Source organism: Sminthopsis crassicaudata, chromosome 3, assembly GCF_048593235.1.
Source record: "Sminthopsis crassicaudata isolate SCR6 chromosome 3, ASM4859323v1, whole genome shotgun sequence".
Taxonomy (NCBI): domain Eukaryota; kingdom Metazoa; phylum Chordata; class Mammalia; order Dasyuromorphia; family Dasyuridae; genus Sminthopsis; species Sminthopsis crassicaudata.
The window spans coordinates 524,422,549-524,566,727 of record NC_133619.1 but is presented as its reverse complement, the minus strand read 5'-3'; the positions used below and the strand labels follow the sequence as shown (position 1 = coordinate 524,566,727).

Below are 144,179 nucleotides of genomic sequence, written 5' to 3'. Positions count from 1 at the left end.
TCTAGGAATGGGTACCTCCTCGTCACAGTTTTTTTTTTTTTTTGTCTTTCAGCATAGCCAGCAGTGTGCTTTGAAAAGCACCCAAATCATTTGAACTGAAAATAAAACATGAAATGATCAGGCTTTCCAGCACTCTAAGCCAGGACAGTGCCTGAGTGACAATAAGAGAACCGTGGGAGGTTCAGAAAGATGGAACCTTTGGGCAGGGTTGCCAGGGAGGATGCTGACAGGATTCTCTGTTTTGCCATGCAGCAGACACAGCATGGTGCATTCCTATATTCATCCATGACTCTGATTGTGTAATTTTTACCTGGCATATTTCTGACATACATGATCATAGGTGTCTCATAATCTCTTCTCCATTTCCTCTTACATGGATTGTAATCAGCATAAAGTCCTGTTTGTCACACACTGCACAGCCTATGTAGCTCAGCAAGAAATATCCTTCAAAAAGGACTCAACATGTGTAAAAATATTTGGGCAGCCCTTTTTGCAATGGCAAAGAACTGGAAACTGAGTGGATGCCCTTCAGGTGGAGAATGGCTGAATAAGTTATATGAATGTAATGGAATATTATTGTTTTATAAAAAAAATTAGCAGGATGATTTCAAACAAGATTATGTGATGGACGTGGCTCTTTTCAGTAATGAGGTGATTAAGGCCAGCTCCAATAGACTCGTAATGGAGAGAGCCTTTTACATTCAGAGAGAGGAGCATGGGGACTGAATGTGAATTACAATATAGTATTTTCATTTTTTTCTTGTTGTTTGCATTTTGTTTTCTTTCTCATTTTTTTCCTTTTTGATCTTATTTTTTCTTGTGCAGCATGATAATTTTGGATATGTGTATAGAAGAATTGCACATGTTTAATCTATATTGGATTACTTGCAGTCTAGGTAGGGGGGAGATTGGAAAAGAGGGAGAAAAATTTGGAACACAATGTTTTGCAAGGATGAGTGTTGAAAACTATCTTTGCATGTATTTTGAAAAATGAAAAGCTATTACTAAAAAAAAGAAAGATCCCTTCTTCATGTAGGTGTTACCCCAATTTGGTTATAGCTTCTTCACACAGTCATCACATCATGGGACTAGCCATGATCCCAGATGCGGTGGGCAGTGACTTCTGCAATGACATGACCTTGTGAGAATTGGGCGAGGGCCACCCTTCTAAGGTATTCCAACACGCCAACACTTGCTCAGGTGATGTATGAGCATTTCAGGCATGCATGGCAGCCCGTGATTTTTGTTCACCCATTTCAGTCCTGTTGACTCTTTGTGACCCTATTTGGGGTTTTCTTGGCAAAGATACTTGAGAAGTTTGCCATTTCCTTCTCCAGCTCATTTTACAGATGGAGAAACTGAGGCAGACAGGGGTAAGTGACTTTACCAGGGTCACACAGCTAGGAAGTGTCTGAGGCTGGATTTGAATTCAAGAATATGAGTCTCCCTGACTCTAGGCTGGCACTCTGTGCACCATGGTGCCACCTAGTGGCTCGAGACAGCCTGTCCAAAGACAGAAGGGCTGGCCATTGGTTGCCACATCCAGGGATCCATAAACAGGTGAATTTGGCTAGCATAGAGCACAGTGTCCTGCTGGGATGGAAATAAATGGCCACTGAACTGCACCTAAGGCCCTTGTGTTGACTTAGGAAACCACATATTCACTTCTATGTTCTGTTACTTTTAAAATTTATTTTGTCGAACATTTCCCAATACATCTTATTCTGGTTTGGAAAGCCCAGTGAAGAGTTCCAATGAGAGTATATAAGGGGAGTTTTGGGAAATAAATCTGGAAAAGAAGGGTCAAGGTGAGTGATATATTTCTAGGACTATCTTGTTAACATAACTAAAGGAGAATTCAGCTTACCTCATCAGGTAAGGGACCCATCCCTCTTCCCTGCACAGGAGCACTAAGCATATTTCCCACCTACAAATCACCTTTGTGACAAAAACAATCTCATTATCCTCTATTTCCATACCCTTCTCTTCAGGCAATTGCTGATGTAGACAGAATGAGCATTGTTCTTGACTAGGACTCTCCCTAACTTCTCCCTAATGCTCTAGATCCAATCTTTATTTCTCCTCCCCTCTTCCCTCTAAAATCTGAGTATCCACACCACTCACCTCCCCCTGCTTCATCATTGATTTACCCCATGAGCCTTTTGATGGTGATAAAAGATCATTATGACTCTGATACACTCCTGATGTGAATTCTTTTTTTTTAATTTAGAATTTTTTTTCACAGTATATATACATGAGTAATTTTTTAAATAATATTATCCCTTGTATTCATTTTTCCAAATTATCCCCCCCTCCCTCTACTCCCTCCCCCCGATGACAGGCAATCCCATACATTTTACATGTGTTACAATATAACCTAGATACAATATATGTGTGTAAATACCTTTTTCTTGTTGCACAATAAGTATTAGATTCCGGAGGTATAAGTAACCTGGGTAGATAGACAGTAGTGCTAACAATTTACATTCACTTCCCAGTGTTCCTTCTCTGGGTGTAGTTGTTTCTGTCCATCATTGATCAACTGGAAGTGAGTTGGATCTTCTTTATGTTGAAGATTTCCACTTCCATCAGAATACATCTTCATACAGTATTGTTGTTGAAGTGTATAGTGATCTTCTGGTTCTGCTCATTTCACTCAGCATCAGTTGATGCAAGTCTCTCCAGGCCTCTCTGTATTCCTCCTGCTGGTCATTTCTTACAGAACAATAATATTCCATAACCTTCATATACCATAATTTACCCAACCATTCTCCAATTGATGGACATCCATTCAACTTCCAGTTTCTAGCTACAACAAAAAGAGCTGCCACAAACATTTTGGCACATACAGGTCCCTTTCCCTTCTTTAGTATTTCTTTGGGATATAAGCCCAGTAGTAGTACGACTGGGTCAAAGGGTATGCACAGTTTGATAACTTTTTGGGCATAGTTCCAAATTGCTCTCCAGAATGGCTGGATTCTTTCACAGCTCCACCAACAATGCATCAATGTCCCAGTTTTCCCACATCCCCTCCAACATTCATCATTATTTGTTCCTGTCATCTTAGCCAATCTGACAGGTGTGTAGTGGTATCTCAGAGTTGTCTTAATTTGCATTTCTCTGATCAGTAGTGATTTGGAACACTCTTTCATATGAGTGGATATAGTTTCAATTTCCTGATGTGAATTCTTAACATTCTTAACCGCTCTCCCACAACCTGGTATTTTATCATATGTACCTGCTACTTCTTCACTTAAGACAGTAGCTGACACATAGTAGGCACTGTGTGAATGCTTATTCCTCCTTTCCTTTCTTTTTATTGGGGGAAATAAAATAATTAGATCAGATCTTTAATAAAGGAAGAATATTTTGGTAGCATGGATTAGAGAGAAGAGAGACTAGTAGTCCAGTAAGGAAACTATCATCTTAGGCCACTCACAGTGATGAATCTGTAAATTAGGGTAATAGGCAAGGGAGTATGAAGGAAGTGATGAATATAAGAGATCCTGAGAAGGATCTAGAAACTGACTGGATATGGGGGATGAAGGAAGATGAACAGTGAAGGATGATTTCTGGGATTTTTCCTGAGAAGATGGCAGTGTTTTCAAGAGAAACAGAGACTTTGGAAGAGGGCTGGGAGTCTATGGGATTCTTGTGTTAGACACATTCAGTATGAGATGCTATGGGAAGGCTATCCAGTGGGCTGGATCCACCTGCCTTTGGTAATCTGTCAGAGATAGAGTGTAGGGATTCTGAAGTCATCTGCATGGAGATCATCCACAGAAATGGTCACTGTAACAGGTAGAAGATAATCTCGCAACCTTGTCTAGAAAGGAAATGAAGCTCTAGCTAGTTCTTGGTCATCTCATACTATCTCATGGAGATCTGTACTTTTCTTTTTAGATTGTGGTTGAACTTGTGTGTCTGATTCTTTGTGACTCCCACTTTTGGGCAAAGATACTAGAGTGCTTTGCCATTCCCTTCCCTGGCTCATTTGATACTTGGGGAAACTGAGGCAAACAAGGTTCAGTGACTTGCCCAGGGTCACATAGCTGGTAAGTTTTCCAGGACAGTTTTGAGCCCCACTGCAGACCTGTTGCTCTCCCCACTACGCCACCTAGTGGCCCCTTTAAGTGCACCTTCACAATTTGAAGCCAATTTCATTTAACCTTTAGTTTAGTCCTGAAACCCCTCTCCAGCTCATTGTGATTCCCCACTCAGAAACCAAACCTAGAGTGCCTTTCAAGGCTTTGGGATAGATTCTTTCTGAGTCTGTTGACCTGAACTTCCTGAATCCTCTTGTTATTCTTTTCCCATCTTCTCATTTACTTTGGGTTTTTAATTTCCTGTTATGCATTTTTCTCTGTATTTTTCTGTCTGAAGTTTCAGTCAGAAGGAAAATGAATTTGTTATCTATTCTTGCTTTCTCTTGATCACTTATTATTATTGATTCTTCATCCTGTTCAGATGTTCTGTTTTTTTCATCCTTCCTCTTGTCACTAAGAAAATTCCTCATTATTTACTTTTTTTTTTTTAAAACACTTATCATTACAAATATGAGATTATTTTGGGTTTAGAGATTGAACAGCAACTTACTAGACTTTTTATGATTCCATTTAAGAGATGCGTTGTTATTTATATGTATGTTTTTAAACAAATATAAGTTAATTAACATTGAATCAGAGATGGTCCTGTCTATATCAATCACTTTTCTTCCTCGGGATAATAATTTGTATTTGTGAAATCAGAACTGAATCCTTGAGAACTCTCTATTCTTTTTGGATCTCAGCCACCATTTTTCTGAAATCTTTGTAATCTGCTTTCCCAAAATTTAGAGTATGTCAGATTATTGCCTGGCTTTCCCCTCCTCATCTGTTATGAATTCCATTTTCCTTTTTACCAGATGTTCATTTTCTAACATCTATCTATCTATCTATCTATCTATATATCTATCTATCTATCTATCTATCTATTGTCTATCATCTATCTATCTATGTTCATAGATTCCAGGTTAAAAGCTTTTACTCTATTCTATGTTTCTAGGCAGATTACAAATGAATTCCCCTCAGAAACACTATATTCCAGATATATGCTTAGTAACAAATGCTGATTGATCGATTTATTGTCTTCAAGCCATTAAAAAAGATAGGGTGGAAGACTATAGACTATTTTGTACACTTTGAAGCTCCCTACAAAGGTTCTAAGTTGGGGCATCTTTTGCATCCTATAATCATTAATGGGTCAGCTAGGTGGCAGTGTAAAGAATGCCAGGAAGTCAGGAAAATCCATCTTCCTGAGTTCAAATCTGACTTCAGACTGCTTGTGTGAACCTGAGCAAGTCACTTTACCTTGTTTGCCTCAGTTTCCTCCTCTGTAAAATGAACTACCACTCCGAGTATCTCTGCCAAGAAAACCCCAAATGGGAATGGACCTTAGACAACTAAACAACAATTTTCTTCATGTAGCATATGTGTTTGCTTCAGTCTTTGTAGTCAGATATAGTATGGTCTCTGTCTAGTTCCTAGCTTATTTGGTATTTTCTACTTGTCTATAACTTTTCATTTGTTCTATGATAATTTTAAAAGACCATAGACTTTTATGGAATGAGTGTTAAACCAACTTTACAATGAAAATTAAACATCAACATTAGAATAGGCATAACAAATAACATCACTTTATATGTTGTTCTGAGCCTCAAAAATCCAAGCAAGCAACCTACTTCATGATGTAACTTCAAATAGAAATTTACAAATTTCTGCATAGAGTTCATTGTTGTCCCTCAGTTCTGTTAATGTAACTAAAGCTATTTTGCCATTTCTTACACTTTAGACTTTTGGGGTATTTCTAGTTTTTTCCCCTTGTTAGCTATGTCTTAAATGAAAAAATCTCTGTGAAATTAGACTGTATGTTCTTTTAAGTCATTTTCTTGCAGTTTAATTTCATAATAAATAATTAATTGAATTTAATAGAGAACCAGCTTGGCAGAGTAGATAGAAGATCATAGAGCATTATCTTTTGATGTCAGGTTCAAATCTTGCTATTGATGTTTGCTAGCTGAGAATGCTATTGATCCGTTCTTATGTTACCTTACCCAGAAGACATGGTTTATATATTCATGGAAAGACAAGAATATAGCTGGGACAGAGATAGACACTTACACTGTCCTCTGATCTAAGTTTTTAGGCTTCTTCAGATTCATTTGCATGATAGAATGGAAACATATTCCAAACACAAGAAGGTATCTGACCCCAAAAGCTCTTTGGGATTGGTTTCTGTGATTAAGTTCTACAGAGATGAATATGGAAATCTAGGAGCTTCAATTGGAAATTAGGAAAGTGAGTTACTTTGTTCTCTCTAATTTAGACTGAAGAACCTCTGCTTGAGATTCCATTTTTAGTATTCAGTGTGAAGAGTAGACACATTATTCATTATGGGAAAAAATCTGGAGGAGTTCCCTCCTTTCACCCCCTTAAACTAGGTGTTTTTCCTCCCATGTCTGATATCTTGATATCTTAGGTCTTCTGATTTCTGAGACAGCTATGATTAAATAGTTTTAAAACTGTATTGATGGAACAATGAAAAAAAAAACCCTTTTCCTTTGGGGAAGGGATAGAAAACCAAAGAAGGCCTCTATCTGGAACTCATACTGGAATTTGAAAGGAACTCCACAACCATACTTGCAGTGCTTCTACTGGCAGAAAACTACAGGCAACCTCACAACCAGGGGAGCAAAATTAGCAGCACCCACACAATACCAGAAGGGGTGAAATGCCTGGAAGAGACTGTGTATTCCAGAGTGTGTGCACTGGGAAGGGAAGATATATTTATTTTTATTTATTTTTTGCTGAGGCAATTGGGGTTAAGTGACTTGCCCAGGGTCACACAGCTAGGAAGTGTTAAGTGTGTGAGACTAGATTTGAACTCAGGTCCTCCTGACTTCAGGGCTGGTGCTCTATCCACTGTGCCATCTAGCTACCCCCAGGAAGGCATATTTCTTAAATGTCTACTATATGCCAGGCACTGTCCTAAATACTTTATTAATATTATCTCATTTGAGGACCCACATGTGTAAAAATGTTTGTAGCAGCCCTATTGTATGGCAAGAAACTGGAAATTGAGTGGATGATCATACTTGGGGAATGGCTGAATACGTTATAGTATATTACTTTTGTATAAGAAATGATGAGCAGATTAATTTCAGAAAAGCCTGGAAAGACTTAACATGAACTGATGCTAAGTGAAATGAATAGAACCAAGAGAACATTGTACATAGTAACAGTAAGATCATGTGATGATCAATTGAAATGGACTTGGTTATTTTCAACAATGAGGTGATTCAAAGCAATTTCAGTGTACTTGTGATAGAGCAAGCCATATGCATCCTGAAAGAGAACTATGGATACTGAATATGGATCAAAACATAGGATTTTTTTTTTTTGTTGTTTGTTTACTTATATTTTTTCTCTTTTGATCTGATTTTTCTTGTGTAGTATGACTAATATGGAAATAGTTTTAGAAGAATTGTATATATGTATGGAAGAATTGCACATGTTTTTAAATATATTAGATTACTTGCTGTATAGGGGAAAGGGTAAAGGGGAGGGAAAGAGAAAAATTTGGAACACAAGGTTTTGCAAGGGTGAATGTTGAAAACTATCTTTGCATGTATTTGGAAAAATAAAAAGCTAAAAAATATTATCTCCTTTGATCCTTACAAGAATCATGCAAGGTAGAATGCTATTGTTATCCTAATTTTACATTTGAAGAAACTTACCCAGTCATATCTCTAGGAAATACCTGAGGTTGGATTTGAACTCAGATCTTCCTCCAAGCCCAGTACTCTATTCACTCAACACCTATTGCCTCTGTATGAGACCGTGGGGAGCAAGCCTGGGAGTAACGCTCTGAGGAAATCATGAGCAGACCTTGGTGGCTTTGAATAATTGATGAAAGATGCTGCCTTCATGTTCCCTCTGTGTTTCCCTCTGCAAATGAGCCCCAGTCATATGTATTCTCTGCATTTACACCATTCTCCATGTGTTCCCTCTCCAAACATAAGTCCTTTCACGCATGCTTTGCTATACATGTTTCTTTCATGAGTATATCTATGCAGTTATGGTCATTAAATTAATTAATAATTATTACATTATTAATTAATTAATAATGTATGTACTTGTGGAAGAGAGTATTCCAAGAGAACTGCTTGATTACAACTTCTTTGAACTAATGACATCTTCTAGTTGACTAGTAAAGGGAAATACATTGGTGGGGCTCACCCACTATGGTTTTGAAGGGTTGTAGACTCAGAATATTTCTGTCCTGTTTTGGGGATTTACATGTAAGTTAGGAAGTACTTCATGGTGCTACATTTCTAATTTCATAAAATCAAGCTCTCATCTTCATTATTTTCTAACATTTCTTTTTTTAGGCAACTAGGTAGTACATTGGATTGCTGCTCAGTCATTTGAGTTCTGTCTGACTCTTTGTGATCCCTTTGGTGCTTTCTTGGCAAAAATACTGGAGTGGTTTGCTATTTCTTTCTCCAGTTCATTTTATAGATGTGGAAACTGAGGCAAACAGGGTGAAATGACTTGCCCAGGGTCACAGAGCTGGTAAAAGCCTGAGGCCAGATTTGAATTCAGGAAGATGAGTCTTCCTCATTCCATGCCTAATTCCATGCCTGATACTCTGTCTGTTGTGTCACCTGGCTTTCCTTGTTAGCTATATAGAGGGTAATCAATAAATACTTATTGCTTCATTTATTGTTTATGATATAGAAAGGTCATATTCAAAGACTATGTCCATACAATATAAGCTTTGATAAATTCTACAAAGCTATAAAGGCTTTGGGTGTAATCCTAGATATAGACTTTCTAATATCTGCAACTATCCTTGCCAAGTATGGAACCACTCATCATGAACAAATTCATCAGAAGGTGACAAATACTTTGGCCATAAAAATCATGGAATGGGTAAAATGTTTCTGGAGATAATAAAGAAGCTTGATATTGAATAACATCTTTTTTTTTTTTTTTTTTTTTAAAGCCAATTTGTAGGTATTGCACATTGCTAAAGAATGAAAACTGTGAGGACAGGGACTATTTTTATTTTTTGTTTGTTTCTTTTGTTTTGTTTTTTTATATCACCTGTATTTAGCACACTATGCAAAGTGGGCATTTAATAAATATTCATTGAATTTAACTGAATACTTAATAAGCCATAATTTCCCCAGGCAATGTATTCAATCTGGTTTTCATACCCCTTTGGAATTCAACTATTACTGTATATATATATATAGTATATAGTATATATTTTAAAATTCTCTCATTAGATTTTGTTTCCTAGTGTCACCATATATGAAATAAATACAATGCTTGTCATAGTGCAATTTTAATTATAATTTAATACAACTTAGTTTTTTTTTAACATATAGAGCTTAACAAACTTTCTCTATATTGTTACCCACTTCCCTGAAGTTTTGATTGAATAATGTTTTAATTCTACAAAGAAACAGAAACATTGTATATGATCAAATTTGATAGACTTAGTTTTTCTTCCCAATACGATGATCTAAGATAATTCCAAAAGACTCATGCTGGAAAAAAAAAACAAAAAAAAACTATCCACCTCCAGAGAAAGAAATATTGAGTATGGATGCAGATTAAAGCACATTGTTTTCACTTTTGTTGTTGCTGTTTTTTTTTCTCATGGTTTCCCTCTTTTGTTCTGATACTTCTTTCACAATGTTACTAATGTGGGAAAAAATAATGTAGTTTTGACTAGTTGCAATTTAAGTAAGCATTTAGTTGTTATAAACTATAATGAGATGCTATTGTTTTTAAAGTCCCACCTAGGGATCTGATTAGATCTTGACCTAAGTAAATCTTTAAGAGATATTTCCCATACTGGATGTGGGAAAAACCTTGTTTCTGATTCATTAATTAGTAATACAAGAAAAAATACTTATTTCTCACAGTTCTCATAGTTTTCGTTTTTTTCACAAGTGAACATTGTAGACATTTCCACACTGTCAAGCTTTTCCTTTAAAACTAGCATCTCAAATTTGTCCTGAATATTCTCCCATGCCAGATAGTGTTCTGGGTATAAGAATGACTCAAATTCTACCTTTTCATAACCTATAACTTTACTTTGCCAGAACAAGATATCTTGGTCTTTGTTTTCAATCTCGTATGGAAAATCACCATGCTATAGGAAAGAAGAAAGGAAAATATCTCAGATGTTATAATGTTGAATCACAGTCTAAATGGGAAGAAGTACATGTATATATGCATACATATATATGTAGGTTACTAATAGCACACACATGCACATATATGCAAACATTTGTATGTGTACATACACATTTTATTTATTCATATATATATTCATGTGTGTGTGCTGTTACTTCTGTGATGCTGTGCAACTCCATCTTCTTAAAGTGTATCTATCTGCACATTCTAAACCCTGATTATAAATCCCCTGACCCCCTGCAGTCTCTCCTCTTCTGCCTAGTGGGCACCTCATCTGTTCCCAAACAGACAGCATTCTGGTGGGCAATGATCACACTACTGAGAGTATTCCTCCCTGTCCTTGCCACAAGGCCAGATACAAAAGTTCACTGCTACTATCACTTTCCAGTCTCCTAAGAACATCCACTGCCCTAGGGGTTAATTTAACCAGTGCATCAATAATTCATCTCACTGATAAACCCTATAGAATATTCCATAAACTCTCTCAGCTTTTAACTATCCTTCCATTGTCCAAATGTCTAGAGATAGCCATCTGACTGTAGTGAACTAAGGGCCCTATCCCATAAGATATGGAAAATGCTATGGAGTAATAGAGAAAGCATTGCATCAGAATTCCAAGGATGTGGCCTCTAATCCTTTGCCACTGACTTTTGGTGTAAATTTGGCAAAATTCTTTCCCCTTGCTGGACTTTAGTTTCCTATTTACCTAATGAGGAGTTTGGACTGAGATATTTTTAAAGATTTCTTTTCATTCTAACATTCTAACTCTGTATAGAATATAGACATTTTATCTAGCTATTTATCCATGTATTCATTCATCTATTAATTAATGAATCAAAATATCTAGCTATCTATTAATCAATTTTATCAAGGAGGACACTATGATTCATTCACCCATCTAGTGACTTATCATTTTTTTATACTTCAATATATAATCACTTGCTAAATCTTGTTTCTACTGTACAACTTCTCATGTCTTTTGTTTACTCATAGAGCTACCCCTTTTGTCAAGCTCAAGTTACCTCTTTCCTAGATTATTACAATGGCCTCCTAATTGGTCTCCCTGCCTCCAATCTTTCTCCATTCTAATCCATCCTCCATACAAATGCCAAAAATTTTTCCAGAAGCATGGAACTGATCATGTCACCCCTCACTCAATGACTTCCAGTTGTTTCCTATATTATGTAGGATTAAATGCAAAAATCTTCTGGCTTTTAAAGTCTTTTAAAATCTGATTCTAGTCTACTTTTCCAAGCTCATTCTACATTATTATGTTTCATGGAATTTCTGGTACCATAATCATCTGGTGCCGTTTCTCCTCACACACAACATAACATTTCCTGTCTGACACAACATAACATTTCCTGTCTGCAAGACTTTGCACAGATTATCCGCCATTGTATGGATTGCATTATCCCCAATTCCACCTTCTGATATTGTTTGTTGTTTTTCAGTCATTCACTTGTGTCCAATTCTTTATGATCCCATGAATTTGTCCATGGAACTATTTTTGGCAAAGATATTGAATAGTTTGCTATTTCCTTTTCCAATGTGTCTCCTTTTTACAGTTAAAGAATTGAGGCAAATAAGAGTTAAGTGATTTGTCCAGGATCACACAGCTAATAAGTATCTGAGACTGAATTTGAATTTAGATCTTCCTAATTCCAAGCCTTGCATTCTACTTATTCTAGCAAAGACTCTTTAGCTTCCTTCAAAATTCTTTGGATGTGGTGCTTTTTTTTGATTGTCAAGACTGCTAATGCTCCTGTATTTGTATATAAACTTCACATGCACTTACATGATTACACGTTCCCTGAGAGTAGGTACTTTTTTGTGGATACAAATACAGAAACTTTGTATTTATATTCCTGTTACTTAGCACAGTTCCTGGCACAAAGAAGGTGCTTAATAAATATTTGTTGATTGATTGGTTATTATTTCCTCATCTGTAGAATGGAGAGATGGACAAGATCCAAGTTGCGTTCTAGACATAAAGTTTGTGTGTTTTCTGTCTGTGTGATCTTACATTGTCTTTTCCACAGGGTTTTAAAAATCTAATGGCTAACATAAATGTCAGCTAATGTTATTCTTTCCTGCTTTTAAGCTTGATCCTGATGTTTACTTCACTGGATTTCCCTCTTGTTAAATAGAAAGAAAATCATATAGCAGGATTTGCCTAGCACTGATGATGCTAATAATCTAAAAGAGGGTTTTTAAACAACAACTTCAACAATAACTACTTACAACTAGCTTTGAGATACTTTGGGGTATCTTTGTAGCACCACAGTGCACAGAGCACTGAGTCTTGAGTCAGGAAGACTCATTTTCCTGAGTTCAAATCTGGTTTCAAGAACTTATTAGCTGTGTGACACTGGGTAACTCACTTAACTCTGTCTCTCTGTTTCCTTATCATCAGTAAAATGAGCTGGAGGAGGAAATGGAAAACTACTACAATATCTTTACCAAGAAAAACCCTGAATATCATCACAAAGTCATACATGACTGAAAAATGATTGGTACTTGAGACATTATGTCATTTTTTTCTTTTGGCATTTTAACCTAGCTAATTATTATTATTTTTTATTTAGGATGTTATTTAAATGAGTTAGTTGAGAATTAACTTAAAAGCAAGATTCATTCCTGAAAAAAAAAAACAAAAAAAACTATGCTTTTATTCTTTCTTCAGACTAATATGACAACTCACTAATTCATGAAGGATGTGTCAACTAATTGTCATGATGACCTGGGCTTTGACATTAGTACTGAACCTATCCTGTGAGCAAAAAAACAAATGTTATTTCCTGACTTTTACATATGTGGGTAGTTTTCTATATCAAAATTCTTTGTCTCTTATTTTTTATTCCTTGGACATTGGTTTTGAACTCAGGAACTGGGAGTAATTTTTAATTTTTTCCTAGTAACTAAGAACTTAAGAGGCTTAATCTTACCTTAAAATGAAGTTCTTCATGATTTTTACAAGAGAGAATATAATTCTCATTTTCAGTCTTCACAGAGAAGGCTACCAAGAATCTTGGGCCACTGCAACAATATATCTGCAGCATAAATTGAGTCCAGGGTGCATTTCCTGAGATTAAATATTTATGAATTAGAATTATTTTTGAGTAAAAAGATTATTTCTCTCTTCAAATTTGAACTTTTAAAGATAGTAAGTCTTTCTAATAGACTTGATCTTACTTGATCTACTTGATCTTACATTGTGTTTATAGCTGAGATGGACTTGAACAAAGTATGACCCCCAAGGAGCCTATAGTCTAATAAAGATAGTACATATGAGGGTGGTAACATCTGCATGAAAGTGTTTTGACTTGGGAAATTACAGGAGTGGCAAGTTGATTGACATACCATTACCAGAATAAAATATATTGCTGATTTATTATTCTTTCCAGGGCAAAAGGGGTGTATATATATATATATATATATATATATATATATATATATATATATATATATATATATATATATATATATATATATATATATATATATATGTGTGTGTGTGTGTGTGTGTGTGTGTCTTTAATGTCATGTCCCCATAACTGGTAGATGTCAGGATCCTTTGACTATTGAAGCAGCAATGGGAATGGTATTTTGATAACTTTGACAATTAAGGATTCATCTAGAGGATTGATGACTGGCATAGAAAGAGGTATGGAGACCAGGTCATTTGAGGAATGATTGAAAGAACCTGTTTAACCTTAGAAAGAAGTGACTGGGAAGGGAAAGGGAAGTTAGTGGAAACAGGTGGACATGATAATGGTCTTTAAATATCTGAATGGCTGTGAGATATAGGAAACATTGATTTTATTCTGCTTGGAGAAAATGAGAAGGAATGGGTAGAAGGTACAGGGTGATCGATGTTAATTGAATATGAGGAAGATGAGCATGCTAGCTATAAAAATATCTTTCTAAGAAAAAAAAAGTGCTTCACAAGTACAAGAAAGGGAATGAATGGTAGAATAAAAGTTAGTAAAAAAAAAAGATCGGGTTTAGTAAATTTAAACCTCAATATGATTCATCAATATGATGTGGCAGCCAAAAACCCAAATGTAATCTTAGGTTGAATGAAAAGAAGCAAAATTTCTAGATTAAAAGAGTCAATATTTTCTCTGTACATTGATTGGACCACATTTGGAATATGGAATGTTGGTAAAACTAGCTGTGTGACCCTAGGAAAGTCACTTAATTCTGTTTGCTTAAAATAAAAAGGACACTGGTAAGATGGAGAGTACTCTGAGAAAAGCAAATAGGAGAGCTAAGTTTCTTGAGTCATATGAGGATTAAATAAATTGGAAATATTTGAATCAGAGAAGACTCAGGGAGGGCACTCTTGTTATATTCAAGATTTGAAGGGTTGTTACCTGGAAGAGTAATTGAACTTTCTGTGCTTGGTCCCAAAGAGTAGAACCTTTGGATTTTCAAAATTGCAAAAAGAGATAAAATTAGGCTTGATTTCAAGTATGACTCCTCCCAAGTAAAGCTGTTCCAAGTGGAATGGTCTGCCTTAGGAATGGCAGACTCCGGGGAGATTTTCAAGCAAAGAATGGATGTGATCAACTTTTGGATATCTGATAATGACTCTTTTTAGATATGGGTTGGACTATGTGCCTGCTGTGGTCTTTTCTGACTAAAATTTTGTAAGTCTCTAATAAGAGTTAATTTTGTGGGCTGCTTTATAAAGCAGTGAGTTCCTTGTCAGTGGATGTATGTAAGTACAGAAAGGAATGTTTATAGAAAGGCTTCCTGTAGACCCTGTAGGAGGGTGGTAGAGGAATTGAATTAAATAAACAGGTCTTTTCTATTTGAGGATTTTTTTGATTATGAGAATATAATTATTACAAATTTCTCTGTAAAACAAATTGAAGCCCATAGTGACAGTACTTAGTTAGTGGTGCACATACTTTACATAAGAAAGAAGAGATTTGGATTCTCTTTACATAAGAAATAAGAGCTTTGGATTCTCAAATAAAATCTCCAGCAGTATGCTCAAAATCAGCTCCTATCAGGAAAAGTAGATATCCAAATGGATCTTGATACAAATAGCATTAAATTGTTCTTACTCCTGTACCTTTCACTTAAAGTGTGGGTCTATGAGGGCTCAGGGATTTAGGTAACAAAATAGAGTTTTAAGAAAAGGCAAAGTGATGAAACATAAAGAAACTTCAGCTGGTAAGCAAGAAAACTGGGTTATTGATTCTGGTTTAACTAGACATTTGAGCATTGGTAAGTAACTTAACTTCTTTAAGAGTTATAACCTTATATTTCTTCTAAGAAAGTTATTTTTGCATTTTTAAAATGACAGTTTGGGTTAATTTTCTCTAAGATCCTTTCCAATGCTATGATTTTCTTGATTTTTTCAAAATGAAAAACATACTTCTCTTTTCACCATCCGTCATCTCTTCAAATATGATCACTTCTTCCTTTTCATTGAAGAAAGAAATCTTTTCATTTGAATTCTTTAAGTTGATACACATGGGAACAGAGTATTTGAGTATTGCTTCACCTATTTTAAACATAAGAATCATTCTCCAGTCGATAAATTGTTAACAGGATATGAGCAGACAATTTTCCGATGAAGAAATTCAAACTATAGGACAGCTAGGTGGCACAGTGAATAGAACACCAGCCCTGAAGTCAGGAGGTCCTGAATTCAAATCTGGTCTCAGACACTTAATACTTCTTAGCTGTGTGATCCTGGGTAAGTCACTTAACTCCAATTGTCTCAGGAAAAAAAAAATTCAAACCATTTCTAGTCATATGAAAAAAATGCTCTAAATCACTATGATTGGAGATATGCAAATTAAGATATTACATACATGTCAAATTGACTAAGATGACAGGAAAAGGGACAGGGAAAACTGGGACACTGATACATTGTTGGTGGAACTGTGAACAGATCCAACCAACAAGAAGATTATGTGATGATCAACTTTGACAGATGTGGCTCTTCTCAACAATGAAATGATTCAGGCTAATTCCAATAGACTTATGATGGAGAGAGAGAACTGTGGGTACTGAATGTGGACCACAACTTTATATTTTCACCTTTTTTGTTGTTGTTTGCTTGCTTTTTATTTTCTTTATCATTTTCCCCTTTTTGATCTTATTTTTCTTGTGCAGCATGATAATTGTGAAAATATGTATAGAAGAATTGTTCATGGTTAATATTTATTGAATTAATTGTCATCTAAGTGAGGGGGTGGGGGAAGAGGGAGAGAAAAATTTGGAACACGAGGTTTTGCAAGGGTCAAAGTTGAAAGCTATTTTTGCAAATATTTGAAAATATTTGCATTTATTTTGAAAATAAAAAGCTATTATTAAAAAATAAAAAGGGAAAAATTTAAAAATGACATTTCAGGTATAGAGAAAGGTGGGGAATGAAAAGCTTTTTTTTTCCTCTGAGGCAGTTGGGATAAAGTGACTTGCCCAAGGTCACATAGCTAGTCATTGTCTGAGGCCAGATTTGAAGTCAGATTTTCCTAACTTCAGGGCTGGTACCACTTAGCTGCCCCCATGAAAAGCTTTTTATATAATCTTTAATGGATTATAATGACAAAACTGTCTTTTTACTTGCTAACACTACTAAATAGAGGTTTCCTTCAATCTTATAGCAATTTATTTAAGAGAATTTTAAACCAAAGAACTCATGTTATGTCATCCATTTGCTAAGGAAGAGCACATCTGAAAATTTTTAGAATTGCATCATACCCATTAAGGATGCAGACCTCCTATGTAGCTAGATGGTGCTGTCACTGGAAATTCCTACATCCTCCTTTAGGGAAGAATTCAAGCCAATTGTCAATAATATTTTATTAGAAGCTTATAGGAGGAAAAATGAGATTCACTTAAGGGAATAATTACAATAGCTTACTTCATATTGCATAATTTACAATGCACTATCTTGTAATACAGTACAATATACTACCTTATGAAGAGCAGGGAATAAAATGCTTGGTATGAAGTCAGGAAGACTTATGTTAAAAAATAAACTCAGACATTTACTAGCTGTGTGACCCCGGGAAAGTCAATTAACTTCTGTTGATCTCAGCTTCCTCAAAAAGGGATAATAATAGCTCCAACCTCTCAGGGTTATTGTGAAAATCAAATGAGATAATATTTGTAAAGCATTTAGTATTTAGCAACAGGTGTTTAATAAATGCTTATTGCTGAAAACAATCACATCCATTAGATATCATCACATAATCTTGTTGCTGTGTACAATGTTCTCTTGGTTCTACTCATTTCACTGAGCATCAGTTCACGTAAGTCTCTCCAGGCCTTTCTGAAATCATCCTGCTGATTGTTCCTCTCCTTCCTTTATATTTTATATCATGGTACAGTTTACAAAACATTTTTCTGATGATGATCCTGTGAGATGGGTACTACAATTACAAAGAATACCTACCATAATCCTTTAAAAAGAAGAGCTGTGGGTAGATTTCAAAAAATTTATTTGTTCATATTTTTAAAAATGTAAAGGATTACTTAACATAAAATTTTTTGGTGGTTATTCGGAACTTAAAAAATATCAACAGGATCATTTTCATATGAGAAAAAAGATTTTACATGAAAACATAAATGCCTAGGATATATATAGCTTATATATATATTTTTTATTAATAATTTTTTATTATTTATATATATTTTATAATATTATCCCTTGTATTCATTTTTCCAGATTATCCCCCCCTCCCTCTATTCCCTCCCCCCGACGACAGGCAATCCCATACATTTTACATGTGTTACAATATATCCTAGATACAATACATGTGTGTGAATATCATTTTCTTGTTGCACAATAAGCATTAGATTCCGAAGGTACATGTAACCTGGGCAGACAGATATTAGTGCAAACAATTTACATTCACTTCCCAGTGTTTCTTCTCTGGATGTAGCTACCTCTGTCCATCATTGATCAACTGGAAGTGAGTTGGCTTTTCTTTATGTTGAAGATTTCCACTTCCATCAGAATACATCCTCATACAGTATTGTTGTTGAAATGTATAGTGATCTTCTGGTTCTGCTCATTTCACTCAGCATCAGTTGATTTAAGTCTCTCCAGGCCTCTCTGTATTCCTCCTGCTGGTCATTTCTTACAGAGCAATAATATTCCATAACCTTCATATACCATAATTTACCCAACCATTCTCCAACTGATGGACATCCATTCATCTTCCAGTTTCTAGCTACAACAAAAAGAGCTGCCACAAACATTTTGGCACATATATGTCTCTTTCCGCTCTTTAGTATTTCTTTGGGATATAAGCCCATTAGTAGCACTGCTGGGTCAAAGGGTATGCACAGTTTGATAACTTTTTGGGCATAATTCCAGATTGCTTTCCAGAATGGTTGGATTCTTTCGCAACTCCACCAGCAATGTATTAGTGTCCCAGTTTCCCCACATCCCCTCCAACATTCATCATTATTTGTTCCTGTCATCTTAGCCAATCTGACAGGTGTGTAGTGGTATCTCAGAGTTGTCTTAATTTGCATTTCTCTGATCAGTAGTGATTTGGAACACTCTTTCATGTGAGTGGATATAGTTTCAATTTCTTCATCTGAGAATTGTCTGTTCATATCCTTTGACCATTTATCAATTGGAGAATGGTTTGGTTTCTTATAAATTAGGGTCAGTTCTCTATATATTTTGGAAATGAGACCTTTGTCAGAACCTTTGTTTTTAAAAATATTTTCCCAATTTGTTACTTCTCTTCTAATCTTGTTTGCATTAGTATTATTTGTACAGAAACTTTTTAGTTTGATGTAATCAAAATCTTCTATTTTGTGATCAATAATGATCTCTAGTTCTCCTCTGGTCATAAATTTCTTCCTCCTCCACAAGTCTGAGAGGTAGACTATCCTCTGTTCCTCTAATCTATTTATTATCTCCCTCTTTATGCCTAAATCATGGACCCATTTTGATCTTATCTTGGTATATGGTGTTAAGTGTGGATCCATATCTAATTTCTGCCATATTAATTTCCAGTTTTCCCAACAGTTTTTTCCAAATAATGAATTTTTATCCCTAATGTTGGTATCTTTGGGTTTGTCAAAGATTAGATTGCTATAGATGTATCTTTTTTGTCCTTTGTATCTAATCTGTCCCACTGATCTACCGGTCTATTTCTTAGCCAATACCAAATGGTTTTGGTGACTGCTGCTATATAATATAGCTTTAGATCAGGTACACTTAGACCACCTTCCTCTGAGTTTTTTTTCATTAGTTCCCTTGCAATTCTCCATCTTTTATTCTTCCATATGAATTTTCTAGGTCATTGAAATAGTTTCTTGGGAGTCTGATTGGTATAGCACTAAATAAATAGATTAGTTTGGGGAGTATTGTCATCTTTATTATATTCGCTCGGCCTATCCAAGAGCACTGAATGTCTTTCCAATTATTTAAATCTGATTTTATTTTTGTGGCAAGTGTTTTGTAATTTTTCTCATATAATTCCTGACTTTTCTTTGGTAGATGGATTCCCAAATATTTTATACTCTCAACATTTGTTTGGAATGGAATTTCTCTTTGTATCTCTTGCTGTTGCATTTTGTTAGTGATATATAAAAATGCTGAGGATTTATGTGGATTTATTTTGTATCCTGCCACTTTGCTGAAATTTTGAATTATTTCTAGTAGCTTTTTAGCAGAGTCTTTGGGGTTCTCTAAGTATACCATCATGTCATCTGCAAAAAGTGATAGTTTGATTTCCTCATTTCCTACTCTAATTCCTTGAATCTCTTTCTCTGCTCTTATTGCCGAGGCTAGAGTTTCTAGTACTATATTGAATAGTAATGGTGATAGTGGGCAACCTTGTTTCACTCCTGATCTTACTGGGAAAGGTTGTAGTTTATTTCTATTGCATATTATGCTTACTGACGGTCTTAAATATATGCTCCTGATTATTCTAAGGAATAGTCCATTTATTCCTATACTCTCAAGAGTTTTTAGTAGGAATGGATGTTGGATTTTGTCAAATGCTTTTTCTGCATCTATTGAGATGATCATATGGTTCTTATTAATTTGATTATTAATATGGTCAATTATATTAATAGTTTTCCTAATATTAAACCAGCCCTTGCATTCCTGGAATAAATCCTACTTGATCATAGTGTATTATCCTGGAGATGATTTTCTGAAGTCTTTTTGCTAATATCTTATTTAAGATTTTAGCATCAATATTCATTAAGGAGATTGGTCTATAATTTTCTTTCTCAGTTTTCGATCTACCTGGTTTAGGTATCAGTACCATGTCTGTGTCATAAAAGGAGTTTGGTAGGACTCCTTCATCCCCTATTTTTTCAAATAATTTATATAACATTAGGGCTAATTGTTCTTTAAATGTTTGGTAGAATTCACATGTGAATCCATCTGGCCCTGGGGATTTTTTCCTGGGGAGTTGATTAATAGCTTGTTCTATTTCTTTTTCTGAAGTGGGACTATTTAAGCAATTTATCTCCTCCTCTGTTAATCTAGGGAGCCTATATTTTTGGAGGAAGTCATCCATTTCACTTAAGTTATCAAACTTATTGGCATAAAGTTGGGCAAAGTAACTCCTTATTATTTCTCTAATTTCCTCTTCATTGGTGGAAAGATCCCCCTTTTCATTTGTAAGACTAACAATTTGATTTTCCTCTTTCTTTTTTCTGATCAAATTTACCAAAGGTTTATCTATTTTATTGGCTTTTTCATAAAACCAACTCTTGGTTTTATTTATTAATTCAATAGTTTTTTACTTTCAATATTATTGATTTCTCCTTTTAATTTTTGTATTTCAAGTTTAATTTTTGGTTGGGGGTTATAGCTTATATTTTTAAAAAAGCATGTATGTGTGTATATGTATATACACATTATATTTATCATGTTAGTTTCAAAATTATCATATTTTTGTGGGACTCCTGTTCTCTTGTCTATTAAACAAATCCACATACTGGCCATTTCCAAAAATGCCTATGATGACTTACAATGTAAGCAGCATTCATCTTCTCTAAATTCTGGCTCCATACCGTCGACAAAATTGGGATTAAGTTTACAGTTCTCTTCTGGGGAACAGGCCACTTCTTGACAGTCTTTTGCAGTTGCCATCTTTATACCTAAAGTGGAAGCCATACTGTTAAAAGATAATCAAAGTTCTTTTTCATATCTTATATTGCTTTTCAACTGGTTTCCCAACTTATATTTCTTAAAGCATTTTTTTCTTTTAGTATTTTCTCCTCTTTTCTATTATAGCACTCTATTATTTAGGGATATTTCTTATTCTCTGAGTTATATTGTAAACTCCTTTAGGGCAGAATTATCTTTTTTTTTTTGTTTGTTTATTTGTTTTTTGTTGTTGTTGTATTCCTGGCACTCAGTATTGTACTTTGCATCTAGAATGTAGGTAGTTTATTTATATATTTTAAAAATTGAACTCAGTTCTTTACTTAGAATACTGGCTATTTAATATGCATTTGTTGAAAGCTATAATCTATTGATTTTTTAATTTCTTGGTTATGTGATAGGTTTCTCACAATAATGTGAACAGTCTAGGCACACTCTAAAACCTGTCCAAGATAATTGTGTGCTTGTCTCATCCCTCAAAGAATTTTATAAATTCTTTTTAAGATAGAGCAAGAGGGTGTGTCTCATTTATTTTTTGAATGCTTGACTTTTAAGTCATTAGCACTGTACTTTACACATACCACTCATTTGATAGATATTTGTTAAATGAGCAAATGAATGAATCAAGAATAATAGTGTGAATGCATTTCCATCAATGTGGAAATGATACACAACTTTTTCCTGTTTTAGTAGGGCAAAAAAGTTAGTAAACAGGAAGTATTGGGTACCTGAAGAAGATGGATCAGATTCCATGAATGAAGAAAACAAAAAGAAAGATAATATCAGATGTACCAATTACAAACTTCAACAATTTCAAAATTATCATCCACACTCAAAGTTGAAAGAGATTTTCAGTCCAATCTATATGGAAATAAATATAGAAAGGAGTGTCACATGTGTGGCTTACACATATAAGAATAGACATCTCTAAGGAAAAATTTTAATCCCTACCAGAAGGGAAAATAGAAGGGAATCAGAGGCTACTGATCCTTTGAGAGAGTGGGTAGTGTTATATCTATGTGCTGTCTTAAATATTATTAGTCTGGGAGAAGTAACTTGAAGGTTTAAATAAATTCTTAATTTCAATTAATGGGAAAAGTGGGCCAAGTATAGAGGGCTGAAAGGATTGAAGAGGGCTGGAATTCTGAAAAGGTGTACTTGAATCCAGAATAGCAGAGTACTTAAGGCTAAGTGATATAATGGTTCTATAACCATTCTATATACTTAGATGATAAGGTGATGTGATGGCTCTCCTCACCATTGGCACCTGCTGAATGTGTTGGGGTGAGGTAATTGTAAGGAAGGATTGGAGCACTGAGGGAGAGGGTCAGAGTCTCTCTGTCTTGGGGAGCTCAGCAGGGAAAATTTCAGGTTCCAGAGTCCAGGATTCATATTTGATGAAGCACGTGACAGTTTGCCTGCCCCTTCACTTCTCCTCCTAAAGACCAAGGACTTTGATTGATCCTGACTCTGACTGATCCTGAGGCCTTCCAGAGAGCTAGTCTGGACATTACACCCAAGCTTTATATCTAAGGTTTGATGACCTTCTAAACAAAAACCAGTTCTACAATGAATGTTGTAGCAAATAGCAAAATTTATCCAAGTTTATAGCAAATAAAATTCAGAGAAAAATATTAAAACATATATCAGGCAATATAGATGGAAAGTCCTCTCCTACTGAGAGCAGGATATTTCAGTTCAACCAAGAGAGATAGTTTAGATTTTACCTGGGGGAAAATTTCCTGAAGTCTCTAGAATAGCAAGCTGAGAATAAGGGCATAATAGAGACTGACATGTCATCATTTTCTCAGAACACCAATTTTCTCTTAAAACTAGAAGCCAGAAGAGCCCACTGGAGGCCCTAAAAGTCATGATCTTTCTTCCCTCTTGCTCTTACTAACTCTGCTCTGCCCCTTAGGTAGATACAGGTTATTAATCTCCACCAAAGTCCTTATTAAATGTGCTCATCATTAGACAGAATAATTGAAGTGTGGTCTAGCACTGAGTACAATGGCCCTCTGATTTCCCTCTTTCAGAATGTTGTACTTGTTTTAATGTACCTTAAGATGGCAGTGATTTTTTTGGTTCATGTCTCAAGGTTGAATCATATTGAATCTGTAATCCAATAAAACCTCTAGGTCTTTTTCTTATGAACAGTTATCCATAGGTTACCCCTGTTTATCTTTCCATTTGTGTGCGGATAAATATAAATATAAACTGGGCCAAAGATCCTTCATGGTTGTGAAGCATCCCTTGGACCTTATTAGCCTATCCTGATATATCCTCTCTAATTCTACCCCTTTGTTATCCCATGCTTTCTGAGTCTCCATCAAGTTCAATTAAAAGAGTTTTTAAAATCTGAATTTAACAAACACCAAGTAAAAGGACAATTTTTTATACAAAACAGAAAAAGGTGATTGCAAATGAAACAGTAGGATATTATATATATATATATATACATATATATATATATACATATATATATACATATATATATATATATATATATCACACACACCTATACATAAATGTCAGATAGATAATAAGTATTTGATAAGTTCAACCTGGAGTTTTCAATGCTTATTTGTATCTCTTTCTGGCCTTCTTCCTGTCTCATCTTTGCAATTTTAAATAAGATGCCTCAATAACCCTCATTTTTTTCCTTTTGCTTTTGCTATTCCTTTTTTCTATCTTTCCCCCTCCCCTTTATTGAAAAAAAAAAACACAAGAAAAAGAAAGTCCTTGTAATAAATATGAATAATTAAGTAAACCAAATCCTGTATTGGTTGAGTCTGAAAATATGTCTTATTTGTATTTTGATTTCATCACTTCTCTGATAAGAAGAAGGTAGCAAGCTTCACATCAAACCTCTAGAATCTCAGTTGGACATTCATTAAAGTTTTCAAGCTTTTCAAAATTTTGGCATGATTTTTACTTTATATCAGTTCATTCAGGTCTTCGCAAGATTCCCTGGAAATATTTCTTTCATTATTTCTTATGACAAAATAGTATTCTATTACATATATATGCTATCATTTGTTCACCTATTCCTTAATAGATGGGCATTCTCTTAGTTTCTTTGCTACTACAAAAAAGAGCTGATATAAATAATTTTGTACATATGGGTTTTTTTTTTGCCATTCTGTTTGGGATGAAAGAATATGTTTACTTTGGGGACATTGTTTCAAATAGATTTTCGGAGCACTTGGATAGAACAGCTTCACTAATAATGCATTAGTGCATCTATTTTCCTGTAATGTGTCCAATAACTATCATTTTTCTTTTTTATTGTCTGTATTAATCTGAAAGATATGAAGAAGAACCTCAGAATTTGCAAATGATTCAGAATCTCAGTTAAAAGCTACGTGTCCCCATATCACATCCCCCCAGGACTATAGTCTCTCTGCCTTCTTTAATAACTTTGAACCAACCAATTCATGCTAATATGTTAACAAGACTTAGAAGTTTTTCCCTTTAGGGCCATATATGTATTTTAATCATGGTTTTCTAGGTGAGGAGTGACTTTGATGTCAGAGATTTCAAGTTAGAGTGAGGAGAGTCGTATTATTCAGGTTGATAGAGAGATTATTTATTTGCCTGACTTTTCAGATTACTTAAACAATTCTAAAATATCACAGTTTCCTATTCCTAGAGTTCCTTTTGTGTATAACTATAATTTTATAACTATATAAATCAAAAGCACCTCAGAGTTGGAAAGAAATTTAGAGCCTGTTTCATCTAATTCATGCCTCAAAATTACCTTCCACCTTATCTTTGATGGTAATCATCTGGTTGATGATTTTGAGATCTCTGCTGATGAAGATCCCTTCAGTGATAGGCTTTTGAAATTTACTTGATCTCTGATGAATAAGAGCCTATTCTTTTTTGAAGAAACTAATCCACTTGTGGGTATCTCTAATTAATAAGAAGTTTATCTTCTCAATAGAACTCAATACCAGTCTCTACCATAATTTACAGGTCTTCCCAAATTTCCTTGTCTAGGCTAAAAATCTCACATTTATTTGAAGCAATCTTGGCATGATATGGTTTTCTGTCTCTTACACTCTTGGCTCTTTTCTGTATATAGTCTGAGCCTGTTGTCATGCTTCCTAAATTATGCCATTACTAAACACTGATTTGGCTGGTGTTCTCAGGAAAGAACACTTGCTTAAATCTGGTTATGATAAATGTATTAATGTGGCCCAAAATGGCAGTGATTTTTTGTGTTATTATATTACAATGTATACTTTCAGTCCACTAAGCCTCCCAGATACTTTTTCACATGATCTATGATCTAGTCATGACTATTCCATTCTACATTAGTTTTGATAATTTTATTTTTATTCATTTTCATCTAATTAGAACCAGCCCACCATCCTAATTTGTTGGGAATATTCTTGATCGTAGTTCTATTGTTCATGTTAACTGTTTTTTTCAGCTTTGTGTTAACCTCATATTTGATAAGCATGTCATTTATATCATTATTCAAATCACTGGTAAAAGTATTGATTAGTCCAGGACCAAGAGGAGATACTCAAGGTTCTCTAACAGTAACTTTCCTCTAGTTTGGCAGTAGCCATTAGTCCTTATTCTTTAGGTTCAGACATAATTGTCCCAGAGAGAGAGAGAGAGAGAGAGAGAGAGAGCAGAATTCCAAGAACAATGGTATAAAATAATCAAGTATTAGGTTGGCTGCTGTGTTTATAGAGCTTTAAAACTCATAATGGCATTTTGAAGAGAGTCTCCCCCCACCCCAAAGGGAACTCCCACAATTCTTCCCTGCATTCCTTAAAACGCAACATTATCACTCTTCTCCCCTGTTTCCCTCTTGTCTCAGAAGAAAAGGTGTCCCCACTATTTCTTTAGGCTAATTTAGGCCTGTGTCCTTGATAGCACCTCTTCCTCCAGGACATTTCTACAGCAATCATATTCTTGCTCTCAAGCTTCTTTCATCTCTCCTTCTCTAATGACTACCCAGGTGTGTGTGTGTATATGCCCAGATATCCTCAATTAAAAAAATAAAAATAAGGTCTTTCCTTAACCTCACTCATCTTTCCCCTAAGTACCAAGTTCTTTAAGACTGAAGGGCCTAAGGCATGCACAATGGTCTCTTAAGAGTCAGGGGGTATAGAAAAGATTGAACTAGTTTTACATTTATGGTCAAAAAGCTGTATAGAATGGTGGCCTGGATTTGAATCTTGTCTCAGACATTAGCTGGGCCCCAGGTTCATCATCTGTAAAGACAGGGAAGGATTAGGTTTGATGACCTATTAGATCTCTTCCAACTATGATCCATATGATTCTGTGACCTCTTTATCTCATAAGAGAGTCTGATTGCAAGTAGGACTGGTATGGTTATTATGTTTTCAAAATTAGGAAAATTAAACGAAGGAAATTGTTTCTTGCCTAAGAATAAATACATAATTAGTAAACAGCAGAGCCAAGAGTAGTAGATCCAGTTATTCTACTTCCAAGCCTCCTTCCATCATATGGTCTCAAGATCTATGCTCTTGAAAAACTTACCATCTAGTAGAGAAGATAAATCACACATAAAATATTTTTAAAAACTGTATGGACCACATTGAAGTTTCCCAAGGATTGAGAGTGAGGGGACAGATCAGGATGTGGCCCAGTTTTAAGGGAAGCCTTTGTGGAGGTAAAGATGGTAGGATGAGGAGAATTTCAATGGGTGGGAAAAGTAGAAAAGAGTAAGTCCAAGTAATGTCATTAGTATTCATGAAAAGCAACCAACCTTTGGATTTTTCAAACCAGTTTCACATTTATAATCAAAAAGCTGCATAGAATGGTGGCTTGGGTTTGAATCCTGCCTTAGACACTAGCTGAGCAAGTCACCACATTTTTGGGCTCCATATTCATCATCTGTAAAAATGGGGAAGAAATAGATTTGATGACCTATTAGGTCCCTTCCAACTCTAAAACTATGATCCATATGATTCTGTGACCTCTATCTCATAAGAGGGCTTGATAGCAAGTAGGACAGGTATTATTATTCCACATTTTAAAAATCAGGAAAATGAAAAGGAGGAAGTTGTTTTCTGGAGTGAGATGGAACAATGTCTAAATGATGCACAAGGGAAGTAGGAAAACAACAAATCTTATTGAAATGGTGTTTTTTGCTGGTGACCAGTAGAGGATAAAGTAGAGATGAGGTTTCAATTGACCTTAAATTCCAGGATGAGGAGTTTGGACTTAAGTTGATAAATACTAGAAAGGCATCATAGGTTCTTGAGGAGGGGAAAGGCATTATGTAGGTAATGAATAAGAATGGGAGTAGTAGGCACAGTGATTGGAGGAGGGCAAGAGCAGAGTCAGGAGAACAACTAAGAAGATGTTGCAATGACCCAAGTGAGGTGATGGGATCAACAGGAATAGAAGGGGATAGGAAAATGGATTTATATAGTGTCTACTATGTGCCAGGCTCTGGGATAAACACTTTACAAATATCATTTCCTTTAATATAATAGCTAACATTTCTCTAGACCCTATTATGAACCTGGCCCTGTGCTAAATGCTTTATAATTCTTATCTGACTTGATTCTCACAACAACCCTGAGAAGTAGGTGCTGTTATTGTTCCCATTTCTTTAAATGAAGAAACTGAGGTACACAGCTAATAAATGTTGTTTAGAGGAATGACAAAGCATTTCCATTTCCAAATAAACTACACACCCTTGATTATCTTCACTGAAACAACAAATATTCTTCTTTTCCGCCATTAGTTCGTGTTTCTGTCTAATCTGATATCTGCTTTTATAGAAAGTTATATGGAAGACACAATAGCCCCAGGAAACATGGATTCTGCTCCTGGCTCTTCCTCTAATGAGCTGTGTTACAAAGAGATTTCTTCTGGATGTTAATGTCCTTATCTGTAAAATGAAGGCCATCAGTACAATTAAAGATTTGGACTAGACTATGTCTAAAATCCTCTTCACTTTTAACATTTTATGATTCCATGTTCCTCTTGCCATCTCAAGGTTTCTGCAAGAAGAAAGATGTGGTGGTTCTTCCTATGTATATCTAAGAACCTGACAAAAACAGACAATAGGACAAGGATATTGAGGGGACTATTGATCATCCTGCATCTATTTGCAAAGTAAACGAGGGGTATGTGCCCTATGCATCTATGTGACTGCACAGTTCATGGACTTCTGTGACCCTAACATCTATAACACAGAATTATAACAATTGTATTTTCTCACTGAAACCCACTGAATATTTAATAGTTTTCTTCCTACCTTCTGCCAAGTCCAGATGCAGATGAAGTGATTCTATTCTCACAGTCTCTTCTCCAATAATAATGAACTAACTTCTCTGGAGAGCATTGTAGCAGCTGATTTAGTGGGAGGAGACTAGAAAGGTGAAGTAGGTGGAGAATAATATTCATACATGATATGAACCTGTCTTTTAGTCTAATGTGAGAGAAGACACTAATAAAAGGGGAAAAAAAGAGAGAAAAATCTTTTAAAGGGTCTGAAATATTTCTTTTCATCAAAATCATTATTGTATTGATCTAAAGATATGGAATCTGATGGCTTGAGTCAAGACCTTAGAAGTTACATAGTCCAATCCCTCCTGAAATGTGTCAGGGAACTAAGTTCTTCTGGACACAGCCCATTTTAATTTTAGATACTTTTGTTAAGGAAGTTGTGGATTTGATTTTTTTTTTTAATATAGTGAATAAAAATCTACCTTAAATAAAGGTAATTTATTATTAATTAATTTAAATAAATAAATTTCCCACTGGTTGTTCCTTGTTCTTTCCTTGAGGAGTCTATAGATCAAAAATAATCTTTATTCATTGTGACATTCCTTTATGCACCTGAAGATAGAGATTTTATTCCCTCTAAATCTTTTAGATTTCAGGTTAAATATCTCTAGACCTTTCAATATTGATTTGGTATGATTGTACATTTCCTGACTTCTCCCCCAAAATGCCTTCCAGCTTGTTCATTTCATTCAAGAATTTGAAGAGCAGAAGAGAAAAGTTATGTATATTTAATCTGCAGAAAATAGACTATTGCCCAAAAGTCTCACCTCTTGATTTTTGGATACTATGCCTCTTTTAATTCATCCTAAGTTTGCCTTAGTTTTGTATTTTGGTGGCTGCTATATTACGCTGTTGACTCATACTGTAGTCATATCGCCACCACCCTGATCTTGTGAAGTTGATAGTTGGACCTCTGTATTAGCTTGATGAGATCTTTTTGGAGTTTGAGTCTTTAAGACGGTATGTTAGCTATGTCTTGCAGTTGGGTGTCACTTATATGTAGGCATACTAAGCTTGCATTCTAGAAACTTTTATTCATCGTTGCTTCTTCCATGTTATTGTTTAACTCTAGACTTCTCCCTTCAAAATGACATCAGTCTGTTTCTGACTACTTGTGGTGACTAGTTCTCAACTCATTTAAATGAATTATCACCTATCTACTCTACATTCCTCCATCTCCTCCATGGAATTTGTAAGAAAGACCATCAAATGTACTAGTCTGGTGAATCCATCAAAAAACCAAATGAGTTTAGCTTGCCATGTCTTCCCATGCATCTCTAAATTTATATTCTCTGTTCTAAGTGTTTCTACATTTCTTTTCCGGCCTTCTATTCCATTATATTCATGTGTCTAAATTTGTTAACTATTTCTTGATTGATGGGCATTTACTTCATTTTCAATTTCTTGCTATTAGAAAAAGTGTTGCCATATAAATATATTGATGTAGATACAATCTTTCTTTTTTATAATTGATTTGTTTGGGAGTGGGACCTTTGAATCGAAAAGTATGTGGTCAATGACTTTTGTTCATGTAGTTCTAAATTGAATTCCAGAATGATTGTACTCCCTAGAATGTCTGACCTTCCACAACTTCTCAAACAGTGACTTTCCATCTTTCTCCATCTTTGTTCATTTTGTTGGATGTGTGATGGAGCCTTGTTTTTGTCTCTCTAATTATTAGTTACTTGGAGCAATTTTTCATGTGCTTAATAATTGACAATTCTTTTGAAAACCATTCTCAAATGTTTTTTGACCATTTAGAATAAATTTTGATCATCTATTCATTTTTTGTTCCCTATGTTACTTGGACATTATACCTTATTTGAATACATATTTCCTTGTGAATTATTTTTCTTCTATCATCCCTAGCCCAAAGATTTATTTCCTTGGTAGGAAAAGTGGATACAAAAGCAGACACTTTTATCAAAATGATAAAAGTGCTTATGCTTTCTCTCCATTTTCTACTTTCATCTTCTCCTCCAGCTCAAGCAGTGGTGTTTTTTCTTCCTCCTGCAATCTTCCTCTTGCTTCCATTGTGCCCTCAGAACCCTTATTATTATTTTCGCAGTCATCCCTAATCTCAGTCCATTCTTAGAGAATTAGCTTGATATTAATACTCTGACAGTATTCTCATAGGATTATTATCTTCTTTCAGAAATTTTTTTAAATCTAAAAACATAATATCTGTCAACAAAGGACAGCATGGATACTAGATTTTTTTTTCAGAGATAAGACTTGAACCCAGATCTTCATGGCTCTGAGGATTGTTTTTTGAAGGCAGCTAGATGACACAGCTCAGACCTGAAAGTTCTGAGTTCAAATCTGGCCTCAGACACTGAGTACCTGTGTCAGTCTGGGTAAGTCAGTTGACCTCTGTTTGTTTTATTTTCCTCAACTATAAAATAAACATAATACTAGCGCCTACCTCTCAAGGATTTTGTGAGGACCAAATGGGATTATGATTATAAAAAGCTTAGTACAATGCCTGGTACCTGGTAAGTGCTATATAAATGTTAGTTATTATGCCATGCTGCCAGCAAAATATGCTACAAAATCAACATGCTACCAAACAAGGGATGATATTTATCCAAATTTCTAGCTTTAGCCAGTGCTTTCTTTTTTGTTATCAAAATTAGTCTATCAGAACTGGTGACTTTCTCTACTTTCTGGATAATTGTTCATCTCCATAAAGAAACCCCATTGACTTTTGGTTAGAAATTGGTATTATTGGTTTTCAAATGGTTATTTTATATAGAAAGGGGAACTGGGCTTTGAACAAGTTCCCAGACAAGAAAGCCCAGGATCTAATCACTGTAAAGCCTTGGCCATATCCTTTAGAAGTGAGTAGCTTTATTGAACAAGAAAGGGATCCTGGAAATTTGGATGAGTCTAATAAGGGAGCGATTTTGTAGAGTGTGACCATTGTGTCTATGCCAGAGAGCATTGGAGAAGAGAGAAAGGGATTTACATTTACTCACTAGCTGTCAGTCATGGTGGCTAATATTGGAACTTCTCATCTGATAGTAGGCATACCATTTCTTAAAGGAGCTTCATGAGGAAAGAAGAAGAGAAGTGTGATTTGCTTTGCCCATGTGTTCCACAATGTATCATTGTGCTACAAATTTGTTTATACTGCTAAGGAGGCTATGTATATTTGAGGGGGCATATGGTCCAGATGTGGGGTCTTGGGATGTCTTACCATTATGGTTCTTACTGTGATATTTTAGGCATTTTTAGCCTTTGGTTGAGCTAATTATATCTACTTTCTGAATGTAGGGAGAAATTCAATATACATCAAAATGATTACTGTTTAAAAAATTTGAGACACATATTAACCTAGTCACATGGTGTTTGATAAAGTCAAAGACCCTAGATTCTAGGATAAAGACTCATTAATTGACAAAAACTGCTGAGAAAAGAAAACCAAACCAAAAACACAATCTGGAAGAATTTGAATATAGATTAATTTGTAGCATGTCTCAAGAAAATCTCCAAATAGGAACATGACTTACCCTAAAAGGTCATATCATAAACAAATTAGAGAAATAAAGAATTTCCTTTTAGATCTACAACACGTAGAGAAGCTCACAGAAGGTAAAATAGATAATTTTATTATGTGCAATTGAAAAGTTTTTGTACATCTGAAAAGTTCCTTCCAACCATGAGATTCTGTGAGTCTCTTTCTTGTTTCTTGATACTTCTTGATACTTCCTTGACAACATTTCATCTGGGTGCTGCTACAAAGACAGTCTGTGAATGTGCTGCTGTGCCAGCTTCCCCTCCCCTCCAGCATCCCAGTACTTGAGGCCTCTGCAGCATCCTTGCCTTTTGCTCCCTCTGCTCCCACCTGTCACTGTTGCCCAGCTCTGGTCCTAGATATTTCTGGGTCCTCTTTCTCTATACCTAGATAGAGACTTCTCTACCTTTGTTTCAGCTGAAATTCTCCTATAAAGATACTGGAGGAGTTTGTAATTTTCTTCTCCAGGTCATTTTACAGATGGGGAAACTGAGGCAAACAGGGTGAAGTGACTTGCCCATGGTCACGCAGCTAGGAAGTGTCTGAGGCTGAATTTGAACTCCCCAAGATGAGTCTCCCTGACTCTGGGCCTGGCACTCTGTGCACCATGGCGCCACCCAGTGGCTCGGGACAGCCTGTCCAAAGACAGAAGGGCTGGCCATTGGTTGCCACATCCAGGGATCCACAAACAGGTGAATTTGGCTAGCATAGAGCATGGTGTCCTACTGGGATGAAATGGCCACTGAACTGCACCTAAGGCCCTCATGTTGACTTAGAAAACCACATATTCACTTCTATGTTCTGTTGCTTTAACAATTTACTTTGTTAAATATTTCCCATTCCATCTTCTGGTTTAGGAAGCTCAGCAGAGTATTCTGAGAAAGAGTATATAAAAGGAGCTTATTGAAATAAATTTGGAAAATTAGGGTCAAGCTGAGATACTTACATTGTAAAGTAGGGGCAACAGGTAAGGATATAAGGAAGTGGTGGGAGTAGAGACCTTGACCACCAGCAGAAAAGGGAAGCTGGAGCTTCTGGTAGCTTCTAATCCAACCCAAGAGGCAATTGTTAGACACCTACTACATGCAAGGGAGTTAGGATTCAGTGAGAAAACCTCCCCTGCCCCGAGGGAAAGACCTGAGTTCAAATCTTGCCCCAGATAGTTACTAGTTATGTGACCTGGGTAAGTCACTTAAATTCAGTTTCCTCAATTGTAAAATGAGTATAATTATAGCAATTATCTCTCAGAGGGACTGTGAAGATTAATGAGATAATAACTGAAAAAAAAGAATAAAAATTATAAAAATTAAAAAAAATATAAATTGTAAAAAATTATAAAATTATAAAAAATAATTGTAAAAAATTGTAAAATAATTGTAAAAAATAGCTGGCGCATAGTAGGCACTCTATGAATGCTTATTCCCCTTTTCCATACTTCCTATTGAGAGAATGACATGATCAGATATGTAGAGAGGAGAGACTCATAGTTCAGTGAGGAGGCTATCATGTTAGTCTACTCAAGGTAATAAATCTGTAAATGTGGGTGGTAGGCAAGTGAGTGTGAAGGAAGTGATGGATATGAGATGCTGAGAAGGACCTAGAAACTGACTGGATATGGGGGATGAAGGAGAATGAACAGTGAAGGATGATTTCTGGGATTTGTCCTGAGAGGATGGCAGTGTTTTCAAGAGAAACAGGGACTTTGGAAGAGGGCTGGGGGTCTATGGGATTCTTGTGTTAGACACATTCAGTTTGAGATGCTATGGGAAGGCTATCCACCTGCCTTTGGTAATCTATCAGAGAGAGAGAGAGAGTGTAGGGATTCTGAAGTCATCTGCATGGAGATCATCCACAGAAATGGTCACTGTCATGGGGAGAAGATAATCTCGCAACCTTGTCTAGAAAGGAAATGAGGCTCTAGCTAGTTCTTGGTCATCTCATACTATCTCATGGAGATCCGTACTTTTCTTTCTAGGTAGTGGTTGAAGTTGTGTCTGACTCTTTGTGACCCCACTTGGGGGGGTTTCTGGGCAAAGATACAAGAGTGCTTTGCCATTCCATTCTCTGGCTCATCTGGTAGTTGGGGAAACTGAGGCAAACAGGGTTGAGTGTCTTGCCCAGGGTCACACAGCTGGTAAGTGTTCCTGGACAGTTTTGAGTCAGTTCTTCCTCATTGCAGCCCTGTTGCTCTCTCCATTGTGCCACCTAGTGGCCCTTCCAAGTGCACACTCACAATTTGAAGCCAATTTGATTAACCTTTAGTTTTAGTCCTAAAACCCCTCTCCTGCTCATTGTGATTCCCCACTCAGAAATTAAACTTAGAATGTCTTTCAAGGCTTCGGGACAGATGCTTTCTGAGTCTGTTGACCTGAACTTCCTGAACCCTCTTGCTAAATTTTTTTTCTCATCTTCTCATTTATTTTGGATTTTAATTTCCTGTTTTGCATTATCCTCTGTATTTTCCTGTCTGAAGATCCAATCAGAAGGAAAACAGATTTGTTATCCTTGCTTTCTCTTAATCATCTATTATTATTAATCCTTCATTTTGATCAGAGATTCTTCCTTGTCACTAACATAATCAAGATTCCTTATTATTTACTTTCTTTAACATATATCATTACAAGTCTCAGCTTATTGTGAGCTTTAGAGATTCCAACAGTAATTTACAAGATTTTTTATGATTTCATTTTAGTTGTGTATTGTTATTTATAGGTATTTTTTTTCAAACAAATATAAGTTAAATAACTATTGAATCAGAGATAGTCCTGTCCACATCAAATACTTTTCTTCCTCAGGATAATAATTTATTTTTGAACTCAGAACTGAATCCTTGAGAACTTTCCATCCTTCTTGGATCTTAACCATTATTTTTCTGAAATTTTTGTAATCTTCTCTTCCAAAATTTAGAATGTCAGATTATTGCCTGGCTTTCCCCTCCTCATCTGTTATGAATTTCTCTGTCTCTGTCTCTGTCTCTGTCTCTGTCTCTGTCTCTGTCTCTCTCTCTCTCTGTCTCTCTGTCTGTCTCTGTCTCTCTGTCTCTCTCTGTCTCTCTGTCTCTGTCTCTGTCTCTGTCTCTGTCTCTGTCTCTGTCTCTGTCTCTGTCTCTGTCTCTCTCTCTTCATAGATCCTCAATTAAGAGCTTTTTTTCTATTCTGTTTCTGGGAAGATTACCAATGAATCCCCTTCAGAAACATTACACTCCAGCTGATCTGCTTAGTAAGAAATGCTGATTGATTGATTTTCTATCTCTAAACTGTTAAAGAAGATGGCACAGTGGAAAGAGTGCAAGGCATGGAGTTAGGAAGACTCATCTTCCCAAGTTCAAATCTGGCCCCAGACACTTACCAGCTATGTGACCCTAGGCAAGTCACTCAAACCTATTTTCCTCAGTTTCCCCAACTACAAAATGAGCTGGAGCAGGGAGCGGCAAACCACTCTAGTATTTTTGCCAAGAAAACCCAAATAGAGATGGACATGACTGAGACAATTGAACAACAATTTTGTTCATGTAGCATATGTGTTTGCGTCAGTATTTGTTGTCAGATAAAGTATGGTCTCTGCTCCGTTCCTTGTTTACTTGAATTTATTTTCCACTTGTTAATCTTTTCATTAGAATAGCTATAACAAATAATCACTTTATATGTTTTTTTTCTGAGCCTTAAAAATACAAGCATGCAATATACTTCAATCTGAATTCTGTTTTTAATGATGTAGATTCAAATAGAAGTTTAGAAATTTCTGTATATAGTTCATAGTTATTCCTCTTGTTGAACAATATTCAGTTCTTTTAATATACCCAATTAACTTCGCCATTTCTTACACTTTGGACTTTTGGATTGTTTCTAGTTTTTTTCTCCTTGTTGTTAGATATGTCTTAAATGAAAAATCCCTGTGTAAACAGGCTTTCCTTTTAAGTCATTTCTTTGGAATTTAATTCTATAATTAATAATTAAATTAATTTAATAGAAAACCAGCTTAGCAGAGTGGATAGAGGTCCATGTTTTGATGTCAGGTTCAAATCTTGTTTTTAATGTTTCCTAGTTGAAAATGATACTGATATGTTCTTGTACTACTTGACTTGGAAGACTTATATGCTTATATACTTGTGAAAAGTCAGCGATACAGCTGAAGAGGAGATAGACACTTACCTTGTCCTCGGATCTAAGCTTTTATGCTTGTTCAGATTCATTTGCATAACAAAATGGAAGCATATCTCAAATACAATGAGGATCAGCCCCGAAAAGCTCTATGTGATTGATTTCTGTGATTGTCCTACAGAAATCAATGTAGAGTTCTATCACCTTCACTTGGAAATTAGACAAATGAGTTACCTTGACTTTCTCCTTCTAACGTAGATAGAAGAACCTCACTCAGAGATTCCATTTTAGCATTCAGGAAATAAAGTTTAAAAAGGCCAGAATCAATTACATCAGCTGATAGTATCATTAGCTCTGGCATTGAGTTCCAAAGGGCTTGGCTTTGGGTAAAGAATATACTTCCAGACAGGAAAGACTGTTTTGTTCAAGCTGTGAAGAGCAGACACATTACTCATTATGGGAAAAAGTCTGGAGGAGTTCCCCCATTTCATCCCCTTAAACAAGTCCTCCCAAGTCTGATGGTTTGATGTCTTAGGTCTTCAGATTTCTGAAAAAACTCTCATTAGAAAAGTTCGTAAACAATATTTATGGCACAATGAAACAGCCTCCTCTTCAACTGGAGAAGACATAGACAACTAGATAATCTGGAGCCCAATTTGAAGTTGGAAGGAACACCATAACTACATTTGCAGTGCTTGTACAGGCAACCTCATAACCAAGGGAGCCAAATTAGCAGCATCCACACAATACCACTAGGGAGAAATGCCTGGAGGAGATTGTGTTCAGCAGAGATTGTGCTTTGGGAACTTAATATGTATTTCTTAAATTCCTACTATGTGCCAGGCACTGTCCTGAGCACTTCTTAAATATTATCTCATTTGATCCTTACAATAATCCTGTGAGGAAAAATCCTATTGTTATCATAATTTTACATTTGAAAAAACTGAGGTGGATGGAGATTAAGTGACTTGCCTGAGGTCACACAACTAGGAAGTGTCTGAGGTTGGATTTGAACTCAGGTCTTCCTGCCTCCAAGGCCAGTATTCTATTCACTGCCTCTGTAAGATACCTGAGACGAATGTGGAGCAAGCCTGGGAGTAGTGCTCTGAGGAAATCATGAGAAGACCTTGGTAGCTTTGAAGTAACTGATGAAGGATGCTGCTTAAATATTCCCTTTATGTCCCTCTGCAAATGAGCCCCGGTCATATGTTATTCTCTGCACATACGCCATAACCCATGGGTTTCCCCTACAAACATAATTCCTTATCTATGTCTTTTCACATGCATGCTTACCGATACATGAGTATAACTTCATAAGTATGTCTATACATTTATGGTCTGCTTATGTCTTCTGTTCCCATTTAATGATATGTGTTCTTGTACATCCCAAGTTTATGACAACTACTTGATTACAACTTTTTTTCTTTGAACTAATGACATCTTCTAGTTGACTAGTAAAGGTAAATGCATTGATGGGGGTCATCAACTATGGTTTTGAAGGATTGCAGACTCAGAATATTTCTGTCCCATTTGGAGATTTACATGCAGGTTAGGAAGTACTCCATGGTGCTATATCTCTAAATTCATGAAATCAAGCTCTCATCTGTCATACTTTTCTAACATTTCTTTTTTAGGCAACTAGGTATTACAGTGGATTGTTGTTCAGTCATTTGAGTTGTGTCTGACTTTGTGATTCCCCCTCCCTCCCTTTTTTTTTTTTTTTTGCAAAGATACTGGAGTGTTTTGCCATTTTTTTCCTCTACTTTCTGATTCCAGTTCTGGTACTCTATCTATTTTGACACCTGGCTGCCCTAGTCTGCTATATAGTGGGTACTTAATAAATGCTTATTGGTTCATCAATTGATTATGATGTAGAAGGATAATATTCAAGGACTATGTTCAAACAATATAAGCTTTGGAGATTCTGCCAAGCAATAAAGGCTTTGGATGTAATCTTAGAGATAGACTTTCTTAATGTCTGCAACTGTCCTTGTCAAGTATGGAGCAATTCAGAATGAATATGTTCATCTGAAGGTGAAAATACTTTGACCATAAAAACCATGGAACAGATAAAATGTTGTTATAGGCTCTGTGGACAGCAGATGCAATTTAAGTAGGCTTTTTATTGTTTTGAACCACAATGAGATGTTATCGTTTTTAAAGGCCCATGCAGATCTAAAGTTCTGTGATGATTAAAAAAATTCCAAAGATAACTTTTGGGTAATATAATCATTTTATTAATAAGGCCAGCACATTTATTAAAACATAGATGGTCATTTGCTATTTCTCTTAGACTAAAGACCTCTCATAGAAGTCAGCTCAGAGTTTATATGCCATTTGAAAAATAGGTGTTCTTGAGATATAATAGTCAACTCTGGTTAACACAATGGGAAGTGGGCTATATTAAAATGAGTGTCTTGGGAAATGTCATTTGGGTCCCCCAAATATTAGTTAGAGAGACTTATTGTTTCCTTATTTTGTCATGCAAGTAATGAGGAATGTAAGTCTCATTACTTGCATGACAAAAAAGGAAACAACATTTTTTCAGAGTTACCTGAAATACAATGAACAGGAATGTTATTAGCCCAAACTTAGAATTCCTTTTACTATTTGATTAGATCTTGACCTGGGTAAAACTTTTTTTTTTTTAAATTAAACTTTTTATTTTCAAAATATATGCATGGATAATTTGCCAACATTGATCCTTGCAAAGCCTTGTGTTTCAGATTTTCTCCTCCTTCCCCTATCTCCTACCTTAGATGGCAAACAATTCAATATAGGTTAAACATGTTAAAATTTATGTTAAATCCAATATGTATAAAAATATTTATACAGTTCTCTTGCTACATAAGAGAAATCAGATCAAAAAAAGAAAGTAAATGAATAAGAAAACAAAATGCAAGTGAACAGCAACAAAATGAGTGAAAATTCTATGTCATGATCCACATTTCATTCCCACGGTCCTCTCTCTGGGTGCAGATGGTTCTCTTCATCACAGGATCATTGGAACTGGTTTGAATCATCTCATTGTTGGAAAGAGTCACGTTCATCAGAATTGATCATCGTATAACATTGATACTGTCGTATAAATGATCTCCTGGTTCTGCTTATTTCACTTAGCATCAGTTGATGTAAGTCTCTCCAAGCCTCTCTGTATTCCTCCTGTTGGTCATTTCTTACAGAACAATAATATTCCATAACATTCAAATACCATAACTTATTCAGCCATTCTGCATCTGATGGGCATCCATTCAGTTTCCAGTTTCTTGCCACTACAAAGAGGGCTGCCACAAACATTTTCACACATGTAGGTCCCTTTCCCTTCTATAAGATCTCTTTGGGATATAAGCTCAATAGAAACACTGCTGGGTCAAAGGGTATGCACAGTTTGATAACTTTTTGAGCATAGTTTCAAATTGCTCTCCAGAATGGCTGGATTCTTTCACAACTCCACCAACAATGCATCAGTGTCCCAGTTTTCCCACATCCCCTCCAACATTCATCATTATTTGTTCCTGTCATTTTAGCCAATCTGACAGGTGTGTAGTGATATCTCAGAGTTGTCTTAATTTGCATTTCTCTGATCAATAGTGATTTAGAATACTTCATATTGATTAGAAAAGTTTTAATTTCTTTATCTGAAAATTGTCTGTTCACATCCTTTGACCATTTATCAGAGAATGGCTTGATTTCTTATAAATTAGAGTCAATTCTCTATATATTTTAGAAATGAGGTTATTAGAACCCTTAAATGTGAAAATTATTTCCCAATTTATTGCTTCTTTTTTGATCTTGTCTGCATTAGTTTTGTTTGTTCAAAAACTTTTAAACAATATAATCAAAATTATCTTTCTGGTGTTCAATTATAAGTTCTAGTTCTTTTTTGGACACAAATTCATGCCTTCTCCACAGATCTGAAAGGTAAACTATCCTATGTTCCTCTAATTTGCTTAGAATATCACCCTTTATGTCTAAATCATGAACTGGGTAAATCTTTAAAGAAATTTTCCACTTGTTAGTTTCTGGGTGAGTGTGTAGAAAAGAGGTAAAAACCTTAGCATTGATTCAATAATTAGTTATTAAATGTAAGAGAGAATTTCTCATTTCTCATGGTTCTTTTGGTTTTTATAAAATTTTATAATGGAATATATTAGATTTATACTCCTCGTTGGTCTTGAAAATCACTTTTGGCATCTGCCTAAAGGGTGGATTAGAATGAAGAAAAACTGGAGGCAGGGAGACCAAGTAGGAGGTCATTGTAATAGTCCAGAAAAGAAGTTACTTGGGCTTGAACAAGAAAGGTAGTTCTGTGAGTAAACGAAAGAGGTAAGATGTAAAGTGGAAGCAAGATTTATTTATTTTAAAACCAGAATTTCAGTGATTCTCTTTTCCTCACATGCCAGGTAATATTCTGAGTATAAGAATGACTTGAATTTTATATTTTCACTGCCTGGAAGTGGAATTTTCCAGAGCAAGATATCTTTGTCCTTGTCTTCAACCTTGTCTGGAAAATCACCAACCTGTAGGAAAGAAGAAAGAATAATGTCATCATGCTGGACCATAGTCATCCTAAATGGGAAGAAATAAATTTATATAGAATGGGTGAAAAGATATGTGCATACACACATTATATATCACAAAGTTAAGAGCACACATATGTACAAATATATGTGTATGCCTATTTGTATGTACACACATGTTTTAATTATAAATATGTGAGTATATATATATATATACATGTGTGTGTGTGTGTGTGTGTGTGTGTGTGTGTGTGTGTGTGTGTGCTGATACCTCTGTGATGCTATTTAACCCTATCCTTTTGCACTGTATTTACCTGCGCATTCTAACATTCTAAACCTTGATTATACTTCTGGGCACACCTAGTCTCTCCTTTTCTGCCTGGTGGGTATCTCATCTGCTCCAAGCAGACAGCATTCTGGTGGGCAATGGTCACACTAGTGAGAGTAGTTCTTCCCTGTTCTTTCCACAAAGTTAGATACAGAGGTTCATTGCTACAATCACCCTCAAGTTTCCTAAGATCATCCACTGCCCCAGGTAATTAATTTATTCAGTACATCAAGAGTTTATCTCCCTGATAAACCCTATGGGATATTCCCTCAGTATTCAACCCCCTTCCATTGTCTGTTTGGCGACAGCAATCTGCCTGTTGTGAACTGAGGGCCCCTATCTCATAAAATATGGAAAATGCTATGGAGAAATAGTGAGAACATCATACCACAATTCTAAGAAGATGGGCCCTAATTCTTTGCCATTGACTTTTGGTGTAATTTTGGCAAAATTACTTCCCTTCTCTGGACCTCAGTTCTCTGTCTACCTAATGAGGGGGATGACTGGGATGTTTTTAAAGACCTCTTCTAATTCTAACATTCTAACTTTCTATAGAATATACTCTATTTATGTATTCATTCATTCATTCATCTATTTCTGTATTCATTCATGTATTAATTAAGCAAGTTATCTAACTATCTTTAATTAATTTTGTCAAGGACAGTTAGATTTACTCAACTAACCCTGTTTGAAACGTGTTATCCTTGATTTCTCACTTTTTTTGTACCTCAATATATAATCACTTGATAAATCTTGCTTCCACTTTACATCTTACCTCTTTCGTTTACTCACAGAACTACCTTTCTTGTTCAAGCCCAAGTAACTTCTTTTCTGGACTATTACAATGACCTCCTACTTGGTCTCCCTGCCTCCAGTTTTTCTTCATTCTAATCCACCCTTTAGGCAGATGCCAAAAGTGATTTTCAAAAACATGAGACAAATCTTATCACTCCCTACTCCATGAATTCCAGTTGCTTCCTATTGTATTTAGGATTAAATACAAACTCTTCTGGCATTTAAAGTCTTTCAGAGTTGCACTTTAGCTTACCTTTCCATGCTTATTCTACATTACTCCCTTTCATGCAAGCTCTTGTAAAACAAACTGATGCCATTTCTCCTCACATACAACATTCCATTTCCTGTCTGCATGACTTTGCACAGGCTGTCTCCCAGTATCCCAATTCCCCCTTCTGGTATTGTTTGGTGTTATTCAGCCATTCATTTGTGTCCAACTCTTCATTATCCCATGAACTTGTCCATGGAGTTATTTTTGGCAAAGATACAGCCTGGTTTGTCATTTCTTGTCAGTTTATTTATTTCCTTTAGCATTTTTACCTCACTAATTATCTTTTATTTAGGCACTTATTTAAGTTAGTTGGTTAAGAATTAACTTAAAAGTAAGATTCATTCCTAAAAAAGCCAAAGTATGCTTTTATTTTTCTTCAGATGAATATGGTAACTCACTTTATAGATTCTAATCCATGATGAGTATGCCAGCTAATTGTTGTGATTATCTGGGTTTTGACATTAATACTGGGCCTATTATGTGAGCAAAAGGCAAATATTATTCCCTGATGCTGGCAAATGGTGGTGGTCTTCTATTATCAAAATTCTTTGTCTCTTTCTCTTTGTCCTCTGGACACTGGTTTTAGACCAAGGAACTGGGACTTATTTGTAATGTTCTCCTAGAAATAAAACTAAGAACTTAAGAAACTTAACCTTACCTTAAATTGAAGTTCATTATTTTTGCAGGAGAGAATATAATTATTGCTTTCATCTTTCACAGAGAGGGCTATTAAAATTTTGCCACCTTCACAACCATAACGCTGCAGCACAAGTTGAGTCATTTGTGAGTTAACTGAGAGGAAATATTTATGAATTAGAATTATTTTAAGTTCAAAATATTTTTTTTTCAACTTTCAGATTTGAATACTTAGTTTCTAAATCCTTCTAATAGACTTCTCTTCTTGATCTTACACAAAGTTTGGAATAGAAAAACTATGACCCCCCAAGGAGCTTATGTTCCAATAGAGAGAGATAATACATATAAGGTAGTATCAACATGTTTTGGCTTGAGAAGTTACAGGAATAGAACCATTTGGCAGTTGCTTGACATGCCATTGCCAGAATCAATGATAGTGTTGATTTATTACTCTTCCCAATTCAATCTCTCCCTCCCTCTCTTTCTCCCTCTCTCTCTCCCTCTCCCTCTTTCCCTCCCCCTTTACCTCTCTCCCTCTCCCCACCTCTCTCTTCCTCTTCCCCTCTCTCCCTCTCCTCTTCCCCCTCTGTCCCTGTCCCTCTCTCCCTGTCCCTTTCTCCCTCTCCCTCTCTCCCTCTTCCTCTCTCCATCTTCTCCTCTCCCTCTTCTCCTCTCCCTCTTCCTCTCTCCTTCTTCTCCTCTCCCTCTCCCTCTCTCCCTCTTCCTCTCTTCTTCTCTCTTTTCCCTCTCCCTCTCCTCTGTGCATGTGTGTGTTTGGTGGGGAGGGAGAAGCAGGCTACTTCCAGGCAGGATGGTAATAAAAGTGAAGTTTAGTCAGGGATTAGGCTCCTAGGGCTGGATGGAATTAAGTGGGTTCTTATTAACAGGTTAGTCTGGATCTAGAAGAGGAATTTAAATCTCCAGGCTCCAACAAATTCTATGTTATAATGCTTAAATCCTTGAAGGTGTAATCAATACCATCACTGATTATCTTTCAGACATCATGAAGAGTCAGATGGGTATGAGGATTCATAGATGAACACATTCACTCCATTTCTGATTTCCTGAATTCTTGGTTCTCTTCAAAGCTCAGCTTGGGCCACCCCCTACATATGGCCTTTCTCTATACCCTGATCTGTTAGTATCTCCCTTCCTTGCAAATGATCTTGTTTTTAAGTTGTCTGTACTTATATGTGTATGTGTTCTTTCACCCAGTAGAATGTAAACTTTTTGAGGACAGGAACTATTTAATTTTTATCTTTGTATCCCTAGCACTTAGCACAGTGTTTGCTTAATTGGTGCTTAATAAATGCTTGTTGATTGGTAATCTCAATTTAATAAGGCATTTAATTTCTTATATCTTTGTGGATAAGACACTGAAATTTGGGCTGCATAATGATATAAGTTAACTGGTTTTGCATTTTGTTGGACTCTGTATACAAAAATGTTCATTAATGTATCACTGTCAACTAAAGAGATAAGTGTAAGACAGGGACTTGTCTTTGTACCTTTCCTGGTAAACATTTCAAGCAGTGACATTGATAAAGATAGAAAACACATGCTAATTGAATTTTTAAATTTGTATGAAGCTAGGAAGAATAGCTAATATGTTGGATGATGGAATTAATATATAAAAATCTCAATAGACTAGAAAAATTAAACAAAATTAACCAAATGAAATTTTACAGATATGAATGAACTGACCTGAATAGATGCAGATCTATGAAAGTTTGCCTTGGCAGAAACGAATGTGAAAAAAAACCTTGGAGTTTTAGTTGATTGAAGGATTAATTGGAAAATTAAAAAATGGAAACTAATGGAAAGACAATAGTATTGTTGTGTACAGGCTAGTGATTTCCAAAGCTCAATAACCAAAAGGCTGGGTCCTGATCCAAAGGTCTATGTGATCAACCAATGAAGATGAATGAGAAGAAAGATAACATCCTACTTTCCTATGATGCAACTTGTCTCCAACACAGGCACAATTAACTTGAGTTATTATTTTGAAATTAAAAAAAAATATTTTATGGTTCCCTAATTATATGTAAAAACAAATTTTAACATATTTTTAAAGTTTTGAGTTCCAAATTCTCTCCCTTCATCCCTCCTTATTGAGAAGGCAAGCATTTTGATTTAGGTTTAACATGTGTAATCATGAAAAACATATTTCTATATTATTCATATTGTAAAAGAAAACACAGACCAAAAAATCTTCAAGAAAAATATAGATATGCTTTGAGGTATATATTCGAATACTATTAGTTTTTCTCTGGGAATGAATAGCATTCTTCATCATAAATCTTTCTGTGTTGTCTTGAGCAAACTTCTGGGGAAGAGTTATTTCTGATACTGTGTACAATGTTGTCCTGGCTCTACTCATTTCACTCTGCATCAAAATTTGTATAAATCTTTCCAGATTTTTCTGAGAGCATCTATCTCATCATTTCTTAGGGCACAATAGTATTCCAAACCAATCATATACCACAATTTCTGACTTGGAATTATTACAGTAGCTTCCTAATTAGTCTTCCATCTTCAAGCCTTTATTCATTCCAATCTATCCTTCATAGTTGCTGAAATAATTTTCTCAAAGCCCTGGTCTGATCACAACAATATGATTCATCAATATGATATGGCAATCAAAAACCCAAATGTAACCATAAGTTGAGTCAAAAGAGGCAAAGATTATAGTTTAAAAGAGCCAATATTCTCTCTGTACATTGCCTTGATTGGACAACATTTGGAATACTGAATATTACTAATACTAGCTGTGTGGCCCCGGGTAAGTCACTTAACCTTGATTGCTTAAAAAAAAAAAAGAACATTGATAAAATTGATAAGATGAAGAGTACTCTGAAGAGAGCAATTAGGAAAGCAAAGTCTTAAGTCATATATAGATTGAATAAATTGGAAATATTTAAGTCAGAGGAGAAGACTCAGAGAGGGCACTCTTATTACATTCAACCATTTGAAGTACTGTCACCTAGAAGAGCAATTGGACTTTCTGTGCTTGGCCCAAATGAGTAGAATCATTGGACTGGCAAAATTGCAAAAGTTAAAGTTAGGCTTGATCTCCTTTGCAACTCCTCACAAGTAAGGATATTATTCCAAGTGGATTGGCCTGCCTTAAGAGCTCTGAAAATGATTCTTTTTAGATATGGGTTGGACTAAGTGGCTCTGCGATCATTTCTGACTAAAAATTCTATAAATCTCTAATAAGAGTTTTTTGAAAATGTAATGGGCTGACATAAAGCAGTGAGTTCCTTGTCATTGTATATGTACAAGTACAGTCAGAAATGTTAGTAGAATGGCTTCCTGAACACCCTGCAGGAGTATGATGGTGGGGTTGAACTAAATTAACATTGAGGTCTCTTCCATTTGGAGATTCTTTAATTATGAGGATATAATTATTACAAATGTCTCTGAAAAACAAATTGAAACCCATAGTGACAGTATTTTATTGGTTGGGTTATGGTGCATGTATTTTATGGATGGAAGAAGAGAGATGTGTACGAGCTTTGGGTTCTCAAATGAAGATCACAGAAATTTGCTCAATAATAAAATTCTACAAGGTTATCCAAATGGGTTTGATATGAATATCATTAAATTGGACCTACTTCTGTACTTTTCACTTAAGATGTGGGTCCAGGAGGACTCAGGGATTTAAGCAACAGAATAGAGTGTGAATAGTAAAGATGTTGGGAGGCAGGTAGGGAAACAGAAAGCCCCTTCAGCTGGTAGTCAACTAATGCTAATAATTAATTGGGTTATGCTGTTCTGCTATTAATTGTTGATTTGACTTTTGGCAAATTACTTAACTTTTCTAAGACTTATAACATTTTTGCATTTGTAAAACGACAGTTTGGATAAACTTTCTTTAATATCTTTTCCAATGCTATGCTTTTTTTTGATTTATAGAAAATGAATACCTTCTATGTCAGAATCTAACATTTCTTCAAATAGGAGCTTTTTTTCCTTTTTCATGAAGTAGAGAACTTTGTGTTTTAAATTCCATACTCGGATATGAAGGGGTTTTCCAGTCTTTTTGAATAGTGCTTCACCTGTTTTAAACACAGGACACAAAAATGGGAGTTTGTCACATTTACCAGAAGACCTTACATTTAGTTTTTTTTTTTTTTCCCATAAGGATGACAGTTACAAAAGAATGGATCACAAAATTGCTTATTTCTTTGAGCTCCTTGCACAAGAGAATCAGAGATAGAGGAACAAAGCAAATTCTTTGAGGAATGGGAGTGATTACTCCAACAATACAAAAGTGAGAAGGATTAACTTTTTACTATCTTGAAAGATGGGAACTTTTTTTTTTTTTTTTTTTTTTTTGTCTTTATGTTCTCAGTGCCTTCCACAGTATCTCGTGTTAGAAGACTCTTAATAAACTATTGTTGCATTAAAGGATTCCTACTTTTAAAAAATGGCACCTAAAAAATTGGAGAAACCACTCATATTCAAGAGCCAATAGGAATTCATGGAGGCACAAAATCTGGACAGTGGAGAGAGAATCGCCTTCCTTTCTTATAGAGATTTATTGGTTCTCCCAATGCATTTTCTCTAATATTACCTACTATTTACCTAGGGCCCACTGAGAAATTAGGTGGCACCTAGATAGAGTGCTGGCCCTAGTCCAGGAAGACCAGAGTTCAAATCTGACCTCAGATCCTTCCCAACTCCATGATTGAGTATAGGCTACTAATCATATAGCTTACCTCCGAGCATTGTTATGATAATCAGATTAAGTAATTACTGTAAAGTGTCCCCCATTATAACATGAGCTCCTTAAGATCAGGGACTAGTTTTTGCTTTTCTTTGTATTCCAAGTTTTAGGATAATATCTGGCAATAAGTTGTTTAGTTGTTTGTCATGTCCAGTTCTTCATGACTTCATTTAAGGTTTTCTTGGCAAAATCCTGGTCTGGGTTTGTCATTTCCTCCTCCAGCTCATTTTTACAGATGAGGAAACTGAGGCAAACAGGATTAAGTGACTTGCTCAAGGTCACCTGACTAAAAAGTGGTTGAGGCTGGATTTGAATTCAGTTCTTCCTGACTCTGGGTCCAGTACTTAATCCACTTCACTAAGAGGAGACACTTAATAAATGCTTGTTGACTGACTAAAGAATCAAAGCACAGGAATGGATACCTCTTATTGCATGGGGTATATTCCCTAGTACAATCTGGAAGGTAGGATCAGAAAGAAGTGTGGATGGTTAGGTTCCCTTTATCTACATGTTTCTTCCTATGTCAATGTCTTGACCCTAAATACCATGTACGTGACTGTTTTTCTGGACATTGCATAGAGCTCACTATCTCCTAGCATGATCAAACCCTGATTAGCAGTACATAATCAATATGAATAAGATAGATTTTACGAGTTGGAGAATTTCCAGAGGTACAAAGAATACTTCGGTCTCCTTACTTTTTACCATTACAGTACCATCATTTTAATATAGTGGAAGTAACACTGAGCCCCTATGGTCCACATTCCTTTCATGGAAGGGATCCAACTTCTCAAATCAGATATGTTCCATGGGGAACCATTTTTTCTCAAGGCTGAACAAGTTGACAATGGCATATGGATATGCACTAATAAGTAGTTCCTCCTCTCATTGCCCAGTCTAGAGCCAATATTTAGATAAATCAAGTCATATATTTTTTTCTAGTTAGGGAGAAAAGTTAAATCTTGAATTAAAAGCAATATTTTCTCTCAGCATCTTCATTTTCCCCCCTCATTGTTTTGTTTCCTCATCCTGCACCATTTCCTATAACTTCTATAGTTACATACCATTTCTTTTAGGAAAATTTGTCCAGAGAATCAAATATATCCCAACAAATGAGACAGTAGGGTCTGTTATTTTGGGAATCTGAGATATGAAATTGAAAATCTAGGTCTTATAAATTATAATTTCAGATTTCTCATATGTGTTTAGATATACTGAGATAATAGCTTTATTCTTTAAATAACTCATTGCAGGGATAGATCAAGGTGGGAAATAAGCTCTACAGTCTTCAATGGTAGTAGTAACTTCTCTGCTGCAATGACATCTTTTTACTTGCTAACAAATAACTTCCATATAACAAGTTAACTTCCAAACAGAGATCTCTTTCAATTTTTTAGCTATTTACTCAAGAAATTTTTAAATCAAAGAGCTCATATTATGTCATCCATTTGCTAAGGAAAAGAACATTTGGGAATTTTTAGAAAGTAGAAAGTCCATTAAGGATGCAGACATCCTAAGTACTTAAATGGTACTGTCCCCAGGAATTCCTACATCCTCCTTCTATTTTGTGTGTGTATGTATATGTGTATATGTGTGTGCGTGCACTCGTATATGTGTATATGTGTGTGCGTGCACTCGTACATGTGGACCAAATTTCTTCAAGAAGACTGTCTCCAATATTTTAATAGAAACTGATGGGAAAAATTAGATTCACTTAGGAGAATGATACAATGATACAATGTAGTACTATATAAAGAAAAGTGGATGAAATATTTTGGCATGGAGTCAGGAAAATCTAAGTTAAAACTTGAACTTAGACATTTACTAGCTTTGTGACCCTGGCAAATCAATCAAATTCTATTTGCTTCAGTTGGCTCAAATGAGGAAAATAATAGTTCCAACCTCCCAGGGTTGTTGTGAGAATCAAATGAGATAATATTTATAAAGCATTTAGTATCAAGAATAAATTCTCTTTTCCTTTCCTTCCTTTATATTTTATATCGTACTACAGTTTATAAAACATTTTCTTCATTTTGACCCTGTGAGACGGGTAGTACAAATGCAAAGAAAACCTATTATATTAAAAAACAAGAGCTGTGGGTAGATTTCAAAAAATTCACTTGTTTAGATTTAAAATAGATGTAAAAGACAACTTAATTTTGGGGGGTTATTATTCTGAACTTGAAAAACATCAACAGGAGCATTTTCATATACACAGAAAAGAAACATGATTTTACATGTAAGTACAAATCTCTAGGATACATAGCTTATGTTAAAAAAACAATGTATGTATACATACATATTATACTTATCATATTAATTTTAAAGTTACTGTGTCTCTATTATTTATAAATAATAAATTATAAATAATAAGTTCCTGTTCTTATTATTTATTAAGAAATGTCTTAGGACCTTTATTTGTTTCTTTCTCTTTCCTTTTCTTCCCCCCCTCTCCTTTCTGGGTTTCTCCCCTTGTTCATCACTATTGCTAATACTAAACATCTCTCTTCCCTTTCTCCATCCCCTTAAAAGACAAAATCCTAACAAACAGAACAATTGAGTTGGGTTAGACAAAACAAATCCACATACAGGCGAGGTCAAAAAATGCCTGTGGTTACTTACACCTTAAGCAAGATTCATCTTCTCTAAATTCTGGATCCATACTATTGGCAAAATTGGGATTAAGTTTACAATCCACTTCTGGGGCACAGACTACTTTTTGACAGTCTTTTGCAGCTGCCATCTTTAAACCTAAAAAGGAAACCAGATTGATGAAAGACAACCAAAGTTCTTTTGAGATCTTATATTGTCATGCAATTGTTTTCCCAACTCATATTTCTTAAAGCATTTGCTCTGCATTTTGTCTTCTTTCCTGTTATAGCACTCTATTATTTAGGTATATTTCTTATTCTCTGAGTTATATTGTAAATTCATTTAGGACAAAATTACCTTGTTTTTCTTCTTATATTTCCAACACTCAGTACTGTGCTTTGCACTTAGAATGTAGGGTATTTACATATTTTAAAATTCAAAATCAGTACTTCATTTAGAATCCTGGCTATTTAATATGTATTTGTTGAATGCTATAATCTATTGATTGTTTGATTTCTTTGTGATGAGTTTCTCTTGTCACATTCTAAAAAGCAAAACTTATTATGCCCAATATGTGTATATGCTTCTGTCATCCCTCTCAGACTCTTATAAATTCTTTTAGGGTAGAACAAGAAGGTGTGTCTCATTTATTTTTTGAATGCTTGACTTTCAGGCATTGGCATTGTACTTTGCACATATTATTCATTCGGTAGATAACTGTTAAATGAACAAATGAATGAAGCAAGAATAGTGTTAATGCATTTCCATCAATGTAGAAATGATATCATAAATATTTCTTGTTTTAATAGGGCAAAAAAGTTAGTGAGTAGGAAGTATTGGGTACCTGAAGAAGGTGGATCAGATTCTATGAATGAATAAAAACAAAAAGAAAGGTGATATCAGAGGCACCAATCACAAACTTCAAAAATTTCACAATTATCATCTAAACTCAAAGTTGGGAGGGATGTGAGGCTGGACACCCTACTGTTCTAAAAGAGAAGGGGTAGTGGGTTAGAATAGAATCTATGTGCTGCTTTAAATATTATTAGTCTGGGAGAAGTAACTTGAAAGTTTAAGCTAATTTCTTGATTTCTACTAATTAATGACTTTATATCCAAAGCTTAATGCTCTTTCTACCAAAAACCAGTTCTACAATTAATGTTCATAATAAATAGAAAATTTGTCAATGTTAATAGAAAAATAAAAATCAGAGAAAAATGCATATATATACATACATACTTTCAATCTATATTATCTTATATATATATATGTGTGTGTGTATATATATATGTGTGTGTATATATATATTTATATATATATATATATATATATATATATATAAAGATAATATAGATTGAAAGTCCTCTCCCACTGAATGCAGGATATTTAAATTCAGCCAAGAAAGAGAATCCTAGATTTCACTCAGGGGGAAAATTCCATTAAATCTCTAAAATAGTAAGCTGAGAATAAGTGCATGATAGAGACTGCCAGCTCCTCATATTATCATCTTCTCAGATTTTTTTCCTCTCTTTAGTAACATGGAGAGAAGTTGGAATAGCTACTTTTTCTCTTAAAACTGGAAGCCAGAAGAGTCCACTGAAGACCCCACAAGTCATGATCTCTTCTCCCTCATGCTCTTACTAATTCTGCTCTGCCCGTCAGGTGGATGCAGATTATTGATTTCCACCAAAGAGGAGACAGTCCTATACCAATGGGTTTTAGACCTTACAGAAAGATTCATGCTATAATATTACAGACAAATGGTTATCTAGTCACTGCTTGAATGTTTCCAAGTGGTGAAGAATGCATGCATTACTTTCAAGGCAAACCTTTCCCCTCTGGAACACCTCTAATTCTTAAGCAGTTCAAAGTTTGAATCAAGTCGAAGTCTGCCTCTCCATAACTTCTTTCCCAGTTCTTACCTCTAGGGAAAAGCAGAACAAATCTACAGTAATTTCTCTTGGGTATGATAGTTCTTCAAAAAAGATTAAGACAGCTCATATGCTTCAGTGAAACAGCCCAGTTATTTTCAACTGATTCTTATATTGCATGATTTCTAATCCTTTTACCATTCTACTCATCATTCTTTGAATGTTGTCCTTCAAAGTCCTTATTAAACGTGGTGTCTGTCACTAGACGGAATAGTTGAGGTGTGGTCTAGCAGTGAGTACAATGGCCCTCTGATTTCCGTCTTTCTGGATGATGTGCTTGTCTTAATGTACCTTAAGATGTCAGTGATTTTTTTGTTTTGTTTTGTTTTGTTTTGTTTTTCTTTTCATGTCTTAAGGCTGAATCATATTGAATCTGCAATGCATTAAAACCTCTAGGTCTCTTTTTTATGAACAATTATCCATAGGTTACCCCTGTTTATCTTTCCATTTGTGTGTAGACAAATATAAACTGGGCCAAAGATCTTTAATGGGTGTGAAGCATCCCATTATTATTATCCATTGTGGCAGCCCATCCTGATATACCTTCTCTAATTCTACCCACTACCCACTATCTCATGCTTTTTGAATCTCCATCAAGTTCAATTAAAATGGTTTTTAAAAATCTGAATTTGCAAGTATCAAGTAAAATGACAATTTATTCAAAATAGAACAGAAAAAGATGATTACAAATGAAACAGTAGAAGATATATGTGTAAATATACATATACATATATACATATATATATATTCATAATAAATATTAGACAAGTTCAACCTGGAGCTTTCAATGCTTATTTGTACTACTTTCTCATCTTTGCATTTTTAAATAAGTTGCCTCAATCACCCTCTTTTCTTTTCTATTTTTTTCTTTTGCTATTCCTTTTTTTATCATCTTTCCTCCTCTCCTTCATTGTTAAAAAAAATAAGAAAAAGAAAGCCCTTGTAACAAATATGAATGGTTAAATAAATCAAATACAAAATCAGTTGAGCCTGAAAATATATGTCTTATTTTGCATCTTGAGTTCATGACCTCTCTGTTAAGAAGTAGGTCGCAAGCTTCACATCAGATCTCTAGAATCTCAGTTGCACATTGATCAAAGTTTTCAGACCTCTCAAAGTTTTGGCATTATTATCACTTTATATCAGTTCATTTAGGTCTTCCCAAGATTCCTTGAAATTAATTCTTTCATTAATTCTTATGGCAAAATAGTATTCTTGTTACATGCATATGTATAATTAATTATACTTCCTAACTAATGTGTCTTCCCTTAGTTTCTAGTTCTTTGCTACTACAAAAAGAGCTGCTATACATAATTTTGCACGTATGGGTTTTTTTTTTTTTTTTGTCTTTTTGATTGGGGTCAAAGAATATGTGCACTTTGGGGACATTATTTCAAATAGATTTTTAAAACAGTTGGACCAACTCACAGCTTAACCAATAACATATTAGTGTATTCATTTTCCTGTAGCCTGTACAAAAACTGTCATTTTCCTTTTTTTATCTTCTATATCTGTAATATTCTTGAATTGTGAGGGTCTGGTCGATTGCTCAATTATAATCCTTCTCAGGAGGAAATCTGTAAAATCTTTTCCTCTGTGCGCAGGTTTCTTGGGAGCTCTGAATCTCCTCCAACTCTTGTCCTTTCTCAAATCAGACTGGTCTCCTTTCAGCCTGCCTGGCTTCAAGACTTTATCCCAGAGTCAATTCTCTCAGACCCAATGCTGCTCTTCTTTTATCCTCCCAGAGAATGGGCGTGGGATAACGCAAGGGCTTCTGGGAAACATTCTTCAACCAATGAGCTTGCACCTCCTAGAATTCCTAAGGTGTCAACTCCCTTTAAAGGCCCGAACCAAAGGTCTGAGTCAGAGAACTGTCAAGTCAACCTGAATTCTCACCTTGTTACTCTCCAGACAACCTGAATTCTCACCTTGTTACTCTCCAGACAACCTGAGTTCTCACCTTGTCACTGTCCAGACAACCTGAGTTCTCACCTGGTAATCCTAAAATATATCAATCTGATATGTGTGAGATAGAACCTCAGAGTTTATAAAGTCTTACGTTTTCAAATTATTAGTGATTTGGAATTTCAATTAAAAGCTATTTGTCCTATATCTCATCCCCTCAGATGTACATGCTCTGCCTTCCTTAGGCATTGACCAACCAATTGAAGTTAATATGCTAATAAGAGTTTAGAAGTTATTCCCTGTAGAGACTATATCTGTATTTTAATTATGGTCTCCTGTTGACAAAACATTTGCTGTCTAAAAAGAGGACTGATTTTGATGTCAGAGATTTCAAGTTAGAGTGAGAATACTGTTATGTAGGTTGATAGAGAAACTATTTATTGATGTTACTTAATTTTAAGGTATCATAGTTTCCTATTCCTAGAATTAATTGGCTTTGTGTGTAACTGTATTTTTATAATTATGTAAATCAAAAGTGCCTCAGATTTGGAAGGGAATTTAGAGGTTACTTCATCCAGTCCATATCTGAAGATTACCTTCATCATATCCTTGAGAGGTCATCATCTGGTTGATCACTTTAAGATCTCTGCTTATAAAGATTCCCTTCAGTGATAGCTACCAAAAATTACTTGAAGATCTCTGGTGAATAGGAACCCACTTTTTTTTTTTTTTTTTTTTTTGAGGAAACTACACTTGTAGGAGTCTCTAATTAATAATAAGTCATCTTAATAAAACTGAATAATCTCCACCCATTCCTCCTAGTTCTGCCCTTTGGATCAAAAGATGTCTAATCCTTTTAATTCACAGGCCTTCCCAAATTTCCTTATCTAGCTTAACAAAAGATTTGGACTAGACAACGTCTAAGGTCCTCTTCACTTCTAATATTCTATGATCCCATGACCCCATGTTCCTCTTGCTATCTCAATGTTTCTGGAAGAAGAAAAGAGCTTCCTTGTACATATATCTAAGAACCTGACAAAAATAGATAGTAGGACAAGGATATTGAGGGGATTATTGACCTTCCTGCATCTATTTGCAAAGTAAGCAGGGAATATAGATGACTGTGCCCTATGCACCTTCTGACTACATATTTTATGGACTTCTGTGACCCCAAGATCTATAGCACAGAATTCTAACGCCTGATCTTTCCTACTGAGCTCTACTGAAGATTCAGAGGTTTTGTTCTTACCTTCTGCCAGGTTTTCCTTGAGATGTAACCTCAGCTAGGAGGATCCTTAACAATGAACTGACTTCTCTGGAGAGCTTTATAGCAAGTGATCTAGTGGGAGGAGAATGGAAAGGTGAAGTAAGTGGATAGTAATATGTGCTTGTGAAATAAACCTGTCTTACTTCTAGGCCAATAAGAGAGAAGAGATCAGAAAAGAAAAGAGGGCAGAGAAGAGAGAAAAAATCTTTCAAAGTATTTGTGATATTTTTTCTATGCAAAATCATTATTGTATTAATCTAAAGACACAGAATCTTACAGCTAGAGTCAAACCTCAGAGGTCACATAGTTTAGTCCCATCTGAAACATATCAGGGCATTAAGTACCTCTGGACACAGCCCATTTTGGTTTCAGCTGCTTCTTTTAAAGAAGTTTTTCTTTATGATGAACAAACATCTACTTCCATATAATTTCCCATTTTTTTCCCCAGTTCTTTCTTTTAGGGTCAGTAGATCAACTTTAATCTCTGTTCCATGTGATAGTCCTTCAGGCACCTGAAGACAGAAATTTTATTTCCCTCTAAATCTTTTCTATTTCAGATTAAATATCCCTAATCCTTTCAATATTGGTTTGGTATGATTGTGAATTCCCTGACTCTCTCCAGGAATGCCTTCCAGCTTCTTTACTTCATTCAAGAGTAGGAAGAGCAGAAGAGAAGAGTTATGTATATTTAACCAGGTGAAAATAAGAAGAGTATTGCTCAACTCTTACCTCTTGATTTCTAGATACTATGCCTCTTTTAATTCAGCTTAAATTTGCATTAGCTTTTTATTTCTTTCTTTGGCTGCCATATTACATTGTTGCTTCATAGTTTAAGTGCTTAGGAGCTATATCTCTACCACCCTAATCTTGTGACGTTGATAGCAGAATTTCACATTTATTCTAGGAAATTTCAGCTAGTTAGAGTTGACTCATTATGGAGCATGACGAGATCTTTTTGGAACCTGACTCTTTAAGAGATTATGTTAGCTATGATTTGCAGCTGGGTGTCACCTGTAGGCATACTAAGCCTGCATTTTAGACACTTTTATTCATCTTTGCTTCTTCCACATTATGGTTAAGACACCGAACAAAAGAGGAAGAGTAAATTCTAGGCTCCTCCCTTCAAAATGGCATTAATTTATCCTTGACTCCTGGTGACAAGTTCCTAACTCATCTAAATGAACTATCGTCCATTTAGTTCATATTCTTCCATCTCCTTCATGGGACTTGTAAGAACAACCATCATAGTCTGTATATCAATAAAGCTAATGAGTTTAGCTTGCCATGTCTTTCATCCATCTCTAAATTAATATTCACTGTTATAAGTATTTCTGTACTTCTATTCCATTACATTCATCTATCTCACTTTGTTTAGTTATTCCCTGATTGATGGAAATCAACTTGGTTTTCAGTTTTTTGTTATTACAAAAAGTGTTGCTATATAAATACAGAGTAGATGATCTTCTTGGGATACATGCTTGAGAGTGGGGTCTTTGGATCAAAAGGTATAATATGGTCACTCACTTTTGTCAGTATAATTCCAAATTGGGTTCCAGAATGATCTAGCCCATTCACACTCTCTAGGATATCTAAGTTATCCAACATGTCCAACAGTGACGATTTCCATCTTTTTTCCATCTAGTTTTGTTGGATGTGTGATGGAAACTTGTTTTTGTTTCTCTAATTATTAGTTACATAGAGCAATTTTTACATGCTTGTTAGTAATTGTAATTCCTTTGAAAACTATTCTCAGATTTTTTTTGGCCACCATTTTTTCATCATCTATTCATTTTTAGTTCTCTGTGTATCTTGGACATCAGACCTTATCTTAGACACTTATTTCTCTGTTAATTATATTTCTTCTATCATTCCTGGCCCAAAGATTCATTTCCTTGGTGGGAAATGCAGATATAAAGTCATAAAAGTGGTTATGCTTTCTCTCCATTCTCTTTTTATCTTCCTCTCCAGCTCAAGTAGTGGTGTTTATTCTTCCTTCTGTGATCTTCCTCTTCATCCCATTTTGCTCTCAAAATCCTCCTTGTTATCTTCAGCAGTCATCCCCAATCTCAGTTCCCTCTTAGAGAATTAGCTTGTTATTAACAGCCTGATGGTATTTTTATAGTATTAGTCTTATCTTTCAGAATTTTTTTTAAATTTAAAAACATGCCATCTGACAACAAAGGACAGCATGGATACTAGATCTGGGAGTTCATGGTGAATGAAAAATGAAGGAGGAGAATTCCCTGCACTGAAGCATATTGACATCTTCTCTTCAATCTATATTCCCACAGAGTTGCCTGGATGTAGAGGTCAAATTACTTGCCAGAGTGATACAGGACATTTATTTCAGAGACAGGATTTGAACCTGGATTTTCCTGGGTGTGAGGATCACTTTTAAAGGCAGCTAGATGTTACAGTGCAGGACACAGCTCAGGTCTAGAACTGGAAAGACCTGAGTCAAAATCTGGCTTCGTACACTGAGTAGCTGTGTCACTCTGCACAAGTCAGTTGACCTCTGTTTGTTTCACTTTCCACAACTGTAAAATAGGGATAATAATAGCATCTACCTCTCAAGGTTGTTGTGCCATGCTGCCAGCAAAATATGCTACAAAATCAATATGCTACTGAACAAGGGATGACATTTATCCAAATGTCTAGCTTCAGCCAGTGCTTTCTTTTTTGTTATCAAAATAAATTTACCAGAATTGGTGACTTCCTCTACTTTTTGGATAATTGTTCATCTCCATAAAGAAACCCCATTGACTTTTGTGTTAGGAAATGGTATTGTTTGTTTTAAAAATTGTTATTTTATTTAGAAAGGGGAACTGGGCTTTGAACAAGTTCCCAGCCAAGTAAGTCCAAGATCTAATCACTGTAAAGACTTGGCCATATCCTTTAGAAATGAGTAGCTTTACTGAACAAGAAAGGAATCCTAGACATTGGTTTGGAAAAAATAGCCATGACATGGCCCTTAAAAGATAATCAAATAATCCGATAGTTCATTCAATTTGGATGAATCCAATAGGGAAGCAATTTTGTAGAGTGTGACTATTGTATCTATGCCAGAGAGCATTGGAAAAGACTACCTGTCAGTTATGGTGATTTACATCAGAACTTTTTATTTGATAGGAGGCATTGCATCCCATCAGTTTAACAGTTCATTGTTTGAAGACAGTTCAAGCAGTCTAGAGGGAAGACACAATCTCCAGAATGATATGGATACAGGGAGATAGTTCCTCAAGAAAGGTAGCAGCAACTTCAAGGAATACAATCTCTAGTCATAGAAAGAGGTCACTATTTATTCAAAGGAGAAGTGTTCCTGGCACAGAAGGGGAATTACAAGAAAGAAATGGTCTGTAGGAGCTGAGAGAAATAACTCACCCAGTTGACACAAAATTTCTCAAAAGAGCCTTATAAAGAACTCTATGAGGACATAAAGGACACTGGGAACCTGTAGCACCAGAAGCGTGATTTGCTTTGACCAGATGGGGTTCCAAGTTTGTGTCTCATTCCCACTGTACTACAAATTCGTTTATATTGCCACAGTGACTATATATATTTGTGGAGACATATGGCCCAGTTTTGTGAGCAGGGGAATATCAACTGTTCTTACTGTGAAATTCTAATAAATAAATAAATAATGCCTTTTTGAGCTAATTATATCTACTTTCTGACTGTAAGGGAAAATTCAACATACTATGAAATAACAATCATCAAAATGATTTGTTAATGTTTTAAAAATATAGAGACAAATGAACCTAATCACATGGTGTTTGATAAAGCCAAAGACCCTACGTTTTAGCATAAAGATTCACTAATTGACAAAAACTCTTGGGAAAACAAAACAAAACAAAAAAAACCTAGTCTGGCAAAAATTAGATTTAGACTAACTCACATCAAGAAAACTTCCAAATAAGAATGTGACTTACACTAAAATGTCACATCGTAAACAAATTAGAGGAATAAAAAAAGAAATTTCCTTTTAGATCTATGGTTAACTAAACAACAGGTAGAGAAGCTCACAAGCCATAAAATGCTTTTATTACATATAACTGAAAAATTTTGCACATATGAAACAAATGTAGCCAATATTATAATGGAAAAAGATAATAGAGAAAAATCTTAGCAACAAGTTTTTCTGATATATATCTCACTTTCAAGATCAAATTGATTTAAATTTATGAGAAGAGCCTCCTATAAACTATAAATGGTTCAAGAGTATGAACAGAAAGTCTTCAAAGGAAGAAATCTAATTCAATAGTCATATGTATAAATGTTCCAGCTCAGGAATAGAAAAATTTAAAACATATTAAATTAAAGCAATTCTGAATTTCTATTTCATAGGCATAACTGGAAAAGATGTTAAATAAGGAAAATAACAAATGTTGAAGGGACTGTGGGAAAAGAGGTATATTAATACATCATTATTGTAGAATTGTGAATTGGTTCAGTTGTCCTAGCAAACTATTCTAGAAATTTGGATCTGTCCCCCCAAATACTCTTTCATCCAATTATATCACTATTAGTCCTATTCTCTTTTTTTCCTATTCTCAAAGAGATCAAAGAAATTTGAAAAATATACAAAATTATTATATGTATATATAAATATTACAAACTTATTCATAGCAATTCTTTTGTGGTGGCAACAACTGGAAACTAAGAGGTTTTCATGATTGGGGAATGGTTGAACAAATGATTTTATGTGACAGAAGACACAGTGCTATAAGAATTACACAGTGCTATGAGAAATGGTGAAAGATATAATTTAAGATAAACCCGAGAGGACTTACATGAACCGATGCAGAGTGAAGTAAGCAGAAGGAAGAGAACAATTTACACAGTAACAATAACACTGCAAAAAGAAAACAAAAAAAAATTATAAAAAAGTTTTTTGAAAGATTTAGAACTATGACTAATTAAATGACCCAACCAGATTGCCAGAGGACTGATGCTATCCACTTTGTGACAGAGAAATGATTTATTCAAGACACAGAATAAAATATAAATATTTGGACATGAACAATAAAGGAATTTATTTTGATTGGTTATGAATTGGTTACAAGAATTTTTTTTCTTTTTTTTTTCTTTTTACAGTGGAGAGAATGAGAAAAAAATTCTTAATAATTTGGGAAACAACTAATCTATGGGCTATGGCTTTAAGAGTGTAGATCCACGGAAGTAAATCTTTGATTCTATAAGATTAGAAGTCACCCTTTGAAGAGATAGCTCAAAGGGAAGGTGACATATAAAATTGCCTTGAGCTTAAGATATCTATAATAGAAATTGTTGGACAAAATCTTCAACAAAAAATGGTTAATTAGCATAATCTTCAACCATTAAGGTTTTGTGCTTATTGCCATATTTGAGATTGGTAATGGGCAGCAAAGGAAGGCTAGGTGGTTCAGTTTTACCTCCAAAGAAAATAAGGCACAATCCCAAGGAAGATATATAAAATACTCATTTTGTCTTTATCCTGAAAATAAATAATTTCTTAATATTTTTATTTTACTTTCCTAGATCTGTGTTTTAAGAATTAATATGATAGCTGAGTAGAGGATAAACTGAAGTACAAGGGATTTAAGGCAAGAGACCAATTAGCAGGCTTAAATGACATAATATTTGCAAAGCAAAGTACATGGGACATAGTACGTACTTTATAAATGTTTTTAGCATCTTTCCTTCTCTGTATCCAAGGGAACTGAGAAGATTAGGACCACCAAGTGGCTAATTGTGGGAATGGAGTTAATCATACTGACTTATTATTCCACTGGGGAAGAGAAATTAGATACATGTGTCAGGGTCTCCTCTAGTAGGAGATCTGAGGCACTGGGGCTAAATCTTGTCTAGCCAAAGAATCAAGTGCTGTAGTGTAGGCACAGTGGTGAGGCACAATAGCAACAGAGAGGCCAGGTTATCTAGTGACAAAAAGTCCATTCATAGCAGGGCTTCCTGTCTGGGACTGTTGGTGCTTGCTTCAGCACAGAGACCATCAGTTCTGGAATTTAACTGAAGCGGTGTTTATTCTAATAGTGAGTACAAAGGCTGGCTGCTATGCCAAGCTCAGGGCACAGCTTGCCTCCTGGCCTTAGCTCTGGAAAACAAAGTGTCTCTTAAAAGTAAACAAAAGACAGATAGTTTTGGATCCTATTCACAGCATAGCAAAAAGATATTTTAAATCAAAAAGATAAATAAATATCTACATTTTTAACAACATGAGGGAGCTACAATAATATCAATGGAGAGTTATTTGACTTTATGGGGAGACTCTAGCATCATAGATTTTGTTTGGGTAGAAGCTACAGTTGATCAAGGTCAGAGCAGTACTTTTTATTTGAAATTGAGTTCTTCATCTGAGAATTGGGTCAGCAAATGGCTCTTACACAACAGGCATCTCTAGTGCTCAAAGCAAACATGTCCAATGATATAACACTATAAAACCAATAGCTACAAAACATTCTTCCCATAAAACTCAGACACACTCTCCTAAAATATATATACAGCATCTGTGGGGAAAGTGGACATACATATATATATTCAAAGTCTACAGAACCTGACTTGCCTAGGATTTTCTATTCCATTCCAGTAGGTACTGTCTCTGGCTACCTATTACACCACAGGGCTTGTTCCCCACCCTACACCATTCCAGCCACAAATGGCTACCTGGCACTCTGGGACAATTTTACTTGGAATTGATCTTCTATAAACAATGATGACAATGATAACTTAATTGAACTCATTCTTGAATAATAAGCATACTTTTATCCTGTCAGCCTATTCTGTTCCAGGGATTCTGAACTCACAGTTGCTATTGCTCAAACTCCATTTTCTTCTCCCAGAACTATTTCCTTCTCCTCAACTTCCTCTCCCAGCCTCCTACCTGAAGTTAATTGATCCTTTCACTATGCTCTCTAGAATGCAAATAGGATTTCATCTTACATCTTTTTCTTTCTTTTGCCTTTTATTTTGTAGTACTCATTGAGACACAGTGCCCTCCTGATGATACAACTTTCCTGGGTAATCTTTCTAGCACTGGTTGCACTTTTATTCTTTTTTTACTACCCTTGTCTCCTATCCCTCACTTATTGGTCAAAACCAATACTTATTCCTCATTGTCACTTTAGAGGCTAACACCATCACTGAGCAATCTCTTCATTTGAAGTTCATTCAATTTATATTTATCATCCAATCAAGATTCTGGTAACTATTATCTAAAGACTCTCTCTTTCTTCCTCAATTGTTCAATATATGGCTCATGCTCTTTCTCTCCTCCCTAACATGCAACCATCCCAACAAAAATAATGCCTGCCTAAAAGGAGTTTATATTCTGCCACAGATTTCCTGGGCCAAGCGACTCCCAGCCAACATCCCACCCAGATGACATCAACCACAGCTCAGAACTCCCAAAGGAGTCATGGCCTACCAGGACCACCCTGTATAGCCTAGGACCCTCTCAAACATACCAGAAGGCTCACTCACCTCTTCAAAACCACTAGACCTATTAGGGCAATCCCAGCTAACTCAGCACAAAGCACCAACCCTCCCAGCTTTAACCATTACATAAGAATTGATATGACATCATCTGTAATTGTATGCTACTATAATATGCTCCAGGTGTTCAATATACATATTGATTCTTCCTCAAATACTCTTTGAAGAACTTCCTGTTCTTGTGCTTAATCACCACCATTGCTTCACATAGAGAGGGTCATACTCTTGATTTTTGCCATCATCCACAAGAGTTCCACTTGCCATTTTTTCATGAACTTTTAAATTCTTTTATCTCATCACAATCTGTTGTCACCCTACATCTACCTCTGCAGAGTCACTACACCATTCTTAATGCTCACTAGGATCTCTAGTTCCTTCACATTTCAGTTATTTCCCAGGTCATCACCTCTTCTCCCCCCTTTCTTATCCTGACCCACTAGTGAACTAGTTTAGCTCTACTGGGTCCACTTCTCTTGAATCCCTTGCTTCATTATCTTATTGGGCCAAATCTTTTTCTGTCCAAAATAATGTTGTCATCTTGTTGCCTTTCATACCAACTACATTATTGGCTCACCTACTTTTCTGATCACACATTTCCTGGATGAAATCTCTTACATTTTTCATACATAACTCATCACAGGAAATATGCTGAAGATGATTTATGTTCATCCTATTTCTCTATTATATTTTGGGTCTCCTAAAATCTTGAATTTTTTTGAAACTATGATTTTCTAGGATTTGAAGAATGATTGCATCATCAAAATATTGCCATCAAAAAGAGGGCTTTTTGTGTCAAGGAGAAGTTTAGGATCATTGAAAGAACAGTACAATTTCCCCAATGTGGTCTCCTCTGTCTCTTTCTTCTCATTCAATTCTAAGTCCAGTTTACTATTCATTTCTAGTGCAAATCCAGCATACATGTTTTTATGGACTAAATCAGTGGACTGGTTACTTAATTGCATGCCTGTTTAAGCAGTCCTTTTTCAGGGATTGTGAAACTGATTGAGGAAGTAATTTATTCTGCAGACTGATCAATCAGGAACAATGTCATCTCATGTACAAATATGAATCCCCAGAAGATCTCATTATCTAAAGAAAAGCTACCCATTTGTATTCTGTGCAGGACATCCTCATTGACAGTGATAGATACCTTTGGTGAACATATGTCTGTCTGTTTCAGGCTTTCTTTAGTGTTGATGGTCAGATATTTGTTAAAAAAGTATTTTTATGGTTTTTTCTATCATGAAAATTTCATGATTTTAACATATGTGTTGTAGACATCTTGTGGAAGGAACTCTTTAAGGCTATAACTTGTTCTATCAAATGAAATATTTGTTTAAAATAAACTATTATTATAAAAATTTTGCTTCCAAACTTATTGGTAAATTGCATGACATTGAAGATGTAGTAATTGATAATTGTTTGTGTAATTCTTCTGTTTCAATTCTGAGGTACATCTCACGCCTATCAAATTAGCTAATATGATAGAAAATAATAAATGTTGGAAAAGATACAGAAAAACTGGGACATTAATGCAATGTTAGTGGAGTTGTGAAGTGATTCAACCATTCTGGAAAGCAATTTGGAACTATGCCCAAAAAGCTATAAAACTGTGCATTCCCTTTGATGCAGCAATACCACTCCTAGGTTTATATACCAAAGAGATTTTTTAGAAAAGAGGGAGGGGAAGACCCATTTGAGCAAAAGGATTTATAGCAACTCTTTTTGTAATAACAATTGGAAATTGAGGGAATTCTCATTGTTGGAGAATGGCTGAATAAGTTGTAGTACTGTGCTATAAGAAATGATGAGCAGGTCAAATTTAGAACAACCTGAAAAACATATATGAACGCATACAGAGTGAAGTAAGCAGAACTAGGAAACATTATATACAATTAAGCATTGCTGTACATTGATGAACTGTATTCTCAGCTATGCAATTATCCAAAATAAATCCAAAGGACTTATGTTGAAAGATGCTATATCCACCTTCAGAGAAAGAATTAATAAAATCTGAATGCAAATCAAAGCTTACTATTTTTCACTTTCTGTATTTTTGTCATATTCTCATTTCTCTATCCCGCCCTCCCCTTGGGTCTGTGTCTTCTTTTGCAATATGACCAATATGGTAATATGTTCTGCATGATTGAATATATATATATATATATATATATATATATATATAACCTAGATATATATATATACATATACTATATATATATAACCTAGATATATATATATATATAAAACCTAGATATATATATATATACATTATATATATAAAACGTAGATATATATATATATATATAAAATATATATATATAACCTAGATATATATATATATAACCTATATATATATATATATATATATATATATATATATATATATATATATATATATATATATAACCTAGATATATATATATAACCTAGATATAAAACCTATATATATATATATATATATAACACCTATATCAAGCTGTTTACTGTCTCAGGGAAGTGGGAGGTGAAGAGAGAGAGAGAAAAAATGTGGAATTAAAAAAGTATTAAAATGAATGTTATAAATTTACATTATAACTGGAGATAACATAAAATATTAAAAAAGGAAAATGTTTTCTTATATTTTTACATGTATTTAGATTATTGACATAAAATTTTTGCAGAAATAAATATGAGCTAATAGTTACTGATTTCACTACCATTCTGACAATGATATAGTCTGCTATCATTTTCTGGTGTTTTGGTAATCTCTTTGGTATAAGTTGAAAATCAGCTTTAAATTTGTGCTTTAAAAACTAATCTTTAGTACAAATCATGTCAAGTAATGTCAATGAACATTTATTAACACTTACTGTGTGTCAGTCACTAGGCTAAGACCATGAGGATACAAAGAAAGGCAGAAAAACAGCTTTCAAGGAGCTCATAGTCTAATTGTAGAGATAACATGTAAATAACTTTGTACAAAAATTACACACAGGATAAGTTAGAAGGAAGGCTACTAAAAGATTATTAAGGCTACTAAAAACTTAAGGAATTAAAAGAGATCAGAAAGCTTTCTTGCAGAAAAGTAGGATTTTAGCCAAAGAGATGAAGGAAGCTAGGAAGTAGTGATGAAGAGGGAGAAAATTCCAAGCACGTGGAACAATCATTGAAAATGCAGATTTGTCATTTATGAAGAACAGCAGGAAGTACAGATTTTGTTTGTATGTATGTACTTGGTCTGTTTTAATTTCAACATCCTGCAAGTAGTACTATCTGGCAATGAGATAAGGAATGCTGATTTCCAAAGAAATAAACGTGTAAAAGTCCTTGAGGGCTATATTCAGGGGACTTTCAGTACTTTCCACTTGCCCAGTGGCTGATTTATACTTATCTCTAATTAGTGTGAACTCTCACACAATAGAGACTGTCTTACTTTGTCCTTTGGATCCCTGTCATTTAACATAATGATTGGTATGTAGTAAACACTTAATACTTTTTCGTTCATTTATTCATTCATGAAAGGTATAAGCAGGAGGCAATGAAGAACCTTAAAGAACAGGAATAAAAGCTGTTATCAAAAAATTGAATGATTGGGGGGGGGGAGGAAGATGGAGGCTATGTGGCTAGCTCAAGAAATGACAAGTGAAATTTCCTAGTACTCTTTCAATGTCAGAAGAAAGGAAGGAAAGCTTACAACAAGCATGTGAAATTACAGAACAGTATAGACAAGAATGGCACAGAATGGGGAAGCATCCATGGCCCATGAGCTGCATTGTAGGACTTAAACTTCAGAATGAAGGTTAAACCAATATCCTTCTCGTGGAAAATTTATTTGTTAATATTTAGTTACATAATTTTTTAGTATGTTTCATGTTTTCATTTTTTGCTTTCTCATTGTCATTTGTTAGAAAGGATGTTATAAAGTATATAACATTTCTTGCTAGAGTTACGAAATGTTCTGTTCTGTTGCTATTTGGGATTGCTGTTTTGCAATACCAGTGATTGGAACAGGGGCTTCAGCAATTTCTTCCTTTAAAATTGATGATTTTATTGCAATGAAAAGGATTAAGAATATAAAGGTTTCTTTGAATGGGAACTACCATTTACATTAAAATTGTCTGCTTTCCAGCATAATCTGATACAAAATATCTTTTAGTTTGAACCCTATATAACTGTGCCCTTCCATATAACAACAGTGTTGATAAATGAAAATAATACAAATAAATAATATTTCCATGGAGTTCCTATGTGCCATGTCCCATGTTAAGTGTTTTATAGCTATCAATCATCTAATTTGATCCTCACAACAAATTTGGGAAATAGGTGCTATCATTATCCTCATTTTATAGATGAGGAAACTGAGACAAACAGAGACTTTCCCAGCATCACACAGCTAGTAAGTGTCTGAGGCTGGATTTGAGTTCAAATCTAGGATTAATGTCTGTGATGATGGTGTTGAAGTGCTAAAAGATTTTCAATCAATTAACTCATCAATCAATAAGCATTTAATAAATTGTTATTAAGTATCAGGCACTGCAGTAGGCTCTGGGATATAACAAAGAATGAAGCTACTCTTTTTTTTTTTAACATAGTCACTTTATTATAAATTTTTTTCCACAGTATATATGCATGAGTAATTATTTTATAACATTATCCCTTGTAATCATTTTTCCAAATTATCCCCTCTCTCCCTCTACTCCCTCCCCTAGATGACAGGCAATCCCATACATTTTACATGTGTTACAATATAACCTAGATACAATATATGTGTGTAAATCCAATTTTCTTGTTGCACGTTAAGTATTAGATTCTGAAGGTATAAGTAACCTGGGTAAATAGACAGTAGTGCTAACAATTTACATTCACTTCCCAGTGTTCCTTCTCTGGGTGTAGTTGTTTCTGTCCATCATTGATCAACTGGAAGTGAGTTAGATCTTCTTTATGTTGAAGATATCCACCTCCATCAGAATACATCTTCATACAGCATTGAAGTGTACAGCGATCTTCTGATTCTATTCATTTCACTCAGCATCAGTTGATGTAAGTCTCTCCAAGCCTCTCTGTATTCGTCCTGCTGGTCATTTCTTACAGAGCAATAATATTCCATAACATTCATATACCATAATTTACCCAACTATTCTCCAATTGATGGACATCCATTCATCTTCCAGTTTCTAGCCACTACAAAAAGGGCAGCCACAAACATTTTGGCACATACAGGTCCCTTTCCTTTCTTTAGTATTTCCTTGGGATATAAGCCCAGTAGTAGCACTGCTGGATCAAAGGGTATGCACAGTTTGATAAATTTTGGGAATGATTCCAGATTGCTCTCCAGAATGGTTGGATCCTTTCACAACTCCACCAACAATGGATCAGTGTCCCAGTTTTTCCACATCCCCTCCAACATTCATTGTTATTTGTTCCTGTCATCTTAGCCAATCTGACAGGTGTGTAGTGGTATCTCAGAGTTGTCTTAATTTGCAGTAGTGATCAGTAGTGATTTGGAACACTCTTTCATATGAGTGGATATAATTTCAATTTCATCATCTGAGAATTGTCTGTTCATATCCTTTGACCATTTATCAATTGGAGAATGGTTTGATTTCTTATAAATTAGGGTCAGTTCTCTATATATTTTGGAAATGAGACCTTTATCAGAACCTTTAACTTTAAAAATATTTTCCCAATTTGTTACTTGCCTTCTAATCTTGTTTGCATTAGTATTGTTTGTACAGAAACTTTTTAGTTTGATGTAATCAAAATCTTCTATTTTGTGATCAATAATGATCTCCAATTCTCTTCTGGTCATAAATTCCTTCCTCCTCCACAGGTCTGAGAGGTATCCTCTGTTCCTCTAATCTACTTATGATCTCAGAATGAAGCTACTCTTAAGAAGTTTATAATGGATATAATATAAATGGGTAAGGAAATCAGTCCATATGAATACACAGTATAAATAAATATAATGAGGGGCAGCTAGGTGGCAAGTGATACAGCACCAGCCCTAAATCAGGAGGACCTAAATTCGAATGTGATCTCAGACACTTAATACTGCTTAGCTGTGTGACTCTGGGCAATGGAGTTCTTGGAATTTACTGAGAAAAGAAGAGATGTGATCAGACTTGTACTTTAGGAACGTCTTCTTAGCAACTGTGTATAAGATAGGGTGGTGAGAAGACCTGGCAAGCAGCCAACTAGGAAACTATTGCAATCATCTTTTGTTACTAAATTGTTTCAGTGATATCTGATTCTTCATGACCCCATTTGAGATTTTCTCAGCAAAGATATTGGAGTTGTCTGCCATTTTCTTCTTCATTTTACAAATGAAGAAATTGAGGCAAACAGGGTGATGTGATTTGCCAGGATCACAAAATTTGTAAGTATCTGAGGCTGGATTTCAAATCAGGTTTTCCTCACTCCAGAACTAGGGCTTTATTCACTGTGCCACTTAGCTGTCCCTCTGAAATAATTTAGATGGGAGATAAAGAGGATCTTTATTTGACTATTCAAGAAGAATGGGTCAAATGTAAGAGATATTGTGGGGGCAGGAAAAAACTGGTATTTGGCAAAATAGAGATTGCCATTTTCCTTCACCAATGATTACAATAATCCCCCTGCAATTTCTTCCTTTAAATTTGATGATTTTATTATAATGAAAAGTATTTAGAGTATAAAGGCTTCTTGGAATGAGAACTCTTATGTATATTAACCTTTCTGCCTTCCTGCCATACTCCAACATAAAATGTCTTTTAATTAGAATTCTGTGTGCCCTTCCACATAACTCCAATATTGATGAGTGAGAATATGGATAGATCTAAAGGGTGAGAGTGAGGAACTGAGAGTAACAGCAAGGTCTCTATATCTGTATATAAACATACAGATACAGAGAAACTTGGAACAGGGGCAGATTTTAGAATAACTTATGAAGACATCTCAGACTTCATAATGTCAAGTTGTGCTGGTGAAGCATGACTGAAGTTCAGAGAGTAGGGAGCCTGGGGATGAATACATAGATCTGTGTGTTATCTGCATGGAGAATACAATTCAACCCAGGGATTTGGGGAGGTTCCCAAGTCCTTTTTGAATCATTAAAGAAACATCAATGGGTGTTTTGAATGTTTCCTGCATAAATTGATTTTATTGTTTATATATTTTATATATTTGATTTTAGGGATCTATCTATTTATTTATCTATCTGATTAACCTAATCTGATATTAATCTATCTAACCATGTTAGATAACAGGGAATTATATCTCTATCTATCTATCTATCTATCTATTTATCTATCTGTATATACATGTATATATCTACATACAAAGGGAATATAGTCACATAGATATACCTATAGATATACAGCATCTTAGTATAATTCTACTATTTATTACAAGTAAGCTAGGTAGCACAACAGATAGAAGTTCAGGCCTGGAGTGACCAAGACTGATCTTCCTGAGTTAAATCTAGTCTCAGACACTTATTACTTGTGCAACCCTAGGCAAATCACAGGGGTCATTGCTATGTGGGGGGATAGGACTAGAGTTTTGTGACAGGAACAGGTCCTATAATCTTTGATTTACTTCATTTAACATACATAGGAGAGGATTGTCAAGAATTAATTGATCATTTTTCAAGATGCATTATAAGTCTCTATTTTCCACGCCAGAAGAGGCAGTTCTGAGAAATCTAAATTATTAATATATCCCTCGTACATGTCATCTTGATAATTATGAAAATTATGATAATTTTCCTCATAACATATTATTATATGTTATAATACATAAGCATTTATTATATCACTAGATTAAAATCAGATAGAATTATATTTTAATTTGGTTCAGTTGTACTCAGAAGTATTGTGGGACACACATTTCTGTTCAGGGAGATACAAGAAGCTGTTCTTCCTTCAAGATGTTTGTAATTCCAAGCAGACAAGACATGGACATACCATGCAATAGAAGAACCTAGCTATAGATAGAGACAAGCTAGTTCAGCCCCAATTATGTTAATTACTAGCTGTGTGACCTTATATTTCTAAGACTCAATTTTCTTATCTGTAAAATGATGGACATTCTAAAGGAGACTCAAATATAAATAAAATGTGAACCCTGCTCTCTAGGAATTTAGTGGGTGCAGATAAAGAAAAGGTGACCTATAAGGACACTTGCAACAGTACATATACTGTTCTATGTAAAATAATTTACTCAAATTTGAATAGAAGAAAAATGAGTCAGCTAAAGAAAACAATAGAGATACAAGCAGGAACTTCTTTAACCATATGACTAGACTAAGCTGACTCTCCAAGAATTATGGTCAAGATAGATCTAGAACAGATTTTAGAAATCATCTAATATCTCCCCTGTCTTCATTTTATAGTCAAGGAAACTGACTCCCAGAGAGAAGGAACTTGATCATGATGATAGTATATGGAAAGGTGTGATCACAAGGAAACTTTCTCTTAGGCTAAAACATGGAGAGATCAGTTCTAACCAGCTGGCAAGCCCCCACTGTTGAATGTTCAATGTGAAAATTTATTTAACATCTCAGAAATCATCACTCTAACAAATCAGAGCTTGATTTATTGTTGGTTGATTTTCTAGACTTAAGAAAGTGTTAATAATTCAGATTAAACTTTCTAAAAGTGTGTGCATAGATTTCCCTCTATCTCCTTTCCCCCAATCTAGTTGTTAAACATTTACCAACCCATCCCAGTATTTCTGTATAAAAATTTTGACCTCAGCAGAAGGAAAAATCACCATCTCATGATTGTAGGCTAATGATGATGATGATAATATTAATAAACTGGAACATATTTATTGCTTTGAGGTTTGCAAAGCTCTTTGCTTACATTTTCTTATTTGAACTTCAAAACACCTTTGTTTTCACATACATTTTAACCTGGCCAATCACATTTTTTTTTTTCACTGACTTTAAAATGCAAGTAGTACATGTTTACTTAATACTCTTAATAAACACAGCCAACATTAATAATCTTAATATCATAAATATCAGTCATCAAAATATTACAATCAACCTGCCTACACTGAGTAAATGAAATTGAATGGATAGTTCAGAAACGGGTCCACAAGTAGTAAGATCTGTCCTAATGCAGAGCAAGATTTGTTTTAGAGTTTAATAGATATTTTTAAAACAAACACTTTCATCAGCTAGTTCAAAAGAAAAAGCTACGGAGCCTTCAGTTACAGTTAAGGCAAGTGTTTCTCTTATTTTTATTGTTTTCCAAGCGCAGCTCTCGCCGACGTTTGTAGCAGAGATTAAAGGCCGTTCGACGCTCCGCCCCAGTGTCGCGTCTCCGGGTTCTGCCCTGGAAACACTCGGCCCAGAAGGTCGGCTCTGCCGGACCCAGTTTCAGTCGCGGAGGGCGCAGAGGTCCCGGATCTAGCTTCAGAATCAAATGCAAAATGTTTTCTGCAATCTTCCCTGCTGTCACAGGCATTTCTGCCATCCTAGGGCGTTTCCTCGCCTCTTTAGCTAGCCGGATTCCAGGTAGGGGTTCCACCCCTCCCATGGGGGCCTTCCTGGCAGTGTCCCTCAAACTCCAGAGCGTAGAACCCAACCTGTATTGGTGGTACCCGTGGCGGGGCTTGAATTCCAGAGGACTGGAGGTTTTGGGGTCAGTGGGAGGGGCTGGAGAAGAATCATCCGTGGCTGAGCTGGAGAAGGCGGGAGGTGACCTGGTGAGCGAGGGGGAAGGAGAGGAGCAAAGCTCCTGCTCACCGAGCGAAGTGTTCCTTTTTTTCTCCCGGAATAAGCATTCTCAACCAAAGTGCGTTCTTAATGTCATTCTTAGTACCCCACAAGTGGTTTCCTCTATCTTCCAATGGGGATAAACCTTATTTGATAAATCGTACCAATGTTTTATAATTTTTAAAAGCACGATTTTTTAAAAAAGGAATAATGCAAGCTATTTGATTCTGCTTTGTAAACAGTAAGAACAGAATCTAAGTTGCCTTGTTGCTGTACTGTGTTTTTGTTTCAGCCATTGGTTATTCTTCGCTAAGGAAGCGCGACAAACATTTAACATATTGTGTTATTAATTAATAGTCAGCATTTACTAAACTTAAGCTGTGTGCCAGGCGGTGTACTGCTAGGGATTGAAAAAAGAGGCATTTTAAAGTAGTTAGTTACTTTTTAGGCACCTGCGGCATATCATTAAACTGTGCCAAAATGAAATAAAACTGCCACCTCGGAACTTGTAATTAAATAGGGGTGTGGTGGGGATTGAGAATAAGGTTCTTATTTATCCGAAGTAAGGATACACTGGATAAGTATAAGGCTGTATTCAAGAGATATAAATCCGTACTGAAATTGAGGGCGAGTTCCCTGCTGGAGGGTTTGGGGAAGGATCCCTTGAAGGAAAGAGAGGGATTTCAAAAGGTGGAAAAGGGAGAGAGTGAGTGAAGTGCAGGAGACTAGATGAGACTAAAAAAAGTGGGGGAGGGAAACAAAAGAGACAATTCGATTGGGACTTAAGAGCAGAGTGAATTTAGGAGGGAAACCGAGATCCGGAGCCAAATGGGTGAGAGTCTTGAAGGCCAAGAAGTATATATTTATTCCGGAGGCACTGAGAAGTCATGGAAGGTTTTTTATAAGTAGAGTGATAACATCAGAAATGTGTATTAGGAGGTTATTTTGACAGCTCTTAAAGAGAGATACTGTGTGATAGCAACCACTCAAAATCTTGGTCCTAATCCAGGGGAGAAGGGATGAAGCTTGAGCAAAGAAGATGAGTATAAAAGGGGGAACTGGGTACTAAATATTTTTAAGAGGTAGAATTGACAGGATTTGGAAACTTATTGGGAGGGAGCTAGATAGAGAAAAAGGAATGATAAAGGTTTTGAGCCTGGGTGGACTAAGTAGATGGTAAAACAATGGGCTTTTAAAAAAAAATTAAATTAAATTTTGGTAATATATTATTTTTTCCAATTATACATATAGTTTTCAATACTAATTTTTCTAAGATTTTGAGTTCCCATTTTTTTCTCTCTCAACCCCTTACCTTCCCCCTCCCCAAAGCAATCTAATATAGGTTGAAGATTTACCACTCATTTTTAACATATTTCTATGAGTCATGTTAGGAAAGACAAATCAGAACAAAAGAGGAAACAAACCAGGAGAAAGAAAAGGCAAACAAAAAATGTGAAAATAGTATCCTTCAATCTGCATTCAGTCTCCACAGTTCTTTCCCTGGATGTGGATGACATTTTCCATTCCAAGTTTATTTTCAGTGGGATCACTCAGTCTCAGAATTGAAATGGACCTCAGAGACTCTCTAGACCAACCTTTACCTAGAAATAAATCTCTTCTACAACTCAACTGTCAGGTAGTCACCCAACCTTTGTTGGAATATCTCCCAAATTCCAAGATAGCCTGTTTTCCTTTTGAACAGCTGTAACTTTTGGGAAGTTTCTTCCTTACTTTAACCCTAAATTCTCCAGAATTTCTGTCTACTGTTCCTAGACAGTCAGAACAGAGGAATACCCCTTCTACAGAATACTGGAAGGCAACCATCTTATTTCCTTCCTATCTTTTCCAGACTAAATATTACCACTAACTGTGAGTGAGCCTGGAAGAAATGGTTTTGGGATCTTTAACTATTAGTCTCCCTTATTTTTTATCTTATGGAACTTTTTCTTAAAATATAATACCAAGAACTTAATATAATGGCCTTAACCTGGTTCTTTTAAAGAAGACTGAGATTGCATTACCTTTTTAAAAATAGTTTTTCCCAATTATATGTAAAGATAATTTTTAACATTCATTTTTACAAAATTTTGATAAGATATTCTTTTAGACATTCCATCTTGCTCTCTATCACAATCATTTATTAAGCACTTATAACTGCTTGGCACTGGATTTAACAATATAAAAGTAATACACTTCTTGACCTTAAATATTTTGCTTTCTCCTTATACAATGTTCACAGATAATTCAGTATATATGTATATACATACATACATATATGTGTGTATATATAAACAAATATAAACAGGATATGGGTGGGTATTCCAAATTAGACAGGAATCAGGAAAAGCTGAAATCAGGAAAATCAGGAAATCACACTACGTGATAGCATCAGGGATTTCAAGAAGGAGAGCATTATCTAGGGATGGGGAACAATTTGTGCATAAGAATAGAGGAGGGAAATATATTATTGTATATGGGAAACATCAAGTAGTCTGGGTGAACTAGAGCAAAAAATGTGAAGAAGAGTAATAAGTAATAAGCTAAGAAACATTGTCTGATAGTGAAGGCATTAAATGTCAAACAGAGAAATTTAAATTTTATCCAAGAGGCAATAGGGAATTGCATCATCATGAGCAGAAGTCAAACAACATTTGATTTGTTCTTCAGAAATATCACTTTAACATATATAAAGGATGGGTCAGATGAGGGAGAGGGAAGCTAAAAGGAGGCCATATAGGCTAATGCAGTAGTCCATGTGACAGGTGACGAAGGCCTGAACTAGGGTGATTGTGGTATGAGCAGAAAGTAATGCATATGAGAAATGTTGAGAGTTAGAAATAATAAGACTTGACAACTGATTAGATATGGAGGCAGGTATGGTGAACTAGGTGAAGAATTGAGGATAACTTATAGCAACTGAAAAAAATGCTCGTGCTGTTGATAAAAGCAGGGGACTTAAAAAGAGGGATGGGTTTGAAGAGTAAAAGAGTGAGTTCTGTTTGGGAATATTGAGTGATTATGGAACATCCAAGTGGTGATGTCTTATATAATAGGTGTCTCCTATTAGGAGGTGTGTTGTGGAGATCAAGAGAGAGATGAGGGCTGGTTGTGAATAGAGTTAGAATGTTAGAATTGAGGGTTTTAGAATTCTGTGTTAGAGAATTGGGAGTTATTTATATAGACAGGGTAATAGAACCCATGGGAGCTGATAAAATCACTGAGATTGTGTGTGAAGAAAGAAGAGAAGGCTTAGGATACAATGCTGGTATACACCAATGCATAATACATAGGGGATGAGGAGGCATGGATATATTATAAAGAAAACTGAGAAGGATCAGTCTGACAGGTAGTAGGAGAAATGAGAAAACAGCATCACAAAATTTAGTGAGGTCAGAGTTATCTAGAACTAGGGTTCTTAGTATTTTTTTTAATGTGTCATAGATTTTTTTGGCAAGTGAAACCAATGTTCCTTTTAGAATAACATTTTCAAAAATGTTAAAAATGCTAAACTTTAACTAGAAGTTAGTGAAAATAAAGATGTAATTTTCCCATTTAAATTCATATAAGTCTACCCATATAATCCTAGATCCTAGATCATCTACAGGTTTTATGTTAAGAACCCCTGATTTGATAGGAGAAGATTTTGATAGGGTTAAAAACCACAGAATAGCCAAGAAAACTATAGAAGGGTTGAGAAAAAAAATTAGATTTAGGGCATTGGTGATCTTGAAGATTGTAGGTTTAATCCAGTGCTAGGATCAAAGCAAAATTGCAAGGGCCAAGAAATTATTGAAAGTTAAGAAAATGGAGCAATAAATGTAGTCAACTTTTTCTAAGAGTTTGAGAAAGAAAGGAAATATATAGAATGATAGCTTGAAGTGATGGTTAAGTTTTTAAGGAAGTCTTTTTTTCCCTCAGTGAAGAAGATCTAAACATACATGTAGGAAGCAGGGAAGGAACCACTGGATAACAACAGTTTTAAATTGGGAATGAAGATGAATGATCAAAGGGGCAATACCCCATAGGAGATAGGAGAATGGGTTTAAAAGTACATGTAGAGAGAATGGTACCTAATTCTTTAAAAGTAGAGCAGAGAAAGAGAGAATAGGGAATGTGTTGAGATGACTTTTCAATGTGGAATTTGGGAGAACTCCTGACAAATTTTTACAGGGAGGTATGAAGCAAGGAGACCAATTAGTCTATTGCCATACTCTAGAAGGGAGGTATTGAGGGGCTGATGTAGGATAGTGACTATGTGAGTACAGAGATAGGAATGGAGGCAAGAGATGTTGCGAAATTATAGAGACTGGATAGGATTTAGCAACTATTGGTTATTTATAGTTATGATAATATGCCCTACACATGTAGGGCAAGTGAGAAGGAAGAGTTAAGGATAACACTGATGAACCTGGGAAACAAGACAGATGATAGTGTTCTTGGAACAAGAAGGCTGGCTGTGTAGATTTGGAAGTCCTGTAAAGAAAGATAATATGGTAGGCTAGATAATAAGTTGGACAGCTGGATGGCACAATGGATAGAGTATTGGGCTTGAACTCAGTGTGATCCTGGGCAAGTCATGTAACCCTGTTTGCTAACTTTAAATAGAATCACCAAGAGTTGTACACAACTGAAAAACAACTAAACAACAACAAAAGATAATTGAATAGGTAATAGGATAATCACCGGATTTGATGAGACAATGGAAAGAGCATCTAAAAGGACTTTTTACTTCATTTACCACAGATAATGTATATTTGCAGGAGTGGTGGGTTTTTCCAGAAAGATAATAAACTGTATTTTGTGTTTGACATGCCAATAGGATAAATGCTTGTTGAATTAAATTGATAGTGGGTTGAAGAAATAGAAAACCATTTTAATAACCCAGGAAGTCATAATGAGGATGGAAAAGAAGGGACAGATTCACTGGTTATTAAATTGATATTACATGGGACTAAGGCCACACATATAAACATCATAGTCTAATGGAGGTTATAACATCCTTCCAGATAAGCTCATATAGAAGAATTCATATTCCATTAAAATATAGGATGTTCCAAAAGTATTACCATAGCTTTAAAGTGTTAACATTTATAAGTGTTAATATTTATAAAATAATAAAACTATTAAAATTTAAAAGTATACAAAGACTTTTGAGATATATTAGACAGTTGGATTAAACATGGTATTATATATCACTAAGTTTAGTGTAAATTTGGAGGAGATTTCAGGAGACAGGAGTCATTTATGTTGTGAGTTGAGCCATAGAAAGATTTGTTCATTACTAAATATTGAGTGGGTATTGCTACTCTTATTAGGACAAAATGCAAGATATTCAGTCAAGAAATATTTGTTAAGTGCTTCCTATATTCTGGGCACTGCGCTAAATATTGGGAATACAAAAAGAGGCAAAAGGTACTCCCTGCTTTCAAGATGCTCACAATCTAATGTAGAAGACAAGTAAACTATGATTAATTATTCAATACAAATTAATGTTATTATAAATGTAGCTGATAATTCATAGTATGTAAATTATCTATGTCTGGTGAAACCTATGGACCTTTTCTTAGAATCATGCTTGTAAATGCAAAAAAAAAAATACACAAAATGGCAAAATAAACCCCAAACCATATAAATTATGTTGTAATACAATGCCTGTGCATGTATGTGTATGTGTGTGTACACAGACTTCAGATAAAAAAGCTCTGATTCAGAGAGACATAACTATTGCTTATCCAATGGCAAATAATTATTAGTTGTCCTTAGTAAAACCCTGAATTGATTACTAAGTAATTAACTCTCCAAAGTCAAAAGAACACTAATATTTGGATTAGTCCCTTGTCATTAAGGAGAAAAAAAAAAGAATTGTGTAGTCATTGGAGACCATTCAAAATCTGATTCTAACCTACCTTAATATATCTCATAAACCTCCTCTTCACTCTCTCCATGTTCTAGCCAAAAGAGATGTATTTGCTATTGTTCTTCAAATTTGACTTTCCATCTCTTGTTCAGCAACATAACTCCCTTTTCCCCCAAATGCCTTTGTACAGTTTGCTCCCCTAAACTGGAATGCTCTCCCTTTTTAAAAAAACAATTATTAATGGTACTTTATTTTTTCAAATATGTGTAAAGATAGTTTTCAACATTCATTTTTGTACGACTTTCTCCCTCCCTCTTTTAGCTTCTCCTTCCCCAAGACAGCAAGCAGTTTGATATAGGTTACACATGTATATTTATTTTTAACATATTTCCATATGAATCATGTTATACATGAAAAATCAGACCAAAAGGGAAAAATCTACAAGAAAGAAAAAGCAAAGAAACCCCCCCCCAAAAAAAAAGATTAAAATAGTATGCATCGATCCACATTCAGTTTCCATAGTTCTCTCTCTGGATATGTATGGCATTTTCCATCCTAAGTTTTTTGAAATTGTCTTGCTGAGAAGAGAGTCTATCATAGTTAAGCATCTTGCTATTATTACCGTATGCAGTGCCTGGTTCTTCTTACTTCACTCAGCATCAGTTCATGTAAGTCTCTCCAGGCTTTTCTGAAATCAGCCTGTTCGTAATTTCTTATAAAACAATAATATTCAATTATATTCATATAGTATAACTTATTCATCCATTCTCCAACTGATTGGCATACATTCAATTTTCAGTTCCTTACCAACAGAAAAAGATGCTTTCTCTTCTCACCTCTGCCCCTTAGAATTCCCAGCTTCTCATGAGGTTTACCTCACATAGGAGACACCCCTCTTTTGGGAAGACTTTCCTGATATCTCTCGTTGCTAGAATTCTCTCTGTCCTTATTTACTTATATGTTTTTGTACTGTTTGTTGTCTTACTCTCATCTCACCCAAGAAGAATCTAAGTGCCATGTAGTGTTCTGGAATAGACCCAATGCCTGATACGTAGTAAATATAGTAAATAAATTCTGGTTGTATTGGATTGTTTATGATTTTAGAGTGGTGGGGAGGGGAGAGAAATAGAATTTAGAGGAGATTTTTGGTAGGGTCGAAGTTTAGACATTTTCATTTTTCTTTTTCTAGAGGTTGTTTTCTGTGGAGAGATTAATTTATAGCTGGTTCATGAAGACTTTCTGTCCTTTTATTTTTTCCCATAGTTCTGAAGAATTATCTGCATGATATTCAACAGAAGCATGTGACCTTCAGTGAACGAAAGGGTTTGCAAAGTATTGCCTCATTAGTGTCCACTGTAAAGGAAAACCCTCAGCCCATCCCTGCCAGGACCCAAGGCCATTTCCCCAAGTGGCTCAATGGTTGTCTGATTCGGATTGGACCTGGGAAGTTTGAATTTGGAAAGGAAAAGTACGCCCTGACTGGACAATGGAAAATCATTTGTATTGTTATTACATACAATAGGCTCTTTCCTATTCTAGATCTCCAACCCTTATTTTTCCAGTTTGAAACTCTACACAACCCTGATCAGCTCCCTACTTTTTCCTCTCCTTTTAAACTACACTCAGTAGGCTGATGTTATTGATAACTATGATCTATTCCTGGTTGAAGGTACAATCATTGGTTCGATGGCATGGCCCTGCTTCACCAGTTCAAGATGGAGGATGGCACTGTGACATACAAGAGCAAGTTTCTCCAGAGTGACACCTATAAGACCAACAGCCTTCACAACCGGATTATGGTCTCAGAATTTGGGACCCTGGCCCTGCCTGATCCATGCAAGAGTGTTTTGGGACGCTTCATGTCAAAGTTTGAGCCCTTTAGTAAGGAAAATTCTATATTTAGAATGTTCAGGTGTTTAGTATTAGGGAATATTTTAATTAATTTTTTATAGTGATCAATGTGGTTATAAACTCCAAAGATGATTTTTGTGGGTGCCTGAAACTGTTTTGATGATTTTCTAAACTCTTTAATTCTATATTTAGGACCACTGTAAAGAGATGGGGAGGTTATCTGTATTAAGTGGATCTTGGATTTATTTTCAGCTATGACAGACAACACCAGTGTCAACTGTGTGAGGTACAAGGGTGATTACTACGTCAGCACTGAAACCAACTACATGAATAAAATGGATCCTGAATCCCTGGAAAAAATAGAAAAGGTGAAGTGTCAGTCATGAGGGAGAAAAGAGAGGCTGCCATTTCCTTCTTTCAAAAATAGCTTTGGAGACAGCTCACAACTGAATAAGAGGCTGGATCCTTAAACTTTGAATGAACTTCAGTCTAGATCTCTCTCCTCTGGTGAGCATAATTGTGCTCCAGGATGATAAGTATTTTATTAAATCAGGATGACTCAAAATCTACTTCTCAGTGATGAGAGAGGAGTGGAAGAAAAAAAAAGTTTTTCTGCTATTGTCCCAAGTCTTCTTCCCTCCTTCCCCCAACCAGATTTTCTGTGGTCCTTGAGGCTGTGATTCCAGGGAAGCTTAGGAGCAAGGAGGTCTGGGTGGCAGTAGTGGGAGTTTGCTAGAGCCAGCTTGTACAGACTCATAACTGTTAAATCTTCAGTGCACATGTTTATACTTCAGGACTCCCACAACTCCTACACATTAGGGCTTGATTTATTATTTTGTTGATTGTCTAGATTTAAGAAAGTGATGGAGAAGATGAGAATAATGCAAATTCAGCTTAACAGTATATCATTTGTAGCCTTTTATACCTCAAGAGGTTGATTGTTAAACACTTTCATAACACTCTCCTCTGGAACGATGATTTTAGACAATTCAGTCTACATCACATGAAGAGGAAGTGTATGACCTCCATGTATGCTTTCCTCTATATGGTATCTTGGTTCAGTAGAGGCTTGTGCTTGAGTTATAATTATGGTTTTAAATTTTAAAATTTGCATTGTTGGAGAAATCTTAAACGTATATGGGATTTTTATCCATAGTTTTTACCTTTTCAGTGGCAAAATAATTTTGACCTGTCTCCTGGAAATTTTAGTGGGATTTAAGTTTGTTTGTGAGAGTGAGAGATTTAAATTTATATAATCATTAACCCCTTTGGTCGAGGGCTAAGAATTTACTGGTGTCAGGCTCTTGACCTTATCTCTTCCAGTACAGAGAGCCAAGACTCCTTCATCTTATAATTTTAGAGAATTTAGGGATACCTTGTTTGTGCAAGATGTGCATGCACACACACACACACACACATATATGCACACCTCTACTGTTTTTGAGACTCTGTATAAAGGCATTTCTAAAGACCTTTTTTTACCATTCCGCCCCCCCCCCCCCAGGCTGGGGTTAAGTGACTTGCCCAGGGTCACCCAGCTAGGAAGTGTTAAGTGTCTGAGATCAGATTTGAACTCAGGTCCTCCTGAATTCAAAGCTGGTTCTGTATCCACTGTACCACTTAGCTGCCCCCCTTATCATTTTTTAGCAAATGTTTTACCAAAACATTAAAAACAAAATCTCTGATCGACTTTAATTTGCAGGTGGATTGGAGCAAATTTATTGCAGTGAATGGAGCAACCGCACATCCACATTATGATCCTGATGGGACTACTTACAACATGGGGAATTCCATTGGGTCACATGGTAAGTAGGACTAAGAGTCTTTTTTTGGGAATTACCTGGGCTAACTGGCTCCTCAAAATTCCCTCTTCCGTCTTCCAGTTGGTCTCTGTTAGTGAAGCACTGCCATGTTTGAGAAAGGGGACCATTATTTTCTGTTTTATCTCCTCCCTCCCACCCCAGAGTCCCCATGGAAAAGATTGTGAAAGGACTTCCAAAGCACCAGTCCTTTACTTAAAGGATGTCACTTCTCAGTGGACAGAAACCAATCTGTGATCCTTTTGCAATTGTGATCCTATCAACATAGACATTCTCTTCCTCCCTTCCCTTCCTCTTTCCTTCTTGAGCAGGTCATTTGCTTGTGGCTCAATTTTTGTGCCCCATTTCCTTTAGTTCTGATGATGCATATGAATGGAGGAGAACTTTTCAGGACTTATGTTTTAGGCATGCATATTTGGTGGAAATAAGAATTTTTTGAGATGACCAGAAACTATAAATTATTATTATTTTCATTTATCTATGTATTTATTTATCTATTTATCTATCTATTTATTTATTTATTTATTCATTCATTCATTCATTCATTCATTTATTTATTTATTCATTTATTTATTTATTTATTTATTTATTGATTCATTCATTCATTCATTCATTCATTTATTTATTCATTCATTTATTTATTTATTTATTTATTTATTTTTTCTGAGGCTGGGGTTGAGTGACTTGCCCGGGGTCACACCGCTAGGAAGTGTTAAGTGTCTGAGATTTGAACTCAGGTCCTCCTGAATTCAAGTCTGGTGCTCTATCCACTGCGCCACCTAGCTGCCCCCAGAAACTATAAATTATAAAGAAAATTATGATAAAAGCGACATCCTGTGTTTTTTTTGCTGAGCGCAATGTCCCTCACCAATAGCAGCCTGAGACTGAGACTGAGACTGGAGTCAGGAAATCTCGTCTTTGTGAATTCAAATCTGGATTCAGAAACTTTATACTTGTGCGATCCTGAGCAAGTCACCTAACTCTGTTTGCCTCAGTTACTCATGTGTAAAATGAGCTGGGGAAGGAAATGGCAAACTTCTTCAGTATATCTGCCAAGAAAACCCCAAATGAAATCACAGAGTCAGATACAATGTAAAATGACTGAACAGCAATCCTTACCAATGGATTCATTTGTATCTTTCAGTATGTAGATATTTAATTCAATAAGCATTTATTAAGTTACTATGGCTGCTGTTAGAGATACAAAAATAAAAGTATAAACCCATCACTCAGAGAGACATATCTTTGAGGTCTATGTTTTGTGTTTTTGTAGCTCAGGGCTGTGTACATATATGTATGTGTGTTTGTATTTGAATGTTCTCTGTCTACCAATCAATGCGAGTTAGCTTGTTGGTTTATGCCTGTGGGTGAGTTGTAAGTGTGGGTGTATGTATGTATACGTGTCAGTAAATATAAGATGTGATGTTTGTGCTGCTATTTTATGTAGTATCCTTTAACCCTGTCTGTAAACCCAGCTATACTTAAATTCTCTGATATTATTCTCATATAAACCCCCAAAGGAAAGAATATTTTGTTATTTATGGTTTATGGAAGTAGAGTTTTACTCAGACAAATATTGCCCTCTATTTTCTCCTTGGGCAAGTCATGTAGCCTCTCAGTTTCCTCATCTGTAAAATGCAGATAAAAATCCTGTACTTCATAGGTTGCTTGTGGATATCAAATGAAATAATATGTATAGTGATTTTTTTAAATCTGTAGGTTATATATATTCTAAGCTTAGGATCATCTTCAGATTTAAGAAGTATTTCATCTATGCCTGGCACATAATAAATAAATGCTTGTTGACTGACAATATTTTCATTTAAATCACTGATAAAATGTTAAAAGAATAGGACCAGAGCTAGAGTTATATGCTTACTTATGTTTTTTGTGTTAAATTATCTTATTATCTGTTATGTTTATTTTAACCAACATTCTTTGTATTCTGTAATTTAACCAGCTAAAATTATTTAACTGTATTGTTATTCAGCCCACATCTATAACTTGTGCCAAAGAATATTGTGATTTTCAAATGCCCTGCTGAAATCTAGAACATTTCTCAGATCTACTAGTTTGTAACCCTGTCAAAACAGGGAAATCACATTAGTTTGGCATAGCTAGACCTTCATAAAGCTATGTTGGCTTCTGGTGATCCATCTTTTTTTTTTTTTTCTAAGAGCTTAGGAAGTATCCCTTTTAATATTTATTTCTAGAATTTACCAGGCTCATTGACTTATAGTTTAAAAATACCCATCTTATTTCCTTTTCATAAAATACATTATTTTACCCATTTCTAGAGGTGAAATTGACCATTTACCATGATTCTTCAAAGATGACTAACTCAGTAATATTATATGCAAATTTTTTTTAGTAGCCTGAGATGTAGCTTGGCTGGGCTATGTGGTTTTCCCCACATCTTCTTATCTTAGGCTTTGATAGCCTATTTAACATTTTCTTCTTTCTTTTCCAGCTTGAAAATAATATTTCTTAAAAGAGAAAATAGAAATTGAGTTTTCCTTTTTCAAGTCAACAAGGGATTTTTTTTTAAACAGTACCTACTTTGTATTATTAAATACCTACGTAGTATCAGGCACCAAGCTTAATTCTGAGGGTATAAATAATGGCAACAAAAACATTCCCTGCCCTCAAGGACTCCAGTCTAATTTATTGGAGGAAATAACTATTTTCTGATTTCACCTTTCTTTTAGTGACAATAACTGATAATCTTTTTATCTCCAGTGCCTAGTACAACTTCTTGTATATAGTAGTCATTTAATAAGTTTATTGCTTTGCTTATTGATTTGAACTGAATGGAGCTAACATCCCGAGTTAGATTTTTTACCCTCTTGAATCTTGTTATATACATTTAAATTTACTAACAGTGTTTGCATCAAGTCTGATTTACTTAGATAGTTTTATTTAATATATGTTTTGATATTGAAGAGGCAGTGTGCCTCCTCTTTGGTCATTGTCTTTTACCTTTGTTTATTTTTAAATAGTATTTTATTTTCCAATACATGCAAAGATCGTTTTCAACATTCATCTTTGCCTAACCTTGTATTTCAAACTTTTCCCTCTCTCTTTCCCCTTCAGCAAGCAATCTGAAATAGGTTAAACATATGCAATTCTAAATGTATTTCTAAACATATTTGTTCTTGGCAAATAGGTGATGCAGTGGACCAAGTGTTAGAGCCAGGAAAACCTGAATTTGAATTCTCTCAGTTACTAGTTGTATGTCCCTGGGCAAGTCAGTTAACCTCTGTCTGCCTCAGTTTCCTAATCTGTAAAATGAGGATAATTATAGTACCTATTTCCCACAGTTGTGAGTATTAAATGAGATAATAGAGAAAGTCTTTGTAAGCTTTAAAGTGATCTATAAATGCTAGCAATTATTATTTCCTGTGTGAACTTTATAAAGGGCTTACTGAATTCCTGGCCAGGCAAAAATATACTTTCCAATTATCTTTCAGCTATCCTGTCCTATTGTTGGCTGGCCAAACTTTGCCAAGCATGAGAACTAATATAGGCTTGCCTTTGGGTCTTCTGAAACTCCTTCATTGTGCTGAGTTCTGTGTCTTATGTGTTGCATATTGCTCTGAATGTGGCTCAACTGCCTCCTTTAATAGCTCTCTCTCCAAATCTGGTTATGTAACTGTGCCTAGTTATGAATATTTTTCTTTTTAAGGAGTTAATATTAGTGTTGTGTTCAAATCAAGAGGCAGAGGGCCAGACTTGGAGTTAGAAGACTGGATCTGAATCCCACTTAGAGGATTTGCTAGCTGAACTATCCTGGACAAATCACCTGACCCTCATTTTCCTCATTACTAGAGGATAATGTCTATAATACCTTAAATAAATGTCCTGAGGTTCAAATGGCATAATAAATTTATAGAACTTTGCAAACGCTAAGTGTTTTGACTTTGCTTGTTTTTCTTTCTTTGTATCCTTGGCCTAAGTCCTTAGCTTACAGTAAGCACTTAATAAATGCTGGTTGACTGACTGACTAATATTCTATGTAAATATCAATTATTATTCAATGGATTTTTACTCATCATCCTTTTTAATCTTTCTCCAATATTTGATAGTTGATCACCTTCTTTTGGACACTAGCTTCTCTCTGGGTTTGTATGACACAGTTCTTGATTGGTTTCCCCTTTGATAATCTGACCTCTCCTTAATATTTAATTTTCAACTCTCAGTGGATGATCTATGTATCTATCCTGATTTCTACCTCTCATTTTCCAATGCCTCATCAACTGCACATGGTCATTTTGAATTGGATAAATATCTCAAACTCAACATTCCCAAAGTGAAGCTCATAGCCTTTTTCTCTCAGACCTACCCTTCTTCATCACTTCTCTCTTTCTTTCTAGGACACTGTCATTTTTTTCAGTCCCTCAGATTCACAACTCAGGAGTCATTTTTAACTCTGCTCTCATCCCTTCCCCTCCATAATCAGTCAGTTGTTAATCTCTTTCCTTACTTCCACATCTCCCTCTCTCCACTCAATCTCAGGTATTCTTCCTTTCTTGTATAGACTATTTAAATAGATTCCTAATGAATTTCCTTGCCTTCAGAATCCTCTAATTCATCCTGTACACAGTCTGCAATGTGATATTCCTAAAATATAGTCTTACCATGTCAGTCATCTGCTTAAGTAGTTTTTGTGATTCCCTGTTGCTTTCAGGATAAATTACAAATTTCTTTTTCTGGCACTTTAAGCCTTTTTTTACAATCTGGTTTCAATCTATTTTTTTCAGGTGCATTTTATATTCCTCTCTCTCTTGAATTCCATATTTCATCCATATTGACTATTTATTGTTTGCTATACATGCTATTCTGAGTCCTTCTTCAGAGATTATTCAGTTTTTGTCCTTGTACCATCATTGCCTAGCACATCATTTGTTTTCTTCTTAAACCTCACCTATTGGACAGATCAGATTGGATGCCTCATAAACATCTTAAGCTCAAGTTTGTCCCAAACTGAATTACTGAACTCATCTTTCCTCCCAAATTCTCCTTTTCCCCTATTTTTTCATGACTATTGAGAGAGCTACAGCTTTCCCAGTCTCCAGGATCTCAGAATAAAATTGACTTTTCATTCTCTCTTAAGCTCACTCTTCCCTCACATCTAGGTTGTTACCAAATTCTTTGAATTTTAGCATTGAAACAACTTCTGTAAATACACCCTTCTCTTCTCTGCTGCTGCCATCACCCTGGTCTCTCTCTTGGACTACTCAATATATTGTCCCCCTATTTCAAGTCTTTCTTCACTTCAATCTATTCTCAACTTAACTGACAAGTTGTGATTTTTCCTAAAGAGCAGGAATGACTATGGCACTTCTTTATTCAGTTGTTGTTTGTTTTTGGTTCTCCAAGAGGACCATGACATCAGGGAGGTAATACTATGATACATAAAGAATTAGATTTAAGAGCGGGAGAACTGTGCAAAGTTACCTCCCTCACTTTCCCCTTCAGAGCCATTTGGTCCAGTGGCGAGAGATGGATCACAATGACTGGAGATGGTCCTGGAAGCAGTGGGAAACTTTGACCTTTTTAAGTTAAGGTCTTAAATTGGTCTCAGTTTGACTGAGGCTGTTCCCATTCAATGATTCAACAAACCTCTAAGAACAAAGATAAAACCCTCTGTCACTCTAAACCCTTTACAATAACTCCCAGGGACAGCTAGATGGCATAGTGGATGGAGTACAAGACCTGAGTTCAAATGTGAGCTCAGGTACTTAACTTTTACTAACTGTGTGACCTTAGGGAAGTGACTTAACTTCAATTCCCTCATCAATAATAAGCAAACAAATAAACATGGCTCCCTTCTCCCTTTCCAGTATTTTGATGCTCTTTCCTCCTCTTATTCCTCTTTCTCTGCTTCCTTCCTGTATTTGAGTTCTAATGACACTGGCTAACTTACTGTTCTTCAAATTCGACACTTGATTATCAGAATAATTTACACAATAACAGCAATATTAAAGTTGTATAATAATACTAACTCTATTCTACACAATGACTAACTCTAATTCCAAAGGACTCATGATGAAAATGATAATACACTTCCTAATAGAAATTAATTCAGAGAGTAGATTGAAGCTTCATTTTTTTCCTCTTTATTTCTTTTATTTTCTTTTTTCCCCCCAGAACATGGCTAATGTGGAAATTTGTTTTGCATGACTTCATATTTATAATAGGTTTTATATTTCTTGCTTCCTCAATTGGTAGGAGAGAGATAGGGGAAGAAAGATAATTTGGAACAGAAAATAAAATAAAATTGAATTTAAAAATTGAAACATTCCACCAAGTGATTCCATGCATATTCACTAGCTTGTCTTCCATGTTTGGTATTCTGTCATTTCTTATCTCTTGTATCTTGGCCTCCCTTGCTTCCTCAAACCTCAGTTAAAATTCCATGTTCTACAAAAAGGCTTTCCTGAGCTTTTTTTTTCCTCTTTTTTTTTTTGCTTAAATTTTTTTCATAGATATGTTTTATTACCCCCCCTCAGTTACATGTAAAAACATCTTATCCTTCTTAATACTAGTATTTTCCCTCTGTTCATCACTTCTAATTTATCTGTGTATAACTTGTTTGAACATCATAATTTCCATGCTATTTCTCCCATTAGACTGTAAACTCTTTTTGTTTTTGTTCTTGCCTTTCTTTGTGCCCCCAGAATTTAGCACAGTACCTGGCACATATTAAGTGCTTAAGAAATGCATTGATTGACTGTATGCCATAGTGTATGCTTGGTAAATTCCTGTTGAATGGGAATATATTGAATTGAATATCCAACTCTAACTTTCATGTTCAGTCAGCTGTTGCTATCAAGGAAGAGAGATGAAAAACGTTCCAATGGATTAATACAGTTCTTTTTCAACCTGCTTTCAATGCTCTAATGCCAAGAAGACAATTTTAGAATAGAAATTTAGTGCTTGTGTTTATTATACAGCATTATAAAATAATTCTGGGTTATAGTTATCAGGCTGGTTGGTATTCTTGTGAACATATGTTATCTTTCACTTCCAAACTTACTGTATGAAATCTTCCCTTAGTGAAGCAGGAATGTTTCAATTTTTGTATTACCACTCTAACTATTTGCTCAGGATGCAAAGGAGTGTTGAAGCTTTTAGTCTGGCATGAACATTGCTCTTTAGATGGCCCTTCTCATTTTCCAGGTTCCTTCTATAATGTTATCCAGGTTCCTCCTCAAAAAGTGGACCCTGATGAGACACTCCATGGAGCTCGAGTGATATGTTCCATTCCTTTTGATCAAAAGATGAAACCTTCCTATTACCACAGCTTTGGTGAGTCCAAAGAAAAATAGATCAATAAAAGTTAATGGACCTTACTGATCCTCATTTATTATTATACACATGGGCTGCTTGGTTAGCCTAGTGATTGGAGCAGAGTTCCTAAATTCTATTCCATCATTAGTTTTTCAGACAGTCCTTCTCATTGTGACGCTTTGCACTTTATGCTCTATTTATAAAGAAGAGTGGATAGATGAATGAGACTCAGTTCAAATTATTACTATTATGAGGGACAACACCAAGCATATAACTGCTTTGTAATAGATCAACCAGTTAACAAACATTTCATAAGCACTTACTATGTGCTAGGAACTATGCTAAGTGATGAGAATACAAATACAAGCAGCAAAATCATTCCTGTTCTCAAGGAGAGTATATTCTAATGAAAGAAGAAAGCAGACAAGAAAGTAGAAAAAATAGGGGAAGAGGAAGACAGAATGTAGTGAGGGAAGAAAGTGGGGGTGATAAGAGAAAATCTGAAATGCATTCTGGAGAGGAATGAAGCATGGCTAGCCTGAGTGCTCTCCTTAAATAGAAGATCTGGAAGGATTCATTCATTTGGAAGAAGAAGGGACTGAAGATACTTCCCATGTATGAATTCCAGGGCTAGAATAAGCTTCCAGGATATGGTCTTCTGAGGTATGTTAGAGAGTCTAGAAGGCAGAGGAATGTCACATTATCTTAGTATATATTTATTTAATTTTTAAATTTTATCCTTACTAACTTGAAAGCTTGTTAGGAAGGAGTTATTTAAATCTTTAGGAAACACCTGGCATAGAGTAGGTGCTTTATTAAATGCTTATCTACTGGACCACTGGGACTATTCTCATTCTCTCTTAGGAATCATCAATTTTATCTCCTTGAAATCATGGATATTATTTACACTCATGGCCTAGGCTATAGCATGTTCTGCATTATTAGAATCACTTTGGTAAATGACTATTAGCCAGCTGGATCAATTAAAAAGACATCTGTGGATTTCTTCAATTTTGCTATAGAAATGGTTTCTTCTACATTTTAAAGCATATTGGCCAAAATACTCCTAAATTACTGACCCACAATGAGAAAGAAGATGTCTGAAGAGTAAAGATGGTTTTTTTCCTGTGAATTCCTATGTGTGTGTGTGTGTGTGTGTGTGTGTGTGTGTGTGTGTATATATATATATATATATATATATATATATATATATATATATATATATATATATATATATATATATATAGTATCATGAGAGAAGCTATTTTTGTTTTGCTCTGGTTCAACATAAGATTCCCAAATCACATGTGACATAGTATATGACACCTGATTTTTTATATCTAGTATATCTGAATCAAAATTTGGGCCACAGAAGCTTCTCATCAGTATTTCCTGATATTTCCCTTCATCTTGTAGGGATGGGAAGTGCTATGCACAGCAGAGCTGACAGAGAGCAAGCAAAGAATTACCACTAATTGTGGTTGATGATTTGTCCAGACATGGTTTTGTATTATCCAAGCTGTTCTCTATAACTCAGAGTTTATTTTTTCTGCTTAGCTAAACTCTTAAGGTCTTCAAACATAATGCAGAAACTGTTTCATTTTTACCTTTGAATCTCTTCATACCTAGTACAGTACCGGGCATGCAGTGGATATTTATTTATTCAACACTCATTAAGTGAAAAATCAATAAGCAATATTGTTCTTCTGAATCTTTCAGGGATGACAAAAAACTATGTCATTTTCATTGAGCAGCCCCTAAAGATGAACCTGTGGAAAATCATCACTTCCAAAATTCGAGGGAAGGCCATTTCAGATGGGATCAGCTGGGAACCCCAGTATAATACACGGTTTCATGTGGTGGATAAGCATACAGGACAAGTAGGTATTCTGAGTGTATATGTCAGTGTGCTTTCCACACTGTAGGAGCTTAATAAATATTGTTTTGGAAAAATTGTTCAGAGATGAATTTCTACAGTTATAGATTGTATCTATGTGTCTCTACTTTAGAACTCTCTGGGTACAGTTGATCCAGATTCTTGGTCAATTGCAAATGTATACAAATTTGTAATATAAATATAGATGTATTTGTGTACAAATACAAATGCAGATCTGTGCTTAGGAATAAATCCAATTCCTATTCTTCTGGTCCTCTGGGACAGAAACCTAGAATATGGAACTGTATTCATGGATCGTAGGTATAGGGTTGGAAAATCTAAAAGATTTAAAAACTGACACTCAAAGACGTTAAATGATTTGCTTTCCAAGGTCATTTAGATCATAAATGTTTGAGGCAGCGTTGTGCCCAGGTCTTCCTGGGTTCTCTAGGGTCACACAGGATACAATGAAGGCGTTCTAATGTTTTGGAAGAAATTCCCACACTGATGATATCATAGGGTATTAGAGAAAGCTAAATAGCACAATAGACAAAGCTATGGATCTGGGTGAACAAAGAAACACATGAGTTCAAACCAGTCCCAACTCTTTATTAGCTATGTGGTCATAGAAAGTCTCAATCTCCAGTTGCTTCAGTTTTCTCACCTATGAAATGGGGATTTTAATAGCATCTACCTGTCAGGGAGGTTGCGAGGATCAAATGAGGTGATATTTGTAAAGCACTCAGCACACTTCCTGACACATAGTAGGTGCTTAATAAATGTTTATCAGACATCCACTGAACCAGTGGGACCCTTTCTCACTCTGTTCTAGAAATTGCAAATCTTATCTCTTTTGAAACCATGTATATTATACCTCTTTGGTCTGGGCTAGCTATTAGCACTTAATACAACAGGTTCTGTATATGGGAATCACTTTAGGAAATGATTATATTAACCAGCTGAATCAATTAAAAGGACATCTGTGAACATTTTCCTAGCAGTGCCTCTTCCACATAGCAGTTATTGCTGATTTAGGTATTGCATATATAATAGTCTTATAACTTCTTCCAGTTATCATAGACTGTTTAATTATAAGCTCTCCTAATTCCCTGGTAGGATCACAGCAATGCTTACAAAGTCTGGGGTTTCACCCTCCTGTTTCACAATACTGGCTGATTAACAGGTCCATAGTCTAGGTTTCTGTCCCAGAGGACCACTAAAATGATGGTTTCTTGTAATCCTTTGAAGAATAGGAATTGGGTTTACTTCTAAGCACAGACCTGCACTGTATACAGATCCAGAGGTTTCTAGAGCAGAGATTTTGTAGGGTGGGGGCTGGTTATCAGGATAAAAATAATATGGCCCCAGGTACTTCCAAATGATTGACAAACCAGTAACTTATAATAATAGCTGATGTAGCTTCTGTGGGGCAGTTCCATCTGCACTTAACGTAGCATCAAGTGAGGTACTTGATACCTCAAACTACAAACTGTTTCTAAGAGATTATTTTCCTTTAACATATGGAAGCTGGCATTAGAGACAGGAAGAAGTTCAGATCATGCTTCTGATACATATTGGCTATGTGACATTGGGCAAGACACTCAGGGCTCTAGAAAGAGATATCAAATACACAGCCAGCAACATGAACCAGATTAAAATGTAATTTGGAAATATTTAAATAAATAATAAACTATAATAAAACACAGATAGCATTACAACTTAGAACAAAGATCAGTATAGAAATAGGGCCACTAAAACAAACATAAGGATCAAATGAGATAATGTATATGAAGTATTTTGTCTTTAAATTCTAGAAAAATGCTCCTCTACCTTCTTCATTTTCGTATGTTTGTGATTTGCTTTTTTTCTAGCTTTTTAAGTTAATTTTCAGAATTTTTATTTAGTGTTTAATTGGAGTTTTAAAATTTGTTCTTCATGTGATTTGTTTTTCTTTCTAAATAGAATGTCTTGAATTTGATTTAATAAAGCATCCCTTCTGGCATCCCCTATAACTTAGCACCTATGAGTATGAAGATTGTCAAGGGACAGATTACTATCTTCAGAATTCAAAAGTATAGTCTGTAGTTCTTTATTCTTAAAATTACACTTCATTTTTTTATCAGGGAGTTTAATAGACAACTACTACAACTTAGAACTATACCCCAAAGGCTATAAAACTGTGTATATACTTTGATCCAGCAGTACCACTGCTAGGTCTCAATCCCAAAGAAATCATAAAAGAGGGAATAGGACCCACATGTGCAAAAATATTTGTAGTAGCTCTTTTTGTAGTTGCAAATAATTAGAAAATAAGTGGATGGGGAATGCCTGAATAAGTTATGGTATAAGGATGTAATAGAATATTATTGTTCTATAAGACATGATGAGCAGGCTAATTTCTAAGATGCCTGGAAAGACTTACATGAACTGATGCTGAGTAAAGAGAGCAGAAACAGGAAAACATTTCACATAGCAACAGCATGGTTGTGTAATTATCAACTATGATAGACTTAATTCTTCTGAGTAATTCAGTGATACAAGGCAATTCCAATAAATTTTATCAGGAAATGCCATCCTCATCCAGAGAAACTGAATGTGGAGACTGGATGTGGATAGAAGCATACTATTTTTGCCTTCTTTTCCTTGTGAATATGACCTATATACATATTGTTAACACAATCGTTTGCTAGTGTGGAAAAGGGAGAGGTTAGAAAGGAATGGAGAAAAAAATGGAACTCAAAGTCTTACAAAAATGAATAATGAAAACTATCTTTACATATAATTGGAAAAATAACACACTATTTAAAAATTAAATAAGTAGGGCAACTAGATGGCTCAGTGGATAGAACACTAGCCCTGAAGTCAAAAGGACCTAAGTTCAAATATGATCTCAGACACTTAACACTCCTAGCTGTATGACCCTGGGCAAGTCACTTAGCCCCAACTGCCTCAGCAAAATAAGTAAATAAGTAAAAAAAATAGTCAGCTAATAGACACAAATAGTTTTAAGCAAGACATATGCTAAGATGACATAATATGAACAGTGGTTACAAAATATTTCCCTTCCCCATTCCCTTATCTTTATGAACTTGGAACATACTTTCCCACCAATACAGAAAATGCCAATGGGAAAGGTTAACACAGACCTAGAATTCACTGCATATTTAGGAAACAAATGACCAAAGCAACATATATTTCTGGTACTCTAGAGCTCTGATGTCTTCATTCTTCTTGTGATATCCTCCTGCTATTTCTTGGTTCAGCATCTCTGTTGGGTGAGTCTACAATAAAAAGCTTTCTGAGTATGCTCTTCAAAGTTTAATTCTCAACTGCTAGGTGTAATTCTTACTTGAATCCATAGACAATTCTCTTCTTTGCTGCCAGAGGTCTTGCTTCTTTGAAGTTGCTTTCTTACCAAAGTACTACTCCTCTCTATGTCCATATTTCCATAGTGAATATGGATCTTTTTGTTCCCTGTCTGTTCCCACTTGTGCCTGAAACTATCTGTAACTGTTCTATTCTCTTTTAATGGATAGTCTTTTACCTGTCCAATGGACAGATTGCTTTCTAATTTTATCAGGTAGAACATCACACTTTAAAAAGGGACAAATGGGTGACAATACATCTTTGCAACTCTAAATATCTTATTACTTGTCTTATTTTTCTTTTGGTTCCTTGCTTTCTCTAATTTTATCAACTAGGGAGTGGTGGAATGGTAAACCACAAAATTTACTGGATCTTCTTAAATCATATCTTCCCGACATCACTGCTAGCATATTTCTACAATTTGCCAAGGATTCCTGTTTTTCTGACCCTGCTTCTCATGGGTTTATAATGTGTTCTTAATTGCTATTTTCTATGTATATGTTGAAGATATTCTCTAATTGCCTGGGTCATTGATAAAGATATTGAATACATAGTCCTGAGCTATTGCTTGTAGAATCTGGGTAAATTTCTGTTGGCTACACTGACCCAACATTGCTACTTTTCTGAATAGAAACCTCAAACTTTTGGTGGTGGTTTTCTTCCATGTCTTTGGTGAAGATGTGATACACAGCAGAGTAAGTATACAGTCCAAGGATCCAGAACTAATGTCAGAATATTAGACTCCTGAGTTTTCCAGATCAGGCATACAATCATATCAACAGAAACCTAACTTTTGTTTTCTCCATATTTAAGCTACATGAATCCTAGTGTGAGAGAAGAAAAAAACAATCACTTTTTGTTTTCTTTCCCTGCAGCTTCTTCCAAGGGTATTTTATAGTAAACCTTTTATTACTTTTCATCAAATCAATGCCTTTGAGGACCAGGACTGTGTTGTAGTGGATCTGTGTTGCCAGGATGATGGTAAAATCCTGAATATTTACCAGTTACAGAATCTACGGAAAACAGGGGAAGAACTGGACCAGGTAAACTTCTGTTTTATATATGTAAGGAAAGAGAGAGCCCCATATGTGAGGAAGGAGATCAGGTGTGGTGGGAACAATGTCCTTGTGTGGAGCTTGAAAGGAGGCAGAAGAGACAGCTCCAAATTCTTATCCTTCCACCTTTCTCTAAGGAAAACTTTTATTCCTTCCAGGAGGGAAAGCAGGAGGTAAGAATTGGAGGCCACCACTCTGTGTTCCTCAGAGAAGTGGGGTACCATATGCTTCCTTAAGATTATTTGTCTAGGAGGTATGATCAGATTCAAGCTAATTTGGATCACTTTGTCCTTGGGGAGGAGTGGAATATTCATCTCTGCCAATAAGAAAAGTGTCCTATCCAATGGGCTTTGGAAAAGAGGTTACCTTTCAATGACATTAAACCTGTTAGTACCAGGCTTAGATGTAAAACTGTTTGCTTCTTTCTTAGGAATTACATACCTACAAGGATTTGAAGTAATTTTATAATTCTGAAATCAGAACTACCTCTTTTGTTTATTTAAGATTTATATTCTAAATACTCCTCCAAATGAATTTGAGGAACCTCATAAAATCAAGAAGTGATATGGAAGGTAGATAGAATTATGGCTTTAGGGTCAGGAAAACTTGGATTCACATTCTACTTTATAAATTTACTGTGAGATTTTTAAGACTCAGGTTACTTCATAGGAATAACCTAATAATTTGCAGATTGATTTTGATCTACAAAAATGGAGAGAACTCTCTTCTGGATTGAAATTACAGATCCTTCTTATGTCCATCCATCGATAAAATCAAACACAACACAGAACAGGATAACTATAAATAAAAACTGAACAAAATTAATTTAGAAGAACAGAGAATTAAATATTAACTAGAAACATGAGATGAATTGATTACTGCAGCTGAGCACAGAATATAGCCATGTGTTTCCTGGAAGCCAAAGGATAAAAAAAAGAAACATGTTAGGTTGGATAATTCTCATTGCACAACAAATGAAAATATGTATGTTTATGCTTTATTACTTCAAGTACTCAGTAATGGATCCAGTGATGCAGATCATAATCCCTTCTTGATTTTGTAAATAGTGTTTATTTTCGGTTCAGGGATTTTCCTGTGACCCTCAAAATTCATTATCTAGTGATTAACCTTCTAGTGATGAGTCTCTCTAAATTTAGCTAGACTAGTCCTTGTGTAACAGGCATGTATAACCTTGCCAACTGGGTTCTTAAATTCTTCCCAGCTTGGTTGGACATGTAGACCACATAGTCTAGTGGTACATAACTTTTGGCAACCCAGAGTCACCTCAATGTTACAGGCATCTGGGTTGGTTTTTCTCCTGGTACTTAAAGAAGGATTTATACTCCTTAATTCAGCAGTCTCAAAATAACAATATTTTATTAATAATTAAAATTTAATAATATATATTATATAATATATGTGTCATGTATATTATATAATATAAAACATATTGTATATACATAATTAATAATAAATTTCAAAAATTATAGAATTACAGAATCTTAATATTGTTAAAAGAAGAAACTAAGACTCAAAGATAAGTGACTTGGTCACATAGGAAATTTATGGAAGAACTGGGATTATAAACCAGATTCTCTGACTCCAAATCCAGGACTATCAGTAGATAGCACTGTAGTGATTCTTTACTATGACATACTGCCCCTCCAATGGACTTTGCTGCCTGAAGTGTTGATTTTATACTTGTAAGATATGTGTATAGGTTGTCTAAATTATAGATATAGCTCCTGTATGATCTGAGATATGGACAACCTTTGTACTCAGGAGAAAGGCCACACCCACATCCCCAGCATACTAGGTGGGTGATATCTCCTTTAGTCTCTAAGAGGGAAAGTAGAATAGAAACTTATTTATATACCACTCCTCAAATATCTCTGTTCTGGGGTTTAGAAGGAACGGTGCTTTCCCGACTGTTTTTATGAAAGATTGCCTAACCTTACCAAACTCTCCACATCAGATTCTATTCACACACACACACACACACACACACACACACACACACACACACACACACACACAATCACAAATGGTAAATAACAATAAAATCTATTTATCCAAGAGAAACAGCAAATGAAATCCGAGTTTTGTGGTTTTGAATATATTAGAGAATATCCAAAAGTAAATGGGATTAAAGTGTCATTTTAAGCCAGGAGAGAGATTATCTATCCCAGGGAAAATTCTTTCTCATCAATCTCTAGAATTACAAACCCTGGATGTTAAAGAACATGATGGTCCAACTCTCATACATATCTGCAGTCATGAATTGTAGGATTATGGAGAGAAAATGGGATTCTGTCATTCAACTTTTTGTCTTCTTGACTGATTCCCAGGAGATTTTCAGATCTTGTGGTGTTTTGGAAATGTCTGAAACCAACTGAAATAAGTCACTTATGCAAGAATATGTTTGAAATTGGCCCCGCCAATCAGGAGTCATAACTCCTTCTACTTACTATGATGGTATCTTTCCTCAAAACTGCTTCAGGCTTGGTTGGAAGCTTGATTACACAAGAAATCTAAGGTGGATTTTTTCTGATAAGTTTTGGCATGTTAGATTTGTGTATTGTTGATTAAAAAGTGACCTATATGTTTTAAAACATGTTTTTTTTTTTTTGGTCATGGATATTTTTGGCAGTCTGATGTGGCCTGTGGACCCTTCTCAGAATGATGTTAATTGCCTGCATTCTTGGTTGAAAAAAATGCTAAATTTCAATGAGACTTTAGTGAAAATAATAATGTAATATTATGCCATTTAATTTCACAGGCCCCCTTGAAATATAGTTATGAAACCCTTGAGGATTTGCAGATCCCAGGGTAACAACTTACTAGTTGTTGTCCTTCAGTCTCAAAGAAGACCAAAATGACATTACTATATTAGAGTTGAGTTAGTGTGTCTGACTGTGGCTGATCAGACCAATAGGAGCTCAGAAGACTTTACCACAGGTTGTAAACAAATAGTCCCTATGAACATTTGGGGGAACTTCTCTAACTTTGCACATCTCATGTTTCCTTTGGGATAATTCAATTCTGCTTTCTTCACAGAGCACATAGTCTTCTCTGACAAGGTCACACCATGCTGGGTGGTCCTGTGCCAGTATCACCCATGTTATGCAACCAATTCTAAAGTTCTTAAGAGACTTTGAAAGTGTCCTTGTATTGCTTTTTCCTGATCACCATGTCAGCTCTTGCCCTGTAGTTCTCCATAAAATAGTTTTTTTGGCAAGTGCATATTTGAAATTCAAACAATATTGTCAGTCAAAGGGAGGTGTGCTCTCTGCAGTGGAGTCTGATTGCCTGGTGGTTTAGTTTGAGAAAAGACCTTGGTGTTTGGTATTTTATCCTACCAGGTGATCTTCAGAATCTTCCTAAGACAATTCAAATGGAAGCTATTAAGTTTCTTGGCATTGCACCAATATACTATGCAGGTTTCACAGGCTTTATAAACAAATATAGAGAACCCAGAGGTGACATTTCATTGCCAAAGTTGAGGAGTTTTACATTCTTAACCAGATTGTGTGCCCAACCCATTTCTCCATGGAGGGGCATTCAGAGAGTAAGGCCTGTATTTTCTTCGAAAGGGGAATTCTTTTTTAGTACTTGGACAAATTCTTGATTGAACTCCTATAGAACATGAAGCTCATTTTGAAGGGCAGGTGTTAGTTATCTGAACTATAAAAAGACTTTAGATTAGCCCCAAAAGGCCATCTGAGTAGAGCTATATATTCACTGGTCTGCCAGGTTGAGTTTGCTGTTAATGCCTTCTTTTCTAGTTGAATAAACTTACTTGTCAGATGGGATTATCAAGTATCATCCTTTTAAATGTTGGAGGATGTCTGTCAAATAGAATAATTTTCATTTTGTTTTAGTTGGTGCTAAGTTACTCCTTCTAACAACAATTAGCCAATAGGCTCAGCTGTTTCTTAAATCTGCTCCTAATTAGAGATAATAAAGCTGTGTAATCAGCATAGAGGCAGATGCTTGTTTTCCCATTTGCTGTGGCTAAAGGATATGCATCCAATTTATCAAATGATTCTCTCAGTTATTTAAATATGGATCGTAACAAGGTGTGGGACTGGGTCAAAATCCTGTTCTGTAGCATTTTAGATGAGCAATTCATTTATCTTCAAATTGTTCTACCCTATCCCTTGATTTTATCAGTAGTATTATGATTTAATTTTTAAAGAAACATGAATAGACTAGAATTAATAATAATAGCTAACAATTATATAACTTTTTGAAGTTTACAAAATGTTTTTCAAATATTACCTCATTTTATCCTCATAACAATCCTGGAAGGTAATAACCTTGCAGTTATTATCCATGTTTTACAGAAAAGGAAATTGTAGCAGAGAGTCTCAATGACTTGCCCAGGATCCTACATCTGTGATGTTTCTGGGGCTAGATTTGAACTTGGGTTTTTCTGATTTCAGAACAAGTGCTCTATCCACTGTACTACCTAGCTGCCTCTCTTTATTTATACTAAGATTAAATCATTTGTCCATGAGAATATTACTGGCTATCATGTGTGGGGCTATAATTGTACCTGATTGCCATAGGGAAGGTACAACCAGTTTAGGTGAGGACAGTGCTTTGAACATTGCAGAATCCAATGTATGTGGTTGAAGGAGCATTGAATCTGGGGTCGAAGAGGTAGGTTCAACCCTATTTAGTACCTATGTGATTTCATAGAAGTCATTTCTTTTGGTTTCAGTTTAGTTTCTGTAAAAACAAAGGGATCAAAGTAAATTATTTCTAAAAATCCTTCTTGCTCTGAATCTATGCTCCCGTTTCATTTTAAATCCTTTGATTATCTCTTGTTCTCAACCTCAGAGACAATAAAATTCAGGATCAGCAAAGTTTCAGGGGAAAATGATCCCTTTAAACCAAAATTAGAAAATTAGAGAATTTCAGGGTTATATGGGACCTTAAAGAGAGACTGTCAGCATAGTGGAGGGACAAAAGAAATTCAATGAGATACAGAGATGGATAGAGAGCATAAGGAGAACCACGTGATGCACAAGTTAGAGACTAACCTCAAGAGATTTCTGTGTTGTTGAATGAGGACTCTTGGGATGAGACTCTCACATTTGCTCAGAGCTGCTGTAGCCAGGGCATTTAAGGGAAGTAGTGAGAATAAACTTTGCTTATGTATGTCTGATACACCTTAAGGGTATAGCAAGTCAGTGTGGTTTTGGTGACAAGGAGATATGTTTCATATGTGTGTGTGTACATGCGTGTGTGCATGTCTGCACATATGTATATCTGTGTGCTATGTTGATTGCTCACCTTTTGGGAATAATAGCCAAGGTAGCTGTAGTTGTATCCCTACAGTATTGTGTATATGTACCCCAAAAATGTGTGTGTATGTATGTATATAATGAGCGAGAGACAGAGAGACAGAGACACAGAGATAGAGACAGAGACAGAGAGACAGAGACACAGAGAGACAGAGACAGAGAAAGAGAGACAGAGAGAGACACAGAGAGAATAACCTACCTAAATTCAATGGACATTCTATCCCTGAGAATTATGAACCATTACCCTACCCTAAGAAGAAACTGTGCCAATAGTTGGGGAATGCAATAGACATATCTATCTCAAGTAATTAAATCATTAACAATAATATCTCCTTGGTTAAGACTAAGTGAAATTTCCTCTAGAATTACTCCATGGATTAGCATTCAGTATTATGATTATGGATTTGATGAAGCATTTTCTTCTTTGGTTCAGTTATGAGAAATATCCCACAGGAAAACAGTCTTCTCAGTTCTTTCTGTGGATAAAGCTTTAGAAGAATTAATTCCAGTGATGGTGCTCAACTTTGCTAAAATCATAGTCAGCTTTATTTAGAAAAAAATGCTATCTGCTATGTTCCAGACATCTGAAGCCTTCATGTATACATTCTGGAAGGCTATAGATGCTCAGGCCTTCCAAATTGGTCTTGTCAGGAAGCTGGATCAGGGTTGGAAAGAGTCCATTCTTGCTATTTGTACAAGATAGTTTGGAAATGAACCTGCTAATATGAATTGAATTCAGTGTGACTAGTCTACCTCTGCTTTATCAAATTTAAGAAAAGAAGTTGTTTATAAAAAAATTTTCTGTAAAACAATTCTAGATTTATAATATTCAGGTTTCTTAAATGAATGTTAATTAAAATTTTTTTCAATATTTTATTTTTCCAAATGCATGTAAAGATAGTTTTCAACATTCATTTTAGTAGGACTTTGTATTCCAAAATTCTCTCCCTCTATCCTTTGCCTCCCCTATCCCCAAGACAGCAGGTAATCTGATACAGGCTAAATATGTGCAATTCTTTTAAATGTATTTCCCTATTTGTCATGTTGTGCAAGAAAAATCAAACCAAAAGGTAAAAAAACACGAGAAAGAAAAAAAAAACAAATAAAAAGGTGAAAATACTGTGTTTTGATCCATATTCAGTCTGCATAGTTCTCTCTCTGGATGCAGATGACATTTTCTATTCTAATTCTATTGGAATTGTCTTGAATCAATGCATTGTGAGAAGAGCCAAGTCCATCACAGTCGATTATCAAATAATCTTGTTACTGTGTACAATGTTCTTTTGGTTCTGCTCACTTTACTCATTATCAGTTCATGCAAGTCTTTCTAAACTTTTCTGAAATCAGTCTGCTCATCATTTCATATAGAACAATAATATTAAGTTACATTCATATATCAAAACATCCATTCCCCAATTGATAGATATCCACTCTTGCCACTACAAAAAGGGCTGCTACAAACATTTTTGCACATATGAGTCTTTTCTCTCTTTGGGATCAGACCCAATGGTGAAACTGCTGGACCAAAGGGCACAACACAGTTTGATAGCCCTTTGGGCACAGTTCCAAATTGCTCTTCAGAATGGATCTTTAAATAGATATTATTGAAGCATGAGAGGAAAATTAGAAAGTCAGGATGTTGTCTTTTTCTTTCCCTATCTTGCCATATTCCAAGTCAAGATTTTAATTATTGAGAAGTAGTAAAAATCAACTTCAGAATTAAAAAAAGAAAAGATTAATCTCTGTCTTGTAGGGATTGTTGGTATGTGTTTCTACAGTGACTGAGAGTAGAAAAATCTCATTCATCTGTTCTGAGCAAACAGTTACAGCATTTGGGCACAATAACGATCCTGTTCCTTATAGTGGTAGCATTTTCAAGTCTCATCCAAGTAAGAATGAGGAGTTGATAAGGAGTTAATCAAATGTACAGTGTTACTATAGCCTGTGCCTAAAGAGAGTGGGATTAAGGGAGAGTAAGGAGTCTCTCTGAGAGGATGAAAAAAAATCACCTGAGAAGAAATTTCTAGGAAAATTTTAGGGGGAGGGGGACAGGTGGATTAAAACTGCAATAAATTAGATTCTACTATGGGATCAGGGTATTGATCAGGTGTATAGTTAAGAAAGAATGAGATTGATTGGAATCATAGAATTTCTAAACTGAAAGAGACCTCGGAGGCCAAGTCCTTTCCATACATGAAAAAGAATCCCCTTGATAATTTACTAGACAGGCTGTCAACAAGCAGTTGCTTGAAGATCTGTCTTGAAAGGGAACTTTTGACTTCTTGAGGCAGCTCATTACATTTTGAAGAGTTCTAAATATTAGAATCTTAAATGGAACCTAATCTGCCTCTTGTCAGCTTCCACTCATTGCTTCTAATTTTGCTGCTTGAGGCTGGACATTTTGAGAATTTTGGAACAAAAATGGAGGCAACCCAACAAGGGTTATGGTTAACTCCATTCTAAAACTCTTACTAAGAAGAAGCCCTATGTTAGTTAATTTTTGTGACTTTCATGTTAAGACTAGGGAGTTGAAAAAAATAAGGGAATTCTTTCATCATCAAAAGGTTGATCAATTTGAGGTGGATCAATTTACTTATATAATAGACATTCTAATACATTAGTTAAGGATCCTTGCAGTAATAGAAAAATTCAGGGCCATCTGATTATTTTCTAAAATTAAACTTGTAGAGAGATTGCTTTGGGGGACCCTACCTGGATATCATTTCCTACCCAGATCCATCCTAGTCTATGATTTAGGCTGATTAGGAGCTCTGATTGCTGTCAGGAAGTTAGGTTGGTTGGAGACTATGGTTTTTGTTTGTGAATGTTTTCCTATCGAGACTGAGTATTTGGGAATATAAGTAAACAGCTGTGTTCTAGTAGCTCTCCTAAGATATTCCTGAAGCTGGGCTTTTTTGCTTATTTGGGGCATGGTTTGGGATGGGGAGAATTCAGCCTATAATTTTTCAGAGTTCCTAAGATCTTTGTGATGTTAGATGTCAGAATGGATACCTTCTTCTTAGGGAAGCTTAGAAGTTGGGGATGGGCTAGGATGCATTTAGGATTGAGTGTAGAGGAGATTTGTTCTTGGCTGCTAAAAGGACCATTTATGAACAAAAGCACTGCATCTGGAATCAGAGAACCTGGATCTGAATTCCAACATTACTACTAAGCATCTGTTAGATTTTGGGTAACTTCTTTAGGCAACAATTTACTCATCAGCACAATAAGAGTCAAGTGGATGATCTCTAATGGACTCTTGCAGTTCTAAATCCTGTGATTTATCTTATTTCAAGTTGACTGTATAAAATTAAAAAAAACCCAAACTTTAAAATGAAAATAAATAAAATGAAATAACATACAATGAAAAGCTAACAAAGATAACAATTTGGAAATTCTGAAAAGATTAGCAGGATTATTAATGGCTCAACAAGAACCTCTATTTAAAGTGGTTAATGTCAGTGTCCTAAAATAATGGTTTCATAATGTGGTCCAGGAATTCTGGAGGGAGGAGTCTCTGAGACTGTTTTAGCAGAGTTATATAATTTCTATAACAATAATTTCCAATATGGTAACTACTGATAGATATAGTTCACATAAACATTTAAGGGGAAGAATTTAGCAATTTTAAGGGGTCCTGAGGATTGTGAGACCAAATTTGGTTTCTTTATAGAGAGAAACTTTTAAAGTCCTTAGGGATCAAACACTGAAAACCTTGGATATATAATCTTAGCCAAACTGCCTTGTCTCTCCTTTTTTTTTTTTTTTTTTTTTTTTAACATTATGTGTCAAAGAGGAGTGAGATACTTATCAGTTAAGGCAAAGTTCACTTGTTCAACTAATCATCCCCATGCAGATCCAGAGCAAACAATAAACAATACTTGGCAAGTCACAGCAACCCCTGAAGTTAAAGAACTTATCCTTTATTAATATGCCCAGTTTTAAAATCCAGACTAGTTGCTTAAAACATGATAATTCAGTTCTAAATTACTGGCAACTTGAATGCAATTAAAACTTTCTTGTATTTAAAACAGTAGGTGAGGGAGGGAGAAATGGCTCTCTTCAGAACAAAGTGCTATTTTGTTTCTTTAATGATAACTCCCTTTTTAAACTTCTCTTTTCCATAACAGGTCTACAACTCAGTGCCAAGAACTTTTCCCCGAAGATTTGTTTTGCCATTGGGTAGCAGCACAGATTCCTCCGTGGGACAGAACCTCAGTCCATTGACCTACTCATCAGCTACTGCTGTGAAACAGAGAGATGGGACGGTATCCTCTGAAGGCTTATTGATTAAAATTTTAGTTTTTGGGATATATACACACACACACACACACATACACACATATATAAACACAAACATACATACAAATATATATACTTGCAACATACAAATATATTATATATTTAATATATATTTTGTGTCATATTTTATATGTATGCATACACATACATGCATACACTAGTTTCCTAATGACTTGGAGCCTAGTATGAAATGAAGCTTGGAAGAATAGTTTTTTTTCTTTTGATAAAACTTCTACCCATTCTCTTGTGGCTGGGCTGAAGTGAACACTAAATGTTTGTTGATCCAGGTAATGTCACAGTGATCTTGCAGTATTTTTGAAGACAAAGGCAATGAGCCAGCTTGATTAAATATGCTCAAGTCACCATTCTAGCTAGAACAGGCTGCTTCCAAGAGGGCTCAGTGTTTTTATTTTAAATTCGATCTCATGTTAGAGAGTAACCCAGGTTGTGAACAAAGGTGGTCTTCAAGAGGACAGACAGAACCCAGTCTTGATGTGGAGCAGACAAGAAGAGGAAGGTGAAAGAACATCAAGTTTGGAGTTATGGGTCAGAATGTCAACTCTAATACTTGTTTCCTGGGTGAACCTCAGTCAGTCATTTCCCTTTGTGTTGCCTCATCTGTTAAATGAAAGATGGCCCTAATTTTTATCTGAAAATCTCTTGAAACATGAAATCCTTGACCTTAAACCTATAGTGTTTTTAGGATTGGAAATAGATTATCCCATACAATGAATGGAACTATAAGCTGAATTAAATGCAGGATCTAACAGGAAAGCATAAAATAATTCACAAAAAAAAAATCTGTTTTTGCTTTGATCTCATGACTAAGGTAAATAACTGCCTCGATCATTCAAGTAAGCACTCAGTCCATATTTACTGATATGGTGTGTCATCACATATAATTCAGCTCATCACATATAATTGAATCCAGGTGGGTAGAAACAGTGTAGAACTGACATAAAACAGTCTTATGCTTGTGGTGTGTCTGAGGTCTGAAACTGATAATGATCAGCACCACTGTTGGGGGGACTGCTGTAATTTCTGTGAATTCATATATCCAGAACCTTTGTTTTCTCATCACCATCACTCATCACCACAACAACTAGATAATAGATTGGCTTTTAAAAGGTTTATTATTTTCAGTCCTCTAACATCTTTCATGATTTGCATATAAATTCCAGAAGTAAAAGTAGTTGAGAAAGTACTGATGTTCAATTTGAAGTCAAAAGACCTAACAATCAATGAAGTTAACAAAAAATATTAAACTCCTACCACTTGGCTGGTACTATGCTTGAGTTTAAGGGACACAAAAAGAGGTAAAAGAAGTCCCTGCCCTCAAGGAGCTTACAACCTAATGGACTAGGGTTCACTTCCCACCTTTGTCACTCACTATCAGTGTGACTTTGGTAAAACAACCTCATCATTTGGGCTCAGTTCCCCATCTGTAAAATGAAGGTGTTGGCCTAGGTCATTGGATTCTAACTCAAATAGAAAGATATCCCAACAAGCCAAAGATTGAATTAGAAAACACACAACATTATCTACTTTGGATTGTATTTTTAATGAATTTTGTCAAACATTTCCCAACTACATTTTTAATATGATTCACTGTTTCAGCCATGAAGTTGACATCTCTGGTTGAGATGACCTCTAAGGTTCCTTCCAGATCTAACACTTTGACCTTCTGATAAAATATGAACAGAAAATCTAGTTTCCAATTCGTTATAAATCCTGAAGTATTTCAACAACTCTAAAAATCTTTGTGTCAGAATACAGAAACCTGATTTAGATAATCATTTTTTAAAAATAGTTTTTTTTGGATATCTTCTTAACATAACATAACTCCCCTCCCCCCAAAAATTCTTCCTAATCATCCCTTAAAACATAGTTTTTTAAAAAAGGAAGAAGAGAAGTATAATTCAGTAAACCTAATCAATATATTAAAAGATCTGCGGTTACATGTAACATTTCACACTCATGAACCTCCTTATCCTGCATCTCTGCAAAGATGTGGGAAAAGAAAAAGAAACGTTCTCATATTTCTTCTTTGGGACCAAGCTTGTTCTTTGTAATTATGTAACATTAAGTTTCAATTATTTTGAAGTTCTTTTCATTTACATTGTTATAATCACTTTGTATATTGCATTCCTGATTGCTTACTTCCCTTTTCCAACAGTTTATGTAAATTCTTCCATGATTGTCTGTTCATCATGCTTGTTGTTTTTAATCCCATAGGAATATTCCATTGAATTCATGGGCCATGATGTGTTTAGCCATTCCTCAATCACTCTTTTGGTTCTTTATTAATAACCTCCTTGGGACAAATGTTTAGCCTTGGAATCTTATGGTGAAAGATTGTGGGCTATGTGATGTTGGGCAATCCAATTAACTTTTACAAGTCTTTCAGGCTTTTTGGAATTTCAAAAGCCTAAAGAAGGAAGAGAAGGTTTGGAATGGCTTCCATGAGAGTGAGATAAGGAATTAGTTATGGGAGAATAAAATGTTTACCTTGCTGCATGAGGGCTCACATGAGGTTGAATAACATGAACTGTTGTTATTATGAACAAATAGTTATTTAAAGAAGAAATGCAAACTGTTAACTCTCACATTAAAGAATATTTCACATCACCAAAAAGAGAAATGCAAATTAAAACAACTGAAGCTTTACCTTATTCCCAGTAAATTGGCAAAAATGACAAAAAAGTGAGAATAGTTAGTTTTAGAGAGGTTGTAGAAAGACTGAACACTAATCCATTGTTGGTAGAGCTATGGATTGGTATAATCATCCTGGAAAACAATTTGGAATTATGCAAATAAAATAATTAAAATGCCCACAAACTTTCCTTCCTTTCCTTCCTTTTTTCCCCTTTCCTCCATCCTTTCTTTCCTTTTTCCACATAGGACATCATCCCTTTATCTACAGATGCTCTTAAAAGCATTTTTTTTTGCACCTCTGAATCCTCCCAAGATATTTTGGGTTTACTTGCTAGATTTCTTCTTAAGGACCAGGCCTTAAACCAAAAGCAGTCTGATTCTGATGAGCCATCAATAAGCCAAGCCCCATTTGGCCATTGATTGGGTCCCTACTGATTCAGATTGAATGTAAATAGAAATGATTTCTGCTTTGGCCAAAAACTCTGAAGGTCTTCCTCTCTCAAATTCATTCAATTATTTATTTAGATTTTTTGGGACTAGGCTAAAGAAGAGATTCTTTGCATCAATTGCTACCTAATCATTAAATGTATTCAGCCTCAATCAAACTGAGACTTGTTGAAAACCTTAGCTTAAAAAGGCCAAGTTCTACCATTTCATCCAGATACATCTCCAGCTGTCCTGATTTATATTTGGCCACTGGATCCAGATGGTTCTGAAGGGGAAAGTGAGGCATGTAATCTTGCCCAACCTCTCTCACTTAACTTCAGTTCACTTGCATGTCACATCACCACCTCCCTGATGTTATGGTCCTCTTCAAGAATGAGAATGAAGGATAAACAACTGCCGCCAAAGTAATTTCTTCTTCCATCTCTCCCTCTTTTTCTTTTCCTTGTTTTTCTTCCTCTTTTCTTTCCTCCTTCCCTTTTTTCTTCCCTCCCTCCTGTCTTTCTTTTCTTCCTATATCACCTAGGTTAGAAATACTGTGATCAGTCATGGGCCAATTCCAATACTGATATGTACAGAAATTTAAACCTACTTTATTTTTTGAATTGAGCAGATTTTCTCACCCTTAGGCCACCTGCCTAGTCTCTCAGGGACTCTTAATGTTGATGCCAGACTTAGTATAGTTACCTGACAAAATTGTAACCCTACCACAGAGTTTAATATTCATTATATACACATACACATTGTCTGTCCCATTAAATATAAACTTATTGTGAAGAGGGATAATTTTTTTCTTTGTATTTATGTCCCCAGTTCTTGGCACAGAGTAGGTACTTTATAAATTATTATATTTATTGATATTCTTTGACTACTTTTGAGGAATAATAATCTTTTGATCTTATTTATTTCTGCTAATTATCTCTATTTCTTAGATATCAAACCCTTGTAAAAGATTTTTGATATATAGATTTTTTCCCAGTTAATTTATTCTCTTCTTATTCTGGATATATTAATTTTGTTTGTGCCAATTTCATGTAACTAACATTATCTATTTTATCTTTTGTAATGGCCTTTGTCTCTTATCTGATTAAGAATTCATCCCTTATTCATAACAATGAAAACCATATGATCTATTTCCCTTATAATTTTTTTATGCTTCTTTTTGGGTCTCTTTTAGATCTGGTGCTCTCATGAAAATCTCTATCACAAGGATCTGGAAGAGGAAGGGGGCCTAGAGTTTCCCCAGATCAACTATGCTCAATGTAACAGCATGAAATACCGATTCTTTTATGGTTGTGGCTTTAGACACCTGGTGGGAGATTCTCTGATCAAAGTTGATGTTATGACCAAAAAACTGAAGGTGAAAACATTTGGAAATCACCTCCATTTCTTTAAAGTCCCCAAAACCTAATCTTCTAGCATTTAATTTAGAAATTATTATTATTATTATTATCATTATTATCATTATGTAGTAATTTAGTAATTATTACTAATGTGTATTACAATGCTATTGTGGGTAACCAGAATTAGGCTGGGAGTGAGAACACCCACATGTAGTTTCTAACTGGCTACTAACCTCTTAATCATATATTCCAGGTATGGAGAAAGGATGGATTTTATCCCTCAGAACCTGTTTTTGTTCCAGTGCCTGGAGCCAGTGAAGAAGATGGTGGGGTTATTCTTTCTGTAGTGGTCACTCCCAACCAGGTAATTATGTTTCCTTGTTGTTGCTGAAGGTTAAAAATACTTGCCTGCCTGCCTACCTACCTATATGCTTAACACAGGCTTGCACATATAGGTGCTTATTAATTATTTGATGAATTGAGTTGAATTATTGCCTAATTGATATAACTCCATCAGGCTTTTGTGCCTTCCATCCCCTCTTACCTCCAGCCCAGCCTAATCTCCACACTGTACAACTCACTTTTCTTGTCTTTTTTCCTGGAACTGACATAGCTATGTTATGTACAGTTTTTCTAGTTTATATAAATCAATCAAGATACATTAATTAAGCACCTGTCATATTTGAGATAAAGTGTTAGGTACTATTTCATCAAAACAGCAAAGAATCTTGTACCCTAAACCATGGCAGCTTTAAAATGCTTACTATTGATTGCTATTTCTTCAGTGCCTCCCCAATGCCTTGAATATCCTCTTCCCTCTTATTACCTCATTGAATTTCTACCTATCTTTTGCTAACTTCTTCATGAAGTCCTCCCTGAACCCCACTGTTGGTAACCACCTTCTTACCTTAGACTTCAGGTAGAACTATTTTGAATTTCTTTAATGTGCTTATCATGCAATTTTGTATACTCTTGCCCTGTTAGATTATATACTTTACCATGGCAGAAACTGGCTTATCTAACCTTTGTACCATTTGCCATGTTGTACACAGTATGTACTGCCCAATCCAAAGATTTGGGGTTTTCTTATCTCTTGATATGAGCTGACTAATTTCCTTTTCCTTAGTCCCTCTTACTTTTAAGGAAAGCAGAGTGCTGTTTTCTTTTCTAGAATGAAAGTACCTTTCTGCTGGTGCTGGATGCCAAGACCTTTGAAGAGCTGGGCCGAGCCGAAGTGCCAGTGCCAATGCCCTATGGCTTTCATGGCACCTTTGTTCCCAGGCAGTAGGGACATTGTCAAGGACATGATGATCAGATGGGAAATGGAAAGACCCTCATATGTTGGCACCCAGAGAGATATCTTGTTTCTTTTTTATTCAATCCTCAATCAATAAAGATTTATTAACAACATTCTAGGACAGTCACTGTACTAAGCACTGGGGAAATTAAAAAAAGGCAAAAGACAGTTCCTAATTTCAAGGAATTTATAATCCATTCCAAGCATCATGCACTGCAGCTATGAAAGCAATCTGTTGCCTTGGCCGTCTAAATCATGAACACTGGAGAGTAACTTTGAAATCCTCAGAGTGTTTTTAGGTAGCTAGAAAATATTAAGTTGAAATATCATGGTCTCACATTTATATAGCTTTTAGTCTTTTAAAATTAACTTTAAGTTTTTCCTAAGTTAACATATACCAAATAGAATGGAAATTTACATGGATTATACATAAAATGGTAGATCTCCTAAATAATATGTTTATACATTGTACAATATGTATATGCATATGTACCTATACATATATTGTATATCTATAATACAACTCTCTCTTTTGTACATCTTGCTTTTCTTTTTAAATATTTAACAAGACTTTGAAAGCTACAGCTTTCAAAAGACAACTAGGTTGTACAGTGGATAGAGTGCTGGTTCTGGAGTTAGGAAGATTTGGGTTAAAATATTACCTCAGATACTTAATAATTATGTAATTCTGAGCAAGTATCTTAACTCGTTTGTTTCCTCATCTGTAAACTGAGCTGAAGAAGGGAATGATAAACCACTTCAGTGTCTTCATCAAGAAAACTCCAAATAGGGTCATGAAGAATCAGACATGACTGAGAATGACTAACAGCTCCCAAGTTGTCCTACTTATTTGCTGTTTCTCCATTTATCCAATTTTTAAAAAGGCTTCCTCTGATTTTATTTTATTTCTTTCCCCCGCCCACTTTATCCCTATCTCTTCTTATTCTTCTCCCCATATTAGGGGAAAAATAGAAATAAAGTTCTTATAATAAATACCCAGTTAAGAAAAACAAATTCTTACATTGACTGTGCCTGAAAATAAACAATTTTACTTTGTAGATTGTACTTTATTTATTTTATTTTTTCCCTTTATATATGTATATTAGCTTTTAAAAAAATTATTTTTTCCCCAAATTTATTTTATTTAAAGAAACAGAATAAGAAAAAGAAAAACAGAAAAGGAATACAAAACAAAATGAAACAAAACAAAAGAGAACATTGTCATGTATCCAGCAGAACACTAGAGAGGATTCAAAATATGTAACAACAAATTACCTGTTCAAAAAAGTATATATATTAGTAGAAAAAATTATATTCATGAATATCCATCTTTTTTTTAACTTCCTTGTAAATTTTCTTTTGTTCCCTGATGTGCATTTTTTTTAAACTTTATTCTTTTTTCCCTCTTTTATCCTCCCAATACCTCCAAGCAGGGTATGAGTTAAGAAAGGATCTATCTATCTCTCCCCCACCTATAGATCCCTCCCTTGTCTTCTTCTCTCATCCCGTCCAACCATCCCTCCCCCCTTTATTTCTTTATAGATTTTTGAGGGTGCTATATCCTTCATATCTATATCTAGATAGATAGATAGATAAGATAGATAGATAGATAGATAGACAGATAGTGTTGCCAATTTAACCTATTTCTGATGTGAATAGAAAACACATTTCTTTATGAATCATTTTGGGAGAGCAAAATCAAAACAAAAGGGAAAAATCACAAGAGAGAAAAAAACAGGAAAAAGAAGTGAACGTAGTATGTGTTGATTTACATTCAATCTCCATAGTTCTTTTTCTGAATGCAGATGGTGTTTTCTATCCAAAGTTTATTGGGATTACCTTGGATCACTGAAGCATGGAGAAGTACCAAGTTTTTCATAGTTTTATCATCACACAATCTTGCTGTTACTGTGTACAATGATCTCCTGGTTCTATTTGTTTCACTCAGCATCAGTTCATGTAAATATTTCTAGGCTTTTCTAAAATTAGCTGGCTCATCATTTTTTTAATAGAACTATAATTTATATAATTTAATAGAATAGAATAGAATATTCTATTACCTTTATATACCATAACTTATTCAGCCATTTCTCAATTCATGGGCATCCCCTCAAACTCCAGTTCTTTGCTACTACTAAAAGAGTTGCTGCAAACGTTTTTGAACATGTAGGTCCTTTCTCCTCCTTTATGATTTCCTTTAAATACAGACCCAGTGGTGACACTTCTGAGTCAAAGGACATACATAATTTTATAAACCTTTGGATGTATGTTGTACTTTAACATGCAATAATAATAAGTCAAATTTATATAGAATTTTAAAGTTTAAAAATGTTTTTCTCACAAAGCCCTATAAGGTAGGTAGAGTAAATATTTTAAGTATTATGTCATTTTACAAAAGAGGAAATCTAATCTGAGCTGTTAAATTCATTGTCATTAATCATCAAATTAAGTTTCCTAGTCTAGAGGTGAATTCACATCTTCCTGATCACAACATCACACTGTCTCACTATATCTTCACAATAGCTCTATAAAAAAGGTAGGGATAATTTGCTATCCCTAATTTACAGCTCATAGATTTGGAACTAGAAAAGAGCTTGGAGATCATTTAGTTCAAGACCCTCACTTTCACATGAGAAAACTGAAGACTAAGGAAGAGAAGTAATTTGGTTAAGTTCATAAATCATAAGTAGCAGAACTGGGATCTAAATCTGGGTTCTCTTGCTCGAAATTCTGTGCTCAATACCTTTTGACCCAGTAGTGTTTCTACTGGGCTTATATCCCAAAGAGATCTTAAAGGAGGGAAAGGGACTCACATATGCAGAAATGTATGTGGCAGCCCTTTTTGTAGTGGCCAGAAACTGGACACTGAGTGGATGTCCATCAATTGGAGAATGGCTGAATAAATTGTGGTATATGAATGTTATGGAATATTATTGTTCTATAAGAAACAACCAGCAGGATGATTTCAGAAAGACCTAGAGAGACTTACATGAACTGATGCTGAGTGAAATGAGCAGAACCAGGAGATCATTGTACACAGCAACAAGATTATACTATGATCAGTTCTGACGCACATGGCTCTCTTCGACAATGAGATGATTTAGACCAGTTCCAATTGTTTAGTGATGAAGAGAGCCATCTACACCTGGAGAAGGGTGAGGTTCACAACATAGCATTTTCACTCTTTTTGTTGTTGTCTGCTTGCATTTTATTTTGCTTCTCTTTTATTTTTTTCTGGTTTGATTTGATTTTTATTGTGAGGCATGAAAATTGTATAAATATGTATGCATATATGGGATTCAACATATATTTCTACCATGTTTAACATAAAGTTCTGTGCTCACTTCATTTCACCAAACAGGCAATTTCATGATATATTTGGAAGCCTCCAGCTTATTGGAGAGAACATTTGTGGTGAACTTTAGAGCTTCTAAGAGGGATTTAGAGGCCATTGAGTTCAGCCTTCTCATTTTTGACATGAGAAAAAGGGGCATAAAGAGAGTGATTTGCTCAGGATCACAGAGCTAATAAGTATTTAAGGAAGGATTTGAATTTAGGTCTTCAGAACACCAAGCCCAGTGCTCTATCTGTTACTATGACAGCTTTTATAGATTCCACAGAATTGGCAGGTATAAATAATTCTAACCTGCATTTGTTTAGGGAAGGGGAGGATAGGGAGATGGGACCGACTCCTAAATTGATGAGATTATAGGTTCATTTGAAAGCTATAAATCATCAGCTAGCAAGATGTAAACCTAGAAGTCAAAATACACGTCTTTCAATAAGAACAGAAACCTACTTTTTCTATTTCTAAATGTTTTTACTTGTTTTTCCATCATATTACTTCTTTTAATTGGTCATATACATTATCTCTAGGCAATGCAAATAATATAATAAAAACTAAACCATATTGCTATTATCATGGATAAAAATTGGATAATGATTCTAGGGTTTGGGAAGGAAAGGGAGAAGAAATACAAATTAGTATTTTGATAATTATGCATCTGAAAATTAATTTCTACTTCTCATCTTTACCTTCTCCTTAACAACTGTCTTTTATGTGTCTGTAAACTCACTCAGAGATCATTATTGTCCCCTGATCCTTTATTCCAAGGAGACCAGAAGAAGACAAAGATAAAACAGTAGAGGGATTTAAAAGAGATCTTAATTTATAAGGGATGTACGGACAAGACAAATACAAAACAGGTGAGCTGTGATTCTTGTCAATTCTGCCTCTTCCCATTAATTCATATCCAGCACTCCCCCAATTCAATTTTGTCAGGGTGTAATGCAATTCAATGGAAGTGAGGTAAGCAGCAAACACCTTTAAAATGAATCCAGTTCTGAGACTCACTTTTAATCTCCATAGAAACTGGAAAGTAGCCTTCAGCAGCAGCTTTCTCAATTATTGTTATGTCTTAATAGAATTGGACACCAGGTGGCACCACAGGCCACATAATCCCTGAATTTCCACTCACATAATTAATTTGGCTACTATATTTCTCTTTGGCCCAAGAGCAATCAAAACACTTGGCTGATGATGTCAATTGCCTTTAGGAGCCTCTCACCTGCTCATTTGCAAAACATTTCATATGTAAATGAAATGCATAAAAAACCCTTTCAATTAGCTGCTTTGTGGAACCTTACAAACTCAAAAACCCTTGGATGGTAGGGTTTAGAACTGATTTGATTCGATTAGTCTCATCAACCCTCTCATGTTACAAATAAGGAAACTGAGGCTTGAGAAGGTCCCACAGATAATTAGAAGCAGAGTCAAGATCCTGAGGAGTTAAGTCTCTTAGTTTTAGACTCAGGTGTCTTTCCTTGACAGGACATCTCTCTGGGGTACAACTGACTCCTGGGTAGGATTAAAAGTAGAGAAGACAGTGGGAAGGAGTAAGGAAGGAAATCATTTTAAAAGCTGTTGTTATAGAATTATTTGATTCTTCCCGATCTCTGTTGGGGTTTTCTTGGCAAAGATAATGAACTGGTTTGCCACTTCCTTCTCCAGCTCATTTTACAGATAAGGAAACAGAAGTGACTCCCCAGGGTCACAGAGCTAATAAATAAATGTCTGAGGCCAGATTTGGAACTCAGAAAGAGGGGTCTTTCTGACTCTAGTCCCGGTCTCCTAGCCACGCGCCACCCAGCGCAAGACTAAAAATAATTTTAATAGTCTAATAATGTTATTAGTATTCATATAATACTGAGGCAGCTGGGTGGCACAGTGGCTAGAGTATCGAGTCAGGAATTCAAAATTAAAATCCTTTCTCAGGCATTTGGGCAAGTCATTTACATTAATTTGCCTTAGTTTTCTCACTTGTAAAATGAGTATAATGGAGGACTGGTCAACGGGATCCTCATCTTCAGTCCTCTTCTCATCGCTCCTTCACAACGTCCTGATTGGCCTCTGGTCTCAATTTTCTCCAAACTAGTTTTTGATCATTTTTTCCCCCCAAAGTTATTTTGATCTTTCCTAAATCTGACTTTGTCACTTTCCTATTCAAGAAATTCCAGGAGCTTCCTACTGATTCTAGAACCAAATATTATTTCCTTTTTAAAATTTCCATTTTTGTTTTATATTAGAATGTACATGAGTGTGTAATATCATGGGAAAGATGCTTATAATATATCAATACGGAGACAAAAATATTTAAGATAAAGCCATTCCTATTTTTTTCTGGTGTTATATATACATATATATATATATATATATATATATATACACACACACACCCACACACACACACACATTAAGAATACATTTCCTTATGAATCATTTTGGGAGAGTAAAATCAGAACAAAAGGGAAAAAACAAATTAAAAAACAGAAGAAAAAAAAGTGTTGATTTACATTCAGTCTCCATATTTCTCTCTCTGGGTGCAGATGGGGTTTTCCATCCCAAGTTTTTGAGATGGCTTTGGATGGTAAATTCTCCTTTTAAAAATTAACATTATTAATTTTGCTGATAGGGAGGGGTAATAATAATTTAATAGCTACAGAAAATCAGGAACGCGCGAAGTTGTACGTGGAGGACTTTAATGTGGATGTAAGAAAAACTGCCCCAAATGAGAATTATGCAAGAGGGGTGCGGGAGAAGCAGAGAGCTCCCCATCCCTGGGGTCTTTCTCAAAGGCTTCTACATCACGTTATCAGCTACAAAGGGGTACAAGGTATCTTATTCAAGTGGGAGGTGGCCGCTGACCGCCAGCTAGGTTTGGACGCGCAGCCAGAGGGAGCTCCACCACGCCGCCAGGGGGCGGCCTCCTCCGCAGCCGAGATTAGCGGGCGGGGCCATCCGGAAGGCGAGACCCTAGACTGTAACAGGCCTGCCTTTGCTGGAGAGGGCGCCGGCCTCTCGCTTCTCCTCTGATCATCTTCTCTCCGAGGTAACTGGAGAGGTCTCTGGCGCGCGACATGATGAACACGTCAGGCTCGCGCCCGGGACATCCCTATGCGCGGGTCTCGCGGTGCGTCACCTTCAGCGCGAGCCATCGGCTCCACAGGTGAGGGGGGGGGGGTAGGGAGTAAGAGGGCGGGACCAAGAGCTAGGGTCTTCCGGAGGAGAGGCCAGGCACTCTAGTTGGGGCGGGCCCATATATCATACACTTCCCTCAAGGGCGGGGTAATTGGTTGCTCGGACCAATGGGTGGGCATGGGCAACATATGGGCGTGGCTTGGCCCCACAGGACTGGGGGCGGGGCCATGGGCTTACGTAGAGGAGGTGGTGTGAACCTTGCACCACAAAAGTCTAGGTCGCTGTCTAGGGGCAGGAAAGTCTGCGCCAGTGGTTACAAAGGAAAAACTTATTAAATTGAAATAGTTATCGAGATATTTTTTAAAAGGCCACCGGCTCCAGGTTGACGACCTTGTAATTAGTAGTTATTAACAATACAATAAAACGTTTCTTAAGTATCTGTTAAGAACCATCCATTGTGACTCTTGCTCTCCAAGAGTTCACGTGTAATTGGGGGACCACGTGCAAACTTATTTAGCTCGACGCTTCCGGGATAAGCCGGAGAGGAGCGCGTCAGGCTCCGGGATCTGGGGGGCGGGAGAAGGCTTTCGTAGAATTTGCGAGTTTTGTTGCCACTTAAAGGAAACTGGGAGGTTAAACTGGGGGGGGGTCGTTCTAGGCTTGGGGGCTCGCCAGGGAATGCCTTTATAGCTGAGAGACGGGGTATCCAGGAACAGCCAGCGGCTCTGTGGCAAGGAGCTGTGGGGGAGCAAGGTGGAGAGGAAGGATGGCGGGATGTGAACGCCCAGGGAAATCAAGACATGACCCTCTGATGTCATTAACTCTCTTCAGAATAAAAGTTTGTAACTAATTTGAAAGTCTCTAAATCAAGGGTTCTCAAACTACAGCCCGCGGGCCATATGCAGCCTGTTGAGGACGTTTATGCAGCCTGGGTTATATAATAGTCTATCAGGTGAGAGAATGCTGGGAGTTCACAGCTTTGGAATGATTCCCATACAGTAGAAATGGGCACTGGCCAGTCGCTTTTATGGACATATATGACTTTAATGTGGATAAATTTAAGGACTGTGAATTGCTAACACTAGTGGTACAGTGTTCTGCTCTGGGATCATAGTGAGTCTGACACAAGAGATCCCATATGTATGTATGTGAGCTAATATTGATTGATTTTCAAAGGATCAGGGTTTTTTTTTTTTTAAAGCATATAAACAGTTTACAGGTATTATTTGTATACTATTGTTTATTCTTTTTTCTTTGGCAGCAAATCTCTCAGTGATGAAAAAAATCTGAAGCTGTTTGGGAAATGTAATAACCCCAATGGCCACGGGCATAACTATAAAGGTAAGAAAGGGAGCTTTTTCACAGAAATGAGAGATAGAGCACATAATCTTGCAGAAAGAACAGTGATTTGTTTGGAAGTCAGGAGATTTGTGTACTACTCTGGACTCAGTTCTGCCAATTAACTTGGGCAAATTATTCTTTCTCAATTGATGTTTCCTTAGCTGTAAAGTAGCAGAGTTGGATTTCAATGATCTTTAGGGTTTCTTCCAGGTCTAACATTCTCTGAACCCAAGTGTTAAGTGTATCCTATCATTGTGGACTTAATAAGTGGAAAACATTGTGAGCTTAAATTTCCACAATTTTAAACAAAAATGAGAAGTTAAATTAATTTCAAATATAAACTATCTCTCCCTTAGGTGAATACAATTTAATAGTTTTGAAGTATTCATAAGAGCAGGAGAAGAGTAATACTCTCAATTATCTGCTCCAATGGAGTGGAGCAACATTATAGCTAGTCCAAAATAATCAGTGGTTTAAAATCATTTTTATTTGGCTTAGGAATTCATAATAAGATTTTTTTGTGGCAGTATATATTCATCTAACTAGGTCTGGCCAAGGCTAACATTAAAATGAATTTGTTTTCCCTTAAGTACACACTCACTGAGGAAAGGAGGTAGTTAAGGAACATGCTGCCTAGTAGGGATACTGCTGGGTTTAAACATTTGTCTGTGATAATCCACAAAGATTAATTTATGTATGCCTGGGTAATTGAGATTTACTTCTTTAGAAGAGTCAGCCAGGTATGGTATAGTGGATAAAGTATAGGCATTAGAGTAAAGAAAACTTCTTTTCAAATTCTGCCTCTGGAGTACTTCTTAGCGGTGTCACCATGGACATGGCACTTAATGTCTAAGTCCTAGAAAATTTCCTAGGACTTATTTATGAAGTCAGTGTCAGGTAGTTGATACCCACATCATAGGTGGAGGAAGTTTTCTATTCTGATAAAATCAAATCACAGGTTCTTTTGAGTTCTGTACTTGGGAGTTTATTCTATTAAGACATAACAGATGCTTCCAAGTGCTGATCTATAAACAATTCGCCTACCTTCAGATAAACATCCATTTGTGAAGCAGTTTTCTTTTAAATTACTCCTTACTTTATAAAAGCACCTGTGTTTCCTCATATTATTGCTGTCAGCTTATGTGTGTATTCATGTGAATGAGGTAGAGATTCATCTTCCTTTTTTGTCTCTACTAAGAATTTAAGTCGTTGAGTGTGCTTAATTTGGTGTGTGACTCTACTCAGAAAGGTATTAACTCAAAATTGGATACCACTCCTGGTAGTTTTCCTCCAGAAAGAACTACAATATATTTTCCCTGGCTTTGGTCTTATACTCATACTTAGAAGGGATCTGATGATAAAGGAACCAGCTTCCAAATCGGATAGTTGTTTTGTTTGTCTACTACTATAGCCTGTGTTGCCAATATCTGCTCATGTGGTAGCTTGTTGAAAATCATGCCTATTTTTGATATTTTGTCTCCCCCCACCCCCGTAGTTGTGGTGACAATACATGGTGAGGTATGTGCAAAAAATATTTCTTTGTCTTTTGTGATTTGTACAACTTGCTTAGACCTTTTCTAGCTTATGTGGTGGGCTCTTGTCGTGTATTCTATGCTTAAAATGTTTCCTTTAGTGTTGCTTATTTGTTAGTCTTTTTATCTGGTGAATTGCTGCTTTTTCTAGTTACTCCACTTCCAATAAACTGTTTTTCAAACTTGATTCTGAAGATCTGACTGATATTATAGCACAAATAATACTTGTGAGAACAGATCTCAGATTTAAATGATTATCTTGGAAATAAGTCTGTGGGGAAACAGAAATATTTTGGCCTGCTCTCTGGACTCTTTGGATGGCTTTCTTCATTTTCTAAGGATTGATTATTATGAGTTGTCCAAATCTAATTTTTAACTTTGTTTATCCGTAGATCGATCCTGTGACAGGAATGGTTATGAATCTGACAGACCTGAAAGAATATATGGAGGTAGTATTATTATTTAGTACTGTATAGCTTTGTGGTATATGTTTAAAATTGAGGTCCTCAAATACAAATTTTCAAAGGCTTCATTCTGAAAACTTCTGCCTTTAGAATTGTTTTTGCTGTAAGCTTTGGGAAACTTCCCTTTTACCTCTAGTCTTAGTACTACTTGTTTTGCTGCTGTTTGAAAGATTCATGGATTTAAAACCAATCAGAAATAATGTATTGTGATCAAGAGAGCTATTTGTATCATGCATTTTACTTGAACTACACCTTACTTCTCTGCTTTATCTGTTTAAATTCTTCTCATCCTAAAAAGAACCAATTTCATTTGTGAAAGTTTCTATTCTTTTCCTGCCCTCATAGATCTTTTTGCTCTCTATATTCTTTCAGTCTATAAACACTACCACAAAATTAGCACTGAATTACTTTATATTGTTCCCTGAGCATATTTCTGTTTCTGGATGTTTTCTTATTTCTGCATTCTCCTCAACTCCTAGCATGTTACTAAGTATATTAGATGTATGTGGTTTGTTACTTAGTATTCATCACACTACATTTAATTCTTTATATGTTACCTTTTTTTTTCTTGTGACATATACAACAGATACTTATTGAGCACTTATAAGTGTATATTAGCTCTATGGGGAATGCAGAAAAGTATCTCAGAGCCCCTGTCTTCAAACTGCTTACTGACTTGAAAGACAAGAAATGTATGTAAAAGCCTAACAATACAGGAGATACAAATGCCTGTTAAAATGTTTACTGAAAGGTTGAATTGTAGATTCAGAGAAAGAAGGGATGTCTGTGGGATGTAGTCATAAACAGAAGGCTTCATGGAAGAGGTGGACATTGTCCTGGATCCTAAAAGTTATAGGATCTCCAAGTTGCAGTTAACGGAACAAAAACCTCCTCCACAATATTCCTGAAAAATGCTCATCTGGCTTTGCTTAATGACCTCTAGTGATCTAATTACTTCTTGAAGCATCCCATTATACTTTTGAATAGCTCTAATTGGTACAAAGGGATGTGTTTTTTCCTTTAGTCTAAATTTGTCTCTTTTCAACTTCCTGCCATTCCTCCTATAAAAGTAGTATAATCCCCCTTGAACAAGATAACTCTGTCTTTTCTTTTCTAATTTAATTAATATCCCTAGTTCTTTCAACTCATCTGCATATGGCTTTATGGCCTAATCTTGAGGTCTGACACTATTCTGTGGGTCTCCTGGGTGCTCTCAAGAAAATCAGTGTACTTCATAAATGCAGAATTCAGAACTGAATAAAATATTCCACGTACTGTCTGACTACAGAAGAATGCATCCTCACCATTACTTGCTTAGTCATATATACTAGAGCCTAAGAACATATTGACTTGTATTAAATGTTCCACCATTAAAATTTTCAAGGCCTTTTAAAAAAATAGATGAATTGTTATCTAGCCATGTGACTCCCATATACATTTATGAAGTTGCTTTTTTTTTTTTTAATTCAAACTGAAAATTTCCCCTTCATTTCTATAAAGTTTTATCTTATTGGCTATCTAATTTGTTGAGAATTTTCTGGGTACTGTCATCCAATATATATGCTAGCTCTCCTAGCTAGCAGTGTCATCTGCCAGATTTGATAATCATGCCATTTGTGAAGTCATTGATAAAAATATGAAATGGCACAATACCAAATACTGATCCCTGGGTCATACTGACATTGAACTATTAATGACTACCTTTTGTGTCCATTCAATAAGATCCAAATCTACCAAATTGTGATATTAACTAGCACATATAATTCTTTGTCCACAAAAATAGTATGAGAGATTTTGTCAAATGCTTTACTAATACCTAGGTTCCCTTGATCTGACAGGGTAGGAACTGTTAGAAAAAACTATGTTAGAAAATTAAATGATAGTCTACTGTGGCTTTTCTTTCTTTTTAAAAAGGATTTTTAATTTTTTTTTTACATCACCTGCATTTCTTAATATATCTTCCTCACTCATAGCTAGGCCTTGATATAAAGAATACTCAAAAAAAATCCCAAAGATTCAAAACAATCCCAACCTTAGTCAAACTTATCAACCCATAGAAAAGGTCCGATTATGCAATATTTTATCTCTATAGGCCCTAACTCTTCAAAAAATGGGAGAGAATCCCTCTCATAGTTCTTCTTTTGTAGCAAGCTTGGTCATTGTAATTTTTTAGCATTGTTTCCATTTTTGTTGTTGTTAATTCTATTATGTGGTTGTAATTATTGTTTATCTTGCTTTCCTAGTTTTGTTTATTTAACTTTTTACCAGTTTCTATTAGCTTGCCCATATTTTTTTTTAAATCCATCGTATTCATTGTTTCCTTTAGTGAAGTTATCCATTACCTTTTTGTGTTATATCTTATTTATCTCTTCTCTAGCTTTTTTATTTTATATTCTTTACTACTGTACAAGGCACTGCCATTTATATGGGGCTTTTCTTTTTTTGTCATTGACTTCCTTGAAATATATACCTAACAGGGTGGGACCTCAGGGCCAAAAGTTAGCATGATTTTAGTCAATTTCTTTGCATAATTCTAAATTGCTTTCCAGAAGTCTTGGACCAATACACAGTTGCACTAGAAGTATATTAGTTTGCCTGTCTTTTCATAATTTTCCTCCAAAACGGTCTCTTTCTTTTGGCATCTTTGCCAGGCTAGACCTGAGGGGAAACCTGAGTTGATTTGATTTTCATATATCTTTTGTTTGTAGTGATTTGGAGTGATATTTCAAATAGTTATTAATTATAATTCCTTTGCACATGTGTAACCCATATTGGATTCCTTGCTGTCTAGAAGAGGGAAAAGGGAGGGAGAAAAATTTAGAACACAAGGTTTTGCAAGAGTGGATATTGAAAACTATCTTTGCATGTATTTTGAAAAATAAAAAAAATTATTATGATTTTAAAAGAATAGTTTGTAATTCTTTTGGGAACTGTTTGTTCACATCCCTTGACTATTTATTTGGGAATAGCTTTTGGTGGCAGATCTTATTCTTAATGAAGACATATTTTCTTTTCATGTTCCCTGGTTTATATTCTAAGTGTTTGCATACCATTCCCTTCAATGATACCTTCTTTTTAAAAATAGTATCTTATTTTCTTATTTTTCCAAATACTATATTCCAAAGATAAAAATTATCTTGCAAATTTTTCTCCCTTTCTCCTTTCCTTCCCCCTCACTAAGACAGCAAGCAACCTGATGCAAGTTAAATGTGCAGTTCTTCTAAGCATATTTCCATATTTATCATGCATCACAAGAAAAATTAGCTCAAAAAGGAAAAAAAACATGAAAAAGAAAAAAAATAAGCAAACAAACAGCAACAATTAAAGAGTGAAAATATTATACTATGCTTTGATCCCTATTCTGTTCCATAGTTCTCTTTCTGGTTGTAGCTGGCATTTTTCATCACAAGTCTATTGGATCACCTCATTGTTGAAGAGCCAAGTCCATTACAGTTGGTCATCATATACTCTTATTGTTTCTGTGTACAATGTTCTCTTGATTCTCCTCACTTCATTTAACATCAGTTCATGTAAGTCTTTCCAAGCTTTTCTGAAATCAGCCTTTTCATCTAACATTCTGGACTATTACCAGATATCGGAAGTCAAACAGCCTTCTTTATTTTTGCAGATTCTGCTTTCTTCCATCTTGGGGAAATTGAGACAATATTTGTCCTCCCCCAGTTCTGTATCACCTGTCTTGTCTTGTGTCATTCTGATAGTAATTCGGCCAGCATTCACATCTGTCTTTTCTTTTAGTTCCTAGAGATGTAGTTATCAGAATCTGGAGCCTTGAACTTTTCAGGTTTATCAAGATTCTTTTGTTTTATTTTTTTAGTGTTAGCTCTTTATTAGCCATTTTCTACTTTTTTTTCTCTCTCCAGCATCTAAATCTTTCTTCTTGAGAGAGAAAACAGGCAAATCTCACATATGTATTCTCTTACTACTCAAATAGGACAATCCTTTTGATTTATTGAAACCATAATTTATACTAATAGTAGCTAACTTCTATAAAGTACTTTATGGTTTACAAAGTACTTTGCAGACATTGCCTCATTTAATTCCACCATGGTGTGATGAGCTCAGTACAACAAATACTATTATCCCGTTATAGCAGATGAAACAGGCATAGTGATGCTAGTAGACTTGTCCATAATTACCCAGCTTGCAAGTGTCAGAGGCAGATTGGAATCTGGCCTTGCCCAGCTTTAAGGGAATCATGGTACTTATTAAGATTCTAAAAATGATTTCTTCCATGATACCAACGCTTTTTAGGTAGCTGAAACGGGGTACTAATGTCAGAAAAAAAGGAAGAAAAATGATGTGTGTTTGAACACTTAGAAATAATCTACTTTGCACTTATAAATACTTTTAGGAGCTCAAGGTAATTAAATTACTTGATTCTAAACAAATTTTGAACTAACTTTGTAATTGAGTGACTCTTAAAAAACCTAAGTATTCTGATTACATGTCCTTTTGCTAACTTCCAATGTCTTGTTGTGACACTGATAGATGAGAATTATGTTGAGGTGTTGTTTGAAATAAAACATTTTTCGGAGATCATACAATTGTTATCTGATGTTCTTAATTGCCTTGGGTCACATTACAGAAAAGTTCTAATGTAAGTATTTCCACTCTGATATAAGTGTTCATGATTGGACGGTAATTGTGGGTTTCTTACTATGGTTTTGCCAGCTGGTCTTTGGACAAATGAAGGACAACTCATCATTTTGGAGAAGGAGGTCCTGTTTTCTACTGATAGCATTAAACTGCCTGGAATTTTTGTTGAATAGGGTCATAGCACACAGGCGTTCAACTCCAGTTAAGAGAGTCAACATCTGAGAAGTACAAGCAGTACCCATCCAAATCTGAATCACAAATGGAGCCAATCTTGGTTTTTCTTTTTTCTATTATATTTTGGCTCTAGGAGGCAATTATGAAACCCCTTGATCATAAGAACCTGGACCAAGATGTACCTTACTTTGCAGATGTCGTGAGGTAAGTGCTGACTCCTACTTTTGTCTCATGAGAGATAATAAAATAAAAATAAATTTTCATATTAGTTCAAATAAATTGCAGTCTTCTCTTCTTCCCCTCAAAATGTGGGTCATATAAGATATGAATGTAACTTATGAGAGTAGTATTAGCATCATAGATATATCTTAAAACTTGCTTCTCCAGCAGCAGAGGCAGAAACAGTAGCCATGGCTTTCTCTAGGGATTTCACTCACTCAAGTGAAAAGAGGTTGGGTTGGTGGTTGCCCCTGCAGCTTCTATTACTACAAGAAATAAGAGAGGAAGAGACTTAGAAAAGGATTTAGCATCTAAACACCCATTAAAGACCACATATCTCTCAGTATAGAAAAAAAAACTACTAGAGAGGTGAGTGGTAGAAAGGGATTATTGGTTGTAGTCCTCCTCTTTGCAGAGCTTCTGCTTTGGTTTCCACATTCAATTAAGTAAACTCTCCTACTCATGGCTTTTAAATGGTAAAAAGCCTTTCCAGCTTATGGAATTTGGTGTTTTCTAGCTCTAAAATGGCTAGTTGGTAGGGGTGGAGGTAGAGGTTATTAATTGGTCTCAGTGTGGAAAGGTGATACCCTTAGTCTAGAGTCTTCAGAGAGGTTAGGTGTGATCTGAAATTAAGGACAAGATGGGGAAAATGAAAGGAAAGAAGTATACATGTTGGAAGCACCGAACCTTTTTTTGTCAAATCTCTTTTGGAAGTATTGAGTGAAGGTGATAAAGAAGAGTGGGAGGATGTTGGGGGATAGGGGAAGAGAAAGGAGAAGTTACTATTCTCTCAATACTGTCAGTTCAGAAATCATCAGTAACAAATGATACTTCTAATGGAATTTCTTTCCCAAAGCAGGTTTGCTTAGTTCTAGGTTCCCTTCTCTTGATGTGGCAACATTACATCCAAAAAATATGTCCCATAGAAAAGTGGTTAATAAGTATTTCTATAAAAATGGCATCAGACCACACTTAGTTATCAAAAGTTTATGAATTTGTAAAGTTGGCTTAATCTCATGGATATATATTTTATTTGCCTTTTTCAGTTTTTTTTTACTGTTGCTTCAATGCCATACTAGTACTGGACAAAATGTATTAAGAGATTTTGAAAAACTGAAAACTTCACCATTTGTTTGGTAGTATGGGCCCATGCTCCAGTCTATAGTGTAGAGGCTGGGCAGCTCTATCCAGGAAGCTATATCACATATGTTTGTGGAATTTTAAGATTCTTTATTTTAAATTGGTATGAGGTCTTTGATACGATATAGTAGTGTAATACATAATAGTATACATCTTAGTACAAACCCAGATTTTTTTAATTAAAAATATCTTTTAGTATTTCTAAGCCCAATGTTTGGTATTCTAAGGAATTCCTTTTAACTTTATATAGATAGTAACCCCAAAGCATCAGTTAAAGGCTTTTAACTTAAACAAGTTGTGCTAAGACTTTTGGGACAACCTATATGTAGTATTTAGCGAGAAAGAAGGTTAGTTGTTTACTTTGAAAAGCAATTTCTCCTAAACAGGTCATTTTATATGACAATTTCATGTAGTTAAATGCATACATATAGATATTTCCTTCCCAAAAGATTTGATTTTAGAGGAGCATCCTCAATTTGGGATAGCCTATTCAGTAAATAATTTACTATATCTGGTTGTTAATGTAAATGCTCAAATTTGTAAGGTTTATTTCTGAGAATGATAGGTATGAGACTGCTAATCATTTTCATTTTGAGCTTGTAAAATCTTTATCTCTATTCACAGCACAACAGAAAATGTAGCTGTATATATCTGGGAAAATCTTCAGAAGATTCTTCCTGTGGGAGTCCTTTATAAAGTCAAAGTGCACGAAACTGACAATAACATCGTTGTCTACAAGGGAGAGTTATCAGCCCTTGGGAATTAATATTACTATTTTAACATTAAATTCATGGCTAATCTTTTTGTAAAAGAACTTATCTGTTGAAGTATTAATAAGCTGCCATATTGATGCTACTGTTGTGTCCTGGAATATCTGAACGTAAAAACATTTCAAATTAGTAGAATTTTTATTTAAATCTAGGGAGTTGTACTTTAGAAATTGAAAGAAAAATTGTTGTTAGAGTGCTTTGGTGGATCATTAAAAAACAAACCAAGAAACTCTTCCTTTTATTTTGTCATGATCATCTAGTTTTCCTAATTGAGAAAATCTCTAGGCATAAATATAAATGAATGAATTAAAAATCATTGTATAAGTGCCTACTATGTACCATCCATAACACTAAGCTTTGAGAATACAATAAAGAAGCAGACAGTGAGTTTACATACAACATTTAAATCAAACTGGTGGTCAATGAAGATTATTTGTTGGAAAGTTACAGGCACAGAATGGAATCATAGGAGAATGAAGATTGACACATCTTTTCAGAAACTATAGCAAAATATATAGGAATATTAGGAATAGAAAGGGAGGGTGAAGAAGTCTGAGGTTTAAAATGAAATATAGTCAGAGACAGAACCTAGATTTGGTGGGCCACTGTGGTAATCATAATTAGCCTCCAAGGCCCAAAGATAGGACTTGTAGATAAGAACATATTAAGTTCTCCAGGGTACAATTCTGGAGGTAAAGGATGCTTTTGTAAATTATTTGAAATATTAAAATGTGTGTAGAACTTTACAATAAATCAAGTTTGAGTGATGTAGCTGATTTTGAAGGCCATGAATAATGATTACTTATTATACATCCTCTTAAAATAATACAACAAAAAAAGGAGCCTCTACTCTGGTATGACAAACCTCCCATAGGAATTGCTTATTCATTGTCCTTAATCATTTTTCCTCTGTTAATTTATATTGAATTAAATGAATGTAAATCTGCAGGTCTATGTTGTGTGGACAGAGCTTTTTCTTTCTTGGATTCTCATTTGCATTGCTGGGGGGAAAGGGGAAGAGCATCTCCGTTTCTACTTTGTGCCCTAAGATAAAGCTTTGTAGCCAGTAAAGAATCAGCTTGACAATGAAAGGCCAGAATTTGTTTTAAAGTATTAAACTTAATACAGTTTCATGTGCAAACATATTTTGTTGTTATTGTGGTTGTTCCATGTTAAAGAAATGCTTGTGTTGTTCTGTGAATTAAAAATAAATTTAAAAACAATTAAGAGATCTGGACTTAGGGTAACCAAAGCTCGATTCAACGTCCAGGTGGGTTACTTTTATTAGTCTTTGGACCATAGGAAAATTATTATCCTTTTTCTATTGCAGTTTTCTTTCTTTAAGAGAGCAATAATTTTTAATGACATCCCACAGGGATGTTGTGAGAATCAAATAGATCTCACAAATCATGTAGAAAGGCAGTGTGGTATAGTGAAGCTGGCAATGGAGCTAGAAGGACCTAAGTTCAAATTCTACCTCAGGCACATAAGATTGTGACTCTAAGTGAGTTATACACTCAGACTCTTTAGTTGCAAAGAAAATGGTGCTCTGGATTGGTAAGAACTCCCACAGCTGGTAGTTCCATATGCCATTGAAAACACTGGTCTAAGCAATTTAAAAGTGCTTTGAAAACAGAAAACATGATTATAAATATGTTATTCTTTAAATTTTGAAATTTGTGATTGTGATTTACTTTAAATTTGAGGATAGATCTATATCACATACAGTTTTTGGCTGAGTCATTTATTTGATAAATGATGCCATAACCAATGGTGGATGAAAAGTCATATGCCAACTTCTGATAGAAGACTAATACTTAGATTATAAAGCATTTCTTTTAGAAAGAATTAGCATAGCTTTGGCAATAAGAGAAGAAAAAGAGATTAAAGGAATTAGAGTGAATAATGAGTAAACCAAATTATCACTCTGCAGATGATATGATGGTATAGTTGGAGAATCCTAAAGAATCAACTATAAACTATTAACAATAACCCACAACTTTAGCAAAGTTGCAGGATAAAAAATAAATCCACATAAATCATCACTAACAAAACCCAACAGCAACAGATACAAAGAGAAATTCCATTTAAAGTAACTGTTGTATTAAATATTTGGGAATCTATCTGTCAAGGGAAAGTCAGGAACTATATGATCAAAACTACAAAACGCTTTCCACACAAATAAAATCAGATGTAAACAATTAGAAAAATATCAAATGCTCTTGGGTAGATTGAACGAATATAATAAAGATGACAATACTACCTAAACTTATCTACTTATTTAGTACTATACCAATCAAACTCCCAAGAAACTATTTTACTGACCTAGAAATAATAACAACAAAATTTATCTGGAAGAACAAAAGCCAGTGAAGGCGGCTTAGCTGTACCAGATCTAAAACTATATTATAAAGCAGTGGTCATCAAAACCATTTCGTACTGGCTAAGAAATAGAGAAATTGATCAGTGGAATAGGTCAGATTCAGAGGACAAAATAGTCAATGACTATAGCAATCTAGTGTTAGACAAACCCAAAGACTCCAGCTTTTGGGATAAGAATTTACTATTTGACAAAAACTGCTGGGAAAATTGGAAACTAGTATGGCAGAAACTAGACATTGATCTATACATAATACCATATACCAAGATAAGGGTGAAATAGGTTCAGGATCTAGACATAAAGAAGGATATTATAAATAAATTATAAAAACGTAGGATAGTTTACCTATGGATCTATGGAGAAGGAAGGCCCTGTTTGTAGTGGCAAGAAACTGGAAACTGAATGGATGCCCATCAATTGAGAATGGCTGAATAAATTATGGTATATGAATGTTATGGAATATTATTATGAAAATAACCAGCAGGATGAATACAGAGAGGCTTGGAGAGACTTACATGAATAAGTGAAATGAGCATAACCAGGAAATTATTGTACATGCTAACAACAAGATTATACGATGATCAATTCTGATGGACGTGGCTCTCTTCAACAATGAGATGATTCAATCTAGTTTCAGTTGTTCAGTGATGAAGAGAACCATCTGCACCCGGAGAGAGGACTGTGGGAACTGAGTGTGGACCACAACATACTTAATTCTTTGTGTTGTCTGCTTGCATTTTGTTTTCCTTTTTTTCCCTTATTGATACGATTTTTCTTATGCAGCAAGATAAATATATATACATATATTGGATTTAATATATATTTTAACGTATTTAACATGTATTGAACTACTTGCCATCTAGGGGAGGGGGTAGGGGGAAGGAGGGGATAATTTGGAACAGAAGGCTTTTCAGTGTTGAAAAATTACCCATGCATATGTTTTGTAAATAAAAAGCTTTATTAAAAAATTACAGACCAATGTTACTAATGATACAAAAATTCTAAATAGAAGACAACAACAATATATCTCAAACATTATACATTGTGATCAATTGAGATTTATACCAGGAATGGAAGGTTGAGTTCAACATAAAGAAAGCTATTAACACAATTTATTTTGATGAAACACAACACTATTATTATATTGAGCGAAACTTAACTCATCAAAATTGGCTCAAAGAAGGAATAACAAATACACTCAACTGGATATAGAAATCTTTCTTATCCTATAGGAAAGTAGGAAGGGAAGAGAATAGGAGAAAATTATGTGTATGAAAAAAAGGCAGGTTGGAGGAGGGAATAATCAAAAGCAAAACTTTTTTGAAGAGAGAGAAAGAATAGAATAAAAAGGACGGGGGGACTAGTATAGAGAAAAACATAGTAAGCAATAGTTTTTAAACAAGTTTCTCTGATAAAGATCTCATTTCTAAAACAGAGAAATTCATAAAAATAAAAGATGTGAACAATCTTCAGATGAAGGAAAGTTATTTATAATCACATAAAAATGCTGTAATTCACTATTTATTGGAGAAATGCAAATTAAAACAATACTGAGGACTACCTCATACGTATTAAATTGGGTAGTAGTACAAGGAGAAAAAAGGGAAAATGGTATAGAGATTGTTGGAAAATGGAACATTAAAATATTGTTGGTGGAGTTGTAAATTGATTCAACCATTCTGTAGGACAATTTGGAACTATACTCAAAGGGTTATCAAACTGTGCATAACCTTTGATCCAGCAGCGTCTTTACTGGATCTCTATCTTAAAAATATAAAAGAGGGAACAGGATTCACAAGTACAAAAATGTTTGTAGCAGCACTTTTTTTTGGTATTGGCAAGGAAATGGAAATTGAGTGGATGCCCACCCCATTCCAGTTGAGGAATGACTGAATAAGTTATGGAAGATGAATATAATGGAATATTATTTTTCTATAAGAAATGATGAGCAAAATGCTCTCAGAAAGACTTCTATGAGTTGATGCAAAGTGAAATGCACTGTGTACAAAATAACAGTAATATTATAAGACGATAAGTTATGAATGACTTTTAAGTGTTAAGTATAAGACTTATGATTTAAAAAAATGATTACATACATACTCAATGAAAAAACTGATGGTATCTGAATATATATTGAAGCATATATAATTTTTTTAACTTACATTATTTTTATTGAGTTTTTTTTGTTGTTGTTTTTGCTCTATGTTTTCTTTTACAACATGACTATTAAGGAGATATTTTGCATGTCTACACATATATAATCTATGTCAAATATCTTGCCTTTTCAATTAGGGATGGCTTGGGAAGGGAAGAAGAGAGAGAATTTGGAAGTCAAAGTTTTAAAAATGACCATTAAAATTGTTTTTACATGTGACTAGGGAAAAATCAAATATTTAATAATTTAAAAAAAGAAAGAATTAGCATTAATGAAATGCTAGTTGCTCTGTGTCTTGAGAACATTTCTTATTTTTGCTTCCAGGGGGTGTGTGTGTGTGTGTGTGTGTGTGTGTGTGTGTGTGTGTGTGTGTGTGTGAGAGAGAGAGAGAGGGGGGGGCTTAGGGGAGAGGGAAAGGGAGAGGAAGGGAAGAATGGAGAGAGACACAGAAATAAAGAGAAAGAGATAGAGGCAGAGACAGAGGAAGACAGACACAGAGATAAGTTGAGAAGATAGCCAGACACATAGAGACAAGGAGACAGACACAGAGATAAGAAAAAGAGAAAGAATAGGAGGTTTTAACAGAAAGATTATAATATGAAATGGAACTGTTATGAAGCTTTGAGGCTGTTGTAACTGGCTTTAACATTTCTTTAAGAGTTTCTCTCTATCTTGTTTTGTTTCTTTTTAAAACCAAACCAAACTAAACCAGTGTTTTGATAGGTTTCTATAACAAGAAAAAACTAATTTTATTTGACCTATGGGGCTGGGATAGGAGAGAGGTATTAGTGTGGTCTAATTAAAAGAATATTGACCAAGGAGTGAGAAGAACTGGGTTTTAGTTAGAATCTTAGTTATGAAGCCTTGCCCAAATAATTTAATATTACTGGACTTCTTTTACTTTACCTAAGAGTATCAGGAAAATCTGAGTTTAAGTCTTATGTCAAATCCTTACTAGCTCAAGTCATTTAACCCTGCTTGCCTCATTTCCCTACATATAAAGTGAACTGGAGAAGGAAATGGTAAATCACTCTATTATGTTGGCCAAGAAAATCTCAATGAGGTCATGAAGAGTTGGACACAACTCAAATGACCCACAAAAATGGAAATGATAGTTTCTTAAAATTCTCAAAAATGAGAATGGATGAGCTATTCAGAAAGTAAGCATTCATTTTGGAAGAAGGTGAGAGAGTCATTGTCACTAGTCAATTAAAAAAACCTGAAAAGGTGAATTTTTTAAACTCCATTTTTCAAGTGTATTTTCTTTAAAGGGTTGAAAACAATAAAAATCTTATGTTAGGGATTTATAGATTAGTAGCATGGCAGCTTTGCATACATTAGCAAATTTTATAATGCTTTTGGCCCCAATAGGACTCAACCACATCTAATTGTGCTGGGGGATAAAAATATTAGAATAGTAATGACTATGGCTATCTCCCATGAAGAACATATGCAAATCATTAAATCCCAATTTTAATAATTAAAGCCTCACTCTTAGGTAATGAGAGGAAAAAGTGACTATAACCATATCTTTATAACATATACCTTGGGGGTACAATGTAGTTCATTCGGTCATTTTGATTCTTATTGACTTTTCAATGTGGATCACCATATGCCAAATAGTAAGATGTTTGAAGTAATCTGCTCATATTCCACAGTGTCATGAGCATTTTAATAATTTCAAAGGTGGGACAAAGACAAGTTGTTCATCTCTTTTCTGTGCTGTCTGGAATATTTCTATCCTCCTTTGTATGTAGTAAAGTCGTTAGTTTCACATAATTTAATTTTATAGAAAGATTCTGTTGCAAGGCACTTTTGGAAGATATCCCAGATAAACACTATTAAAATCTCTATGGGGATGCAGAGAGATCAGATGCTATCACAGGTAGTTATGAAAGAACTGTACTTTTCCAGGGAAGGTTAATCTTTGAAAAGTATTGGAGAACTAGATGGACACTCTCTTCTTGTTCTGCCTCTGCTTTGACCACTGGTAAAACACTTGATCCTCCTAAATAACATGTATAAATAGCCAGAGTTGAGCATAGAGCTTGTCTGCAAGATCTAGAGATTGCCAAATATGTTGTGTGGTTGAATCAAAATAGACTATACCTATTCTCAATCAGGGGTAGCTAGGTTCTCAGTGGGTAGGATGTCAGGCTTGACTTCAGATGTAGCCTCATACACTTATCAGCTGTGTGACTCTAGGCAAGCCATTTAACTTTGTTTTCCTTAGTTTCCTTAGTTGTAAAATGAGTTAGAAAAAGAAATAGTCAGCCCCTCCAGTATCTTTACCAAGAAAACTCCCAATAGGGTCATGAAGAGTTAGACATGACCGAAAATAACTGAAAATGAACAACAAATTGTCAAACTATCAGCTTAGTAATCTTAACAAAAAAGAAAATGAAATTATTCTGGCATGATTTCTTAGAGAGTCCCTTCTGGTTCCTAGTGATAACCACTTTCTTTTCTAAAGTTCTTATAAACCATCCACTTAATAATCACTTTGAAGAATCAGTTTCATATCCGGGCCTTCATTCCATTGAGATCACTGGCAGTGAGCAGCAGCCATGCCATAAAAGCAGACATTTACAAAATTATTAGTATATATTTTTCATTAGATTCTTATACAACCCTTTGAGGCATACATTATAAGTATTTTATGTCCATTTTATAAATGTGGAAATTAAGGCATAGAAAAGTCAAATAACTTGCCCATAGTCACATAGACAGTAAGATCAGTGGTATGATTTCAACTTGAGTCTTCTGCCTTCAAATCCAGCACTATGTTTACTATATACTATCTCTTACATCTTGCTAGATCTCCCCACCCCTCCAAAACACTCTTATACCTATATCACAGGGTTTTAATGGTAAAATGAGATTATAAATGTAAGATGCTCTGGGTCTTTGATCTTATATAGGGATATAGGGAACTGCCAGGACAATGTAGTTCTGTGGCTACTTCTCAGTCACCATCAACCCGAGTCCCCAGGTGACTAATTATTTTTTCCTCTGAAGGTTTAAGGGCTATCCTCACAGAGGTAAGAGAGTTTCTTTACTTTTCTTCCCGAGCCCCCATCTCATGTGTTTCTCATTAATTATCAATTAGCAGCCAGAGTTAATTAGCTTTTTTGGAATAGCTATTTACTAAGGTAGTATAGAAAACAAATTGTTACAGAAACTGCCCCTAAAATCTGGGTCATAATATACATTTAAGGTCATTGGGGAAAATGGGATCAATCTGAGACAGAACATATGACAAATAGGTAATATAGCTCCTGGTTTCTGAAGTGCTTTTCTCCCTCTATGGAGTTCACATGAAGTTTTGGTGGATAAAACTCTCTTTAGGGATTGTGAAAGTAGCACTTTAACGGAGTCCTGAAGCTGCTTTTCTTTTAATGTAACCTTGGTTCTTAAGGATGATGCTACTATTATCCCATGATGTTCTAGGGACACTGCTACCAATATAGATGGGAAATCTAAATCTTTAAGTTTTTCAAAGTTCACAAGGTCACCATCTATTCAAGGTGGGGGGTTGTCTCCCCCATTTCCACCAAAGGGGTTCCTTTCTGGGTGTAGCTAGAATTGCTCTACTGCTATTATGGCCTGCTACTTGAATACTGACTTCTAAAATGGCTTTTTCAGGCATTTAGATGGAGCAGTGGATAGAATGCCAGTCCTGAAGTTAGGAGAACTTGAGTTCAAATTTAGCTTCAAATCATCTACTAGCCTGGGCAAGTCATTTAACCCTGATTACCTAAAAAAAGTAAAATAGCTTACTCTTTTTTTTTTTTTTACAAGCTTCTCAGTGTATCATGTCTGATTTTCTTCTATCAAACACAAAATAAGTTTCTATGTGGGCTCATCTGATTGCATTCAATCTGTACCTGGTTTATACTTTTGATTGATTGATTCAATAGAGTGGTCTAGGAATTGTTCACACCTAACTTGTGCCATCGATGATTTTATAACTTAATTAAAAACTTTTCTCACTTGATAAAGATATATGGAACATCTTGTTAGTTAAATTAATTGAGGATGAGGGCTGTGAGATACACCTCTTCTAAGAGGAAACTCCTCTTCCTAATGCAACTAGCTTTATCTGTCTTAGATAATTTGCTAGAGCATTGAGTAGTTAATTGAATTGTTCAATCACATACATAGCCAGTATGTGTCACAGATGTGGCTTGAACTTGTGCCTTCCTGACTTTGGGGTCAATTCTCTATTCACTATGCTCTCTGTGTAGATTTATGTATGAATATATACCTCATACATATGCATAATTCTATGTACACATACACATGCACATTTATTATTTGCTATTATTATCCTGGGGCATAATTCATCTGGTACAAGAAATATGAATTGTACCATTATTTCTTATTTCTAACTTATCTTGGCCTTTGTTGTTCAGTTGATAAGTTTGTCACCCATGGGTAGATTTTTCTCCTACTTTTTCCAGTCTGAAATACATTCTTTTATTTTTATTTATTTTTAGTTTTTTAAAAAAATTATTATTTTTTTTATTATAGCTTTTTATTGACAGAACATATGCATGGGTAATTTTTCAACATTGTCCCTTGCAATCATTTCTGTTCCAACTTTTCCCTTCCTTCTCTCCACTCTCTCACCTAGATGGAAGGCAGACTTATACATGTTAAACAAGTTAAAGTATATCTTAAATACAATATTTGTGTATATATTTATACAGTTCTCTTGTTGCACAAGAAAAATCAGATTTAGAAAGGTAAAAATAACCTGGGAAGAAAAAAATGTAAACAGAACACATTAATTTTCCAGTGTTCTTTCTCTGGGTGTAGCTGGTTCTGTTCCTCACTGATCAATTGGAGCTGAATTGGATCTTCTTATTGCCGAAGATATCCACTTCCATCAGAATTAATCTTCATATAGTATTGTTGTTGAAGTGTATAATGATCTCCTGGTTCTGCTCATTTCACTCAGCATCAGTTCATCTAAGTCTCTCCAAGCCTCTCTGTATTCATCCTGTTGGTCATTTCTAACAGAATTATAATATTCCATAACATTCATGTACTACAATTTACCCAGCCATTCTCCAACTGATGGGTATTCATTCAATTTCCTGTTTCTAGCCACTACGAAAAGGGCTTCTACAAACATTTTTGCACATACAGGTCCCTTTTCCTTCTTTAAGATCTCTTTGGGATATAAGCCCAGTAGTAACACTGCTAGGTCAAAGGGCACAGTTTGATAACTTTTTGAGCATAGTTCCAAATTGCTCTCCAGAATGGTTGGATCCTTTCACAACTCCACCAACAATGTATCAGTGCCCCAGTTTTCCCGCATCCCCTCCAACATTTGTCATTATCTTTTCCAGTCATCTTAGCCAATATGAGAGGTGTGTATCTCAGAGCTGTCTTAATTTGCATCTGAAATGCATTCTTATATATAGGATAGATGTAGTAAAAAAAAATAATTAAATTCTCCTTTCTCTCCTGTCTATTGAATTCCTATGCACCAGGATTATCCATGTATGTGTGTGTGTGTGTGTGTGTGTGTGTGTGTGTGTGTGTGTGTTTCCTGGAATATAATGTAAAAAGACACTGTTTTAGGGATCCTTATTACTTTTTCATGTTTTCCATTGTTTACATAACCCTGGTTCCACTATTCCATATTTTTGGTTTAAAGATCTGTCTGTATTCATGGAGCACTCCTCTGAAATCACACTAGTCCTTTTAAGTGCCTCCACTATTTCTTTCTCATTCCATCCATCAGTCAACAAGAGATGCTTGTTTTTCTGCTTCTGTGCTCAGTATTGGAGATATAAAGTCAGAATTCATTAATATACAGTCAGAAGTGTTTTCTTGAGCCATGATCAAATCTTGTATTTTCTTTTAGCTAAGTTATCTCATCTTTGAAATACCAGCTGAAGTTTTAATCTCATCCCAGGGCCATCTTCAGTCCTCTTGGTCTACATCTGACCACTGGACCCAGATGGCTCTGGAGGAGAAAGTGAGGCAGGTGATTTTGCACAGCCTCCTTCACTTAAATCCAATTCACTTGCAAGTTATGGTATCACCTCCCTGATGTCATGATTCTTAGAAAACAAAGGACAAATAACAACAACCATTTCTTTACACTGTGCAGCTCTAGAATCTCATTCAGAACTTGATTAGTCCTTTGTAAGATGTTTTCTTGTCCTTTTCATTTTCACCTCTGTCTAGAGGTCTTTTGATAGGGAACAAGCTGATGGAGGACTGACAGTGTTAGTGCTTCCTGCATTCTCACTATTAAAAGTAACCATTGATCAATCAATCAATCAAAAGGGCTACTAAACCTAGTTTAAACCCAGCTTTATAAATCTGGTGAGATTCAAAATGAAAAATTTCCACTCAAATATTGACCAGTTTTGTCCTTTGGTGTGGGAACAATTCTTTTAATATAACAGACCCATTATGCAGCCTGGTGAAGCTATAGACTGTTTTCCAGAATAATGTTTTTAAATGCTCAAAATAAAATGTATAATCTTACACAGGAAATTGATTATGTTGAAATATTAGAGGATGTAAAATGTTTTTATTACTATATTATTTATTTATATATATTTATAAGTTCATAGATACTAGGTTAAAAATCCTTGCTTTACTGAACCTTTTTTTTTCCACCTATGTAAGTGAACAATTCTTCTGTCTTATAGAGTTGCCTGGGAGGTGATTGAGCATTTAGATGATTTGCCTAGGATGTGTCAGAGGAAGAACTTGAATCCCTCACTCTCTTGATTAGAAAACTAGATCTCTATTAGATGCTATCTCTCCATATCATTTAGTTAAATGAAACCATTAAACAATATTCATTTCCATGAACATAAATGGACAGATTGGTAGATAGATAAATGGGTCCTTTATTTAGCACTTATTACATGGCATATCCTATGCTTTTAAATACTGGGGACATAAATAAAAGCAAGCTGTAATCCAACTTTCCAAAGGGAGAAGATAATAGATAAAAGGTAGTTAAGGAAGAGAGGTAATGACTGGAATCCTCAAGTTCAGTGGAGTCCTGGAATGGTATAAAATTAGCACTAAGGTGAACTATCAAAGCCAGGGTGATTCTATAGGGGCATAGTTCCATTCTTATTATCTCTACATTAGAGATAAAAGCCCTGAAACAGCCTCTAGAAATCCTGAAGTGATTATTAGTAATAATCTAACTGGCAACAACCATTGACTTGGGAGTCAGGAGACCAAGTTCTAATCCTAGTGAACTTGTGCAAATCACTTAATTATTGTGGGCTTCAATATCCTTATCTGTAAAATGTTTAATCATTTTCAGTCTTGTCTGACTTTTCCTGATCCCATTTAGGATTATTATTATTATTATTATTATTATTATTTTTGGCAAAGATACTTGAGTGATTTACAATTTCTTTTCCAACTCATTCTATAGATGAGGAAATTGAGGCAAACAGGGTTAAGTAACTTGTCCAGGACTTGTCCAGGACTATGAAGTCAGATTTCAATTCAAGTTTTCCTGATTTCCAGCCTGCACTTTATCTACTAGCTATCCCTCAAATTAGGCTATCCTTAGATAACTTCTGCAGGGCTTCTCAAATTTTTTGTGTTGTTAACTTTTTCTGGAAATGTTTGTAAAAAACGATGAGGTCCTGAGTAACTAGATGCAGTTGATGAAATTACTCCCTGAGGCAAGTAGGGAAAGGCACTGTTGGGGATCAATTTAGACTCATACTTCCATCCTACATGAAGATCATGGGCAGCCACACCTTGCTATATTCAGTCAGAAATCTGAGGTTACATTTCTTCTCTAAATCTGTCCCTGGCTCATGCCATTTTTGCTGAACCCCTTTGGGTTATATCAGTCACCAAGTTCCACTTCCTCTCCATGGCATGAAATATCTCTCCTTTCATCTCCTACCATGCCTCTTTTCTTTCTTCTTGTAGCTAACTCTTTTAGAGTGCTGTATCTCTCTAAGAAATTGACCTGTCAGACCATTATACACTTCTACAATGATACTGTATGAGGATGTATTCTGATGGAAGTGGATATCTTCAACAAAGAGAAGAGCTAATCCAATTCCAATTGATCAATGATGGACAGAATCAGCTACACCCAGAGAAGGAACACTGGGAAATGAGTGTAAACTGTTCGCACTTTTGTTTTTCTTCCCAGTTATTTTTACCTTTTGAATCCAATTCTTCTTGTGCAACAAGAAATTCGGCTCTGCACACATATATTGTATCTAGGATATACTATACCACATTTAACATGTATGGGACTGCCTGCCATCTAGGGGAGGGGGTGGAGGGAAGGAGGGGAAAATTCGGAATAGAAGTGAATACAAGGAATTATGTTGTAAAAAATTACCCATGCATATGTACTGTCAAAAAAAAAGTTATAATTATAAAATTAATTAAAAAATGTAAAAAAGATAAAAATAAAAAAATAAAAATTGCACATTAAAAAAAAAAAAAAGAACTTGACCTGTCAGCTATGGGCATACTCTAACCTCCTAGGTATTCTCTTTCTTCTGGTTAATTGTGAGTTCTACTAAGGAACTTGTCTTTTCCATCATTAATTGTTAAAACTCCCTTTCCTTGCTAACTATATGCTCTCCCAATTCTATTTCATTTTTTACCCATTCTTGGTATCTATTGTATCTCTACATTTTGTCTATAATCTTTTCTCCTAAATAAATCTACATTTTTTTTTCAGAGAAAATGGCCATTGTGAATTCTTCACATGACTGAACCCCAACATTTGGTGCCTACAATCTCCTTTTTTGGTGTTGAACTCCAAAAATATTATTTGCAATTAGAAATTGCTCTCTTAGATCACATCATTCAGCGCTTGAATCAAAATCACATCAAATACAGGCAAAAATATAAAGGAAAACAATGATATTGAAATTGTTATCTCTCTATATATTTATATATACGCATACACATGAGTGTACACGTGCACACACACACACACACACACACACACACACACACACACGTTGTAAAAAACCAAGTCCACTGAGCTCAGTTTCAGAACCTCTTGTCTCTAAGATCTCTTTTAGTTTGGAGAGCCTGTTTTCCATTTCCATAGCTAAATGAGTTTACATTCTGTGTAGTCTCTGGGGACAAATCTAATTAAGGATTAGAAGCCGGAACTCTGCTCCCTTATCTCTTGGGTAGACAAAATGTCCCATTATAAAAATATCCCATGACAGCTTCTTATTTCCTGGGCTTGCTAACTAGTAACCTGTTTTCAGACTGTCCTACTGACCAGGTGCCCATATAGAACCATAAACACTGCTGTGTACTTGAAACTCACTTCCCTCTTCCATCTACTGACTTTCTGTAGAGGTCTAGCTCAGAAAGGACTTCAGTATGAGTTAAAAAAATGTATGTGTGGTTTTGTTTTAAACCACTCCCATTTGTTTGGCTTCCCTGAATAGTGTACTTGTGGACAGTATAACAGAGCTGATGAGCACCAATGCTGAGCCAACACATATTATTCAGCAAACATGAATTTGGACTGATTTGTTGCCAAAATAATACTCTGTACTATGTGAAATGAGTGGGGGATAGTGGGAGGATTTTTTTCCCTGAAGGAGAAAATAGTGTCAAGAAACAGGAGGACTCAAAGAAGACAAAGAAAAAGGGAGAAAGACAAAGAGAGAGAGGGAGTTAGAGAGAACGAGAGAGAGAGAGAGAGAAAGAAAGAGAGAGAGAAAGAGAGAGAGAAACAGAGAGACAGAGAGAGAGACAGAGAGAGAGACAGAGACAGAGAGACAGAGAGAGAGACACACAGAGAGAGAGAGAGACAGAGACAGAGAGAGAGACAGACAGACAGACAGAGACAGAGAGACAGAGTCCTAGACAGAGAAAAATAGAGACAGAGAGAAAATAATATATGTGTCTCTCTCTCTCTAGAGAGAGACAAAGAGAGAGGGAAGGAGAGAGAAAGAAAGAGAACAGAGAGAGAGGGGGGAGAGACAGAGATAGAGATGAAGAAAGAAAGAAGGAAGGAAGAAAAAAAGGAAAGAAGGAAATTTTTTTTCTCTTTTCTTTCTTGGCACTATTTTATTCAGGAAAAGGAGTACTCTACTCATCTCAGAAATAAAAAAAAGGAAGGACTTAGATGATTGAAAACCAAAGAAAAAGATCTGTTTTAAGTGAAAAGTACCTTCAACACAGTATATAATTTCATATTATTGTTTGTGGTTAAAAGAAAGGAGGTTGGACTTGATGGACATTAAGGTCTTAATCTATCATCCTATGAAAATAAAATTGAGAGGCAGAAGACCTAAGTCAGAGTAATGGCCCCATCACTTTCCATCCGTCATTAACCTTTCTGTACCTCACCACATGGTTGAACATATTTGAGGGCTAACAGTATTTGAACAACCTCCTTAAAAATGGTAAGGATTAAATAGGCTAATCTATGTAAAATTGTCTTGTAAATTATAAAAAGTAACCTAGTAGGGAGAGAGCTGACTTTGGATTTAGGAAGGTCAAAGTTCAAGTCCAGTCTTTGAGCTGTGATAATTGTCATTCTCGAAATATATTGTTTGATGTTTTAATTACAAGTGATAAGACTCCAATATGAAGTCATTTAGGCTAAGAGATCCTAATGACTATGAACACATAAACAATGGCAGACAGCTTGTATTTTTCCACTGTTCTGACTCTTTCTGATGCCATGTTGAATATATAAACAATTGTGGCTCCTAAATGACTGCAACAGCTGTGTTCTGACACCCAGTTCTGGTATCTCCAGTTATAGATTGAGATCCTCACCCAATTTTTGGTCCAGTGTAGGAAACTCCCTCACCCAAGTATGGTGTTGATGAGTAACCAGGGATTTGATTAAGAATCCTTCCCTTCATTTCTATCATCCACAACCATCTTTAAGGTATGAAAGTTTCCAGCTCAGAAACCCAGCCTCATACATTATTAGCTAGCTGTATGACCTTCTGTTTGCCTCAGTTCCCTCATCTTTAAAATGAAGTAATAATAGCACCTACCTCCCAGGATTGTTGTCAGGACCAATTGAGATAATAATTGTGAAGTTCTTTACAAGTGCCTGGCTGTCAAATGTTATCTATTCCATAAGTGACCATGGTCCTATGTGACCAAATCTCTGTCTGAGTTGCCTTATGGGATGTGTGTGTACTTTTGTTTTTGTCTGCTTGCTGCCTCTGTGCCAGCTTTCCAAGTTCTAGTTTTTTGTAAGTTTTCAAACCCAGGTCTTTGCTCCATATGGAATTGTGAGGCCAAATAGAACAGCAACTCTTTAAGATTCTTAATTTCAGAGGGATGATGTCCTACATTGGGAGCGGGAGCTTCATCATCTGGGAGTTCATTTTTAAAAAAAAATATTTTAAATTTATGTAATAAAATAAGCATTTCTATAACATAGTATAACTTTAAAAACATGATTGCACATGAAAGCAAATCTATTATTTATAGGGTACTAAATATATAATAAAATTATGCACTTTTTTTTGCTTTCTTTCCTCCTCTCCCCAGAGATCTTCCTAGAAATCAAATAAGTATAAATATGAAAAAAGTTATTCTCTGCATACTTCAATTCTTTTTCTGGATGCAGATAAGCATTTTTCTTCATATGCCCTTCATTGTTCATTTGGATTTTTGCAATTCTCAAAATGACTTAATCGCTCAAAGTCATTCTTAAAACAATATTGCTATTACTGTATACAGCGTTCTAATAGTTCTGCTTATTTTGCTCTTCATTATTTTATGCAAGTTTTCTCAAGATCATTGAACTCATCATTTCTTACAGAACTAGTATTCCATTACAATCATTTGCCACAACTTGTTCAGCCGTTTCCCAAATGATGGGCTTCCCTAGAGTTTTTTATTTGAGTAAAATCACTGGTCCCATCCTTATCCCTACATATAAATATTATGTTCTTACTTCTCTCACTGCTTAAGAGAGAATGTATGCCAAGTGGTTTCCAGCAAACCCTAAGAGATTGTTCAAGGTCTTTGGTTGTATTGAACTTTTGG

The 144,179-nt window shown here is 35.3% G+C and overlaps 4 protein-coding genes across 4 annotated transcripts; 2 read left to right on the top strand and 2 right to left on the bottom strand.

Annotated features, from left to right (window-relative positions):
* Positions 1–9,963: 9,963 nt before the first annotated feature.
* LOC141559789 (interleukin-18-like) lies at positions 9,964–21,351 on the bottom strand. The gene is made up of 4 exons (XM_074297484.1): positions 21,231–21,351; positions 15,643–15,771; positions 13,199–13,335; positions 9,964–10,206 (listed from the first exon to the last, which is right to left on the bottom strand). The coding sequence occupies exons 1-4, from the start codon at positions 21,349–21,351 to the stop codon at positions 9,964–9,966; spliced, it is 630 nt and encodes a 209-aa protein (XP_074153585.1).
* Positions 21,352–40,042: 18,691 nt separating this feature from the next.
* LOC141559788 (interleukin-18-like) lies at positions 40,043–55,291 on the bottom strand. The gene is made up of 5 exons (XM_074297483.1): positions 55,230–55,291; positions 50,175–50,303; positions 46,750–46,881; positions 42,843–42,976; positions 40,043–40,790 (listed from the first exon to the last, which is right to left on the bottom strand). The coding sequence occupies exons 2-5, from the start codon at positions 50,293–50,295 to the stop codon at positions 40,626–40,628; spliced, it is 552 nt and encodes a 183-aa protein (XP_074153584.1). The 5' UTR covers positions 50,296–50,303; positions 55,230–55,291; the 3' UTR covers positions 40,043–40,625.
* Positions 55,292–72,017: 16,726 nt separating this feature from the next.
* BCO2 (beta-carotene oxygenase 2) lies at positions 72,018–111,947 on the top strand. Its single transcript, XM_074304251.1, has 12 exons — positions 72,018–72,219; positions 79,541–79,745; positions 79,947–80,158; positions 80,381–80,496; positions 81,831–81,933; positions 89,131–89,259; positions 90,961–91,121; positions 95,359–95,526; positions 104,981–105,118; positions 109,429–109,611; positions 109,848–109,958; positions 110,766–111,947. Exons 1-12 carry the CDS (start codon positions 72,135–72,137, stop codon positions 110,880–110,882), a joined length of 1,728 nt encoding a protein of 575 aa, XP_074160352.1. The 5' UTR covers positions 72,018–72,134; the 3' UTR covers positions 110,883–111,947.
* Positions 111,948–117,168: 5,221 nt separating this feature from the next.
* Positions 117,169–128,767, top strand: PTS (6-pyruvoyltetrahydropterin synthase). The gene is made up of 6 exons (XM_074304250.1): positions 117,169–117,397; positions 118,631–118,710; positions 120,206–120,228; positions 120,635–120,691; positions 125,631–125,701; positions 127,481–128,767. The coding sequence occupies exons 1-6, from the start codon at positions 117,309–117,311 to the stop codon at positions 127,620–127,622; spliced, it is 462 nt and encodes a 153-aa protein (XP_074160351.1). The 5' UTR covers positions 117,169–117,308; the 3' UTR covers positions 127,623–128,767.
* Positions 128,768–144,179: the final 15,412 nt, after the last annotated feature.

What these genes read in the sequence shown, in the direction of transcription:
- PTS (XM_074304250.1), top strand. Translation starts at nt 117,309, where the DNA reads ATGATGAACACGTCAGGCTCGCGCCCGGGACATCCCTATGCGCGGGTC. An exon ending in ACCTGAAAGAATATATGGAG is followed by an intron (nt 120,692 to 125,630) that starts GTAGTATTATTA and finishes TTTTGGCTCTAG; the next exon opens with GAGGCAATTATGAAACCCCT. An exon ending in TACTTTGCAGATGTCGTGAG is followed by an intron (nt 125,702 to 127,480) that starts GTAAGTGCTGAC and finishes CTCTATTCACAG; the next exon opens with CACAACAGAAAATGTAGCTG.
- LOC141559788 (XM_074297483.1), bottom strand. Translation starts at nt 50,295, where the DNA reads ATGGCAGCTGCAAAAGACTGTCAAAAAGTAGTCTGTGCCCCAGAAGTG. An exon ending in AGATGAATCTTGCTTAAGGT is followed by an intron (nt 46,882 to 50,174) that starts GTAAGTAACCAC and finishes TGTTTAAAACAG; the next exon opens with GTGAAGCACTATTCAAAAAG. An exon ending in GTTAGATTCTGACATAGAAG is followed by an intron (nt 42,977 to 46,749) that starts GTATTCATTTTC and finishes ATTTCCTCTCAG; the next exon opens with TTAACTCACAAATGACTCAA.
- LOC141559789 (XM_074297484.1), bottom strand. Translation starts at nt 21,351, where the DNA reads ATGGCAACTGCAAAAGACTGTCAAGAAGTGGCCTGTTCCCCAGAAGAG. An exon ending in AGATGAATGCTGCTTACATT is followed by an intron (nt 15,772 to 21,230) that starts GTAAGTCATCAT and finishes TGTTTAAAATAG; the next exon opens with GTGAAGCAATACTCAAATAC. An exon ending in ATGAAGAACTTCATTTTAAG is followed by an intron (nt 10,207 to 13,198) that starts GTAAGATTAAGC and finishes TCTTTCCTATAG; the next exon opens with CATGGTGATTTTCCATACGA.
- BCO2 (XM_074304251.1), top strand. Translation starts at nt 72,135, where the DNA reads ATGTTTTCTGCAATCTTCCCTGCTGTCACAGGCATTTCTGCCATCCTA. An exon ending in TTTGAATTTGGAAAGGAAAA is followed by an intron (nt 79,746 to 79,946) that starts GTACGCCCTGAC and finishes TCCTGGTTGAAG; the next exon opens with GTACAATCATTGGTTCGATG. An exon ending in TGGATAAGCATACAGGACAA is followed by an intron (nt 91,122 to 95,358) that starts GTAGGTATTCTG and finishes CTTTCCCTGCAG; the next exon opens with CTTCTTCCAAGGGTATTTTA.